Below are 144,179 nucleotides of genomic sequence, written 5' to 3' on the forward strand. Positions count from 1 at the left end.
TCCTAGCTGGATAACTGCTGTTTGTTCACCTCCAGCTGCTGCTTCCTCTGGTCCTGTGTTAATAGACAAGGCAAAACATCAACCCATAGGAAAGAAAATGAATGGAGGAAAAGTCATGTGGATAAAAAAGGAGGAGTGGACACTGACAGTGGACAACATGTTGGGGTAGTATTGAGAGTACATCAAGGAAAGAAGAGACAATACTATTTAAATCAACATATGTAGTTACAATTTTTGTCCTTCAAGCTTCTGCTGACAGGTCTTTGTGCTACTGACTCTTGGTCACTAGAGTCACTGTCTCACAGTTGCGATAGTTCTAGTTCCTGAAAACCTGTAGCAGCCATGCTAAGAGAAACAGGCTTGCAAGAGCCACCTGTGGCTTAACAAAATAAACCAGCCATTTCCACCTTTGCAGGTTCATGGATTCCAGAATAAAGAAGATTTACATCCTTCTTGTCTGCTTTGGTGAGTTACTGCAAAAGAGGGAGTCCAGCTCCATACCAGGGAGCTCATCATAACCCATACTGCCATGCTTCACCTGTTTTCTATTCTTAAATGCTCCATTGGTTGACAATTTCAAGGCATATATGTGAGAAACTTGTATAACAGAGGTTTGTCAGTAAAAGTACATTTAAAATACTAGGCAATTGAAGTTAGATACAGTGCAATGATTTTTGGTAATAAAAACATAAGGGTTTTGTTAGCAGATTGAAGCTGTTAGAGAATAAAGCTTGGCTATGATATGATCAGACATAGCTTGCCGGTTCTGTTATGCCTTCTTACACAATATTTGTAAGGGAATTACCACAACAGTTTGTGAAGGTTCCTCTTGAGTATTTGTTCACTCTTGCTAAAGAGATACCAAAAGGTATCTTTGTAGTTTTTAATCATTCCCTAGCCTTCCGGTTGAAGGTAACAGATTTATTTACTGTGACTGATAATACTGAAGAGATGAATTAACTTGTACCCATGTTTTGATTAAAAAGAAGTGTCCAAATCTGGAATAGCTCTAGATTGAAACAGAAAGCATATACTAAAAATTGTGAAGTAAGAAAACTTGATTTTACTATTGTGGAATAGTTTGGGTTGGAAGGGACATCTGGAGTTCATATGGTCCAACCCCATGCTCGGAGCGTGACCAGCTTCTGCGCTAGTTCAGAGTCCTCAGACCCTTGTTCAGCTGAGTTTTCAATATCTCCAAAACCGGAGATTTTAGTTTTGTGCATTCTCTTATTCAAATAATTTGCAAATAAACAATTCACTCCTGATATTTAAAACAAGGTTTGTCTGACAGTGTAGGAATTGTGTTTTCAATGGCAAATTTTTGTTTTTCTTTGAAATCCCTTGACACATCTGAATAGCAAAGAGAAGTAAAAAATTCATCATTTATACTTCTGTGGAAGTCAAATATCATAATTATATTTAACAGACAAAAATGAAGTTATGATGACACTCTTAGCTGCAGAAAATACATTTCCAGGTATTAATTTGGATTTATGAAAAAAATTTCTGTGCCAGTCACTGGAAAATCTCAAATAGATGTCCTTAAAATCTATTAAATGTACTGTGTACTTTCACGGGTTTTTAATTTTTAACCTTACATGTTCTTGGCAAAGCTGAGTACCTACCAATGGACTCATTATAATGACTCAAAACATGCATCAGAAAGAGAAGGACTACACAGAGGAAAAGTTTATTTTTTCTTGGTTTTAATTAATAAACCTGTTAAAAATATTTGAAAATTCATGTTGCAATTTTGAGCGTTTTTATAAGAAAGCGACCATTTCAGTCCACACTTAAATGCAATTTCAAACAAAAATATCTGGATTAGGTTTTTCCAGCCATTTTGATTGTTTTTATTCCAGTTATACCATTGTTAATAGAAGCTACTTTAAAAAAAAATACTATAACATTTTTTTATTTTAACTAAGTGCACAGCTTCATATCAATGAAGTGATATTTAACAGCCAACTTGCCTGTTCTGGTCAAGGATGGAGTGGTCTTCAGGCATGGAGGTCTTATCTGATGCCATAATCTTAAAACTCTGACTCTCATATTCTTCCTTCCACTTTCCTTCCCACCCTGGGCCATTATAACTCTCATCTTTTATGCCACAAAAAATGTAAAGTAAGTCATGTAAGGGAGAGGCTGTATTTTTATCTGTACCAGGTTGTCTTGCCCACATGTGCTTGGAAGGATGAATAAGTAGAAAATGTTTCAACTGTCCAGGCTTCCCATCACATTTACATTTATAGTATTGCCAAAAAATCAGCTAACTTGCATTTAACGCCTGACAAACAAAATGACGCAGTTCGCGCCACATTTCCCAACAACTTTTCTTTACAAGTCACCTCTCCCAAACCCATCCTACCCCAAAAAAACACTGAGGAATGGATTGGTCTTGAACTGAAGACTCGTTCAAAACATTTTGAAGGCTAAAAAGACAGAAACAAGGCACAGGACCAGGGCCATCCCATGTGAGAGCCGAAGCCCAGTGCTGGACCAAATCCACAACTGCGACACGTTGTCCCAGCTCCGATGGCTGTTTAAGCATGGCGGTTTTCACAGACTGTGAGTGCCAGGCACAGCACTCGAGTTTGGGGCCCGATAACCAAAATGCAGGCCCTAGACCAGATCTTTCCAATGAATTCAGGCGCACAGCTTGTGGTACGGTTGGAAAGGTCTGCGTGTCGGTGGCAGAAGCAACAAAATAGGGGGTGTGTGCTGTGTGTTTTGCATAATTCACAATCCAAATTTAATCCAAAATATTTGGATGCCGGCCCGCCCGATGCTTGCTTGGTGGAGCTGGAGAGTCATGCCAAGTGCAGCACCAGCAGCTGCAGAGCCTGGAAGGGTCCCACTCCCAGGCTGGAGGCCCTGGAGGCACAGAGGCACGATGTAGAGACTGTGCAAGCAAAAAAGATCCTATTTTTTTGTTATTGTTTTTTTTTTCAAATAGCTCTGGAGGTAGCTGAGGTTTGCCTTAGTGAAAGCAAAGCAGGGGAGAGCTTTCAGCCTGTATGCCACTTCCAGACCACCTCTCCTTCCAAAGCTGTGAAGGTCATTCATTTCTTGCAGTGTTTTATTCCAGTGTCTGCCAGGAAACATTTGGTAAGTTACTGCTGTTTTGCAGGTGGAAGTTCAGCATAACCACACCTGACAGCAGCAAGGTGGGGACTTGCAGAGTTTTAACGTGTAACTGTTGATGTTTGTTTGCCTTTCAGCGCTGCTTGCAACCCAAGATTTCATTTGAGCTGGTATAATACACTTGCATCATTAACAACAATTACTGTTGTTCCATTTGGATTTCTCTTGCTAATTAGATTCACTCCAACAATCTGTATGGTCCATAAACCTAACCCCAAAAGGAGTATCTTCCCACAGTGAACAGAATGGAAAATGAATAATCAGTTTAATAATTGTATTTGACTTAGCTTCTCAACACCAACCCATTTATCAACAGGCTGCCAGGGTTCCCCGGTGGGAGAGTCCTGCTCTGCTCCTGGTTGCTCTCACGAGAGGAGCAGGAGCCCTCCTGGCTGCTCTGCCAAACCTGCAAAAGCTGTGTGGGTCTTGCACAACTTTTAATTCTTGTGGTTTTGCATGGGCATCCAGCTCTTCTCTTATTTACTCTTATGATCTTCCTTTCCCTCTCACCCCTCTCTTTAGAAAGGTATCAGTAATTGAGACAATAATAGCTCCTGAGGAATCACAGAATGTTAGGGATTGGAAAGGACCTTGAAAGATCATCTAGTCCTATCCCCCCTGCCGGAGCAGGAACACTTAGATGAGGCTACACACGAATGTGTCCAGGTGGGTTTGAATGTCTGCAGAGAAGGAGACTCCACAACCTTCCTGGGCAGCCTGTTCCAGTGCTCTGTTACCCTCACTGGGAAGAAGTTTCTTCTCAAATTTAAATGGAACCTCCTGTGTTCCAGTTTGTACCCATTGCCCCATGTGCTACCATTGTTTGTCACCGAGTAAAGCCTGGCTCCATCCTCCTGACACTCACCCTTTATATATTTATAAACATTAATGAGGTCACACCTCAGTCTCCTCCAAGCTAGAGACCCAACTCCCTCAGCCTTTCCTCATACGGGAGATGCTCCACTCTCCTAAACATCTTCATTGCTCTGCGCTGGACTCTCTCCAGCAGTTCCCTGTCCTTCTTGAACTGAGGGGCCCAGAGCTGGACCCAGTATTCCAGATGCGGTCTCACCAGGGCAGAGTAGAGGGGTAGGAGAACCAAATAAATTCAGAAACATAACCACACAGTCCCTCCATAAACGGCCCTGCAGCCCAGTTTTCACAGCCCCGAGCACCTCTGCTCCCCTTGCTGAGCTGAATATTTGGGTGGTAAACCTGGGAGCCATTTCTTAGCATCTTGTTGTGTCTTATCTTATAGCCACCAGCAACAGCCCCTCTCTGACAGCGTCTCAGACAAAGACAGCAGTACAGCTTCCAGACCTGTGTTGCTCCATGTCTGACGGGCTTGAGGCACAGCCAGAGGGTTGAACTCCATTCATACCTGTTTGTTTAGGTTTCATCTGTGGCTGTCTGAAAATTCCCTTCTCCACAAGACATGCAGAAGAACTTCTCTTCTGGTAATTGCTAGGCAAAGCAATCTGTAGTTTATCGCTCTGTCTGTGAATCACACAGGCAAGAGGTTGGTTTTGTTTATTTTTCAGTTGCTTTTCCAAGCTTTAAGGAAAAATATTAAAAACCATTGTAATTGCACACAACAGCAACTGTTCCTCATGGTACACCATCATTGGAGTTGGACCTCTGATGCTGCAGCACAAGTGCTGGTGGAAGGGCTGACAGCTACCAGGATGGAGGGCAACACATTGCACCAGGGCTTAATTTGGTATGAAAGCACTGGGAGACACCGCTGAGCTGGTTAATGCATCTTTCCCAAAAGGAGGGGCAGGAAGGGAGGAGGGTTGATCTGTGCTGTATATGTTGGCACTAATATTTCTTCATCTCAACTAGAAATAGATGCAACATAAGGATCAAACTCTGACTACCTAATGCTGGTTTTTATTTCTTCTCAGTTGTTTTCCCAACTGATGCACTCCCTCTTAATAGCAAAAGACACCTCTGACACCAGTTTTCACCTGCATGACTCTTTGTCTTTTACTTGAATGTCATCCTCCTTTTATTACAGCTGCTCTCGAGGTGCCCTGCTCTTCCTGTCTGGCCTCCAACCACCTCCGTGCCAGTAATGCATCATGGCTTTGCGCAGCACTTTTCGTCAGCACAATGCACGCAATTAATGCAAACATTAAAACAAAAATTGGTCCCAAAACTCCTGTTTGAAGAACTCTGCTAGGTAACTCCTTCTGGCCTGAGATCTCCACCCTCAGCAGTCATTGCCTTCTCCTCTTACCAATTATGCAATTCCTCTGCTAATCTATTTTGTCTCCAGCAACATCAATTGTTTCACACTTGACATCATAGCAAATACATTAAAGTAGCCTAGATAAAGGAAATCTGGCACATATCACCTGTCTGGAAAAAATAATTGTTTTATCAAAGAGAACCATCGGGTTAGTCTGGCAGGATGTACCTTCAGTTGCATTTCATCCCATTTTTCATGTGCCTTTGCATTTTTAATTAACCTTCAAGGCATGTTCCAAAGCCCTGCATACCAGTGAGGTCAGAGTTACAAGGACGTTGGTTGGCTGGATTATTTTTTAACCCCACGCAACCAAATACATTGTAATGGATATTCTGCAGTCATGGACCCTTTCACAGACTTGACAGATGTATGAAACCAGTTGCTATTAGACGTGCCTTCTCACATGCTGGTCTTTCCAGAATTCCTGGGCAGGCATGACCTGCCCCCACCAAGAGGAACCCAGCCTGCTCTTTGAGCTTTGCTTCCCCACAGTAGTGATTCCATTTCCATATCCTTGTTCCTATTAACCAGCCTGCTTTTGCCCCTAGGAATTGTCTTCCTTAAATGAGAAGAGTGGTAAAATACCTCTTTGATTTTCATCCATGCCCAGATTATCTTTAATCTCATTTACTGCACAGCAGCCTGACTCTGCTTTTCTTCTTCTCTTACACTGAAACTTGAAGAAGTTTTTCCCATTTATTTTCAAAAACTTCCAAAGTTTCAGCTCAGGTTTGCTTTTGACAGTTATACTACCATTTCTTGGCCTCTAAATTATTGGGTCCTCTTTCTGCATGCTGTGAACCCTTGAGTCTTCCCAACAGCCTTCCTGAGGCTCCCCAGGACTAACCAGAGAACCAAGTGCCACGGACAGGTGCAACGAGCAGGCAGGGAGCGGGATCCCTCACCTCCCTGCCTCCACCTGTGCCACCCTGGCAAGCAAGTCTCCACCTTCTCCACTCGAGCCAGTTTTGCTGAGAAACATCACTCATTTCATCAGCTTGCCCCTTGGTGAACTGAGTCTCAGATGCATATGTGTTTGTGTTTATTTTCCCATTTGCTTCAAACAGTGAGAGCTACTCAGTTCAAAGCTCTGCTCTGTGACTAGATCCACAGTAACTTAATTGCTCATCAAAACAACATCACCTTGTACAAGTTCATTGATGAAGATGTCTGTTGGTTGTCAAATCTGAGAGTATCTGGGACCTATCATTGCTAGCTTGAAGCATCATCAAGCAATACAGTCTCCTCAGATTGCTAAAGCACTGAATGAAGATACGTATAATTTCCCAAAGGGTTTTTCTCAGCCAAAAACATGAGCAGCAGCTAAAGAAATGAAGGCAAAGCATACTTCTGACCCTGCAGCTTTGCTCCTGCTGAGTTTCAGAGGCCTCATGAGACTATCAGAAGTGCAAAATCTTCTCAGTAAAATGTTGCCAGAAACTTTAATGCTAGGAAGCATGTGGTTATCAGCCCAATGTCTTCTAAGGCACAAAGGAAAATGGTCTTTGCTACCTAGAAGAGGGCCAAGTCCAAATGGTGCCAAAGAAGATTTTCCTTGACCAATCTGTCCAGTGCAGACATGTGCATGTTGCACTGTTTGCAGAGAGGACTATCTGGCCTTGTCTGCATGAGCCTGGGATCAGTGTCAGGAGTGATTCTCTCAAGATCTGCTCTTCATTTCGTCTGACCTCATCAATTACCTCTGCTCTCCAAATCCTGCAGGATGTGTCAGCTTAGCAGTTAAAAAAAAAAAGAAAAAATTCTCCTCCCAAGAGCAGGCACACCACAAGTGCTGTCGTGAAGGAGAAATGTATAGATTTCTGCTTTCTATGTGGTTACACTTTTGAAAATATTTTTGACAGCAACAGCAGTCCTTCGGTGCCTGAGATGGGAAGCTGGGCTGTCAGGGTGGCCGCTGGTGGTTCAGGTCACCAACAGCAGGGATGCACAAAAAAACCCTAGGAGCAGCTCCCTACCTGCCCAGCACAACAATTCCTGAGGTGAGGAGACTGAGAGAAACGGTCATAGAAAGAGCAGGGGTTTAGGCAAAAACACAAGCAGGGTGTTGTTTTCACATTGACTATGGGGTAGCTTCAGGCTGCTCCGGGCCAAAGGGTTTGATGGCAGAAGAATAGGCAGGAGCCAAACATCCACATCCCTTCAGAGCAGCTTTTTTTTTTCTCCTCCTTCACCCTCTTCTCTGCAATTTTGAGACCAAGCCATGTATCCCAGGACTGGATCATAATCTCAGCCCAAAGGGACCACAGATGCACCCTGAAAACATATGAGGACTGAAGCAGCTGTGCAGTCAGTCCATGGGCCATACAGCACACCTTATAGGATGTTAAGGACTAGCAGTCAAATAAAATGCAAAAGAGGTCATTGTTGTGCTGAATCCTGGCCTTAGCACAGAAACCTTAGCAGGGCTAGGTCCACATGTCCCATTCTGCACCCAATGGATGGATGCAAAACAACGATTACATTGTGAAATATCATGGGTCTACTGAGTAGCTCCAAACATGTCAATATTGTCTTCTGGTTTCATCGAGTCATGATGATTTTGCTTGACTGCATGCCTGGATGAAACAACAGAGAACACAAACAAAGGGAGATGGGGCCAGAGCTTGCCTGTGCACCACTTTGATCTTCCTGCCTTTCCAGCGCACCCATCGCAGCAGCATCCAGGTGATAAGTCCATCTCTTTACAAAACAGGAAGACCGTGGGCTGGCTGGCTTCTCTGATGAGCTCTAAATTACACGGGCTTTGCCTGGCTCCCAGCCTGTGCTGTACACTAGGTAAGGCAGGCACTAATGGAGGGTGCTGCGGTGGCCAGCGATAGGATAATTACTGTTATTGCATTAGGAGAGAATAGCTGAGACTTGAGAGCTGGAGGGAAAAAGAATCCCAGGAAATGGAGCACCGAAGGCATTGCTAGCTGCACGCACACAAAGGCGGCCGACCTACAAATAATCTGACCTCTTTGTTCCAGTAAAATGGCCCAAGAATTCAAACCCCTCTTCAGGAAGAAACTTAAAATGCGTGACTAAACTCGGCAGAGCTGAGCAGGCCTATTGACACCCCCAGGGCCCGAAGGCATCTCTGCTTTGGGAGTCTTTGTGCTCACCTGGGAGAGCAGCTGCTGGAGGTGTCCTGGTGGCAGGACTATGAGCTTGATTACTGCAGGTAAATGACTGAAAGCAGCCTGTGGAGTTTTGAGTGGGACTCAAATACCTGGAGTTCAGCAGAGTATTCTTTCTCTGCTAAGTTACAGCTGAAGAAAGAAACCTCTGTTAACCTCAGTTATCTGATAGCAGTTAGCAACCTAAGAATGCAAAGCTGACATGTAAAGCAAAAATATTAGGTGTTAGAACAGAAGCCTAATAAGTGTAGCCCAGAAATTTGCCAGTAAAACAAACCCAAACCAAAACAGAGAAAAAAAAAAAAAGAGACAAGCCAGCAGCAGGCAGTTCATCTCATCTCTAGGTTAGTGTCACCCTGCATGTGTATCGTCTCTCACCTGTTGGGAGAAAACCCACCCAAAAACATGCTTGTTCAAGTGAAAAGGCTTGTCATCAGGCTCTGCAGGTCCTTGGCAGCCTTGATTAAGTAAAACTAGAGCTACTTGTGAAAAAAAAAAAATAAAGGCTTTCACAGTTGTCTGGCATGGGGAGTAGCACCATTTACAATTTTTTTTTGTTTCTAGCTCTTCATCAACAGAGGCTTAAAACCATTACATCTGAAAATTATCTGTAAATATAAATAGATCATAAAGCCTTCCTAGCTTTTTCCTTTTATCTTTGCAGTAGAAAGAGAATACACCTATTTTCCTTGTACTGGAGGTGGGGAGCAAACCTGGATAGGGTGTGTGACTGACCCAGCATCACCCCACATGGCCCTCCATGGTTGGGATCCACAGAAGATACATGTGTCCCAGGGAAAACATATACCGGATGGGTTTAAGATCCATTTTGTTGCTGTAGGGATGAGTAACAGGATTTGTAAGCATCTTCGAGCCTAGTGGCCTGTCAGGCTTGGTTGTATGCTACTTGGGATAGCAGCTGGAAAAGCAATAATCCAGCAGCCTTCTTCTCAGGTGAGGGGGAAAGAATAGGAAGCAAAATGATCTGCCAGAAAGTTTGCAGTGGCTGTTTGGGCAACCACAGGAGGTCCAGCCACTCTCAGTTGTGCTGTGAATACCTGGAAAGCGAGGAACTCTCAGTTGTGTACCTGTCTCTTGAGTGCACTGTTTTTTGATGGATCCGGGGTCACTGAGGGTGAGGAATGAGCCACATTCTCCTCCTATATCAACTTACCCTGACCCACAGCACCTTTCTACTTTCGCTGGCCTCCCCCATGCCTCGCACGTATACACAGTCCCTAAAGCAAGCACTTTAAAAAGACTGGAAGCATAACCCAAGTTTGCATTATAATTCTTCCTATGCAGCTTACTCATTAGTTACCACAGAGCAATTAAGAACTAACAGGTCTAGCAGAGACAGCCGGTGTTTTCTGGTTGCTTTCTCCAAGCTCCCAGGCCCATTTTGGTCAATGTCCTGGATGGGTTTCAGCCCCATCACAGAGTGTTATATGGCAGAAACTCCATGGCCAACTATTCTGCAGCCACACATTGTGTGTGGGCTGTGTTTATATTGTTTCATGCTGGGAGCCACGACATCAAAAGCCTTACCGTCCACCTGCTTCTCATGCTTCTCCCGTGGACATCGCCCTGGTGTCCCAAAGAGCCGTCGGGCTGCAGAAGAAGCCAAGAGGCAAAGTTCATCTTTTTGTTCTGAGGCAGCACAGTGCCTGGCATGGCTATTCCTGGTCCCTGACTCAGGGCACAACCATCTTTGAAATAAATAAAATGAAGAAGGAGAACATCTTTGGGCCCATATTTGACACTTGTATTCCAACGCCACTTGACATTATATAAACCATACAGATTGGTACGGTAGTTATTTTGACTCATCTGTTTAACAATCATTTTGTTTTAATCAATATTTATTTAACTTACTGGCTAGACAAAATGGTCCCTAATTTCTTCATCTGATTTAATCGGTGTTCCCTGACAGAATGAAACTAGACTGGATAAGACACTACAAACTGTGCCGGTCTTCTTCATCTTCAGTTTACATCTCTTTTATCAAGTCCTGTGATTGTCACAGAGCCAAGGCACATCTTATGTCTCGCAGATGAACTGGGACCGTACATGTCTGTATACCTTGGAACAAGAAGGCAAGAAACACTCCAAAACAATAAGTGTTGACACAATAATTAGCATATTGATTCTCAATGCAAATTATCTCTTCATACATTGTGAAACACTTCAGTTTCAGAAGACTTCAGAGGAGCCTGTAGTTTCTTATAGACACCACAACAATTAAATATATGTCTTCAGTTGTAATATTAAAATACGATTCTGAGTGAAGGATCATAGAAACATGCATGTTGCGCAGATAATGCATGGGATACATCTACCTGATATTCTGCCTGCCAGTCATGCACCATAAATTACATCCCTGAAGGAGCTTTCAGACTATGAGTATTTCAGGCCTTCTTAGAAGAACTTTTTGCATTTTCTTTGAAGTTAATGGTTTCTACCTTGTGTCACCTCAGCCTCGTGCCAAGGGGGTGAAGTGGCTGCAAGCTGAAGAATTGAATCACAAAGCTTAATCTTAGCCCGGTACTCCACTTGTCTGGAAAGAAAAGTTCACTTTAGCAAAACCTAAAATAGACTGGCTTTCAGAGGAACTAATTTTTCAAGCTCAGTCACAACAAGTGCAGGGGAAAAAATGAACTCTCACATTTACATACTGTGGAGTCACAAAGAAACTCTGATTCCGAAGTCACCATGTGGAAAAACTTAAGTGAAGCAATGCTGTAACTTGCTGCTCAGCTTAGTTCATGCCCAGCTCTCACTGCCAACATTTAAAGTCTTTGTGAAACGCTAAAGAGTAAAAGGTAGCACTGGCTCTCGAGTCCAAAGTCGACTGATATTAGGAAAGCATGCAATAATTTTATGGCCGCTAACAACATTAATGGCCCTGTGAGCCAAGACAAAAAGCTGCCAGTCCTCTTGCTGCATGAAGTACCAGAATCACCTCTGCAAGGAGGAAAAATCCCCCTCCCCTCCACAAACATACTGCAGCATTGTAAAAAATAGCTAGCTACCTAAATTACAGGCTGAGGGGTCAGAGCTGCCTGCAGTGCTGGAGACAGACCTGACAGGGTGAAGCACCCACCGGGACAGAGAGTTTTAAATGTAGATCCAGGTATATCAGAGCAGGGTGGTGAGCCCTAATACAGCTGTCTATAAAAGGGAGCCGCCTGATTGCAGCAAAATTTTAGAAACCTGTCATTGTCCTCTGATGGAAGGCTCTGAGGTTCACCAACAAGACCAAAGCTCATACATGATGCCTTTCCCCTTTCCTCCAAAGCGAGGCCCTCTGTATGTTCTTCACCTATAACAGATGTTGCTATGTGCTACCATAGCCTCTTGATGAAAACTACCAGATTGCAAGCATACTCAGGTGCTTCTGGAGGGACTTGAAAAAGGCTGTAGAAAGACCCAGACCCCCTCTGAAGAGTTCCAGGGAGCAGGAGACAAGTGAAGACATTTCATCTTCTGCAAAGACATTGAGGTCAGCTCAGGGTTTGTTCAAGCTTGGTCTTCTACAGAAAAAAAAATCACAGAATGTAAGATGCTCCCTGTAAAGAAATTCCTGAAACCATTGGCTGGTTTTGGTCAAGCGTGGAAGGACATGAGGATCTCTGTGATCACCCAGTTCCTGTGAGTTTTTATACAAACATTACCCTTTCCTGGTTTGCACGGGGAGGCACGAGCAGAGGGATCAGGGATGCCAACAGAGGACATGGTGCTGCATAAGTTCACTGGGTTTTTGTTCCCCATGGCAGAGGAGCAGCCGATTACAACCTGAGTGATGGGCTATGCCTGCTCCAAGGCCAAATCCTTGACTTCAAGGGCACACATCCAGAAATGAGGGGAGGTCCCAGCCCCAGGGATTTGAGGGGCACTGTTTGAAATGGCTTTCATTCTGAATCAAGTGCTTTTCGGCTCCTCCCCTCTGTGTCCCAACAAGTCCTGGCTGTGAGAGCTGCCACCCTCAAAAGCTGCCCATAATTGTAGGAATTCTGCACACTGAAAGGGAAGGTGCTGTATAAAAAACACCTTGGGTCTTTGAAACACAGAAAAGGTGTCTGAGTCAGTTCAGTAGTCTTTGGCGGACTCAGTAAAAGGTTAATCAAATCATCCACAATGAAAGCAAATTTGGCATCCCTGTCCCAGGCTTAGCAGTAATCCAGAATCCTCACGCAGTTTCTTACAATTAATGCTATTATTTGGGAAAGGCCTCAAGTACGATCCTACAGGGGGTCACAAAAAACCCACCCCAAACCCAAAAGGCTGCATGCAATTGTGATAAAAATTTGCACTTTTTCTGCCTGTGAAAATAATTCATGCAGTTAGCACTTTATCAAAACTGATTTAACCCCCTTTCTTATTTAAACTAGAGGAAAATTACTTCAATTAGGTTCCTTTAACATAAAGGACATCTTTTAACCCAACTTTTGCTCCTGTTTGCCCCATCCCCACCTGATGCTATTAAATGGCTTGAAACGTGGCACAAAAATACATGCCTTATCATATTGGTTGGCTTCTCTTGCTATAGTAGCCCTTATCAGCATGAAGGCAGCCCTATTAGTGCAGTCCCCTGCAATCAGCAAGAAAAAGTAGCACTCTACAGATCTCTGATCTGTCCCTTCCTGATACCACAGGCCATTCCTGGACACTGAATAAAGAGCAGGAGCTCCTTTCATGCCAGTAGTTTGCTCCATTATATCTGATCTGCATGCCCGTGGTCCAGAGCTCTCTCAGCTTGCTCCATGGGCAGACCCTGAGCTGCCGATCTACAATGAAGCTGCCCTTCCCTGGGACATGGCTGCTGGCTGCCCTGTCACTGTCACACCAAGTACCTTCCCTGTGCTCATGCCCTCCGTTGAGCATGTACATTTAGGGGAAGGTTTACTTGTATAGGTGTAACACATAACACACTGCTAAGTGCAAACTGTTTATAGATTTGCCTAAATCCTAAACTGCATTCTTGGGACATGTGGTGGAATAAAGTGCTGGCAAAACATTCTTCATGAACTGCCAGAACTTTTGTAGAAAAAAATGCAGAGACCCAAACCTATAAAGCCTACTGCAAGGAGGCTTCAGGAGTCAAACTGTTCAGGAACTGGGAGCTGGACATCTTCACTGGGCACAAAATTTTACTTCCAAACAAGAGAAACCCAGACTCCAGCAGCTATATCTCCATTCTTTTTAGTAGAGTCATGTTTGCCATGTTTCAGTCCTCATTGCATATATTGACAATCCCTTTACTAACTGCTTTCCTTGGGTTATTTTCAGTTCATGGATTGCTGTACTTCATTTAAAATTTCCAAGAAATTATAAAATAATTTAAACAAGTGATTTCAGAACTGTTTGCATCTCCCCTTGTTCCCTCCTGAGGAGCAGAGGAGGAGGGAATCGGGGTGTCCTTGGGATACTATACTGGATCTTAGCCAACAAACAGGGTCGGCAGAAACATACAGAGGAAGGATCTTGCAAAACACCTCTGAAATATTTTCCCCTGGGATTTTGAGATTGGTAGGGTGGGCTAGGCTGGCAGGAGGTGAGCAGGATGACCGCTCCACTTTTGCTCCACATGAAAGCGGGCTTGTGAGAAGGAAGTCTGTGTTCTGCAAATGCGTCTTGGGCAGAGTTTACACTGAGCACGAGAGGTTACAGGCTGTTTTGGGGGCAGCTACTGTACCTCTGCAAAGCCAAGGCACCTTTGGTTTCTCTGCAATGGTAGGGTACCTCCAGCACCTCTGCAATGCTGGGCTGTCCATGGTGATGCTGCAATGCCAGGGTACCCGCAGCATCCCTGCACCACCAGGGTTCCCAGCTGAGCTCAGGAGCAATTCCTGGGAGGCCCCAACACTGGTCCATGCCTGGGGGACTCCAGCCCGGGCAAGTCCCACTGCCATTCCTCTGGTTACCCAGTCTCTGACCCACCCTTAGCAGCCAACCCCTGTCTGCAGCCCCATCAATCATGGCCTGTAGGGGACAAGAGGTGGGCAGGGAGGTGTCTGCAGGAGTCCCCAGGGATTGGTTTTTTCCCCTGAGGCTTCATGGGTCTCTTGCAGAGTGGACAGGTCAGGTAGGGAGACAAAAATCTCCACATAGAACTTCTGTTGCAAGACAGAAACTGCAAGCCATAGTTGCTAGCTATGAAAAATTATCCAGGGAGAAGGTTTCTCTCTTATGAAATGCACCTCCTGATCATACTACAGAAACCATCCTCACCCTCATTTGTGCTGCCACCTCTCAGATTTTCAGTTCTACCTTTGTCTTCCTTACAGGCTTTCAGGAATGTCTCCATGCCAGGCTGCCAAGCAGCATCAGCCTTGCTGCCTTTCCTAAAATGTGTGGTTTCAATTAGAGGAAGAGAAACACCCAAGCCCTCTCTTCGCTCCACAGTATTGATGCAAATGGTTTAGTTTTTACTGGGGCTTATCAGATATAATTTTGGCTAATCTAAGGCCAATTTTTATGCACACAATGTTGGATTATTATTCTTTAATGTACTGTTTGGAGGTGTTATTGACATGTAAAATGGTGAAACATGGCAGATTTTCCTTTTAAGTATTTAATCCCCATGTGCACAAAAGCAGAGAAGTTCATACTTTCCTATATTTCTCTATTTCTGACATCATTCCTCAGTGCCTGCAGAATTATTATAGATAGGAAAGAATTATTCCACTGTTAAATAAAAGTACATCTATTTTACTTTTTTAGGAAAGGAGGAAAAAGAAGGTATTTTCGTGTTGCCTTTAAGAATTTTTACCAGCGTATAACTGGGCTAAATTTAGTCCAGTGAGCTAGAGGTGAAAAACATGTATTGCCAAACCAATTCCCTTCTTCTAGGCCCTAGTTTGCACCAAGTTGAACATGAAAGCAATTTCTTAACATTACCCCCCCACACCCCTGCCCTGACTTGGCACAAAGGCAATTTGAAAGGTACAAATTGCTGAACAAGTTTGTGGGAGACATATATTTAGATATTAATTTAGGTAACCATAGGTTCTTAGTGCCCTCTTTGTGAAACTAGGTGAAACAAATGCATTGTCAGGGCAATTAGTGGTGATAAAGAAAACCGGAGAGGTTTACATTCTCTTCTGTCAGAACTTTTGGCTTGATTTATACAGACCACCATGTCTGTCACATGAGCATTCAGTCCACAGAAATACACATTTTTTTCTGGTGAATATAATTTTCCTGGGGAAAATGAACAAACCTCTCTAGCCAGCCACCTTATTAGGATTTTATTGTTGTTTTCAAGGCTTGATTTAGCCATGACTGGGGAGCAGGCTCTTCAGGAGCCACGTGAGTCATGGGTTACGCAATGCACATAAAACATGATAGTGTCATTACCACACCTCTATTTTTTTAAATATACTTCCTTCTGCATTTAGGTTGGGTCCAGTTATTCAAGGGGAGCACTCGGCTCTGTACGAGGAAGTGGTGAATCCTTCTCCTCCAAAGCGCACACCCAGCCAGCAAGGAAGGCCAAGTTTTACTCAGGGATTTCCCACCAGATCTCTTGTTTTCTCAGTAAAATACAGCACATCTTTTTGGCATGTTCTGCTGTGAAGGAAAGGCCTTGGTTGAACCAGTGAAGCTAAACCACCTCCCAAACACAGCTAAGACCTAGCAGCATAAAAATCAAAATTTAAATATACCATGGAGCAAGTAATCCTGGTTAATCCCAGCAGCCCCTGCGAGTCCCTTATGGCACAGGGCAGGCAGGGACCAGTCACCTCCTGTGGTCACTGACCATCTCAACAGCCACGGGACTTGTCCCATGGCCATGTATGGCATCTTGTCAGCAGGGCAGCACAGTGGATGGGGTGCAGGTTTTGCGGTCCCACATCATGCCAGGAGTCCTCAACAGCCACTGGTCCAGCCACGGGAGAAGTCAGTCAGAGGGAAGCTGAGGTCAGCCCTTTGCATCACACTTGTTTGCTCTAGTTTTCTTCTGAGATCCTGAGCCACCCATCCCTCAAAATAGCAAGGTAAGCACAGGGAAGTAAGAGACTAATTTGTCACTGTTTGGAAGAAACTGCTCTAGCTTAACTCATAGGTAAGGGCAGTTGTAGACAGAACAGCAACAAGGACAAGGAGAGTCCCCTGGCAGGTTTTTCTCCAAGTACATGCTCTGGGCAGGGCAGGCAGATAGGATCTGCAGGACCATAAATCAACTCACAGCAAAGGGAGAAGAGAAACGGATTGTGAAATGAACTGTAAAATAAACATCTAGTGTAAACACTGAACACACAGTGGTTTGTTTTTTCTGTCTGGGAGCCCAAGTCTGGTTCAAGTTACTGGCTGACTATGGCAGGACCCTATGGGGAAGTTACTGCTGGGCCCATTGCAGGGCAAGGAGGCAGCAGCTGCTCTTCATTGCCGGCAGGAGAGGAGGCTGATCCTGCCATGAGCATCCCTGCTGTCCTCTGGCACAGCCCATCACCTGCTGGCTTGGGTCCTTGAGCTTTGCCCACCGTTGCCAACACAGGCTGTCTGGCTCCTCCTGACCCAAAGGGACACCCTCTCAGCCACCAGCCTTGGCAGCCTGGTAGCAGCGGTGGGGACACCCCAAAAGGCTTCAGGCTGTGTCTTTCTCCAAGGCCTGGCTTTTCTGATAAGCAAGTGCTCACCCAAAGCTGCCTCTCCCTGACATGCCTCCTACGTCCCTGCCTATGCCAGCTCTGCTGCTCATGGTTGGTGGGGCTTTGCTACTTGCACCTTCTCCCGGTCCAGCCCATCTTTCCTGCTGGGAGGACCAACACATGCTCTCAGCAGAAGAAGCTGGCGATCTCTGAAACAAACCCAATATGCTGCAGGAATATCTGCTTTTTCACCTGTATTTATACTTCGGTGCTTCAGATTTGCAGGTATTCAGCCACGGCAGGGGTTGGCACAATGGATTCTGGAGCATGTGGTGGTGCTCCAAGAGAACTTTCTGCACTGGTTTTTATCAGGGAAAGGAAACCTATGGGGCAGGATATCTCCTCAGAGCTTCCAGTCTCACCAGGAACAGGAGAGAGCAACTGCTGTTTGCAGAGAGACATGCCCAGAGAACAAATTGGGACAACATGCAGCTTCTCTGGGGACAAAGGGCGACACTAGAGAGCAGAAGGAAACCAAACACCAAACTTCTAGCAGGCAGTTGTGCTACATCAATACCTGTCTGGGGTCTGGGGCACTCCCTGGCTCATGTGTCAACACACCGAGACAACATTACCCAATATCTGTTACACTCAAAACCGGGAGAAAAGATAACAATTTGATACTGTACACAGAGACCTGTGCCTCACAGAAGCCTCCATGGTTTTGTTGTTAGACAAGTGTTGTTTTAAATCTGTTTTAACTTTTTAAGGTAAGTCATAGGAGCATGAGGTTAGAAGGGACCTCAGGAGATCATCCTCTCATGCTGACGCAGGGCCAACAAAAGCCTAGGCAAACATTTTTGCTCCCAAAACCACTTTTAATGAAGAAAAGTCCACACCTCTAAGAAATGCGTTAATTACCCTTTTAGCTAAGAGAACATAATCTACATTTGCTTCAGATGAAATACAGCTATGTCTTCTTAGTGGGCAGGGAGGTTTATTTAGTAATCTTCTGTGTGAAGGGCAGCTTGTGTCACCTCTCAACCTCTTCTAACAAACAAAATCAGCCTTTTCTCATAGGTCCCCATTCTTGCTGATTTTACTCATTCTTGCAGGACTGCCCCAGTGGCACAACACCGCAGCAGAAGCTCAGACAGTTTCTGACTCATTACTGCCCACAACACCTTTTTTTCCAGCGGTGCTGCTTGCATCCTACTTGGTGTACTAATAGCTGATCGCTCCTTCCTTAGCACGGTGCTGTGCACCTTTGTCTACTGCATTTTATCTGGTTGATCTCCCCTCCCAGTTCCTCATGGTGGCACTCCTTGTTCTGCATGAGGGCCTTGCTTAGGGTGTGGGACATGTGTCCTGCAGCTGCCAGGTTGGCTGACACACCAGCAGCCGGTGGCTGCTGCCAACTTTTGGGTTTCCAGGGCCTCATGGCCATGGGCATCCAGCCAAGGCTGGGTGGGGCAAGCAGCATGGGGACAGGCGGACAAGTGTGGCAGGAGATTAGGCTCACAGGAGGAAGATGAGACAGGTGGGATGGGAGATAGCATGCAGGTCCTGCTTTGGAAACACACATGGAAGAGCTGATAGCTATTGAAGTATCTGGTGGAGAACTGGTTTCTACTTCCAAATTCTTCTCCTATGGCCACCACCTGTGGTTCTGCCAGGAGGAGGGGGGAGAGGCTGAAAACTGATACTTGGCCAAAAAGCCTGTGGGATACAGACCCTTGTTATCTTATATTCCAGGTGCCAAATTCAACCCACCTTTAACATTTCTAATACAGCTTCATCCTGAGACTCTTGGCACACAAGTAATGTCTGAGACAAGGCCAGACCTAAAAGAAATGTATGTGGGCTCTGTGTGTGTGTGTGTACAGATATGTCAGACAAGTCACCTTTAGATGGTCTTTCCTCATCCGTGAGCTCATCCAGTCTTCCTGTATGATAAATTTGACCTTTAAGTTAGTCTCAAAATGCTGAACATGCATCTACAGAGAACCGTCAATTACAGGAGAAAATAAACAGATAAGCCTTTTGTTAGCTTAGGGATGAGATGATCAGCATAAAATGTTCAAATTCTGTTAATCTTTAAGAGGAAAAATTGGTAGGACTCTTGATGCACTGAAACAGAGAATCAGTTTGTCAATTTTATTTTGCAGATTACGGCCTAGGGAAGTATCACAGGCCACAAGTACCAGCAAGGCCAGAGGGCAGACACCACGGCCGACTCTGTGGATGGTTGTTCAAGGCTGCATCTAGGCTGTGCAAAGCTACTTCAAAGTGCCCAGTTCTCACAGAAAGACTTGGCAGAGCATTGAACAAAAAGACACAATTTTAGAAAGAGCAAGGCACTCATTTTTTTCCCATTCCTTTGGCTGTAGCAATTTGCTCTGAAGTGGACTGCTCCTGTCCTTTTGAGCAGCCATATCTGGTAAGACGTCCACAAACCATTTGTACTTACACTCAGCTCTGCATCTCCTGACCTTAGCAGACCTTTGAATACAGCCACCAGTTCACATTGGCTGTAAACTTGCTATTCTGCGTGAAGCAATATTCAAGGTTTATCCTCTGTTAGGAAAAGGTGGCTGACATAGCTAGACCAGCAAACTGTGTCTTCAGATTCAGAGGTAGTTTGAAGCAACAAAAAAAGGAGAGTGTCTTGCCAGCGTAGCTGGAATGCAGTGCATTGTAGTGGTAATGAGCTCTTGCCAGATAGCTGTGTTACCTGGGCTTCTCTTGTATAAAAACATCATAAAAACAGTCATATCCACCACTGACAATACTGACCCTACAAATGTTTTAATACCTGGCCTTAGAAAAACAGAGAATGGTAAAAAAGACAGAGAATGAAAAAAAAAAAAAAGAAAAAAGAAAAAAAAAACAACCTTATTTTCAAAGAAAGGTTCAAGGGGATCAAAAGTTAGGAAGACCATTGCTGACAGCAATGGAAGCACTGATGCCTTCAGACACAGATTGACGGATGATTGAAGGGCATAAAGGAGTGGTTCAGGCACCCCATGGCAATGTTATCACTCAAAGGGTAGCATTCAGTCAGGCCCTTTTCATGTGCCTTCTTGTTTGACATTTTTGTACACTCACATCTCCTGCAGCTTCCTCTGCACACAAAGAAAAGCCCAGTCGGAGGCACAGGCTGAGAGACAGGTTAGCGGGGAGTAAGCCTCCCTGCTCCTCACATAGGCATTTGTGAGGGAGAGCCAAACTGAGAGAGGCACCTGCTAACAGCAACATCACATCACTGTCCCTAGGGCCCATTCTTAGGAAGGTAACAAAGCTTTGGTGAGGTAAGGTGAAGAGATTGTGGCAAAGCAAAGATATTCAAGCAGGAGCTTTAAGAAGCTGGAAATGTAGTGACAATAGTCTCAGCCGAGTCCCCCAGGACGCAGCAATTCAGAGCACTTTCTGCAGATCACTTGACACCTTGATGTCCTCTAGTGAAAACCAGAGTGAAATGGGTTCACCCTGAAGTGCTAGCTATGGATGAGATAGAAAAAGGGAAGCAAGGCTTTGTGTTTGCCTGTATTAGCTACTCCAGGATAACTTCGCACATACCTGCTCTTACTCTATAGGGAGCTTGTTTGCACTGACCCTTTGGTGACAACAAGGTAGCGCACCTTCCCCGGACTGCAGAGTAAAAAAAAACTCAACTGCAAGTAAAAAGCCCCTGTACATCCACACCTGACCTTCTCTGTGCTACCCTCTCCTTCTAGCTGCAGTCCTACAGGCAGAAGCTTCAGAGCAGACACCTGAAGGCAGCTGCCTTCCTCAGGAAGAGACTTTGATATCTCCTAGCTCTGAAAGCCATTGTAATTTTATAACTGCTCAGGCACAGTAGAGATTTGACTTAAATCGTGGTTTTTCCATAGGAGTCTGCTAGGCTGAGTGACAGTGCATAGCAAGAACTTCTGAATAAATGAGATGGCCTTGCTGTAAATTTTGCTTAACAGATGCACGCTGAGGTTGGTAACGCAGTTTGATATTGCAAGTATGACTCTCAAGAGAAGTGTGAATGACAATGGGTTTCATTTAATGAGTATAGGGACAAAGGGGTTTTTTATTATTATTTTATATATTTTATGAATTGCTTTCTGAGCAGTGACTTTTCTCCAGGACATCCATCCATGAACTAGTTAATGGTGTACAAGCCTGGATAACCTTAAGTAGGAGGAGCCTATGGAGATTTAAAATAAAGTGCTGGTGAAGTATGACATTTCTTCTGAAGCAACAAGAGAAGCTGCCCAGACACCAGCCACGTTGTTCACAGCAGAGGCTTGGAAAGGCTGGACCTCGTCCTCCTGGATAGGAAGGTGTCAGGAGCGGCATCCTCTGCTGCTCCCTAGGGTGGACATCCGAGGTGGCCGTGTCAATGCAAAGTTTTCCTCCATGTTTTCCTTTGGAGGTGAGAGTACAACCGCCTTTCTTAGTTAGCACTTTCCAACCGATGCCATCCTTTTCCAAGGTAGTTACAAACAGAAGAAGGATCCATTATCCATGCAGCAGATGAAGCTTCAGAGAGGTGCCACACAGCATCTGCCACGCTTTGCTCCCACTGATGGCCTCCCCATCCTCCTGCCTTGGCACATCTCTGCACCAGTGGTGGGATCTTACAGTGGCCCCTCAGGACATGAAACAGAGCCAAATCCTGATACCGCTGTGGGGTCATGGTGCCAGCAGGAGCCTCAATGCCCATCAGGGTGTGTGAAGAGGGGCAGCGTGGCAGCCAGCCTGCACCGCCGCATCACTGATCCCCAGGGAAACGCAGCACTTGGGAACTGCCTTGTGCTTTGAATTTCAGCAAAACCAAAGCTTTAAACCAAAACCTAAAAAGATAGTGAAAATTGAGGGAGGGAATCCTGATCAGGATAGTAGTTGTCTTGGAAGCTGGAAAGACTTTTATGAGATGTCATATATTTTTACTGTTTTTTTTCCCCCATTTCACCATGTGTCATTCACAGGATATAGATATCTTTAAACCTGAATGGCACACAAGCATACAACAGTGACCCTCATTTAGGCCAATTGTTACTACTGAATCAAGATATTTTCTCTTGTTTCCTACATCAATTCCTTGGTATGTCATCAAAGCATCTAACAATAAGAGCAGGAAACACATCATTCTAATAAGTAAATGTTGTGGCACATGCAAAGCTACTGGTGTCATTAGTATGAAAAGAATATCCAAGTGTGAAAATAAAAAACCCAAACCAGAGTTTTGGAATTTTTGTCAGACAATTCCAAAGTTTTCTAAAGATTAAGACATTAAAAAACAAACAAAAAAAAAAGGTTGGTTTGGTTTTTTTTTGTTTTAATGGTATTTTCTATGTCTTGTGTTTACATGATAAAAGTATTTTCATTTTAAAAATTCCACAGGCAAAGCCAGTGGGGAAAAGAGCTCTGCGGGCTGGGTCAGGCAAACAGAGAAGCGATGAGACAGTGCAGGAGTCCCTGGCAGCGGGATAAATCTCTGCGCCAGCAAGAGCCATATCTACTCCATCTGGCTTGGGCTCCACTTCACCCAAGAAGTCCTCCTTTTGAACAGGGAGATACCAGTCACAGTGACTCCACCAGAAAAAGAGGTAGCCTCCCAGGTTTGCTTATCTCTATCTTCTTGAAAGCACCCAGAACTTCCTTGGCAGCAGTAGCCAAACAAGAGCTGTAAAACACTGTTTTCCTTGGTCTGGTTGAACTCGCAACTCAGCATATGTGGTGGGGAGCTCCCAAAATAACTCTCGGTTGCCTCACCAGTCTCAGCAGCAGCTCGAAAATGCTTTTGTCTTCTGGGACAACTTGGAGAAATTTTAAATGTTTGGACTTATGTTGAAAGTACTCAGAAAGATAAGAATGATCTATTCCAAGGCCGGGTGAAATGAAGGTCAGCGCTAAAGCATTGCACAACACAACCAAGTGGGTTCAGCACAAAACTTGCACAGGGTTTGATTAGCTCGTTGTCGCTGCTGCTGCCCCTACCTAAATTCAGGTCAAGGCTGAGGCCCTTCCACCTGGCACCTCACCAGGCCAAACTCTCTCATCATTTGTCCTAAATACCAGTGGGGTGATGCCAAAAAGAAGGAGGATGCGGGTCCTTTCCTGCCAGATCACTGTTGGAGGAGCCTTCAGAAAAATCAAGCAAAACAGCTCCAAGGCGAAGCCGTAGTTGCTGCAGGACAAGCGCACTCTCACTCTGGGAAGGCTACACACACACTTATCCCAGTCAAACACTATTTTCTGACTGATCTTGTAGTATTTCAGGCTATCCGTAGTTAGAACAAGGCCTGAATAGCTCTTGCTATGTTACACAGGGGACATCCCCAAGCTGCTCTTTATACTGCAGTACTTGAGCACAATACTCCTGTGGGCTTTGCATGGACCACACAGTGGTCGTCCCCCCTAGAGTCATGGGAATCCCCTCCCTGCTGTGTGTCAAGGCTCCTCTTTCTTGAAGACATCATTTACCCTTGAAAATTACTCCAAAAAACCATATACACCTGTGGCTTCCCATTAGGGTCAGAGAAGAGTTTTTTGTCAACTTGTCTCGTATTTCTGAGCATGCTCTCCTGTGCCTTGGCCAGAGCCCTCTCTATAACTTTCTACTAAGTCAGGCTGCTGGTTTTCTTACCCCAAATCCCCAATGGGTGGTTTCAAGTTCTCCAGGCATTCTTCAAAGACAGTTTGAAACCCAGCCAAGCCCACGGAGGGGTATAACTCTTCTCCCAACCAGTTTGCAGTTGGGCTGGTTGTCTCCCAGGAGGGGTAAGCCGGGCTGCAGCTGCAGCCGCCATCCCACGGGACAACCCCTGCCACCTCCCAAAATCAAGTGAACTTTGTGATTTTTAGCAGCAGGAAATTATTCCATCGGGGGTTATTTGATCACCAAACCCAGGCAGGCTTGGGTGAAGGGTTGAAGTGCAGAGGCCCATGTAAATAAGTGTTTATAGACTCAAGTGGATGCAGGATCAAGTCCCCTCCCCAGCCCCAAATCCCCACCAGCTGGTTTCACCCAGCTCAGAAGTCACCACTTTTCCAGGTCCTGTGTTTAGACGTCCATCCACGGCATGATAAAACAGAGCAAAGGCAAATGTGCAATGTAGAGATCCATTATGCTTTATTTACATGCGTCACCATCTCTTTTACAAACTAGATTACAATTTAAAATGGAATACACAAGGCAATATCTACTAACACCAAGTGGAGTAAGCAATGCGTCTCTACTTCATTTGGAAAGGGGCAGGTTTTGCTCCAAAACAAACTTCCTTCCAACCTCTGTGTAGTAAGGTAGTATATTCCTCCAGGGCAGCATCTTTTTTTTTTTTTTTTAATATAAAATCCTCAGTAAGACTGCAACATGAGAGTGTCTGCTTTCAAATGAAAGTACAAGATAGCCCAAATGAAAAGTATAAACTGTTCAGCTCTTCGGTATGTAAAGACGGCCATGCGTGATAAGGCTGTGGATTTAATATTCTTCCAATTTACATGGCTTGAAACAAAAACAGATAAAACAGTTTTACAGATACTGTATACATATTTTTTCCAATCATGCAACTTTTTTTAAAAAAAAAAGTTAAACATGTGAAGCCAAATGTACAATCCATTTTTTCCAACCCATAGTAACAAAATGTATCTGGTCCTCCTTCGCATCCATTGCCAATTCCTAAGGTATACTGTGTACTAAAAACACACACAGGACACCGATTGCCAAGCAACGACATCATTTTAGAGAAATACATGACCTAAAAGGTAACTTTTTGAAGAGGTGGCACAAACATTTCTGGAGTTAAGCAGTGGTCAACTATTCAATTTTTCTCAAGAGAAAATTTTTTTACAAAATTATTAAATCAAGCCCCAAACTTGTGACTAGGAACTGCACAAATGTCACCCTTTTAGACCTTTTGTTTAGATCAAATGTTTAAATGATACCTATATAAATGTTCTGGACCTTTCTCCACTTTACATGATTTCAGAAGTAAAACTTCTAGGCATAAACATGTTCAAATACCCAAAGGCAAACGTTTTCAAAAGGAATTTTCCCCAAAATAGCCAGTCAAGTCTGTATTTTGACACCTGAATAAGTGGCCCTTTGAATTCAGCAAGATTTATTTAGCACCTCAGAAGAGGAGGGTGTTTACTGGGCACCTCAGCAGGCGCAGATGGTGGTGACCGTCCCCTGGGCCTGGGGCACCTGGCATTCCTCTCCTTCCTTTGAGAAGTGACGAGGGCAGAGCGGCTCGTCCCCTGCCACCACAATGGAGTCCCCGACACTCGGTGCCTGACACCAGGCACTTCCGTTTGAAAATTCTGGCCACAAAAAAGAGCAACACAAAGCAAACCAACCCTGAAGAGGCTGGCCAAGTCCACTGTTCTTCAGCAAGTGCTGGGCTACTCTCCAAAGCAGGGGCCCAGCGAGTCCCAGACACACCACTGGAAATGCTTTCCTCGGCATTGCTGGGAGGCAGGTTAAGCCTTTCAGCTGCTAATGCTTTTATTTTTTTAAGAAAAAAACCTTATCTGTCCTTGATAGGCTGTATCTGAACCAACTGGTTTTTCTCCGTTTTCTGAACAGAGTGGACCTTAGTTTTCCCTCTCATTTCTGCCAGTACGAGCTGGCTCCGCTGCACTCAAGGGGACAAGGCTGCCATAGCAGAGCAGAAGTTGCCCCCATTTGGTTTAAGCTACCAGGCCTTCCCTTGCCTTTGACAAGAACTGCATTCGTACCAAGAAAAAAAGTAAAATGATGGATTTTTGTCACCTTGGCCATACCATCAAGTCAGGCCTTACTGGTGCTGGTCTTTGGGCAGGCACCCCGGGTCTCACCAGAGGACTCACCCATGGCAGGGGCCAAATGCTGCACCCCGGCACGGGGAGCCACTGCATGAGCTCTGCTGGTGGCCGAAACCATGGGGCAGGGGGACGACCCCAGCCGTAGGGCGGCAGCCAGAGAGGAGCCTCAGGGAAAGGAGCACCAGAGGGAAGTCCTTCAGCGTACACTTGCATTTTGGGGTGTACTGGGAAGCTGAGAGCTAATGCTACACGCTCAGAGGAGGTTGGACATAAAGCTCTTGACCAATTTTGGTAAAAGGTGCCTGCAACTGGACTCCATAAAAAGAGACCCCTAGCCCAGGTGACTGTGGCACACGAGCAACCTGGGTAGCTGGCAGCTGGTAGAGATGGGCAATGAGGATCACCTAATTCCAACAAATGTAATAAATTAGTCCCCACGCTGACAAATAGACCACCTCAGTGTAAAAAGAAAAAATAAGCTTTTTAAAAGACGAATGATAAACCCTTGGCTGCTTGAAGAGTCGATATGCTACAGGGCTACAATAACCACAACTGCACAGAGTCTACACAGTTATAACTGTGGGGAGAAACCAAGAAGTGCATCTTTACGAGAGAACAGCGTGGGGGCTACAATACAAAAACAAAACGTCCATCACACTGGGAGCTGTTGTTTCACCAAAATCACCTCAGGGACCTGGAAAGTGAGGGGCGAGGAAGGGCCCATGAATGCTTGTTTTTGTGTGTGCGTGCGTGTGAGTGGCGAGAGGGAGTCACTCCACATTGCATGGGACACGGGTCTGTGGGAACTCATGCACTGAGACTCTGGGTTAAAATGCTAGTTTGTTTTCCTAACATCCATGCATAATGATCCATTTCTGTACATAATAAAATATATTTATATATTTATATGCATAATGCTTTTATGCAAAGAAAAAAAAAACTTCATTTATCACTTTGGAGAATTATGTATACACTGTCCTATTCAGAACGTCTTCCTATCAAGTTCCTATGTACCAATGGTGTTTCCCCCTCTTTTTTTGGATCCCTCCCCACCAAGATACTAATAAAAAGTAATCAAACTTTCCAGATTATATAGAGGATCTATACAGCACCATACCTTTTATTCATTATTATTATTATTATTATTATTAATTTTACAAAAGAAAATCTTAGAAGCAAAATATATAAAACTGCCTTTTCTTTCAGTGTCATTTATCCTGTTACTATCTGTGCTCATATGAAAAGCCATTTGTATGATACTGTTCACCTTGCCATTCCCTCTCCTGCTTTTTCTGCCACGACAGATTATACATAATGAGAAGGAAAAAATAACCAAGGATATGTCCAAAACAAACAAACAAAAAGGATCACTGATGCAATAACACACCTCACAACAACCTGTGCCTCAGCTTCTGGCGTTGCCACTGCAAGCCATCTGCCGATGCCCAGTCTCTATGCTTTTCTGCAAAATGGTGTATTTCCCTTAACTTTTGCTTTTTCAAACACGTTTACAGGTGGCAGTTCAGCCTGTAACCCTTCACTGGCTGGCTGCGGCAGGAGGGGCAGCCCTGCTAAGGGCGGGCAGCAGAGGGGCTCCTGCCTTGGTGGGTGCCCGTGCAGGCAACGCACCCACTGTCAGTCTGTCCTCACGAGCCACAGGGCAAATCCACCGGCTTCCCTTCTTTTGCAATCAACCCTGGTTTGACGCTTAGGGAAAAAAAGAAAAACCAAAACCAAACAGGGCTGTACCATTAAATTTAAGGAAAGAAATAAGAAAGAAACAAACCAACCAACCCAACAAACAGACCACGCACATCACCCCTCTCTGGAATTCAGCCTGTGGATTGGCATAACAAACGCTGTATATTCAGAAAACCCTGACGTCTGAGCAGTGTTGGGTTATAAGCATCTCCTTGCGTGTGCACAGTACTTCAGATTCCCCAGGGAGAGAGAGCAAAAATGGTCAAAAATCTAAAGAAATCAAACTGGAGGTTGTACAGGGGAGGGGGGTAGACAGGGAAAACCTCCAAAAAGAAAAGCCAACTTAAAACATCCCATAAACCATTAATATATTGAAACACCACATACTCATCGACAAGTAACTACTGTAAAGGCTACACAGTGTGTTCTCAACAGGATGGTGCTGAACATTGTCTCCACAGCAGGTGCTTGGCCATCCCAGAAAAGAAAGATTTTGCATACTTCAGAATAAGTTCAATTCCCAAAAAGAAGAGAAAAAAAAAGAAAAAAAAAAAAAAAAAAAAAAAAAGAGGATCTTCACTCCAGTAAGGGGCTTATTAACAGTCTGCTTCTTTAGGAAAATAATGCAGGGTTCACAAAGGTCGTAAGCTGTAAACAGTATCACTGTCCACTTGCTGACAGCAGATTTGGCAAAGGGTTCTCTCTACATCTCGTGTCAGTTTGAGGGCCTGGAGAGGAAGAAGAAAAGACAGTGAGACTGTTGCATGTAGGAAAAAAACACAATAAAAAAAAGGCAACCAAGCAAACCTCCAAACCCAACAACACCTTACACTGACAAGCAATTTTAATTTGTTTGCACCCAAAAGTTTCAAATTCATAACAAGGAATAAATTGCAGCATGACCCTGCCTGAAAATGCTTCAACCTTGCCATGGTTTGAGTGTGCTTCTTCGCTGGTTTAGTTGATCCTGAGCAGTTAACTCCCCTATCAAAAAAAAACCCAACAGCCAAGTCTGATTTACAGAAGCCCAGTGCATCATCTACTCGTTAAGCTTATTTCCTGGTGAAGCACGGAAGGATCCTCCAGCTTTTCTCCAAAATGATCACCCTTTCCCATCATCACCAAAAGGCTGGACGAATCTTCTGTCAGGGTTTGGTATCAACCACCATCCTTGAAGGACAGCTGAAGAAGGCTCCTCAAGAGAAGCAGTGAGGAGCCAGGAATTTTGGTTCAGACTTCGGAGTTCTCCATCTTCCTGCTCATATGACACATCAAGAGGCAGGGCTTTAAAGACAGGGTTAGCATCCAGCTTATTCTGTAGCTATGAAACTTTGGAGAGTATGTGCATTTAAAAGAAAGCATCTTCAGGAAGCTTGCTGGGTAGCCATCTGCATTGCTGGGCATGTAACTTCTGACTCTGAAATGGCTCCTGAAAACAGGGCTTAGTCCCTCATACCACCTACAACCTGCTGAGGATCTTCCCTGAGGTGAATGACTGGTGATTTTTTTATACAGTGGAAAAACAAGGGGGCACTTGCTGAAACCAAAAAGCTATTTGAGTTGATTACAGGAATGTCTTTACTCTCAAAAGCGTGTGGTATCAGGTACCTTCATGAAAAATGGTGGATTTAGGGGAACGGCTGGATTAATCTGGACCAGCATCTCCTGCAAGGGGGGTCACCCAAAGGCAGTCATGAGATGACTCTCCATCACTGTCCCTCTCCTTTCTAAGGTGCCAGGCACTGATCCTATGATAACATTTTATCAAAATGACCTGTTCTGATAATGCTAAATGATTGATGGAAATTTAATCATTCTGTCTCATGGTTATTAGAACAACAGCATGACAGCTGCTCCCTGCGCCATTAAGGGAGAACTTCATTCAGCACAGCTTAGGGAGCAGACAGATTGTGCATTTCACCCAAACAAAATTTGGCTTTAGCCTTAATTATGTGGAGGGGCTTGGGGTAGACTGTTTTGTGAATAAAGGGATTTCTGACTGGATCAACATATTGATTCCTTCATTTTCAAAGGGCAAATTAATGCTAGCCGTTCGTTAATGTGACTGCCTGGCAACAACTCTATTTGGTGTGTCCTGATGGCTGTAACAAGGTCAGCAGAAGATATCCAGACAGGCCTGGTAGCCCCCAGTAAAACCTGGTTAGTGGCTTGTATGCAGCTCAAACAAGAGAAGGCCCTTTTTCCTGCTTCTCCTTAAAGCCTCAGCACCAGGGGAGCTGGAAACGGGTGACTTCCCCAAGCGCAACCTCACCCGAAGGGAAAGCTCAGGTCCCACAGCTGCAGCCCAGCCAGAGTGGGAAGTCTTGCTGACTTCAAATGAAGCCATTTAATTAACAGTAAATGACTACAAAAATTCCCAATGAAGTACCAGAGTAGAGTTTAATGTTTAAAAATGTATGTAAAATGCTATACTATGAAACAAAGTTTCAAGAGGAAAAAGCTGGAGGATGGATGCTCATGAGCATCAGTTGTGGAAGCAGCACTGCCTGATATTTTTTCCTGAAGACATGCGTCCTCAGACTGTGCCAGCCTCTAAGAGACAGACATACAACTGAGGTGAAATTTGCTTGTAGCAGAATCAAAACACACTCAATTTTCACAGCTCTGTTTACACAGACTTCACAAATGGATTAAAAAATGAAAAGAAGTAGATCAAAGTCTTAACCTGCCTGCCTTCAAGTTACCCACTGAAGCTCATAATAGACCCACACACTCTCACTTTCTGTCTCACCACAAAAAGCCTTTGTTAACCCTGAGTCAGTGGCCTGCTGCTTCAGAGCAATGAAAACCATATCAGGCAGGGAAGCAAACACTTCAGATACATCTCCATTTATCAGTGGTCCTCAACCACAACTCCCAGGTGGTCACCATCTCCTACCCCCAAATATCGCCAGCTGCACCCTGACCCACCATGAGGTTTTATCCCATTCCTGATGGCCATCGGAAAAGCTCATCCTCTGGAGTGTCACCCTGAATTTGCAGAGGCAGATAGGGATTCTCCTCTGGTGAGCCAGGACAATGCTGTCCTCTAAGGACAACACACAGTTCTCCAGGTAAAGTACCCTAGTCCCCACCTCATCCTTTTCCCTGACCTGTACCATTGGGTCCTGTTTTGGGAGGTAAAAGCAGCAGAAGTATGAGCACAGGGAGTGATTAAAAAAATAAATAGAATAGAGGTCAAGGAGGGATACAAGAAAGGTGAAGTCTAGCAGGGCTGGTGGGTTAGAGCAATGTCTGGTAACATGCCACGGCAAACTCGTGGAGCCCCCTCTCACATGTGGCATGGTTCCTTGTTTCTTACGTTGGGGGGAACTTCCAAAAAGGGCACTACTGGAAAACATCCTCTGCCTGTACTTCATAAGTCACTCCTTGGAAAATTATCAGTTCTTCCTTGAAAAGCTCCTCTGTCAAACCTGAAGCCCATTTTCAGTCATCAGGGAGCGGAAAGCAAGGAGGAATTTTAGGCTTTCTCCTGAAGTTTCTTAGACTTCCTTAAGACTTTCTCCTGAAGAAAGCAAAGGCTTTGGAGCGCAGTCTTCACAACTGCATTGACACCTGGGCTCTGTCACACACACACTTAAAGGCAATTCCACTATGGCTGTTTCGACCCCCTGGGTAGAGAAGGCTGGAAACAAGATACATCTGCTGGACATTAGAAGAATCCACACTACTATATCAAGCTATAGCTTATGCAAGCATATATGCATGTGGGTGGTGAATATAATGACTTTAAAACAGAAACAACATTAAGTGAGGGGTGAGAAGGAACTCTGCCTTTGTCACGTTCCACAGACATTTTGAACCCTAGATGCTAAATCCATTTATCCTATTTGGTGGAAGAGTGTAAAACAACAAAAAAACCCCAGTATTTCTGTGTTGTCTAATCCTTCAGCTTGCAAGCAATTATGTGGGAGATAAGATGCCCCTTTCTTCTGTTCTCTTCTCTGCATTCCCATCCTTCACCTTGTTACTGACCAGTTATAAATGCTACTCTTGCTATACCCAGTAGATGAGCTTTCGGTTGTGATTTCCCTGCCAGCAACAACATTTCTTCACCTCTGTCTCACGTTATTACACCACTTAACTGGGTAGCTATCACCCATCCCCATGGCAGCTCATGCACCATCAGAGGAGCTCTGAAGGATTATCTACTGCCTGTTGCTTTCCTCCTTTGATTCCTACCAGTGCCAATTATGCAGCATCAGAAATTTCTTCAGAATAGAAAGGTGATGCATCAATGCTCCCCAAGAGCGAGGAACAGTTAATGTACATGGGTGCTAAGTTTGTCAGTAAGCTAATGTAATGATCAGCCCATAAATTTTTTTGTTAAAAGAAAAGTTATGTGCTCCTTTACATAATTACGGCACCAGAAACCACACTACCAGCACACAGGTCCTTTGTATGATGGTCTACCAAGGACCCCCTGATTTGGCTGGAAGGCTTGTTGAGTGGATCACATATTGAAAAATATCATCACTTAGAGGTCTATAAAACAAGTGTTTTCTCTGTCTGCCACTCCATAATGACTCCCTAGGGACAGGAAATCCAAATAACTACTTTATCTGTCCAGAGATTGAGGATGCAAACATTTTGAAGGAAACCTGAATCCTTTGGTGACAAATGTCCATTTGATGTAGTGCCTCTTCCCTTGATTCGTCATTGCTGCCAGCAGTACAGCATCTACTAAAAAAATGGGGATAGGCTCAAAAAGCAAGACTTGATTACGTGCGGGTACAAGCTAATATGTACCCGAGGTTTTCACAGCTTGAGACTAAAGAATACACACAAATTGTTTAGAAACAAATAAAGAAGATAACTATTGTCGCAAATCCTTCTACGACGACAAAACTGCAGCATGAGATTTTTTTGTTCATCAGAATAAAATTCAGGAATGCCGACACCGTGGCAGGTGTGGCATAGTGACAGCCCACAGGCTCCGTGTACGCTGCACTAGGATGGCTGTGTGCTGAGACACAACGCTGAGGTCAGGGTGCGAAGTCCAAGGGGAAAAAAAGAGCTGGCAAGAACATATTTTCTTTCTAAGGCCTGAGCTTTCAGGCATGTTGCAACTTCACTTTTTCTCTTTAAATTCTACTCATAAAAATACATCTTTTCCAGTTCAGAATCAGGGATAGAGAGTGAGGGAGAAGGATGGAAAAAGGAAGAATGCCGGCACAAAAGTGAGACTTTTGGGAGCTACAAAGTTGCTGTGCTGGTATTTGAGTAGGCACATAAAGCATGGAAGTGTCTCTTTTCCTTCTATTGCTGCTCTTCCACTCTAAGAAACACTGCAAACCATAGCAGACAACCAAGGATTTTGGAAGTGAATCTAACTAAAGACAGCAGATCATTCTCTCACACTGTATCAGCTCCCTGGGATGAAAGGCTTGCCCAGAACTGTAGTGAGGTCCCACAACTATTGATATGCATGTTATTCTGATATCCAAGTTGTCTACAGAATCACAGAAAAGTCCAGGCTGGAAGGGACTTCAGCATCCTCTGCTCCAACCCTCTATTGCAGGCAAGACCTTAGATTAGGTTATTCAGGGCCCTGTAAAGCCAAGTGTGGAACATTTCCAGCAAGGGAGAATCCACCACTCCTCCACACAGTTCACTTTACCCTCAAAGGCGACTAAGGTCCCTTCCAATCATTTTACAGATGAAAAGGAGATACCCAGAGAGAAACTGGTTCACCTATGCTCACACACTTAAAAGTAGGTCAGGTTTTCCTAATGTATTGGGACCTGATGCTGCCCAACCAAATTCACAGGAAATTCTTCACTTGCTTGCAAGAGGAGCAAACACATGCAGACTCCACTATGTATGTCACTGTGTTGTTTTCACATCTACAGGCATGTGAGTGTGCAGTTATGCTGGCTTTCCAGCACAGGCACTGTGCTAATTACCTAATTAGTGTTGAGAACCATCACATCTGGCTGTGTTCAATCCTCTGCCCCGACCAACAGAGAAGAGTTTAGATACAGGACATCATCTCTCTACAAGGTCTCCAGGCTTCTCACTTGACAACCTTGTTGTAAATTTTATCCCTGGCCTTTTGTTCAGGGGCCTGAGGAGTGAGGTGGAAGTCCTGCCAGTTATGGGTCACATTGCCGTTGATTGCAAAGTATCAGCCTGGGTGTTCAGCACAGCAACTTCTATGCAGGATGCTGCTGCGCTAGAGGAAGAATGCCAAAAATGCTTAGAAAATACATCTTCTATTAGGGGTAAAGTACATTGGCTGAAATAATGGTGCTTTCTTTAGGCACTCGGGACGACTGGGAAGGAGACCTCTACTGTGGACCAGAAAACAATGGATAAGTACTGCACCTGTGCAAGACCAGAGAAGGGTTTTGCTTTCACTTTTGAATCTGAACAATAAGAGCTGCTTTTTAGAGTAAAAAGTACCTGCATGGCTGGAAATATCCTGAATTATATGTTTACAGTGCTATGGAAACATGCTACGTACTCTTTTGAATGTCCTCATAGAGTTTCTTTCTCTCTGCCAGGTACCAAGCCTATTCTAAAAACATCCTCCCTGCTATGGAGTCTTCTCATTTTCTTCTGCACCAATAACGCTCACACGAGGATTTCCACCATGGTGATACAAGGCAGGAGATCCTCTATCATGACTAACATGTGGCAGAAAAGGCAAGAGAGGGAAGGTCCTTCCTCAAAACCAGATTTTCTCTACATTTATATGAAATAAATTACTCATGAAAGCCAGGAGAAGCAGTTTGCAAGAGCAGGCAGTAAAGGGGAAAACAATGGGCAAGATATTCAGCTCAGCTGCAAAAGTGCATTAACACAAGCCATTCTCCACAGCATCATCTGGGAAAAGTGGCTTTTTTTCCTGGAGTAACCACAAACAACCACAGCTACACAGCGGTCTCCATTAGTTGAGCCGCGTCTCCATCTGATTACCGCTCAGCAGATGTCCGCTCCGCCAGACTCCAACAACCGCCACCCTGCGCGGTAATTTGAGTGGAAAAGTTGATTAAATAGCTCCCACGGACTGGACCAGAGTGCAGCACTCCCACCACCCAGCCGCAGGTACCCGATTTAATGGGGTCAGTGTCCCCACGCACGGTGTGGGCACTCGATTGGGGGTGGCGCTGATGGGAGCATCTTGCTATCCCACGCTAGAGCTGTGCTCTTCGGCTGTCATCAACACAGCACTCACACCTCTACAGCTGTCAGTTCATCACCTTGGCTGAGGGCTGAATTGCTACGAAAAAAGATCTCGACCTTTCCTCAGCTGCATGACGCTATGTTTCTAAAAAGGATTACTTATTACGCACTTCTTCAAGAAAATACATTTTTAGGAGGGGCTGTTTAAAAGTCTGGCTCAAAAGAAGAAAAAAGAAAAAAGCCACCTGTAACCATCCCAGCTATCAGGCAACAGCACGTCTGGGGACCAGTGCTGATCTGCAGCTCTAAACAATCATTACGGCTCATTCACATGAAAAAGACGATATGTGGAGACTCATTCTGTAATAAAACCTGCGTGCTGCTGATCCAGGGAGGAAAGCACTGGGGAGACCAGTTGATGCAAGTCGTTCTAAAAATATCAGTTTGTGCTGTCATCTGGTGAGAGTATGTCATCCTGCAATCTTGGCATCTGCAGGGACAGCAAGTTTCTGCCTAATTATTGCTGCTGAATCACATGACAAAGCATGAGGTACTAAAAAATATATCTATACAAAACACGGACAGAAGAACATCCAAACCACGGGAACAGACCACTGTCCTGGCTTCAGCTGCTGTACACTCACAACATAAGCCTGCAGTGGCAATCCTGGTTTATATGGATCTTTTTCCTCGGTTAATAAAACCCCAAAACATAAACCCAAATTAAAAAACACACCAAAACCAAAAAGCCCTGCTCCCAGAAGGAGTGAGCGATTCATCATGTTTGTGTGTCAGCTCCTGCCGCCTTCATGCAGCAAAAGCCACCGCATCCCTGCAAGTGTGGGACCGGACCCCGAGTGGAAGGGGCTTCAAGGGGCACCATGGTCAGCAGGACCACACGGGGGGCAACCCCAGCGGGGTTTGCCTGGCTTTTCCCCCTCCTCCACAGCCGCCACAAGTGCTGAGTTTGCTCCCCTGTCACTGGTGTGTGCCCAGGCAGCGAGGAACCTGCTTGGGGCAGGCCCTCCTTGGAGTTAATGAGATCCTTGTTCCCAGCAAAATACATTTTCTACATATTTTTGTTCAAAGACTAAGCCTGGTGTGCATGATGTTCAGCTAGTCACAAAACCACCTTTCAGAACCTGGGCTGGCTGAAACAACACTTAAACTTTAAGAGCGTGCCTTAACCACTAACCTGTTAGAAATGGACCAGAAGAATTTGCTGCTCCTGAATTTCCTTTAGATTTTTTAAAGGCAGCCAGCCCCATTTTGGCTCCATGTAAGAAACCTACCAGCCCTACTCCTAAGACCTCATTTTTTGAAAATTAGAGAGCAGGAAGTATAGCTGTGGTGCTGAGGCTGTCAGCATCCTCAGGAAAGAGCTCCACTGATTCTGCTTTCCACATTTCAGCCTTGAAGAACAGAAAACAAGCTTTCTGGTAAAGCATAAAAATAATCTTCCTAGTGGCATATTGTACAGAGCTTTCTGATTCAAAACTCCATCCAAATGGAGATATTTTCACTATCTACTTCGACTTCTAAGATGGTGGTGTAGCGAATAGTAAGTCATCCTCAGAACTGTGCTTTCATCTTTGGTATGAATTTCACCCAGAAACAGGTGAACGCCAGTTAAAAAATTGTCAGGTAGTTCAAACTGATATGGACTAATGAAGTATCAACAGGCATTTTGTTATAATTCATAGGATTTTGCTTTATGAGAGATGTTAGTCACCAAATTGTGTGAACGTTACAAGATGTTGCTATTAGCACCTTGTGCACTCTACTGCTACAGGAAGATCGTGTGGTACCTAGATGATGATATGGCAAAATGAGTGACTTTAACTGATCTGTGAAGTGTTTTACTTGCAATTCTCAAGTCAACGTGACTCCAGGACAGCTCTGTTATGGAGCCCAGAGACATGCCCCTAAACAGCACATTGAAATCTGTCTCATAAGATGCAGCTGGATGAGTTTTTCAGATGGTGAAACCAGCCCAAGAAGTTCCTGCCCTGCTTGTGCTCAGCCACCCTCCAGCCCCTGCCCAAGCCCTCCCAGCATCGCTGCCTGTGCAGTGCCCTTGTAAACTGCATCACTGAAAGAACCAAGGTAAAAACTTCTTAGATGGGTTTTGATACCGAAGGAAATGTTTGCCCAAGCGCTAGTTGATCATAGGCTCCTGACATTCCAAGCAGCAGTAAACACCCCAATGGTCTACTGTGCCTGTCTGTTCACAACTACTCCTTGGTGAATGTCAAGTCCCTCGAGACTTGGTGGCTGAGAAGGACCATGGAGCAAAGCATGGAGCTATAGGAACCCCAGGCTAAGAGAGGACTCTGATTTCAAAATAAAAGGTATTTTAGACACAGGTGATGGAAAGGAGACGTCTTTATTTATTGATAAACAAGCTGAAAAAAATAAGGTGATAATTATCTGAGTGGGTAGAGGGCTTATCCAGTGCTCTTGGGAAGGAGGTAGAGACAGAGCAACAGAAGCCCCAGCCAGCTTAAGAGGCGAAAATTATGGCTGGGTGAACAAAGCAAGAAAAAGGCATATTGATTTTCTCCTTTCCTTCTTACAAGAGAAAACAAAACAAAACAAAACAACCCCAAATTCATTTATATGCCTCAATGATGGCCCTTGGAAAGGCTGGGCACGGCCAGCCTCATGGGCAGGGCCAGCACAGAGGGACCAGGCCAGGCTCTCTCCAGGGACCATGCACAGGCTTGTGTGCAGCAAACGTGCACAGCCACTAAATCAGCAATGGTGGCATCTCCGGCACAGGTTTTTCACTTCCCTTATGAAGAAACTGTAGTTGATTTTCTTCCAAAGTAAACCTCCTCTCTACACCTAGGGTATGTATAACCTAAATACCTTGTATTTGGCTTCTTATTTTTTTCCTGAAAACTGACTCCAACGTTCCTTTTATTTTCATGGAGAACACAGCACTCACTATTCCCAGGTATGCCAATAGCCCATTGTAACTGCTTCTGTCTGCCTGCGAAACACACCTGGCCACCCTCATGAAATGGATTTAGTGTAAGCAAGCACCAGGCTCCTCAGCTTGAAAGCATTCCCCAGTTTCCAAGCCTGCAAAGATTTTAATTTAAGGGTCCCTGTTGCGACACCAAAATAGAGAAGTAACAGAAAAAGCAATTTAGAATGACTGTATCTGATGTCACACGAGGCACCCCTATGAAAACATGAGATGCTCGTAGGGAGGCAAATTCTCAAATGGCGCTGCTTAACAGAGGAGGAATGGTGCATGATGAACCAGCTCAGCAGAAATCATCTGCACTTGCACCTGATACCGGAGGCAGCCCGCAGCAGCCGGTCCCCTTGTCAGAGAGAGGGAAAGAGGCTTCCACAGATGACTGGACAGTAATCCGCTGAGGAGAGCTGTCTCATTAATAAATCTGTCCTCTGCAACGAGACTCCACTCACACAGATGTGTCAGTTCTGTTATTGAGGGAGCAGCCTGAACAAGATCAGAGAGGCTACACTTTCCGTGAATGGCACAGGCTGGGGTGAAGAGGCAGGGGTGAGCATCGGTGAGGAGGTGGCATGGTGTGCCTCCTCCACGCTGCCCAGGCAGGTCTCCCTGCAGCCGTCTTCTACCCATGCACAGCCAACAAGGATATGAAAGCAGGAGGCCGCCCTATTTACCTTGTATCAAGCAAAGCTGTCAATAAAATCTACTTTTTAGGCCACATTTGGCAGACCGCACTGTTGGATGTTTCCCAGCAATAAAATTCTTATGGACCTTTTTTTTTTTTTACCTCATGCAAAAATGGTTTCTAGATCCAAACAGCTCATGCACCTGGAGGAAGAGAGAACTGATCAGCAAGCGTGACGACCTGCAAGTTTTTGCTTCCTGGCTCACAAGTCAATCCTTTTTCTTTCCCCTCTCTTTTCTTAAATTCTGCAGCACTGGGACTGAAGGAAAACCAGAATTCAGCTGTGGCCCTGGCCTTGTCAAGCTGCTGTCCTGTGCAGGGTCAGTGGGACATGTCGTCCTGTACAGCCTGTTCCCACAGCCCATCTCCTGGCCATGCACTGCAACCCTCTTGCTTTCCATGAGAAGAAGCAAAAGAACCAGAGAAATCCTCCCACTAGCAGAGAAAGCAAACCAACCGCTCCACTGGAGCGAGGCAGCTTTGCAGAATGACTGAAAGGAGGATTCCTGTGTCGTCTCGTTCTCCCTCAGATAGCAGATCACAGTAGATGTCTCCTGCAGTACTCCATACGCAAGGGAAGACCTTCAGGAGGTTCACCACTGCTGCTCATCTACTGCTAAGCTTCCCCTCGAACAGCTAACTGCGAAACAGAGAATGAAAACTCAATTAAAGATGAAAGGGGCAAATTATGAAGAGTAAAGTCAAATGACACCAACTCCTTCTTTCCATCCTTCATCCAGAAAACAAGGAAGTTGGAAGTTAGCTGCAAACTGAATGAATTTAACCTCATTTAACCTCACCACTGGGATACCCTACATACTATTCTGAAGTTAATAGAACACTTTCAATAATTTATAGCTAACCTTTTATCCTACTATATTTTGAAATCGAGTCCCTTATACTAATAAATAAACAAAGGAGAAAGGGCACTTTTGTGTGGCACCTACCCTATGAGTCAGTGAATATGCACGTGTGAGCAGGCAGCGGCATAGGCAGGAGCCTGCAAAATCACAAAGGATGACAGAAACAATGTTTATAAGTTCAAATGCCCCCAGCTGTGGAAAAGAAGCAATGGAAAAAAGCACATCAATCTGGAAAAAATTAATCTGAAGAGGCTAACATTTGAAAAGCACCTACGTCAGAACCCAGAACTACAGATATTCTGTTGGTGGAGTCCAAAAGAAAATGATACCCACCCCAGTCCAGGGAGGGACCAACAATTTTTGCATATTTAAAACATTAAACACAGCACATCTCTGGGACTAGAATGCCACCTTTGCTATTTCAAGGTATAATTCCTCCATTTGCTACGTCTTTTTTTTTCCAAGAAATACAATTTTAAACCAAACCAAACCAAAACAAACAACTTTGCTAGCATTGCTGTACCACAGCAGCAATACAACTCTAATTCAGCCCAAATTTGTCCCACACACCCAATCCTCAGTGCATGCATTGATCTTGCAAAGATGTTCTTCCTCCTTCTCTGCAGCATTATTGCTGCACTGACTGCAAAGCCCCTTGCCCCATGCCTATGTAACACAGCTTGGCCTTGTGCAGCATCAGCTACAGAGAAGAATTCATCTGTTGCGACTTCAAAGGAGACAAGTTGAGGCTCTGTGATTCCTAAACCCCACAAATATTCCACCTTGGTTTGCCTGATTTGTCATTAACATTTCCCATGGCTAAATTAAGAAGGACGCATAGCATCAGATGCGTGCTGACAGTGTTGCAGCCGAACAGCTTTTATAGCTTCGTCTCATTTCCCTCCGCACCTCCAAATGTTTATTGGTTGCTCCTGTTGCACATGCCAACACAAAGCAAGCCATCACAAGCCAAATTAATACTATTAGTGTGCAGTAACTGTTAAGTGTTTGGCGCAAACTCCAATAAAACTAAGGAACCAAGTATTTTACCACGTCTATGGGGCACTGACCTGTTTGCCCATTTTCCCTGTTCTCAAAGATCCTTCAGCCTGGTACCCAACTCTGTGATGAAGCCTGTTTAGCACCAGTGAAGTTCCCCACATTCAGACTGACAACGTTCTGAGCTGAGATGAGGGAATCAAAGTTAAAATCCAGCCCATCTGCATCCATGAGTTCACTGCGGATAATGGACTCCATGTCACACTCCAAGCTCCCATTGAAAATATCCAGGTCCAAGTCACTTGGGAATTTCTCGTGTCCCATGACCGGGAGGTTCACACTAGAGGAGTACAAAGAGGAGCCTGAGAGCGGGTCAGAAAGTGTTTGCATAGACTGATTGACAGATGACTGCTGATGTTTGGAGGATCCCAAGCTGTTCGAGTCACTCAAGCCTATGTTACTGATGGAACTGGACAAGGCACGGCTGCCACTAAGAGAGGAGTTGTGGGACTGGTGCTGGTGATGAGGCAGGCTCTGATTGACCAGACCGCCCTGGCTGGACTGCGCGGCAAATGACATCATGGGGTCGTTGCGGAGCATTATATTCCTGCGGGAATTCTGGGCGGACACAGCTGTGCTGGCTTGTGACATGAGTGGGTCAGACTGTGTCATCATGACATCGCTGTGACTAAGTGCATCAGAGGCGAGGAGATCCTGCAGCGTCTGGTTGTTGTAATGAGACATGGAAGAGAAGGTGGCCTGCTTGTTCTCCTGAATGGTCTGCATGGGTGACTGGCGGAGGGAATTCAGGGACGATGGCCCGAACACAGCATTGTTGAAACTACTTGACGGGGAACCCAGCCCTGAACCTTTGGAACCATACGGAAAACTGGAGCTTCTCTGCATTATCCCTCCTGTAGGCGACTGCTGGGAGGGAGGGAGTGTTATATTGTCCAAGAGATCATCCATGAGGTTATCTGTCAGTCCATCGTTCAAATTCATTGTCCCAGCCATATCAGTCAACCTAGGCAACTCCACAGTACATGGTTTGTTTACTGATGGGGACAAGCTCGATGGGCTACTGTAGAGCATGGGAGAAAGTGGAGCGTCGTCATCTTGAACATCATCTAGCTCGGTGCTTGCCAAAATCGGTGACAAGCGGCCACTGATCGTACTGGCGTTTGAATTTGTACGGGAGCGAAAATCTGTCCATGCATCCAGCTCGTCACTGCTGCGGGAGGTGGGACTCCCCGGCCACTTGGAGAGCTGAGAAGGGCTGTCCTCGCTCGTCTCCTGGGCGGTCTGCAGGGCTGCCTTCTTCTTAGCCGCCCGCCCTCTGCTCTTTGTGTACTTGTTGCTGTTGTCCATTGACACAGCACGTCTCCGGGGTGCCTTGCCACCTTTTCCACCATCTGGATTAATCATCCACCAAGAGCTTTTCCCAGTGCCTTCGTTCTGCACTCTGACGAAGCGGCTGTGGAGTGACAAGTTGTGCCGGATAGAATTCTGTGGGAAAGGAAGAAAACAAAACGTCAAGACCAGCTCCCCTCTTGTTTTGCTACCCAAATCTCAATCACAAAACCAGCATCACATGAAAACAGCAATATGAATAAAAGCATTGGGCCCTCCTGGACACCAACATGGGTTTCTCTGCTGGTGGATACAGGAGGGCTGGGGCGTGGCTGCTGCAAAGCAAGCCCTGTGCTTGCACTAGCTGTGCATTCCTGGTGCCCATCCCTACATCCCCGTAAGTTGCACCCGAAGGAAGGCACTGTCACACAGCTCCATTCCTGCTAGCAAGGAGCTAGAAGTATCTCCCTTACTTTGGACTCAGGACAAACCTCCATACTATCAGCAATCTTGCCATCAGTTCATTAAAATAAAAACTGCAAAGACAAAGCAAAAATCTGACAATATCCCTGCCTCTGTAAGGTGCTAGATACAGTTGTATAAAGCTGCTGTACACAGTGGGACACACTGTGCCGTACAGGATGCTACAAGATACAAGGCTTTCAGGGGATCCTGGGCACAGTCTGCCCTTCTGTATTACCCGCCTCCACAAATCAGCAACATCTACCATCCAAAACCCGTGTTGGCTCAAACCAGTGATAATCACCCCAGAAAAAGAAAGAGGCAGACAAAATCAGCCCGCAGCAGCACTAGTGAAATTATTCCAGATTTAAATCAAAATGGGATGAAAATCCTACTCCACTCATCCTGCTGATCTTGGGCTTAAAATATGGCTCAAACGAAGCACAAGGTACTATTTGTTAGTGAGAATGCTTTTGGGGTTTTGGTTTTTGTGTGTGTGTGTGTGTGCTTTTTGGTTTTGTTGTTTTTCCCTCCATGTGCAAGTCCAAAGATTTTTGGAGCTATCCCACATTCCTTTGAAAAAACAGTTGTGCTATCCCTCCAGGTTAAAGATGATAAAGTTTTAAAAGTTGCATAAGTTCTTTTTTCTTAAATTTTGGCAATTACCAGTTATATCTTTAAAGAGGAAGAAAAATGTATTTGTTCTACCAGCATGTTTTAAAAGCACAAAGTCAACAGGATGACAGCACATTCAAACCATCCAAGATAAGTGTCCTTCATTTACAAAGCATTGAAGAAATTCCAGATTCAAACAGGCAAAGAATAAATCAATCAACAAATCACTCATAAGCATCTCGACATTTGCATCCTTAGGATAAATGGATGTTTGACATAAGTGAACTGGAGACACATTTGATGTACAAAGAAGCACAGCCCAGGTTTTTTTTTAAGCTATTCTTTTCAGTATAAAATGCCTTTTTCCCCCTGTTGTGGTTTTTGTCAGATTGTGAAATGGAAAACACGCCTGAAGTTCTTCTCGTACGCAGACAGCAGACGCGGCTGTGATTATCACTTAATGAAAAGAGAAATCATATGGACTACGGTTCAAAATAGCAACTGTTATGTTTTAAACAATTTGCACAAACAACAGACCAGACTTTGCAGACATACTCAAGAGAAGTTTGGGTCAGTGCCTCAGCTATAAACTTGTACATTTCTAAGGGACTATCATGCCATCAAAATACGGTGGATTGAGTTGCAGCACAATACTTCTTCAGTCTAAGGAAGGAAAGAGCTTTTTATTATTTAACTGATGACATTTTAACTATATTTTGAGTCTGGGAACAGTCTGTTTCTAACTTCTAATAACTAGGCGCCACTGCTTTCTTCTTCAGTTTCTCCCAGCTGGCTGGAAAATTGCTGGGTTTTGGTGGTGGTGGTTTTGGTGGTGTTTTTGTTTGTTTGTTGTTTTTTTAATAACCTTTTTAAAAAAAATCTCCAGCCTGTACTGCATCAAGGCAGGTAGCTCTCACATTCACAGACAACCATTTGTGACTTTCATGGACAACCACTTGTAAGAACACTCACATGGGGATCTCTCCGTGCAGAGTTGGCAACAGGACGAAGACAACCAGATGTAGAGCACCACATCAAGCCAGGCTACGAGAGCCACAGAAACCATGCTGTTCCCCACCTAAAAATGCTGGATATAAGAATACACAGCACCATGACCCTTGCTAATGAAAAAAATCTTAGAAAGCACAGAAAAGAAACATCCAAGATGGCACACCTAACGTGGCACATAGCTTCAGATATAAAAACATTCAGCCAAAGTGCCAGCAGCTAACAGTTTTCAACCTATGGTATTCTCATGAAATAGCTTATTTCTGCTAGTGGTAGCCACAGTATGAAACTATCTGGCCTAAATCCATGAAAAATCCTAAAAGGTAAAATTGTGAGACTGAGGCACCTTTCAGGATGAGGGCTCCTGCATATGTGTGCACACGTGTAATTTTCTTCTTATATCTTTTTGCTCAGTGTTGGTATTGCACAAATAATGAAAGAATGTAATAATGCTTTTGCATTGAAAATTGGTGGTTATAAAAAATCCAAGCAGTTTGTTTTTCTTTACATTACGCAATATGCCATTTACGCTCTGGCTTCTGCTTTTCTTTACTTTTCTTCTGTAGGAAGATTGTTTTCTTAAGCATAATTATGGGCCAATTTATTTTTGTGTACCCCGTCTCCACCCTCTGTTCAAACACTGCCTTAAAACCCACTTCTTTCATGTAACCTCCTCCGCTAACCTCTTCAGCAAGAGTATCTGAGTTTCTTGGTTTCCCCTTGTGTTGGATGCTCTGCCAAACCAAATTAGGGCTGGATCCTATTATCCTTTCACATGCAAGATTTGCTACAGAAGTCACTGGGATTGATTGACAGCTCACATCAGTAAGGGTTGTTGTGCTGTGCTACCAGGCTGCAATCTAGATGGAAATAACTGTATTTTCTACCTGGTTTCTGAGCTGTCAAAGAATGTTCCCATCTGCTTAAACTATAGGAAAATATCATGAGACAATCTTTGCTCACAACCACTTGCATTAGTACTGTGTGACCATACAACAAGCCACAAAGGAGGTGAGGAAGCAAAGAAAATACAGTTTATCATTTGAATCCACCGCTGACCAAATTAATGGGGATTTTTCTTTGACTTATGTGAGAAGACATTTTAGGCCATGCTGAGGGAAATATAACACATTTTTCCATGACAAAATGCAATCAGAAACTTTCAAAGGTCTGGAAAGGAACTTCCATCAATCTGTCCTGAAGACCATATGTAGGTAGGACAGATGCTAGCCAGGCTGCAGACACCTTGGAAAGAGCTCAGATACCACTGATGGGTACAACACACGGACTGTGCAAGAGCGGAGTAGAAAACAAATATGATGAGCTTCTCCCTTTATTAGCATAGCTATTTATATTGGACTCGAAGACCGAAGTTCCTGCAGAAAAGATCAAGAGCATCCCGTACAGCATTGAGCCCAGCCCAGCCAGGTCCCACTCCCTCGTGAATGGTCCTGCAGGGAAGAATGACCAGCCCCTGGAGATGAGGAAGAGCCGGGGCAGAGGAACACAAGGCAGGTCGGATTTGATGTGAGCAGAGGGCAGTACAGTTCCACCGGCAAGCAGCACTGCTGCCCTACTGCGGCTTAGGCTGATGCAGCTGGGTACCTGCTGGCAGCCAGGGCAGCAACACGTGGGGCGACAGCACATTCCCCAAACTTCAGACCATGCTCTTAACTTTTATAAATGTCAATCCATTGCACAGCTTTTTGTTCAGTTAGTACCCCTCAAGGGAACTAGCCACATTTTGCTTGCAAAAAAAAAAAAAGAAAACAGCTACCATGTCCTAATTACATGTATCTCTCCTGATATTTTGGTAAGACTGCAAACAGCTAAGTTCCCAGAGAGGACATTCAAACATTTCCAAAGTGCTATATACCCGATTTGATACAAACAACTGAATGAGTCTCCCAGAAAGGCTGGGCTGCACGTGATTTCAACACTCCGTCCTGGTCAGGCAACAGAAGCAAATGCTCAAGCCTTTAAACGGAGAAAATTCCCCTTCCCTGTGCCTGTTTCAGCCTCTTCCAAGCCATGTTTACCTTGTGGAGCCCGTCCATTAACTCAGACACCAGCTGCAAGTGCTTCCACTGCAGTACAGAGTCGTCTTTGTCTGGAAGTAACATGTGGTATCAATTTATCATCCTCAACAACGCAACAAGGAATCCACTCACTTTAAAAATAAAAAGAGAGTTGTGTAACTTAACTCTTAAAAGCCCCTGCTTAAAAAAAAAAAAAAAGAAAAAAAAGCCTAAGGATTAGCAAGACGAGGTGCAGCTGGTGGCTGCTGAGTCCAAGTTACACACTGGTCTGTTTTTATTTCAGTGTTTTGTAGTGAGTGGCTAATTTGTTACTTCAGATACAGGCTCCTAAACTGTAAAGTTATCCCTATAAATCAAAAGTAGTTGTTTATTTTAACAATTGGGATACCAGGACACGATAGGAGAAAAACGCTATCTGCAGACCCGTAAATGCTGCTAATGCTCACTTGGGAGAATTATACTTTATTTTATACTGTATTCACATGTTTAATGTTCTAACTTCACCATATGAAGTTGTCTGGTAGCCATGCAGTAGGGAAAGGCACCACATATCATAACACTGGAAAGAAACCATGAAAATAACTTGAGCTTGTGAGCTGCCAGGTGACCAGAGGCAGCCCTGCTTCTCCACAGCTCTGCTTGCTCACCTGAACTTCAGTTTACATCCCACGTTACCTTGCTCAAAAAGTTGTTGCACAAATCTCCCTTGGGATGAACACCCTTACAGAGGGCCTCTAACAAAAATCAAACAAAAGATGAAACAAACTGCTTTCTCAGCATTCAACTGTCGCTAACACAGGAGGTTCTGGATAATCCAACACATTCTGCCCACCTGTCCAGACCAGTGTTTGTGCCTTCTCATGAAGTAACTCAAAATTTGCCTCAACTACCAGTTTTAGTTTTTGATTTCAAGTCTCCAGTGAAATTTAATTGCAAGTAAACAAGAAAACAGATACAGTGACCCCAAAATTACAAATAATTAAAGTTGCCAGTTGTGTGCATGTACGCAGGCATTTCTGGTGAAAAGGTTTTGTGAGTCCAGGCAAGGAGATCTTCAGGATGTACCAATCTGTTGGTTGTAAACAGTCATCTTCTGCCTAGCTCTGTAAGGCTGCAGTACCGCTCTTCCCAAGGAACTTAAAAATCCCCAACCCGAATAGGTCTCAGAATTTCTTCCTCTTTCCCATGAGTTTTTGCAAACCAGAAATATAATTTAATGAAGTAGTGAGGATGCTCTGGAGATGTAGAAAAAGCAAAAACTAAAACATACAGAAAGACCACCCACAGTATCTATTCAGCCATGTTGTACTGATACACATCTTTTGCCACATAAAACTAAGTATCATGTATTCTGGATTGTTACATTTTCCCTAAATTATGGAAGTTGCAAGGTGAAAAAAAGCATTAAGCAAATTAGATGCAGAAAGACAACTCTTTCCTGACATCCAAACACTTTCAATGCTCGATGTTTGGTATCATCTGGTATCATGGGGGGTTGAACTAGATGACCTTTGAAGGTGCCTTCTAACCCAAACTATTCTATGATTCTATGATGTGCAAGTTCCTAAGGCAGCTCCTGCAAACCCCACCAGCTGTTCAGCAGAAGCAGGTGGTGAGAAACCACCAGGGTCCCACTGGGGACATCCAGCAGCCCTTTGCATGCAGCTGGCAAAGTCCACCCTCCTGACAGCCCTGGACAGGACACATGGGATGACACAAGCTGAGTCCTGCCACCCAAGCATGCCCTCTTGCAGGAAAAGGGTTACAAACAAACTAACTAACTAACCAACCAAATCACAGATTTAGGGCGAAAAAGTGAACTCAGCATCTGAAGGGTGGCTCTGTGCATTCCCCTCTTCATCCTCTCTTCAAAGGAGTAATTCTGACCTTGGTGGTAGAGGAGGGCTAGAAGAGGCCTCTGCTGTAATTAGCTCTGCCCGCCCACTGTCCCCCATTCCCAGGAAGAGCAGAGAGCCTTGGGGGATATTAAAGCTTCTTGAGAGAACATTAAGTCCAGCAAAGATTTATCCTCCGAAATGTGCTGGCTCAGATAGGAGAGCATACGCTGATCTGCCTCCGTCCCGCACGCAAGGCGCCGCGTCGTGCCAAATTATGACAGGAGAAGGTGATTAGCGCAGCGAAAACAAATCCTCCCTAACGACGGGCGCCTCGTCCCCCCCCGCCCCAGCTGCTCCTTGCTACAAGGGCAGGCAGCAAGCGACGTGCCCGCCAAGGAGTTTGGATGCCCCCCTTTTGCAAAGAGAAGCACGTCAACACGTGAAGCTAAGGGAACGAAGTCACAACTTAATCAAAAGTTTTCCTAAAAAAAACCCAAACAAAACCACTAAAAAATAATCCTTGCTAAAACAACTGCTGCCTCACTCTTTGCAAACAGTGATATTGCAAATCACTAAGCTGACGTAAATAAAACTTAGCTGAAAATACACACTGCCTGGAAATTGTCTCAGAGCATCACGCTTCCAGTTAGCAGAAAAATCTCCAGTTATTTTACAGTCAGACATCCTCTGACCACAGGAGGACTCTAATAAATAACATTTGTTTTGCTGTGAGTAGAGCATGCTGGTTACCATTTTCTTTTTTCCGTGGGGTGTTGGTAGACGGGAAGCAGAGAGCGAGGAAAATGTTGGTATTTTAACTAATGCAGCTGTGGAGCAAGAACAAGCTTGAGCTCTCCAGCAACTCCTCCTGGCCTCATGAGCCACGTACCTCGGTGCTTCGTCCTATAGGAAACCCCCTAAATAAGAAAGCATTAGCCTCTGCATGCTAAGCCAATGCTTTTCCATGTGAAAAAAGGATTTGGGCATCTGGAGACAGGCAACGTCATCAGGCAGTTGTTAAAGGCACTTCAACAGGAGTCACCTTTTTCACTCCCTTCCACGTGCTTCGTATTGTGGCTGCCCGAAATTCAAGAACACGATTAATTTTCATCAAAGGATTTAACTTAATTCATGAGAATCCCAAGGCACTTCAGCGTGGGCCTGACTGGGACACAAACGCAGTTCACAAGAGAAGGGAAGATGTTGCCATTTACTGAACTTAAGCACAAGGAGTTGCATGCAAAAAAGCTGCAATGGACACACATGGCTAGATTTTGTAGAGCCAGATCGAAACACCTTTCATTTCTGTTCAGGAGCAGTGTCAACAGCAGATAACTTTTATTATTATTATTTTTTTCTTAATGGAAGCCCCAGCATTTAAAGCGTTTCCTCTGTAGGAACTTTGGAAATGACACCACACTGTATTTGTGCGGCCCCTTCAGCAGGGTATCGCTGCACTTCTCCTCCTCTGTGCCACAGGTCCCCAAGAGAAGTGCAAGCACACACAACTAATCAACCCGAATATTATACGTACAGTAACTCTCACAAAAATAGCTACCACTGTCAGCACAGTCCCAATCCACCAGCTGCTGAAGCTACTGGAAGAGTCCTCACAAACCTCAGTGGTCGCCAGTTAGACCTCAGTGAAAACAATGCAATTTTACTGCAAGGCAGACTTTCACCCCAAAGGCTTTGGGTTTGTTTTGCTAGAAAGAAGCACTAGAAGAAACAAACAAACAAAAACCCCAAAACACACACACACACAAAAACCCCAACAAACCTCTGTTTTTAATTTCTTAGATGCAAAGATCCCAGCACAACCCTCGTGCAGCATTGTGGAGACCAGAGTGCTCAATTCTATTTTTGCTCATTCTCAGCATATGGCCATTACTATACACAGACTATTTAGAAATATGTATGGGCGTTCTTTCATGCCTTTATAAATAAATGTGAGTGATGCTACTGCTTATACTAATTCACTAAAAATAGTAACTTCCCATAAAAGATCACAAAAGCCTCCCATTGCTGAATCACCTATTATGAATCTCTACTTTTTGAAAATTTTTTGTGGTCACGAGTTGATTTTTTTTAACACTTCCTAAGCCTGTGAAATGCAACTAAACCAGCAATACCTTCCACCGCACAGTGATAAAATCCATGTGCATTAAGAAATCCTTTTGGGGCTCCTGCCTTACCAAAGTGCAAGGCTGCCTTGCACGTGGCTTGGTAAAGTGCTAGCTCTGAAATGATAGATTGTTAAATATTATACCCAGGCCGGATTAATTGGAAGTGTTGAGCTGTGCACATTAAATTGTGAATCTGGTGACAGTTACGGCTGACGTGTGACTGATGAGAGGAACAGATCTGATATGCTGTCGCCTGACTGAGTTTGATCAGGCCTAAGCAAAGCCTTCAGAAGCCGGCACAGGCACCTGAGACCTTCTTGTGAGAAAGCCTTCAAGCAACCTCCAAAACAGCTCCCGGCACTTCTGCTGCGTAGACTAATCTGAAACAGGACCCCTCTCCCATGCTATTTTAAGCACATAGTTAGTCTATTATTGAACCAGAAGATTAGAAAAAAAAAAGAATAAAAAGTACATTTTAAAATATGATGCGCTTCCATTGGCAACTGACACGGCAAAGGAAATGGCCCTGTACCATGGGCCTGGGCACCAGGGAAAGCCAAGGACACACCTTGTGACTCTCAGTGTATCTGACCCACTGATTTTTAGGGGCAAAAAACCCCTTGGGAGCCTCCTGGAAAGGGTAGCTGGTGTGGGAACACATAACCACGACTCCAGGTATCCACAGAATTACTGCGGTGCCAGTGCAGATGCGGTATGAATTAGGAGAACAGCGGTGAGCGAACATAACAACTTGAAAAACTGGTATCTCCTCCTTCACTACTCGGGACTGGGTGGCTATGGCACTACCAATAAATACCTGCACGCTCTTCAAAATGTAATAGTAGCTGTAAAATATTAATGCCTTTTGAAAGTGGAAAGTGATCAGTTTTCCTTTTGATGTATTCTGATGCACATTCTGCTTTCATCCCGAGATTAACACGTGGGTCCTACCTAGCCTCTTGATTTCTTTTGGTTTTCTGCATATTCCCTCTGTGCTGAGGCATCTATTTCAAACACTACATTTAGGAACATATTTGAAAAATTATACAGACTCGCCTTCTGTATACACAAACCAAGCTCATGCTGTGCCAGATGACATGGGTGGACAAAAACATCCATCTCCTCACCGCTTTTACACGAAGAGTAGTGAGGTGGGTTTACTTCAGGAACCTTTCCCCAGCCCATTCTTTAAGCTGACGTCCACAGACGCATTACATCGGGACACCCAGCCCCAAAACCAGCCCTGCCCACAAACTCACCGCCAAGGCACGTAGCTTTTGTTTCCACGCTGTGATGCCCTGTCTGCAATCTCAAGTTGACAAATTTTGTGGTTTTGTTTTTTTTCTCTTATGGAGGAAGCTTTATAGAGCCTTAAAATTGATCTCTCCTTACCCAGCCTGGGCAGCTCCAAGCCAGACCTTGACATCTGAGCTAGCGATGCCGTCCTCCCCTTGGCAGTCAGTGGGGACAAATGGGTGCCTCCAGCAAAGGAGCCCACCAGCCCATCTTCCCGTTTTCCTCTGCCAGTGCCTGACCCTCTCTGCTGGTGGAGGTGGATCTCACCCTTTGCACAGGGAGGCTTTGGGACTGTGGCCCCTTTTGGGACAGTTGCTCCTAGCACCTCGCAGGGCATGGTGGCTTCAGAGAGCTCACCCCCACTGGGACTCACAAAACTCCCCCTCTGCCCCTCCGGATTAATCTCAGCCTCACCTAGCCCCATTTAGAAACTGTTGGTTTCACTGAACCTCATCTATCTCACTGGGATGACTGGCATGTTGCTGGTTTTACTGGATTTTTTAAAAATTTATTTTCTGTTCATTGCAGAGGTAAAATAGACCTGAGGAGCTGACAAAAGGAAAGATGACACCTATTATGCTGCCAATGAATCAGCCCTTTGCTACAGTAAGCAGGACATTCCTGTTTCACATGCAACTGGCAGCAGCACCATCCCAGAAACCTCAAGACCCAGGTAAATACACAGGTATATAAGTAATCTTTTTTTTTTTTTTTAAAAAAAAGGTATTTACCTAATCTGAGAAACTAAGATCACTGTCACTGATACGATCACAATGACAAGTGCTAAATGTTGAGCCTAAAGTTAGGCTGCATCAAAACGCTTCAGCACGTCTCGGTGCTTTGTTAGTGCCCCACCCTGACACCGGAACCTGAATAGCAGAAGGATGAGTGGAGGAGCCCTTTCATGTTCCCAGTTTGAACCTGTACACATGAGTAATCCCTCCTGAAGCCAACACCTGAGACACAGTGGGGCCCTTGTATCACTCAGTACATAGACTAGGGCATTTTTCAAAGGCAGCTACAAAGCCACAAGGGTGATGGGTTTCAGGAACTTGATTGCGCCAACAGCCAAGGTCATCACCAGGTACTAGGACAAGCATTACTGACCCTGTAAGGCTGCAGTCTAGTTGAGCTCACATTCTGGGAAGGACTACGCAAGCAGAAGACATATGTATCTGAAAATTTATGGCCTCAACAGCCTTAATTCAATAAAGATGCTACAGAACATAAAATCAAGAGGGTTGCTTTCATTTCATTTGCTAGTACTAACCAGTCTTGGCTTACCTGCCCTTCAGGACAAGCATAGAGGCAACCTCTCAGTACCCTGAGATGGTGTCACTTCACAGACACCATCCCCTGCTCTGGAAAATTTTAAGTATTGACTCGCTGAATCAAAAATCTATGCATCTTGGGGTTGCAGTAGCTGTATGTACTCTGGGATGGCCCCACAAATCCCTGCAGACTGCTGCTCTTTTAAAGCACCGGACAGGCAGACGAATTTCTGCTTCTCAGAGAAACAGGTCACAGAACCCAGGTGGGGGTGACACATGCCACATCCTGCTTTTAGGGGGAAAACAGTGAGTTATGTTGGTGGAACTACGCTGCCTGAAATAAGTCCTTTTTCAACACCTACATGGCTTAAGACACAGAACAAATTTTAAAGGACAATGCTAAGAATGATGGTGCCTCTGTAGATCATAATTTTTAATGACATTGTTCACAGTATTCATAGCTCAAGAATGTCAGGCCTCCTGAGCATGCCAGGTATCATTTTCATAACAAAGGTACACAAGAAACAAGCACCTTCGAGGTGCAGCTGAACAGAAGAGGACACAAAGAAAGGAACACTGACAAATGCTCATGGGGATATTCACCCTTCTTCTGGGAAAGAGAGGGTACCCACTACTGGACACCCTGAGCAACAGGTATTAAGAATACATTATGGCAGGTCTCCTAACACTTTTATAATATGAGCTGATATACAAAATATAAAACAGGCTAACACAAACTAGCTTTATGGGGTTTTTTCTTTTTTTTTAAATTTTTCCTGTGATTGAAGCTCAGAGGAGATGGGATATCTAGAAAAGCAGAAATAAACCAGGCTACTTTTTCATTAAACACTAGCAAAGCGTGGTATGGAAAAAGTTAAGGGGATGGAATAACCCACACCTGTCCCTAGTCAGACTTTTTTCACAGCTGGTGGAAACTCATTTTGTTCATAGGATCTGACCACGTGCCCTCTTGCAAAGTGAGATTCTCACCTACAAAGGCTTTTGCATGTATCCAAATGGATATCCCTTGATCTGCTTTGTGGACTTGAACAGGAATGTCCTCAATGTGTAGGGTTAGATATTCACCAGCCTTTGCCAGACTTTGTTTTGTTGACAAGGATAAATAAGGGGAGACGCACAGACATTTCCAATTTTGTTCACAGGCAAGTTTCAAAGCTTGTAGAAGTTAATGAAAACCTTCTAGTAGTTTTCTATCAGGCACTTTTTGAGGTGAAAATGCACCATATTAATTATTTTCAGCAGAAATGGGTTCTTGGTGCTATCCAATCACAGCTATAACCCCAGCGGCCCTTGTGAAGCAGAGTGACAGCTGAGTCACTAATGTTAAAACAGGGATGAGAAAAGGAAAATGAAAAAGAAACTAGGCTGCTTCCCCTGAGGAGCTAAATACAGTATTTAATGGCATCCTTTTATAAGGTTAACAAATCAAATGCTTCAGCTATGAATTGTTGCTATCATCGTAAGCACAACAGGATGACCCTGGACAACCTATCTCCGTCTAGGTTTTTTCCTCCTGTGACACATAAATAAGGAGGAAGAGGCTGGAGGCAGCCCAGCCTTTCACCATACTCTGGGCCTTTGGAGAGACGGGTAGAGACAGTCACATGAGGTTTCGGCAGGACAAACAGCAATAGTGTCAACAGAAGGGGAAGATGGTGGGAGGGAGCAGATGGGGTACTTGTCTTTCCTTGCATCTGCAGCAGCTGCCATCTTCATCAGCTGTTGCTCCTGCGGCTCTCTGCCTGCACGGGCAGGAGCAGGCAGCACTTGGGTTCCTCTTGTTTAACTCAGGCTGAAGAGTTGCCCCCCACCCTTAAATGAGTGTGTCAAAAGTGACTGAAGTCAGGACGGTGGGATGTCTTAAAGCTATATGCACCGAGGAGCATCCTTTTTCCAACACTGCAAAAGTATTGGGCACTTTGGACTCCATGTCGCTCATGGACTCCATGAACTTAAAGAACTTTCCCAAAGAACTTTAAAGGTTATTTTCCAACCAAAACAATTCTATGATAAGTTGCATTTTAATAAAGTGCATTTTAGTGAAGTAGCTTAATATAGGCATTTGTCAGACAATGTCTGTCCAGCACTGGGTGAGCTGCTCTGCAGCTCCAGGCCCCAACAAACAGTTCCCACTGCAAGAGCCAACAACATATTCACAAGCACAAGGGTAGTACAGGGCGATTCTAAATGCTGTCTCCTTATCTGATGGCAGTGCCAAACATGGGAGTGCACAAAATACTGGCACATAGGGAACTAGGTGAACTGGGCAGGTAACTCCTGGAAAGATCACGTGCACTTGAACTATCCTTCCTCCTTGGGGCCAATGCTAGGGAGTACATGTTGGACAACAGTGGCGCTGAATTTGTATGTTCTTTTCAGGGAGCCACTTGCTCAGAGTTCCAGAGTTTGGTATAGCTCAGCCCTGCTTGCCAAACAAGAAAAAATTCTATGTAATAAATCACACGCCTCTCTTCAGCAGCCTCTCCATTCAGATGGCCTAAAGCACCCTATCCATGCCTTATTACAAGCCCTGGCCCTGTTGTTATTACTAAGCATTGTCTGAGCATGATGCTGAATAGCAGATAATGGCTGTTCATGCAAGAAGTCTGGCTGACCTCTGCAGGACTCTTCACAAGACAAAAAGTCTGCAGGATTAGGACCGAAGCCTAAAGACAGGGTCATCTCTTCCCTCTGCCCACCCCCTCTCCCTTGGCTCTAGCATCCAGTACACGCTGTCCTCTTCGCTACTTCAACACAGTCCTTAAGGCTTTAGACCTGAATGAAGAAAAGCAGAATGAGACAGCTCTGTGATTCAGGAGTATTTAAAAGAGGAAAAAAAGGGCAACTGTTAGGCAGAATCTGCCAGGAGGAGAAGGAATTGGTCTGTGTGCCAAGAGGCACGAGGCCATAGTCTTTGAATTTCAAAGGCTTTCAGGATAGACAACCTCAAGATACTTTCACAAGCTACTATGAACGAGTCACAATTTGGTACTCTGGCGGCTTTTTCCTCCTCTCCTTTTTTCCACCTAGACAGCTTTGGTTTTTTTCACTTGGTGAAAGGCAAAATTAATAACTTTCCTCCACCATTTACGGGCACTTACATGTGAATTAGTGCTGCAGTGCTGCTACATATTGGGACAGTGTACATGCTTGGAAAAGAGTCTCTGGGAATTACACCACTGTAAAACACCTCGGTGCTCCAGCCCAATCCCATCGCTCTGGCACGCTGGCCAACAAACACAGAGTGCCTTCTTCTGCCCTGCCCCTTCTCCATCCCCCACTCCCTCCCCAGACTTAGGACATTGCTGGAACTGGGTACAATCCTCTTGAAACCACACATGTTGAAAATAAAAACTGAAATCCTGTACAAAATCAGGATCGCATGCTGCGATCCAGCACCCTTACACTGCCCTAAAGCACAAAGTCAGAGCTTGCCAGTTTAGATAACAACTGTAGCAAAATTAAGACAAAAACTGTTAATCCCTTTTAAATGCAAGACCGGGCAGGGAGTGGTTGCCAAGACGTGCTGGCGCTAACCAGGGCTTTATGAACATTTGACTTGTTTTGCTCCCAGGTTTCCACCTCGACTCCCGGGTGGGTGGAAGTCATTTGGGGACACAGGCGGGCACGGGAGAGCCCCGCACCTGCCGCTCCCCTCCTGCCAGGGAAGGGGCCAGCTGGCAGAGCCTGAGGAGGGCATAACATTGGGTGACTCCAGGCAAACAACCCAGCCAAAGCAGGGGGAATAAGGCCAGGCCTGTCTGCTCCGTCCCAAGCGCAGACCGAGAGAGGTCAGCCTGACGCTAGGCACGGTGGAGAGGTCTCCACAAAGCTGGGGCTCTGCCTTGCAGAGGAGCAGCGCTGTCGGGAAGGTCGTAACAGCGCCATAGCCTCAGTCTTGTGAGTATTAATAGTTGTCACATGCTTGTCAGGAGGGGCGTCTACCCTTTCATGAGCACACACTGTCAATAAAAAGTCTTATCAACAGTGGATCCGGGACAGCCCAACAGCATGTTTTGCTAGGAGAGCATAAGAAAAAAAATAATCCACAACTCTAGTCTTGTTGACGACCGGTCCCTCTGAGTCGCTGAACACCGCCTGCCAGGTACTGAAACCCCCAGTTCATGCTGACTCTTACTGGAGAGAAAAGCAACCTGCTACATCACCTACCTACCTGCTGCTGACAACAGGACTGGGTTCACTATTGAGGAACTTTTGGGGCGACGTGTCAAATGACAATGAACCCTGCTGTTTTGTATTGTTTGGTGGGGTTTTCTGTTTGTTTGTTTTGTTTTGTTTTGTTTTTTTGGAAGTACCCAGAGGAAGTACCAGCTGGCAGGAGAGACCTACCATCAGCCATGTTTACTGGGGTACTACTGAGAGAAGGAAATAAACCAGCTGGGAAATGTAGCCCTTGTCCTGATACACGGGTTTTTGGGCATGGCCAGCGCTCTCTCCCAAGCACTGCAATAGAGGCACTTCACTGCCCAGATCACATCGGGCCTCCAGAGTGGCAGTGGTTTTGGGAAACGGTCTTCTCCAGGAACGGGAAAATTTCAAAGAATCCAACAGGACAGGATCCACGTTCCTCCACGGCTATCCCAACAAGTAAGGCTAAAATGAAAAGCCTGGGACAGACGTCAGCAGCTCCCAGGGGCCTGGCAAGCACTGGAAAGGAGCACTTCCCAGCACCAAGAAAAGGCTGGGAGTATCACCTTCCCCTGGGTACATAGCAACAGTTGCTAGTATTGGCAGGCGGTGAGATGCAGTGCAAGACGTGAGGGTGACATCATTTGATTATCACCTCCCTTCCCTTGGATTCAATTGGATTCCAATAAGAAATTATTTTTAGAATCGCTACAGAAAAAAGCCTCAAAGTAATTTGTTACAGATTTGGGTAGAAGAGACTGGGGACTGTATTACTAGCAGACAAAGCCTTAACAAGGCCCAAGTTTTGGAAACCAAAACCACAGCAGAAATAACACATACATATTAGCAGTGAAGGTCATTAATCTTTTGAAAAACACACTTAAAGGCGGGGTGGATGCTCCATTGCTTTAACTTCTTGCATTTAGGGCCACACATTCTTCCAAGAAGTGGGATGCAGCTGATACTGAATTTGTGATTTGCTGTGGAAAGAACTGATGGGAACTCTGAAGCCTTTATTCAGCAGGTGTGCCCTTAAAACCTTAAAGCTTGTCTGCTGCCTGTACTTGGGCAGTTGAATTCTGCTTTGTTAATACATGCATTTATGGTTATGAAAAAGTTAAGAATTACTAGAGGATATCACAACATATGACGTAAATACTCCAGGGAAAGCAGTCTGGGGGAGAAAAAAAAAAAATGAAAGCCCTCCAAAATATTAAGCCACGGGTTCATTGCCTTTGCCCCCGACAAGAGAAATAAGTAACATCATGTCTTGTTACTCTGTGCCATGGAAAGCTTGAAAGTAATTGATCTTGCCTCCGATTTCAAGTTCACCCCAGTGTTTGTTTAGAAGAAGAGGTTCACATGACAGGCTGGAGCTTCTGAAGGAGACCTTTTGCTGAAGCAGTAGCAGCTCTCTGGAAATAAATAACATCAGGGATTCCCAGGCAGCCGCGGATTTGTCAGCAGCGGTCTGCTGCTTGGCAGTGCACGGCACTTCTTCATTATGTTTATGCAACTACAGGTATTAGTATTTACAGCAAACGGCTTCTTTTTACATCCCTTACTTTGAATATTTGATATCCTTTATGAATTTTAATGGGTCGTTGCACCGTCTTCTGTTTTTTTAGCTTGTCATTTAATATGCTTGTACAGTGACAGACTAATGAACTACTGAGTGATGTGAGGAACCGTGTGGTATGTCACAACAACTTGTTTTATAAAATAACAGGGCAAAGCTTTCTCTACTTTTATAGCAAGGACAGATTCTCTGCTCTGCTTGCTCCAAATGACAGAAAGAAAAAATGTTTTGAGCAAGAAAGAAGGGGAGGGGAAGCGGGGTGGGGGGGAGAAGAGGCAAGACAGAAACAAAACTGCACTGTCAAGTTTTTATTCTGTTACAGCCCTCATAATCAAACCCAGGAACGCTACCCAGCCAGGGGCCCTGGACTATCACATCGTCCCCAGTGCAAAACTTCTGACTGACGTAAGCAATTGACTTGTCTGCTAATTTGATTTCTAGAACTCACTGCGTCGGGACGTGACTGATAAGAGCTGACTAGCAATTCCCACAGATAGGGATTTTGCAGGGCCTTGCACCCCGCACAGGGCGGCCAACTCCACCCACTTCTTTCTGCACATGCCACTGTCACCTGCAACTCTGAGGCTGACACACAGAACTCTCTATCAGCAGGACCGTATGCGTCTGCAGAGATAGCAAAAGCCAGAGACTGCCATCATCTAGCCAAATAAACAACTTCACATACGAGAAATGACATGTGGCAGGAGAGGTCCAGGTAAGGACACGATTTAAGCCTCCTAAATTCAGAGGCTGGTGCTTCAAGGGGGAGGCAGCCCAATAGCCACAGATTCCTCCACGACACAGTTCCTATTACTGAGAAGTCAAAGTCGAGAAGGTGAACCATAGCCAAAACAGATGAGATGGACTTCTTCAAAACTTATGCACATAAAGTCAGGATTTTCAGGTGTGTGAAAGGCCTTGGAAAAATATTTCAGTAAAGGGGAAGGAGAAAATGGACAGCAAAAGGCAGGCCAGCAAGCAACAAGTAATTTGAAAACATTCGGTGGGGTTGGTGGACAAGAAATTACAAACCATCCAGCCCTTGCAGATTTATGAGAGGTTGTCTGTCAGCAAGGCCAAGCAACTCCTTCTTCCCGGGTGGGATAGGCGAGGAAGCACAAGGGGGAACACCGAGACTCTTGCTTACTGGAAAAATAGAATTTTAAAACTCTCAGAGAAGGCAGGACAGACTGAGGAGATGACTGCTCAAAAATCTCAGGCTTCCTGGGGCTACATGCTGTGAGCTGAAGGCTGTGCCCATACCCGTGGCCATACCTGCCTCCTGCAAAGGATGCGGCGCTGCTGCTGGAGGGCTGGGAGGTGCCTGGCCTTACCTGCCCAAGCCTCATCTCACCCTCCTCCCCAGCTGGACAGCAAGGATTTACTGCTTTCCCCAGGGTGTGCAGGAGTCACAGCACAACAGGGTGACGGGCAGTGACAGACGTGCTCCCTGGCACGGCTGCATCCCTTCTCTTGCTCCAAAAGAACCCACTGGGGTTGGGGACCGCAGCTCTGCAGGGCAGCACTCAGGGATCACCAGGGCCTGTTGGCTGCTGGTGCCAGCAGCTCCATGAAACAGCTTTCTCTAATCAGAATACAGTTTACTGCTAACAGAAGGGGAGGCAGCACAACATTTTCTAAAACCGCTACAAAAGATGCATGTCTCTCCTAGCTCGGTCCTGTGCCACCACATGTTTCAGGAGCTGCCGAGAAGTTGAGATTCCTGTAAACTTGCAGGCAGGTGTCTGCTCCCCGTGAGCAGCTCCCAAACAAGTGCCTCCCTTCTGCCTGGAGAGTTTTTTTTAACTGTTTATAGTTCCTTTGATCTATTCCTTCTCAACACTGGCAAAGAAAACTGGAGCTGAGGAGGTAGGATCTTCCCAGTTAATAGCTTTGGCATTGTATCTTAATTCCCCCTCAGGCATCTTCCCAGAGTCATTTTACCAGCAGCCACCGTCTTGTCTGCCTGGTTGTTTTTAAAACTACTTTGCTATTAAACCAGCCCCACACAGCCCTACAGTAAACATCCCAGTACTGGGGCGTACACCCTCTCCGTCCCCGGCAGGAGATGCACACCATGCTGGGGAGGGAGGGCGAGGAAGAGTGGGATGAGCCCCACTGCCCACCTTTAGGCATCCTGGATGTCCAAGCTAGGAGTTGAGGCTCCCGATGCATCCCAAGGCCTGAGGCTCGTTTTAGAGCACCTAAGATCAAAACTGCCCCATCGCTCATGTGGGGCACAGAGACACCTGAAGTCAGACTGTGATAATTTACTCCTCTCTCCCTGAAGTTATTTTTTCTTTTTGCTTCTCCCTTTTCATCGCTAAGATTGCAAGCTCTGTGCAAGCTGTTCTCATCTTTGCATGCCCAGAGAAATAAACCAAATTACAATAATAGCATATGAAAAAGGGAAATATATCTCGAGACCACGGTATTTCTATTAAAAAGACCGGAGGCACAACACTCATGCCTCAAACAAGGGGGGAGGCAGGCAAGCAGGGAAGTATGGGAAGACAAACTGTTACTAGTGACACACAAGATAATTCATCTGAAACAACAGAAATGGGCTACAAACTTTCTTCTTGCCCTTCCCAAGTAAACGACTTGTAACAAGCAATAAAGGTTTCTCTACCAATAAAACAAAGCACTTAATACCTGTAATTTTAGCCTCAGAGAGTAAACTATTTAATCCTTCATTTTTTAATTTCTTTTACATCTGAAAAGATCCCTAGCTCCTCACTCTGGTGCTTCCACAGCAACTTAACAGGAATCAAATGACAAGACAACGAACTGATAAACCTCAATCCAAAGGAGAAATCTCTCTGCCCTTGTTCAGAATAGAAACTTTCCTACGCAGCTCTGAAAAAATCCAGCATAAATAAATACAGTGTTTTTCCTACCCTCTTCATTTAGAGAAACACCACCATGTGATGCAGCCTCAAGGCCACAGCTTTCTAGAAAGAAAAGGCCAAGTGAAACAGTTGTTCCTAAAGAGTTTGCCTGACTGCAGAAACAGGGTCATCCCAGCAATGAGCAGCGGGATGAGTGCCTTAAAAATCACACACCACAGATGCTTCTCGGTCCTCCACGAAGCTACCACAAGAAAGCCCAAACACTGCGGTCAGCAAAGGAGAACAGGGAGGTGGCAAGGAAATACAGGGATGTTGCACAATTTTTACAGTGGTGGTACTTCTTGCTAACAGCTCCTCGAAAAGGCAAGACCACCTGGCCACCAACAACAGCCAGGCGAAGGGTCAGGCCAACAAAATGCCTGTATCTCTGTTCTGCAGAGGTGGAGGTGTGACTGGGTGGCAGAGCAGGCAGGAAGCAATGTACCAACTGGAAAACTACCATGAATGAAAACCCAAGCATTACCACAAAAACATAAAAACCTGGGAGGGAAAAAAAAATAAGAATTTGTTTCTGTGAAAATACTGTAGTAGGTTACCTTCATGTGGATGACTCCTCATGCTTGCCTAAACTGAGTCACTCTGTGAACTGCCTCGCGGTCCATCTGTCTGCCAACTCCTGGATAAACTTGAACATCCTGTGACTGAAATGACGCGTCAAAGGGTAAAGCCCCGCAAGGCAACAAGGTTTTCTTTGTCCAGCACCTCCAGATGCACCAGCATTCCCCTTACTCTGGCTTTTATCTATCCTTTGGGTCTATTTTTGGTGCATTTCTGACTTTCAGTGCCTTAAAAAGCTGGTAGAGTCAGTTTTTGCTTCTCACCCTGTTTTTATGGGCTTCCTTAATCCACTCCTCCCATGTACTGGCAACGTACTCCCACAGACCACTCAGTCTCAGCACCGCACCACTGTTGTTCGCAGAACATATAGGGTCAAAAACTTTTGCATGCTATGACTTGCTCTCTTGCTGTTTTGAGCACTTTTGGTGCAGGCTTTACCCAGGCACAGCTGACAAAACCTACCCTCTTCACTTGCAAAGCATCACTCTAGAAGAGCAGCACCGTGTCTGCTGCTCCTCTGTTGACATCCGCACACCCTGGTACCACCCCCAGGTTGGAGATGCTGCACTATCACCTGCTTCCCACACTGGTTAGTACTCGCCTTCACCAGGGCCAAGTCTCCCGGAAGGAGGCTTGCAATATTTCACACAAGACATACTACAGGGGAACAAAAAGTACAGTTTGTGATGTGGATCTGTTTTCAACTTTTCATTGCTTTGGACAGAAAATTTTGCTGACACCTATGTAAACAATTTTCAAATACTGGAGGACACAATTGCTACAGACGAATGCAGGCACAGAAACCACTACAACACCATCTCTTACAGAAAGCAATCCTGCGTTGCTAGATTCTGCATTTCTACCATCTGCCTTTCAACCTACTTGCGGCTGTAGTGGAAAAAAAAAAAAAAAAAAAAGGAATATTACTTACATTCCCAGCTTTCTTCTGTAAATCAGCAACACCCTCCTATCTCTTAGGTGACAATATAAACTTAAATCATTTTTCCTGCCCTCACTAAAACCATTGTAAAACCAGTAGTCAGGAACAAAACAAACGTCCCAGCTAATGTAATGTGTATTACTCAGTGATGATAAACACTATACACCCACCTAGACTTTTCACTTGATGTGGTTGGAAACTGCTATGTAAGGTGGAAAAAGTAAGGTAGGCTGCTTTTATTTTTGGCATTTGTTTAAGAGTTTAGGCATACTGCAGCACTGCGTTTACCCTGGCTGCTCATGCTGCTTGCAGCCAACTGTGTAAACGTATTTTGTGGGTATTCTGGGGGAGAGAGGAAAGAGGTGTAACCTCCCTGTGTCTCCTACTCCACCACACTGCCAGCCTGCAAGAAGGGAGCGTGCTGGGAGGGAACCTCCTCTTCCTCGCCCGCCAGAGCAGAGCTCAGCAAGGTAAAGCTCTGTCTAGCCAACAAAGCTCTTTACCACCAATATCCTTATTAAACACAGCCTTATCAGAGACCAGTTTCTGCAGCCTGAAGTAGTCAGGAATTAACTCTGACAATATTTAAAATTGCAATCCAGGATTAGAGCCCAGATCCAAGGGGATGCGAGCAGGCCTGTGAGCAACAACGCAGTCACCTGAGATTGCTGACACCATGGCTCTGCACCCACCAACACGGGGGTACCCCAGCCCCATAAAGGGCTCACTCCTCAGGGATGCTGTCTGGCAGGGGGGGATGCCAAAACTCGCCTCTCTCATGGAACACCGGGAGAAGGCCATGCTGATGCTTGCAGAAGGGTTTGGGCTGGAGAAAGACCCTGGGTCCAGCAGCATCAGCTGTGTGCGGAGAGCAGCGAAAGCCCACCTGGAGGGGAGCAGATGGCACCCCATAAGGACAGCCCGCAACTGTCGGCTCAACAGCACTTCCCAAAGGGGTGCCACGGGCCAGCCAGGTGTACAGCTGGGATATAAACTCATTTGGTGCACTCCTTTGGCAGCCTCTGGCTGTAATCCCCACCCACGGGATCAGGCTATGTCTCCTGCCTTATCCACAAGATGAAGCTGTCTATCCCCGACACAGCCCCCGGGGCAGGGCTGGTAAGACCAACATCACCCGCTTTCCCTCCAGGGCGAGCAGCCTCCGTCAGCTGTCTGTCCAGCCTGGGGAACGTGCCAGGTTCACCCCACCACCCATGAGTCAAGGTGTTAATGGAGACCTCGCTCCTCCTGCGACATATTGAAAGCTGGCAATGCTATTGATGGAGGCTCCATGAAACATGTTCTTAGTACGGCGCTAATAAGGCAGCGGTAAGGCTATTGCGCCCTGTCATTAGCAATCCTGGTGAAGAGCCTTCATGCTGCCCTTTCCTACAGAAAGAAATCTCTGTTTTTGTCAGACCTACCAAGCTTGGCACAGAGTCCTCAGGTGCAGGTGCTGGGCTTTTGCCAGAAAAAGTCAGGCTAGGTAAGCAGTGAAAATAAACAGCATGTTACGGGAAACACTGCAGTCGGCATTTTCTTTCCCCCCTCAGATAATCTGTTCTCCCAACCCAACATGCTGCTCCTCAAATTTAGTGCAACAGAGGATGCTTGCAGTGACTGGTATTGCAAAATAATAATTCACATGTCATGACACTAATCATAATACTTATGATTGTAATAAGGGAGATTCCAAGCCTGCAATACACTGTAATAATGCATTGCCCTCTCAACTGAAAAATGGAAGCACCTTTCCTGGGCCTTACAGTATTGCTGCTAGCTCCTTCCCACTGAAGATATACAGAACTGGTGAAAAAAATAAAATAAAATAAAATAAAATAAAATAAAATAAAATAAAATAAAATAAAATAAAATAAAATAAAATAAAATAAAATAAAATATATATATATAAAAGTAGGTAGAATGACATGAAAATCAGAGGTTATGCCCACTAGCCTTTTATATTTTTCCACTGGCATTGTTAGAGAGCCCAACAAAGAACTGGAAGAAAGGTTAGAAAAGTTGTAGGAATAAAGGACAACGGAGCCACTTTTGGTCTTACCTTCATTTGTACTATATCAAGCCTCTTAGCTGAATGATTGCCTTGGTTCAAAAACCAGAACATGTATTATTTGTTTTATATTAATCTACATATAAAAATAATCCATGCAAATGATGATTTCACTGCAAGTTCCACTGTATTTCTTATTGCCCAGAATATCTGTGCACCTCCCAGTAAAGCTGAACTAAATATATTTCATTATGTACCTGAACTACAATGATTTCTAAGCCCTTCTCCTTCCCCTGAGCTTACAACAATAATTAAATGGTTAAACTTATTACTGAGTCCAATTACAAACATGGCCAAAATACTTTATGCCAAAAGCAATGGAAGTAAGTGCAAAAAGTTGCCTTTCTGCTTGACTAAAAGCCTGAAAAGAAAGCAGTGCCCACAGCATACGTTGTTCAAGAAGTGAGCGCAAACCAGCTTACAAGCAGATGAAATTTGTCAGTCTCATGCGGGAGCAAAGTGGGCAGAACCTACTGTTCCCGCCCCACCACCCAGGTGCTGCACTAATCCTGACCATTAACCTCTGTGTCAGCACTGGAAAATCCAAACTTACACCTCGGAAAACAAGCAGCTATTAAAAAAAAAACAAACCAACAACAAAAGTATCTCCTGTGGCTCTACCAGGACCTCTGTCTCACACTGTCAGGAGCTCCCCAAGTGAAACAAGAGCAGAACATGCCCCACGATGCAGAGGACTCTTGTAAATGCCTGGGTGTTAAATCCAGCCGCAGACAGCAAAACAGAAACACAATTATACTGCATGCGCAATTTAAAATTATTACAATTTTTAACTTACTCTGATTTAAGCATAACAGCACCCAGGGAAAATTAAGTTTTTATAGTGCGTATGCTGTATCAAGGACTGGCTACTTTAGAAAGACGAGAAAAGGTCTGAGAAAGTGCAGACTGCACTACGTGAGATGTTTTCAGTTTCTTTCAAAGTAGTTCCCTGTTTAAAAATAGGCTTTGGTGTAAGCTTTTGAAACCTAACTATGCAAAACCTGCTATTACCTGTGTTATGTTATTTCTTCAGCACTTGCAAACTCCTTGTGCATCTACCAGGTCTGTGCTCCCCACCTCCCCTGATAAATATAATAACCAGGGTCAACTCTGTTAATCAGAACAAAAAGTGAGAAAATGCACTTTTGTGTTGCAGGAGACAACCTGGGAAAAGGCGTGAGGCTCAGAAAGAGGTGCCCATCACACACAGAGCACAGGTACGACCGAGCTTTAGAAGTCCCCATATGCAAACTCCTGCATGCGAGCCTCTCTCTCCCAGCGCTGGTGAATGCTGCCCATACTGGAGCCAGCCTGGCCCAGCAGCTCTGTGGAAACACGGTCCGCCATCGCCAAATTTAACAAAAGAAGGAACCGGCCAGGGCAACAGAAAATCCTGGCCATCTGCCTCACTCCCTGCAGTGGAAATATATGACTTAAAAAAAAAACATGTAACAAAGGTGTTACTAGCCCTAGTATTTAAGGCTTCCTTTTATTTAGCCTACACACTAAGAGCTTTAAAAAGACAAGGCCTTCAACCCTAAGAAGCACACACTCCTTATTTAAAGACTTATTCATCCTTTTCCAAATAAAATTAAGAAGCTTTCAGTGAGCCAAACCCTGTGGTGAGATTTTCAGTCACCAGAGGCAGTAGTAGGTGCCTTGATTCCCACTCAAGTCAGCAGAAATCTGGTGCCCAACCCATCTGCGCCTCCAAAATCCCCTCGGTAATAGCTTAATACAACAAAAGGGAGAAACAAACGGGTTTTGTCTATAGGCTGCTTCTCAAACAAAGAATACAAATTGCACGTGACAGGCTGCTGCGCAAGTTTGACTGTATGTGTCTACGTGCAAGTGGAAGAGTGAATGGAGAAGTATGCCAACTTCGGAAGGGCATATTGCTGCCAGTCATTCTTAATTAAAAAAAAAAAAAATAATAAAAGGCATCCCAGGGATCCTGTAGGCCCCGTTACACAAGACCCTTTGATTTGAGCAACCTGCAATTTGGAAGTAGCATGTGCCACTGTCTGCCCAGGGCCACGGATCCCATGGGCTCAAACAGCAGGGCTGGCCTTGCCAGCCGCAGCACACTGACGAGACTCATGTCCATCTGTCCTGAGAGCTAACGCCAGGCGTTCCCAAACCTTCTTCTTTTTCTTAAAGGTGTTCATCTTCGTGTCCCGATCCATCTGTGTGCAGCCGCATCCCACCTCTGCTGCTACACCTGTGAAATACGTAGCTGCGTGCTTTGAGGGACAAGTCCTTCAGAGGCAACGCTGACTCAAGCAGGTCTCTTCTCCTGCTGCCCAGGCCTGTCCCTGCACTGGCATCCAGGACTTTTTGGAGCTGCTTAGGTGGTTGCATGCCACCAGCCAAATGTAAAAATACCCTTGCATTTCCCCTGGTGTGTCATTTTCCACCCTTAGTAGCTCCCCAGTCTAGAGAGCTGCCTGCATACACACAGCTCCACCACCACGATGTGAGTGCAGGTTCATGTTGGGTGGCACTGGTCCGAATAGGGCTTCCACAGTCCTCCTGTTTGTTTTTTTTTTTCTTCTTCCTGACAGATTTTGGCCAGATCAGGTCTCTGAACTGGCCTGCTAAACATTCGTGGAGAAAGAGCAAACCATGGGGGACATGAGGAGAAGAGGGAGGATGGAGGACAACCAAAGCCCTTCTTAGGGTCAGCTTACATTGCCATGGAAGATATGGCTGTCAGAAATAGTGTTCCTCTCTGTGCCCTGAGACGAAGTTAGCCTCAGTAAGCACAGGAACATCCCCTGAGAAGTTGCAGCCACTGTTGCAGTCTGACCAAGCATTCCAAAATTCAATACTTTCATTTTGTTTTGAAAGTTCTGATTCATCTTTCCAAAGTGGAGAAAGAGCAAAATACAAAATTTAGATCCAAATCTTCCCATGTAGAATGCCTGGACTAAGGGAGGAGGCCAGGTCAGGCATGTATTAATTCAAAATCTCACCTCGACCTTGCTAGCTTCCAAAAGACTCTTCTCCTCCTAACTTCACAGCACTGCAATGGAATCATCATTTCCCCACCCAATCCCCTTTATCTTCTGCAGTTCTCCCTGGATGATAAATACTGAAGTTTGTAAACACACTGGGATTTTGATGTGGTTTTCTTGTTCACAAAAATATTCAAAGTGACACTAGTATTTGGCAGTACTGGAGAAACCATAGGCTGAGAGTCACATTCTCACACTGAACATCTGGGGATAAACACCCAGTGAAGTTTTGGTGTTCTAATGTGAAATCAATAAAAGAGCCAGCACCTCTTTCAGTTCTTAGCATTTAAAAGAGGTCAAGGCTTTCAGAGCGACCAAAGACAATTAGATGTTCCAGACTCATTGAATTTCAATTGCGTTTGTGCACTTCCTTGAGTTTCTTCTAAAATCAAACCCATCACTTATACCTGTGATCATACTTAAGTTTTGAAGTAAGTTTCTCCCTTTGTGTATGCAAGTCTTTTCTGGGGAAAATCTTTTGTGTGGATGATTAACTTCAAATGTGCTTAAGTATTTCTTGAAGAAAACACAACTTAAGCACATTTAGATTTAAGCAGGCCCTTGCCTGCTTTTCTGAATAAAGATGAACTTAATTATATGTTCACCTGTTTTGTCTAAAAAGGGACCCTTTACACATCCAGTATTACTTTTTGCATTTTTTTTAAAAACAAGATGTTCACACCACACTACAGAGTTTACAAACTCAGTTATTTTTAGATCCCTATAATACTCCCAGACTGGGATGTGTAAGTACAGAATATACTTACTTATTTTGAATATATTAATTTTCATCTGAAGAAAGCCATTTACACATATCCAGTTTCACTACAAATTTAAGCGGTATATGATTAGCACTAATTGTTGGATCTGCCATATTACCGTGTAATGTGCTGATCTTCTAAAACCTTGAGTTGTAATCTTTAATAATCTGTCCCTAAACAACGGTCTAAACTCAGTTTCTCCACAGAGTATGCCTTGTCACATTGGACTTGTTAGTAATGTTCCCAAAAGCTTCACTCAAAGGCCAGTAAAATGTAAAGATCTACGTTAAGATAGACATATTTGGATTCATCTCGTCAGAAATCAGGAATGCCAACTTTTATATTCTAAATAATGCTTAGATGAAAGACAGGCACTAAAGTACTTCCCAATGAGAAGTGGGGAAGTCCTTATGCAAGATTTACAATTTAAAATAAAAGTATAAGCACAGTAGACATTGAATGACCACCCTCATACATTAATACATCTATGTCTAACTTTTAGTCTAAGAAACTTGCACCTTGAACACTTCCAAGCACAGAGCATGGCCAAGAGCACTGTTGGAACAGCCCAGGGCAGGGGTAAGTCAGGGACACTGGCTGAGGTCAGCTCACCTGCTAACACGAAAATTTCAGCTACACCAGAGGGGAGGTTTTATGCAGAAAGCAAAGCGACTGTGCCCTTTCGCACATCTGCGATGCAATGCACTTATTAAGCAAAATTAACTGATTATGTAGCAAACACGGCAAAATGAAGCACTGACTCCTCTGACAGTGCTATCTGCTTTTTAGTGAGGCACAGAACAACCTGTTACCAGGGCGAGGGCTGCAGACAGTGTTTACAGCAATGGATCCCAGCTCATCTATTTTTTTATAGTTGAGTACATACCTCAGATGCCAGAGGTATCGTACATTAACTGCTGAGCCTACAGGGGCACGGTATCTGGCCATGTGACTGGAGTATTAACAAACCTGGACAAAGGACCTCCAACAGTTTAATACATTTAATGACATCTATTCTAGTCCTCCCAATTGGTTCCAGAGGCCTCCACCTTGCCTTATAAACACTCAGTACAACCCATTCACACCTATATGGCTCATCCTCCTGCATTACCTTGAACTTTCCTTGCCTCCAGTACGTTGTGCTGGCCATGCTTAACTTCTCAGGCTTTTATAAGCTGAGGAGTGGATGAAGAACATTGCTAGGAAAACCTACAGGCAACTGCAGAATCAGCTAAACTGTGCACAAAATAGGTCACTTCTGCATTATCGAATGTACTTAGTGCAATTACAATCACAGAAAACCATTCTGAACTGAAAAAAAATATAGTAAGAAACAAGAAGGGAAAGCCAGCAGCAGCAAATGTGAAGTCCTAGTTCTCTGCAAGAAAATGCCTTCCACTGATCACCCTCACTGGAAAAAGAACAGGCTTTAAAACTGACATGGTTTTTATCACATAATTAAACGCTGCCAGAGGACACATTTAGGCCTTCTAGTACCGTGATGAACATCAGAAGCAAGTGCATGGAATAAAGCATCCAAAATTTGCAACAGCAGCCTCCAGAAAGGAAGCAGATGGCAGCTGCTATCCATGGGAGAACCTGGGTGGGAAGCCCATCCTTTCCAAGAACCTCACTGTCTTTCCACAAAGCTTCCTCATCACTTGAAACTTCTCAGAAGAGCATGTTGGAAAAGGGAAGAATGTGCTTTGCAGGGTTTTTAGCCTGCAAGAGTAAGAAACATTTTTCAATTCAGTTCTTGAGGGGAGGAGAAGGTCTCTGGAATGTGCTCCCCTAGTGACAATCAACACCAACTCTTCTGCCTGGATATTCTGCATAAAATTCACACCCAACTAACTCTAATGAACGACTCTCGCTAAAGTGAGGCTCTTCCCCCAAGGAGTCAGAAAGTCTTGTATTAAACATATCCTGACATGCGAATGTCTTGCATTAATGAAGCAGATTGGCACAGAACACAAAGATGCCAAGTGCATTAGGGAGCATCCCTTCTTGTGCAAAGCAGTCCACAGGCTGCACTTCTTCCCCTTCCAGACAAATTACCTCACAACCCATTACAGGCTTGAGTGTTTCCTTATATGAAAACACAAATGCAGTTTAATACCTTTAAAAGTAGTAAGGGCTCACCTTGGAAGCTGGGATTCAAACTGTTTTGCATGAGACAAACAAGCCAAAGTGTGCCATGATGAGTACAACTCTTACTGTGTAGCATGCAGACTGACAGAACACATCAAGAGGTATGGGGTATTTCATGTCAATCTACTTTTTTCACGTCAATTATCAAATTATTTCATGTCAACCAAAATCACCCTCTACTCCATTTTTAAGACACCCTCCAAACAGGCCAGAAGCACTACTGAAAACAAGAAGACTCCTTCATTTTCTTCGCAGTGTGGTTTCTTGTGCAAGGTAAACATTTTCATAATCTAAATAAATGTGTTTCGTAAACGAAAAAATATGTGAAAAGTATTCCAATTTCTTGTTTGTTTTTAGCACTTGAGCAATACAGGTCTTAAGATTACATGCAGGGTAGCACTGATGCAGAAATGGACTGTGACACCACACAGAACCATAACGAGACTAATTCTTCCATCCCCTCCTAATCTCTCTGAGAATGTAGAATATTTACTTTTATCAGCATCATTCAACTTCCCAGCCCTGACTGCTGGTTACAGTAGTACAGTATGTACTGTACAGAGTTGCTGAGTCAAAGAAAAATAGTTCAAGTCATTAGAAAACAAACAAACAAAAATAGATTTTTCTTTCCCTCCCCTCCTCCTCAAATAAAGCAACATCACAGACTGTGAATCACACCATGGCCATTGTATGTCCATATCAAAAGCCTTCTACTTGCTATTTCTTTTGCTGTGCGTGTAAAGAAATGTTTCACCAAGAGTGTCACTATAAAATATCTGCTGAGTCAATCACTTTGCAATGCAGGGCATCTCAAGATGTAGATTGCTGTTTATGGACTGCAGATTATTGGAGGAGGGAATATTAACTCAGGAGAGGTCATGTCACATGTTTGATCCTAATATTTGTTGGCTTAGAGGCAGTATGGCTGTGTGACTTGTTCGGTTTTAAAATGTACATGCCGACACTGAAAATAATTTTATTTTTACAAGAAAATCAGGAAATATAATATACTGTGTTATATACACACTTTTTCTCTCTTTGTGCCTCAGTTTAGACCATATATATTGCTAACACATGAACTGGACCCCTGGAAACTTCTCTTGGACTGAAACTGAAAATTAATGAAGTGTGAGCATTCCAAGCAGTAGGTGAACAACAGTCACCACTTAAATAACACCAGAAAAACTGGAATCAATTCACAGTAAGTTTTCAAAATCAGCATTTAATGTAGCCATAAAGCCTCTAAGCAACATGAGGATGCCTTCTTCCAGGTAGAGATATGCTACGGCTACACTGAAAGGCATGGGCGGAATAGAAAATGTACTCACTTCAGCCAACCACCGCCAGTGTATTTCTCTGTAAAGAAAGCAAACGGCTGAATAATCAACTGTAAATGACTTCTGGGTCACAGGAGGAGGCGGAGAGGTTGAAACCTTGAACCACTGCTGCTGATGTATAGTATCTTTATCTCCCTGCTCCCTATGGCATGTAGTTGCTGGTTATCTCAAAGGATGAATGACCTGCCTGCAATGAATTATGCCTGCTTATCTTCCAGACGGGGTATACGCTAAGTCATTAAGTCATCTAAGAGCATAACCCCAAGGGAATTACTAAATGAACACGAAATCCTGTCCTGCTCTTAGCCATTGTGTCAAACTTCGGCGTGCTGCTGGGGGCAGGTGCTGGGGGGAGCAGTAGGGGGGCTTGGACATCTCTCACCTGTTGGTTACCTGCTTTTTGATATTGACTTTTTATGCTTCTGATGTTGCACAGTTAGGTGGTGACAGAGTAACAGCAATAGCAGTTTCCTTCAGAGGAAGGGAAAATGCAGCCCCCTCCACTCTGACCACCAAGTTTCCCAAACCATAAATGCACCAGCTGAGACAAGCAGCCAAAGTGAGACCAGCAGAGAGCTCACAGCTATCGTATTTGTGTTCGGATATAATGGGCTTTGTCCAGATGAAAGGGTGCACTTCTTCTGAAGAGCAGCGCATTTTTATTTAATTAAAAGAAATTGATTTAGTGACAGGATTGACAATAGGGTATCTGACAAGCCCACTGACCTTCACACATACGTACAAGTGACTGAGGCTTGATGCATGCAGAGAAGTGGATTCTCACTTGAAACAATGAAACTGTTAAACATCGAAATCAATGACTCCTATAGAAAACAAGGAGCCCCCCCCTGCCCCCAAGCAAAATGTATCAAAGGAGGCTTATGGTCAAGACAGATCTGCCCAGCAAGCCTGTCCAGATAACACCTAATGAAGTCTGGGGGATAAATATCTTTAAATGGAGAGGAAAGAACATGTCTGGCAAAGGGTCACCGATGCTTTATCACAGCCTGGCAAAGCTCTAGCTCACCATTTGCCTGGGATGCTCTATTTACTGCCCCTACTCCCATTGCTCCTTGTATTGAGGAAGTTGTGCAGAAGTTAAATATCTCCTTTAGCAGTACCCACAAAAGAAAGAAGCTGAGAGGCATCCTTAATGAGAAGGATGAGTAGGACTAGCACCTTCAGACAGCTCTGAACTCTTTGGCACCCAGCCTCTAAAGCTGTTTTTAGGGGGCTGTTGCTCAGCTCTGGTTTCAGTTTCCCATTACCCACAGCCAGGGTGATGAGCACCCTCGGAGGTGTTTCCTTGGAGGTGGTGGTGGCGAGCAGCCTCCACACCCCACCCTGGCTGAACACCAAGTGAACCTGAGCTTTACTGGAAAGGAAAACAAGCAGGATCCTCTGGGGAAAAAACAAAACAAAACAAAACAAAACATCTGAATGGAAATCTGTGCCTTTACAAAAAGGCAACAAGAATCTCTAACCTTCCGCCTGGCGATACCTACACCATACATGAAGAAACAATGCTCAGCATCATTTCAGCATCCCCTCCCTCCTAAATTAAAAATGATAGAATAAAAAAAAAAATTAAAAAGCTCAGTTTTCCTCTTGACTTACAGGCTTTAATAAATGAACACCCCTCCCAGCCTGGTCACCCTGATAGGTTTCCCTGAATGTTACCAGATAAAAAATAAAACCTAATCCTTGCTTGAATGTTCCTGGGACCAGGCCAGGATATTTATATCTTTCCAGGACAAAACTCAAACTAGGCCTTGCGCTGTCACTTGTGCCAAGAAAAGTCTTGCTAGGACACGGAAAGAGGAAATTGCTCCCGTTTCCATGTGGACATCAGAAAACTTTCTCTGGAAACAGGCAGATGACACACAGACAGTCAGAGAGCAACTAGATTTCCTTTAGAAAGCGCCACATGCCACACTTCTCAAAAAATTTTTGAGGACGGTTCAGGCTCGTTGTTCTGTGTTTCATTTAATTTTTTTTTTTTTTTTAACATGACCTTCAACATGAATAAAAACCCTTAAGTAATGCATGTTTCTTTTTCGAAGAGTACTTCACACCCAGAGATGGGTTGGGCATCTCTGGAAGCGTGATTTTAATCTTAGCTTCCTATGCATAGTGGTTTATATAAAGACTCAATTTTCCTTCTCTTATATAACACCTATTTTTTCATGCTGTGACTCCAGCCACCACCATAAATGAGGAGTTAAACTGCATGATGGTGAAAAAGATTTCACTAACAGACTAGCTTCTAAGCTTGCGAGCAGTCTGCTAAAGGAAAAATAAAAGCAACAGATTTTCAGTTCTAGTAGACAAGGACAGCAAGGGCTCCCTTGTTAGCTTCTATTTATGGTCCCACAGCAGATGACCTGAATCTCCTCCATACTCATCCCCCTCTACAGAGCCTATAGCTTAGATTATTCACTTCTTAATGAAAACACCACCTGCCAGATGGACAAGAGAATAATTACATTACACTTACATTAATAAAATACATACGAGTCCTGTTTGCTGTGCACGGAGCAGCACTTTACATCTGGATCTGTGTACAGTAGAAAGACTCTCAGAAATGGGATTTTCCTTGCTGTATTTTATGGCAATGAAGCTCAAGATCTGTTGCCTGATGCAAATCCACTTGATGTGGGAAAGGCAGCTCTTGGAATAATAAACTGCCTTTCCTTATCATCTGAGCTCACTGGGTTTTGTAGGCCAGGGTTCAACCACTGCGTCTGCAAGGCACTGCCATCCCCACCTGAAATCCCAAGCAGACAGAAATAGGCACCACCAGGAGCTACACAGAAGGACGGAGCTCTGATGGGACTCAAACAGAGACAGGGACCTTATCTGAACTTGATAAAAAAGCTTTGGATTTAATTTTAGGGGTGAGCAAAAGTTCAAGCCAATTATGCCCCTGTATCCCTAATATTACCCACACCATCAACCAACAGCATGTCCTACCCTGGCAGTGTGTCTCAGGAGGCATTTCCACTTTTCTGCTAAAAACCTCATTATTCATGTTTCTGGGAAACAGGGTAGAGAATTAGAAAACAAAATGCCTGAATGGGCGATGTAGCACATAATAGTTTCATCATTAAAAAGATGGCCACAGAATGAGTCACTTACTGTACGGCCACGGCTGCATCTCCGCTATGTTGAGGAGTGCAGAAAATTGATTTTTCTCCCCAGGAACATCCCGAACTGTTACGGCTTTTATCAGGAGGGCAAGAAGACCAGCAGGTGCTTTTTGCTGGTTGAATCCACTTCACTCTTCCCCCCAGACAGGCTACATTTTAAACAAAAAAGCTATGCTTTTAAAGTTTAGCCTCCAGAAATTCTGCTAACATAGACTTTTCGATGATACCACTTCTTTCTGTCTGTCCCACTACTCCAAAAACAAGCACTTCTCTGGGGCTAGTGGGACTTTTCCCACCTATTCCTACTTTCTTGGCTCTTGTTCCCTAGGTGAAGCAGAACTATAAAAGACCCTTTGGGAACTTATCGATCCATGTTTGCAGATACTTGAGGAAACTGCTGTTTGCTTTGCCTGAAAATTCAAATTCTGCCATTCAGTTCAATGGCACCAGAACTGCGTGACGTTCGCATCTCCTGGATGGCAGTTGTCCTCACAGGGTGAAAGAACAGGAGCACGGTCTTCAGTTTACACCTGGTTAACTACCTCTGCTGCTGGAAAAAACAGTAAAGTTTCACTTTAAAAGAACTACTGTGATTTAGGGAAGTAAAGAAGATGGAAGAAGCCCAGAACTAACGCTAAGCAACGCTGCAAAAGCCTTGCACACAAGCCATCCTGTCTTTCTGGCTGACAACTAAACGCAGATTTCCTTGAGGGAAGAAAACATCTCCATCAGTTTGCCTGAGACCTGAAGGTCAGTCCTAGCCAGACAGCAGTCCTGGTTTCACCAGGAGCCAGACTCCAGCCCTGGATGGTGTCCATCAGGATCCCATTAAGCCAGTGCATGTACAGCTCGCTCAGAATCTGCAAGAGCCACGTGTGTATTCAACAGCCTGTTTGGATGTTGGGTTTGTTTCTGGCTTCATAATCGTTCTCATGTCCTTTAAATAACAGCCTGTCTTCTGGAAATTCAGTAATTTCTTAAACATGTTCACGAGTTTATCCCTCTTATCTGGCAAACAATATTGAAGCTATCAAATGTCTGTAGCTTTTGTTTTTACTTTTGAAGACAAAAGACTGTTTTTCTGAAGGAAGATGTTGGTTAGACTGCATACTTCGGTGCTCAGGAATCTTTTTCTTTTACCAGACCAATGCCTGCAGAGGTCTTGCTGCATGCATCTCCTGGTTTATGTCCTAGGTTCCAGTGAGTTAGTCTAAGCAGATGCAAGGTGTCACAGAACTGGGCTAACGCCTGTGTCACAAAAACAGAAATTACCTCAGAACACAAAATAAACAAAGAAGAAAACAAACTTTGCAGACGCTACAGTTCAGGTAGCTTGTGCTGCAGATCATCCGCAATCCCAAGCAATTCCCAACGTTCTTGGCAAAAGCAGGGTATAGACCTAAATTCCCGAACACAGCAACGTTCATTGCACTAGCTCGGTGATTCACCAAGTACAGGATGTGCCCAATTATTCTGTGTATTTTTCCAATCCTATTTCATAAACTTCAGTTGCACAAGTACAGCAATACATTCTTTTTTGCTTGTCCATTAAAATTAATTTTAAGAAAGGCCATCCGACTCAAACAATAAAATCACCAACTGGCTATATGTGTGTTTTTATTGGTTTTGTTGTTGTAACCATGGAATCAAAACCCTCAGCTGTTAAGTGCATATATTCTGTGATACAATCGCTTTCTTTTTTGTCTCAACCTGCTGAGAAAAGTTTTGCTTTTAACTTAGGATGCTGGGTTTGGTCCAAATCCAAAAATGAAAAACAGCAGTTCTGAGGGACACAGATATCTAAGCCAACAACATTTGGCTGCCTAACATAAAAATTAGCAGAATTGTTATTACTAAAAACAAACCATTTGATCTTTCCAAGATAAATAAAAACTTAGAATTTTGACTATCAGTCCACACAAAAACCTCCTAATTCAGTTTGTTTGAACACTGCACCATGGATAAAATAGGTACAACTTTAATTTCTGTATCTTTAAAGCTAATTTCACTATCTTAAGCGAGCTGGCTTGGAACTGAAGCTTCACTTTTTTTTTTTCCTTCTAAGAAGAATTATTACAAGCAAACATAAATCTTGCTATTGCCCTTGAAATATCATCGACATAGCATGGCTGACAGCAAACCATACCTTGACAAGCATATCTCATACTCAGGGCTACATGTTTTGAGATTTTATGAATGAAGTGTGGGTTTTGTTGGAAAAGCAGCAAAGATGACAACATGAATGATGAATGCGGTGCAGGGTCCCCATCTCCCACCACAACACATACGCAATGTTTACCCCAGCAGTTAGGAAATATATCAACAGGTGTATATAATAAACCAGTTTTCACCTGGAGAGCTCACACCACCCTACCTGAAGCAGTTGGGGCATTTCAAGGTGCAATGGCCTCCCACCAGCCACACAGCACCCGTTGGTGCCAGAGATGGAAAGGAAATCTAGATGTCCTAAGTCTTCAGCTAGCATCACCCTGGCTGTGTCCACACAAGTGGTTGGTCTGGAGCACTTTTGAAGCAAACCCCCCCAGCCACCCCTCCTATTGCATCCTGGCTTTGTTCATGGGGTGGCTCTGCTGGGCACAAACTATACTTCTTTCAGAGAAGGGAAGTTCAGCTGTGGGGATGCGCCAAATGCCCTCCTGTTTTTCAACGGAGACCAAAGGATCTGAAAGAAGCGGTTGCTTGGACAGAATAGAGTGGAATAGAATAGACTATTTCAGTTGGAAGGGACCTACAGTGATCATCTTGTTCAACTGCCTGACCACCTCAGGGCTGACCAAAAGTTAAAGCATGTTGTTAAGAGCTTTGTCCTAATGCCTCTTAAACACTGACAGGCTTGGGGCATCGACCACCTCTCTAGGAAGCCTGTTCCAGTGTTCGACTGCCCTCTTGGTAAAGAAATACTTCCTAATGTCCAGTCTAAACCCCTCCAGGCACAGCTTTGAGCCATTCCAATGCATCCTGCCACTGCATTCCAGGGAGAAGAGCTCAGCACCTCCTTCCCCACTTCCCTCCTCAGGAAGATTCATCACACATAAGCAGTGGGGACATTTTTTCCAAAGGACCACACCAAATCTAGTCCAGAATAAAATGCTCAGTTTGAATATAGTGCAGATATAGGAGCCTCTGCACCTGCTGCTTTAATCAACTCATCCGCTCTCACTGTGCCAAACAGCACAACAAAGCCCCCATCTCTCTAGCATAGAGAGCTGCCAGGCCAGCAAGCGCCTATTGCTATTTGCGCAGGACAGACGCCTACCATATTTCTCCTGGACATCCATGTCTTGCACTAACAAATCATTTTATGCAATAAATGTGATGAAGAAGGTACAACTGACCTTCTACAAATCCCAGATGACAAATTCACAAGGCAGACTGGACTTCTGGGTTAATGGTGTTGACAATGCAGGCAGGATTTTATCCCCTGGTCTATCTCATACATGCTCCTCTTTGTCAGGACTTGCACATCTGTTGAACCCCATGACAGCAAGTACACTAGGAACAGTTCCCTCCTACAAACCTGCGGCATCTATGCCTATCCACAGTGCCAAGCAGCACCTGAAAGGAATCTGCCATCATTTGATGTGAACCATTAATTAGACCACCCGCTCTCTCCACTGCAGAGACCACAGAAGGCAGAGACCGAGCTGCTTTGAGACACTAGGATCTGACAAAACAACACTGTCTAAAAACGGTTGGCCAGTTTGAAGCAAGCCCTCGTCTTCCTCTTTCTCCTCCTCCTCTCAGGACAAGTTTGCCTCCAGCAGCTGCCCAGCACTTCAAGGAAACTCATGTCACCTCACCACTTGGCATGTGGACCCAGCAGTCACTGGTCCGGCTTTGCAACCTCACTGGAGAGAGACATGAAGAGTAAGACGAGCCAAATTAAAACCCTAAGCCCATTAATCACACCCTCACGACTTCAGATAATGCGACGTGCAATGTGTACCATATGCTTATGTAGGCCTTGCCTTCGGACATAATCTAGATTATGGAATAAACTAGGAGCAGGGCTGCAATGAGGAAAAGAAATGCAAGAAGTGAGGAGGGACAAGCCAGGGTCACATGAATTCAATCCCTCGATGAAAGGCAGCTATGCAAAGACTTCATACCTGAACTCAAATGGCTCGACTAACATTCCTGAAATGAAACTCATCAATACTCCACGTAAAATGAAGCCAAAACTGATAGCATGTACCCGCTCTTTGACACGCTCAATGCTTGAAGTGGAGTTCAAATGGATCACTGCACCTTCACGAGGTTGTCTGTGAAGAACTGCCAAAGGAGCAAAATTATGTGAAATACCACTTCAACATTCTGACGGTGGAAGCAATGTGCAATCATAGAAATGGCAGCGGAAGAATGCAGCTGAAGCAGTTCCTCTGACCTGCTGCAAGGCACTGAGAAAGCTCTTCAGCCTCGCTGGTGAATTGCAGGGAGCTCAGCAGCACTGTCTTTTCATGCCTGTATTTGCAAACAACGTTGAGTGGTATTTTAAGATCCGCATTAATATAAATTCTTTAAATTAAAAAAAAAAAAAAAATCAAACTCAAATTACATTATTTCCATGCTATGTTAAAGATGAATACTGTTCAGTGTAACTGCAGAATATTTCACGTGGAAAAAAATAATTTTGAGGGTGAAATGAGCCATGTGGAGATTTACTAAGATTTAAAATCAAATGCATCAGAAAATGAGTAATCCTATTAGACCAATTGTTTAAAGTCAATGTCTTTCTAAAAAATGTGCTGTATTTCCAACAGATTCCAAGCTGATATAAGAAGGTTTAGACAAACTGATACAATCTACAGCTACATGGTTCCTTCTGATCCTAACATCTGTCTGTGCTATAGTAACAGCTACACTAGAAAATACTTAGCCTGTTTCCAGCTCCCTTGCACCAACAAAGAGTTTTCTTAGGGAGTTTCATTAATGTAACTTGCTGAAGGGGCTTGTTACCTGCCATGGCAGCGGCCATGGAAGACAGAGCCTCCAACAAAACACCAGTGGGCCTTCTTAGTGTCAGGGCTGCCCATCATGTCAAGTCTGGGACAGAAGGGTGCCAGAGGAGGGATCTATTTCTACCTTGGTTTCAATTGCTGCTGTGACTTTCAATCCTATTACTCAGTGGAAGAAACATCAAAAGATAGATATGCACTTGAAGAAATTGCAAAATTTCTTCCACTTACACGTGGAGACAAATCTGCCACAGACAAAGATCACTCTGGAGCCCCTGACAACAGACACGGAAGGAGGATGAGGCGGAAGAGAAGAGCCCATCCCAAATAGGCATGTATTCTAGATACACACTTCCCCCTAGCTCCCTCAACCAATTCACTGACATCTATGCCCAAGTCTTTGCAGAACAGGGTTTACACTGGGGAGAGGGCAAGTCCCAGAGGGAGGCTGTCCCTGCGATCCTTTAACACTTAACAGCCTCAGCCTCCACATACAAAGCACTTGAGTTTTTATTCTGTCTCTCAGAATCTTTTTATTGCCTGCAGATAGCAAAAGATTGTTTATCGATGATAGAACTGTGTTAATTCCTGCAACTCCACCTGGCAGGAACAGCAGGACATTTCAAACAATGTGGTTTGCATGGAAGTCATTTACCTTACAGGAGGCTTTAATGCACACAATAGAAAACGTCTTTTTATCTTCAAAGACGTACTATCAGCTCAAAATCCCATTAGCTTAATCAAATAGAAAAAGAGGAAAAAAAAAAAAAAAAAAAAAAGGAGAGAGGTTGTGGGAGGCAGGGATGGGACAGGAACTACACAGAATATCTTATGCATTTATAGTCCCATTCAGTCCACCTGAAAGGACTTGTTTATATACAGGTAGAAAGTCCAGGCTGATGCTAGGATTGGGAAAGAGTCTTTTTCTGACCTCAAAAGACCGGATTTATATACCTATGGTAGCTAAGGAGTACCTAAGTGCCATAGCGGGAAAGATGGGAGTAGAGCAAGTTTCCTCGAGAGCATGATTCAACCCCGCAGAGATGTGAGCTGTGATGTGGAGGACTTTCTCCTCCCTTGCCCAGAGAGAGGACCTCGGGCACGCACAGCCCTTGTCAGCCCCCACATCAGAGGATGCAGAAGCAGCTGGAGGAGCTGAGGTGGTGGAGGCAGCTCCAGGTTACACCGCTTTCCCTGAAAGAAGCCCAGACTGCAGAGGACACAGTAAGGAAAACTGTGGAGGTGACTGTTTTGCCTGAGCTCTTTCAGTTAGAGTGATCTTAGATAATGAGTGACAATAACAGGTAAGAAACAAATTAATAAATATCCAACCCTAAGCCTCCTGAGCTCCTTTGATCCTAGCAAGCCACACCGTCAAACACCTGCAATGCTGCAAACCTTGCCAGGAGACTGAGGGCAAACATCAAAAACACACCACACCAAGCATACCATGCTGTACCCCAGTGAAAACTAATCTGCACTGGCTGCTCTGGTGAAAACAAGCCACGGAGCTAGGAAAAGGAGAGCTCACCCTCCAGAGCCAGTGATCTGCCTGGGGACAGACACCAGGCGGCCTTCCTGTCCCATGCAGACCCCAGCTGCCACCACACAGCGTGGACAGGTGTCCCACCTGCGCAGCCAAGCCATGTTCTTTTGTGTTTAGGGCAGAGAGGACTCGAAAGCTAAATATCCTTCTTGTACAGGGGACTACAGGCAAAAATCACTTTTATTAGCAATTCCTGTGCTGCAGACTAATGTTCTCTAAACACATCAACGTGCACTACTAGAAGCATACAATGCCTCTACCCTTCCCCAACCCGTCTTGTTAATAAAACACAAAGGCGACCTTCCTCATGTAACTCCCCCTCAAGCCAACAGTAGCCAAGCACTAAAAATAAAGGTAAAAGCTGCTCCATGGAGCTCCTAGAGACAACAGCAGCGCTGCATGCCTCAAAGGAATCATTTGTCCCTAACATCTGAAGCATTCAGACAGAGATGGACAGAGAGGTACTTGGCTTAATGCTCCTTCCCCTCTCCCCTCCCCTTCTTCTTGGAAAGGGTATTGTGGCTGAACACTTTGCTGCAAGTACCCATAACCATTCCTGGCTTTAAATGCCTCTTTACTCTAGGAATCATTTCAATGTAGGCCACTCTATTTATGCTGCTCTTCTCTAATCGGGGGATGAAAGAATATCGCTTGCAAGACATGATTGCTTGGTTCACAACCCACCTCCAATGCCAACAATAGGACTGCTTACGGCTAATCCATTTACTCGGCTTACCTGTTATGCTACCATCCCCTTAATAAGTGCTACACAGCAGCTTCACCAAACTTGGAAACTGCTAAGTGACCCATAGTAACCTCCCCTGTGCCACGTACTTGGAAAGCTGTGGATTTGGATTAAGACAGAAGCAAACCAAAATTGTCATGGAGCTTCCAGTGGCCTGCTGGCGAGAGAAGATGTCTACGCCTTTCCCTGCACGGAGACAGTGCTGTAACCACAAGTGGATGCAAGCACCTCCCTCTCCATGGCTAACCTTCAAGGAACAGAAGCCAGACATCACACAGACAGCAGATCCCCCTTCAACATATGAAAAAAAAAAAAAAAATCACATTATATTCTGTCTCTTCTGACATTTTTCTTTACACCCAACATGCTGCTGACCTCGCTGGTAAAAGGTTTGCAGCCTCCTGCACGTGGCTTTGCTCTGTCTGATCTCACCGTTTTTCCTCTTCAAGAGCTTCAGCGCTACGTCCCCATACAAACCAAGGTAATGGGCAAAGAAAAAGCAGCAGAAAACGGAGTCTGAAGCTTCAGCCATTTTAGAAGAGCTGCGGCTCCTGCACCTAAAGAAGGCTAAATTCTTCCTCACATGCACAGCAGAGTGGGCAAATGGATCAAGAAAATAGAAAAAGTAATGGAACACCCACATTATTTCCAATTAAATCAAAACAAAACAAAACACTTGGCATATCTGGGTAGGTAAAGAAATCTATCCTTCCCTACAGAGAGGTGTAGAGAGGGAAGGGGGTATTTTTGAACTTTGACACAAGAATTATATTCAATTGCAATGCCAAGCAAACAAAAATCCACAAAGGAGATTAAATTTAAAAGGAAAAAAAATCTAATAGTGACTAAAAAATTTACTGGTAATAGAAAATTTCTAATAGAAATGAACTTTTGTGGACACTCCAGTTACAAAGACAGATACTACCAATGGATCTGTGGAGGAAGAGAAGAGAGACTCAAATAACATGAAGCATCTTTGCAAACACTTTTCAGGAGGTATTGAACCAGGTGATAGAGAGGAAAAGGCAGAGAGCCCACTCCATTGACCTCTGCCTACTGAATTCCACTAACTCTATAAAATAGTATTTGTTCCTTTACGTCCCACATAAACAAAACTCTTTGAAGCAAAAAAGCCACAATTAGAAAAAAAATAAATAATTTGTAGATAAGAGTTATTCTTCCGATCAAGACTACAGAAATGCTCTGGAGCAGACACTAACCCATGGAGTAGCAGCATGGCACGATACTGAGCAAAAGGAAAGCACATTCATACCTTTAGCTTTGCAATCAAACCAAATTCAAAGATCCTGAATCCCTGGATGTGAGAAGCAATTTACTCATCATCCGGTACACACAACACTTGACACTAGAGAGGGCAGCTTGACTGGCCCTTACTATACATAATTATTATTTGTTAGACCTACAATTTATGCCTAACTATCAATCTTTAGATAACTATTCTCAGCCAGGGAAGCGCTGGGGGAGAGAATTTAGAGAGAATTTTCTAAAACAACACCTGGCACACCTATCTAGTATACAACCCTCCCAACTCTTGGAGCAGCTAAATATAGACAGTTCCTTAGTCACTCAATGCATAAATAGTCACCTCCACACCTACCAAACACAAACTGTACTTTGTAGTGCCTACAAATGGATATGGAACAAGTACGTGATGGAACAATGAATAGAGTTTTAGATAATTCCTTTATTTCAAAAAGCTTAGAGTGTCCATAATAGCAAAAAAAAACCCCGAACAAACAACAAAGAAAAACAAACACCACCACCAAAAAAAATACAACAGCCAAACATAATGAGTAATACTTACACAAATGATATTAAGATGAATAAAGGTCTACCAGAATAAAGCCCTAAAAGACACACCTTTCAGGGAGAGCAAGAGGAGTCCAATTGATTCAGATTATCTAAGAGAAGACTAAGAGGTGACCTGGTCATATGTACCTTCACTAAGCAGACATCAGCTGAAGTTAGCGCATGAAAATGGAACATACCAAATAAAAAAGAAAAAAAATAACAAAACCACCAGTGACTTGACAAATTAAGAGTCTAAAAGCAGTACTGAACTTCTTATAAAGAAAAAAGAAAGGTAATTAACTGCTGGAAAAAATTCCAAGAGCTTTATCATCTCAAGTCTTTAAATCAGGACTGGATGCCTTTAAAGTACCCTCAAGCTCAGCCAGAATTTATGTGCTTGATGCAGGAATTATTAGATGAAATTCAATGTCCTGTGTGTCAAACAGACACGAGACAATGAGCATAATGAGTCCCCCCAGCTTTAAAATCTATTAATTCTACTCTGTATGTGCTAGGAACTCAATTCCATTTTGTAGTTACCAAAACCTATATAAATATTATCACACTGCTGCAAAAGACAAGCTAAAGAAAAAACAGTTTATATGTCACAAAGCATCGCAAAATGAGGCTTCCTAGTGTACCTTAAGACAGATGTGCACTAATAAATTTAAAGAAAAAAAGAGATGCTTTATAAAATTCATCTAGACCTGAGGCAATTTCTCCTTACATTACACCAGTGATAACATACAATTTTTTTAATAACATCTCTTGGTTAACAATTAGTATTGATAATTATAGCAAAATGTATTCACCTATTTTCTGCATGACTGGAAAAAGAAATAAAATAAAGGGAAGAGAATTCTCTTTTCAAATCCAACACCTGGACCTTACTTAGTCAATAAGAAGTGTTCTCTTTATAGACGCTTTATACCAGAATGGAGAAAAAAATTCTTAGAGAATATAATACTTTGAGTTGAAATAGCGGTTTCCATTATTAGCACTAGCAGATGTTAGCGGTTAATGTCTTTCTCATAAGGATGTGTCCTACCTTGTGCCCAGCCTGGATGAGGGACTCGTATTGCCAGGTGCTGTATGAACACAGAGTACCAAGAGATGCTCGCTCTCTCAAACAGTTTGTTTAGACCAAGCCACCTCATCTTCACGCCTTGAGGAAATGCAGGTGGGTGAAACGTGCTTTTCAGAAACTGCAGTGACACTTTGCATCACTCCAACATCTCTCCTTTCCATTTTTTTGCCATCACCTCCCATCCCTTCTTGCTAAGGTTGAATGGTACAGTGCTTACTTACACTTGTGAGTTGATTAATCAAGAATGCTGCTACATAAAATGAAGTGGAGAGAGCTCCATCATCTTTCTACATTAATGTCACTCCACTTAATTCGATCTCTTTATTATACTCAATCATTAGGCATTGTTTTCAAATTTGCAGCTAATTATTAATAGAAAGAATTTTCTGGTGATTTTTTTCCCTAACAAAACAGAAAAAAAAAAGAAAAGAAAAAAAAAAAAAGGATTAGTCTGGGGTTTTTTTTTGAGAAGAGGCTTTTTCTTAGTAATAAAAGGATCATATGACAACAGTTTTGCAGCGTATCGTGCAAGCTCTGCTGGAGTCAATCCAATTTCTATACAAGTGCTGCCATTTGGACAACAAAGCCGCCTTATTGAAACAGGCAGGCTTCATCTTAATTCTGGCACTACTGAATGGAGAATACACACTAGCTGTGGAATAATGAGCCAAGAAAAGAGTTACAAATCTCTCGTGATAACTGCACGCCAAGGAAGAGAAGATGCATTATGATAGCATTGTTTGCTCCACTCCTTCCCAAGACCACTTTTCAAAGATGGCTTTTTGCACCCAAAACTGAAAGCTCTTTCCAGATTTTGCACACATATGTTCCAACTCTATGATGCATCCAGTGAGATCTTCCAGTACAGCTCTGCTCCTTGGACAAAAGCTAGAAAAAAGAGGCTCCCACCTTCTCGCTCCCTTACCTCTCCTCCCACACTATTTTCATGTTTAAGGCATATACAGCCAGACTATTGTATTGTTCTGGTGGAAAAAAAAATGCCCTTTATTTGATTTACATTATTTATTTCTCACTGAAATTTAACTTCTGAACTCGTGAGATTTCCTGAGGTTTAGCTTAGTGCAAGAATGCCTGCTTTGAACCTCAGTTCCTGCAAGGAACAGGGGTGACTTGTGTCACACTGGTCCTCAACTCATCCAGGGACACGAGTTGAAACTTCTTACATGATGTGTTTCGATACACCATTACATACAGCTATAGAAATATATGATACATACACACTAAAGTGTATGAGTGATGAGATATATTGTTCAATAGTGTTCACTAAATCCCTCATAGAACAGGTTAAAAACTATATGTGTGTGTATATATACATATATATATATATATTTTTTTTTTCCTCTATCTCCTACCTAGTTTTTCCTTCCAACATGTATTTTTAAGTGGGAGCAGAAGCAACTACTGTAACTCCACAAAGGGAAAAAAAAATGTAAAGGTAGCAGAAAATCACCTGCACATCTCTTATTCGTGCCAGCGATCCTCACGTGGCTGCATGTGACATTACTGAGAGGAACAAACATTCCCAGGTAGAAAGGGTTGGGGACTCTCACTTGCAGCAAAGCTTTTTCACTTTGCTTTTGTTTGCACAGGAGAAAGACTCAAAACTGCCTACGTGGGAGCAAATCAAATCTTTTCTCGCAATTCAGGGCAATTTTACCAGCGTTTGCAGTTGTTCTAGAAAACACAGCAATGTGTATTTATTCCGACCAAGGATGATTACAGCTCTTCAGGCTGCTTGCTTATAGGCAGGCTAAATGCAAGGACACATCTACACCCATATAAACATGCATGCACATAGGAAGATAGGACAAAACCTTGTGAAACCTGAGGAACAGGCCAGCTCAGTCCATGAGCTTCAACGTAATGAGCTTCTTAAAACCTTTCAGGTATTTACTCTGGCAAATACAACCTGATAATACAGGTATTTGTAATATAAATCAAATACAGGTGCGTGCATGTTTTTTTTTTAATTAAAGCAATTACAATCTTTTAAATATTTTAATATAAAGCTTTGCTTGGTAACACTGGTAAGAAGTTCAAGAAAATAACCGGCTTCAAAGACTGCTGGAGAGAAACACCAACTCATCACAAAATGCTAGGCATTTACAGGAGATTTTCCAAGGACAGCAGTAACAGCTTTTTCCTCATATCCCAGTAAAAGCCAAGAGGAGTTGAGAGACCAACTCTTCTAGTACACTTGAAAGTCTCCTCCTGACTCTCCAAATGGTAAAATCAGAAAGCAAGAATTACTTTAAATTTAAAGGGATTTAAATTAAAGCCACTTCTGTCATACCTGGTGTCAGAAACCTGCTAATTTTAATGCTGGTTTATATGAAATGTCCCTTGGAAAGTGGGGAGACAGGGTCAAAAGCAGGACCATACCCTTTGCATGCCCACACATACAAGCCACAAAGGAGAAAGATCTTATGCTTTCTTTCCTTATTAATAAATAGTTTTGAATTCTCATTCAGTAAAAAGGAATTTATTTTTTCCTTTGGTGGATTGCAACATCTTGGCAGCAAACATAGAACTCAAGTTTAATCTTTCTAGACCAAGTCCTCAAGCTTGGATGATGTGAGTGAAAATATGCAAAGGGAGTTCTTCTCTCTGTGAATAATTGCATGGGAGGGAGATGAAGCAAGTCACAGACATAATGAGCAGATTTGCTCAGCTCAGCCATTTTGCTGTACGGCAAGGGAAGCACAGCTTTTGTTTTCTTTGACAAAATGGGATTACTGCTCAAATTCCTTCTGAGACTAGGAACTTGGGTCCACAGCCTACAACAACCGCTGCTCACTTGCCTCTAAGAAAGGTGGGGAAAAATAACAGTCCTGGAAGCCAGGAAGTTTTGAGAACATCAGAAAGACGTAAAAAAGTAAGAAGTCCAGCCACTCAAAGTACTCGGAGAAGCCCACGGAGCTGGAGGGGATGAGTTGGAACACACAGTCCAGGCCAGGGGATGTCCTCCAGCACCGCTGGAGCAATGGGCACAGTGAGACAACAGCAGACTCGGGCTGTGCCCAACAGGTCCTCCCACCAAAAATAAATTACAAAATATGCAGTCAAAGGTACCCTAAGGTAATATCACCAATCTGCTAAAAAAAATCAAAGGTAGAATGTGTTCAAAAGCTGCTAGACCAGCTACACGATGATCTCAACTCTCCACTAAATGCTTTGCTTGAAGACCACAGCTAAGGCTGGCTGATACAAATCAGTCAAGAGTTCCTGAAAGCCTTGCAGGACCCCACCTTTGACTCCTGGAAAGTACATCGGTACTTAGGTGATTTGGGTCCAAAGGCTCAGACTGCTTTGGGAAACATCTCCAAGCTGCTCTCATCTCAACTGTGTCAACCTTGTTTGAGGAAAAAAATGCAATTATCCAAAGAGTCCTTCACAAGTTCTAACTGAGAAAAGTTGCCGATGAGAGTTTAATTTTAGAAATATTAAAAAAATGTGCTTTTGGTAAGAAAAATCTACGACTTGCTCCCTAAAACTTTCTACAAAAGCTCTGAGAGAGGCAACCGAGTGGTGAACACAAGTACCTACCTCATTGTTGCTCAACGCATTTAAATCTATAGATAATCTCTCTGATAAAATACCAGATCTTAGACTCAGTTCTACTCCACTGCTTGTAATTTCTAAAAACAGTCAGAAAATAAAGAACACTTTGCAAATTTATAACAAGTACCTAGAGAAGAGAGTTCAGGGTACAAGGATACCACTGCCACTTCGAGCCAGGAAGACGGAAGGTGACTGATGTGGAGTCAGCCCTCTTGTCTTTCGTTCAGGTGCCACTGACTGAGAAATGCAATGCAATTCAAAATATCCAACTAAGACAGTTTGTACACTTTATCTGATTAGCAGGTGTCTTAAGATTAGTCTTAAATGAGCAGATTCACAATGCAAAAGGAAAGAAATACAGTTTTGGCATAGGTTGTTGGGGTTTTTTTCTGAACTTTTTTTTGTTGAAGTATCATGGAAAGCACTGATAAATTTCCAGCATAGTAATACCGGAAATCTCCTTCATCTGATTCAGAAATTCCAGAAAGGGGGACGAAAAAAACCACAAAAAAACCCACAAATAACAACCACACCACCATAAACACAACTGTAAATAAGGAGACATTTAGAAGTGCCCAGTCTATTCAAGGAAACTTTAAAAGTTCAAGAACCAGCTCTTTTAAATCTTCTGCATTTTACTTTGTTTCCAGTGTTATAAATTCAGCCCAACCGCAGGGAAATGAACATATATTTAGAAAGAAGTGCTGAGGAAATAAGATGAGCCCCTTTATGTTTCCCAAGTGAGGAGAGGTCACTCTCTAAAACAATGTAAAATATGGTATTAATTTCAGTCGGCTTGTCATAACACATTGAAGGTCTGAGCTACTTTCCAGCAACAGGCAGAGCCAGACTGAAAACAATAATAATAAAAGTCCAACTCCCAAAGGACCCTCTTCTCCAGTACAGAGGCTCCCGACACAGCGAGGCAGGCAGCAGAGCCTTTCGACACCAAAGGAACCAGCTTTTGTGCTGCCATAACGCGAGTGTCCTCCACATACAGATATGTCCTGCTTGACTGCAGAACTACCCAAAGTCACAGTGATGCCCTCTCCTCTTGTCCCTTCCTGTCTCCAGAAGAGGATGCTCCTGGGAAAGTGCCCAACTTCTTGGGACAGAACTTGTTTAAGCACAGTCTAAAACCTCTCCCCACACACAGCCATACCGACTGTGATGGAGCCACGGTCATGTTAAAGCACGAGTTTGTAAAATAATGCCTAAACATGGTAACTGCAAAAAAACCTATTTCTCAATATGTTCTTTTATTGTTCAGGAAAATTGTTTGCACTGTTCCTTAAGAGTCTGTGGAAAAACACAGAATTGTAGTCCAAAACTAATGTCACATTATGACATTAACTCAATTTTCATTCTCTCCTTTCTGAGTCAGAAGACATTGAAGAACATTCTGCATTAAACCAAAAATATATGGAATATTAGGTATATGTAACACTTCTCTGGCATGGTCCTGCATCTGTATTTGGATAAAATCAAAATGACTAGAGTGCAATTACAAATTAATTTTTCCTGCTTAGAATCCAAGTAACTCATGTCGGGCAGCAAACTATGACCACCACACACACAGGGCTAACGAAACAACCCCACACAAAAATAATCACTGAAGACAACAAACAGGGAGAGGTTACTGGAGGGCAAATAAACCTAAGCAGTGAGAAGTACCTAAAATAAGCAAGGGATTTACAAAACTGTTCTCAAGCCTGTTCTATTAAATCTGAATTCTGAAATTATTTCTGCTGAGGAGGAACCACTTCACCTAGCATGTTATGCACTGATATAATTATGAGTACATCTTCATTCTGGTATGCAGAAGTAGCTCCTGATCAAAAGGGTGATCCTCATTATCATCATAATGGAAACCTACTAATATTTGCTATACTAAAAAGATGCACAATATCTGCGTCCTATTGTATGTTTGTTCTGAATACACCTAACTGCTTACAAGAGAATGAAACTTTAAAGATATTGCAAAAGAAACATTTCGGGTTTTGAGTTACCTGCCTGGATACCTCAATGAATGGAGCCTTTTGGTCAGTTGGCTCCGGCTGACCCCCAGCACCCCCTGCCTGGGGGAGGACAGATGTAAAGCAACCCTGCGAGACCATGTCAGCACCTTCCATCTTCAAATGGGCTGGAAGGATCACCCCATACCTGGCAACACCTGCAAGATCATGTTGGCAGCTGTCTCTCACTTGGTAGGATTTAAATTTTGCTCACCCAACATGCAAGGAAGTCAGAAAACCTCCCAAAACGTGCAGCCTCTGAGCAGAACTGCTTGCACAATGTGGAAGAGGCTGGGAGGAGTGAGGAACCCCTTCAGTTTTGCTCATCTTGCAGAATACTGAACGATCTTAATTGCTTCACGTGTTAGAGATAATAAGGAAGGATCTGAGTTAACTCTCTGTGGAAGAACAGCACAGCACTAACTTGAAACAAACTCTCAGGCGGAAAAGAATAAACACAATTCCCTCAATAAAGTACTGACTGGAGGCAGCAAAGGTGGGAAGTCTGGACAACTTCGTCCCAGCACTGTAAATAAATGCTTTTTCATAAAGAAAGAGATTTGCTTTCCCCAGGTGGCTAGGGAAAAAGAGGCAGATGGTTCCTAAAAGACAAGTTGTCTTTGATCCTCTTAATACACTAGATTAAAAACAATTTGATTTCTTTTTGCCAGAGGTCTTGAGCGCATCTATATCTTGGCTAGCTTTAAAATACTTAAAAAACAATTCAGTCCCATCTCTTGCTATTTATTCCTTTAAATTACAGTGTTAGGTATAAGAGGCTAGTTCCTGCAGCCAAAAATGTATTTAAACACAGACATGCTATCTGATTGAAGTATCACACACATTTGCAATCTTCCCTTTACAGCTCTTCAGTCCCTTGCTCAGACGTCTGCCTATGGAAAGAAGGGGGGAATCCTGAAGAAGATGAGAAGTCCCTCTCACCGGGTCTCCCAAAAGGCTGCAGAAGTCCTGGAGGACACAGCACTCATGTCCTGAGCATCCATCCCACCTCCATCGTACCAGCACTGATGTGTTTTACACGCTGGGTTGTCCTGGCAACTCATGTTAGGGCAGGGCTTTGCCCATTAGAAGGAGATAGCAGCTACTAATTATAATTTTGCCATCATAAACCTTCTGGCACTGATTTGGCCAATTTTCACATTAATTCATGCTGTTTTAAACAGGGAAGGACTCAGGTTCACCGAGATGAGCAATAAGGGCAGGGTAAATTATTTCCTTGGCCTCATCTGATAACGTGCAGAGCCAACATCTGGAGAAGAAGCATGGCCTCGCCAGAAACTGCATGGAGAGCGTGCCAGCCTAGGACAACTCTGTCCTCATGCCCCCGAGGCTGGTCATCATCTTCCCTTTAAAATTCATCACCCCCTGCAGCAGCAGCCAGACCCTCAGCCTTAGTGAGGGTCCCCCTAACCTCGCTGAAGCGGTGCCTGCACGCCATGTTGCTGGAAGCAACAGCAGGGTGCTGAGACCCCAAATACCCAGCTGACAGGGCTAGCCAGGAGGCAGCCAGCAAGGGAAAGAAGCACCAATGGAAAGGGGAATGGGGGGATGGCTATTTCATACACCACCATGACAGAGCAGTACATGTAGCAGTGAGCATATGCTGGCCCCTCATGAGCCCTATTTGTGTTTGCAATAGCGTGCTGGGAAGTACAGACTCTTCTCCTTGGGTTGCCTGTAGCAGAAGTGGGGGGAACCCAGCAGAGGGTGTGGAAAGCTGTGAGCATCCAAGCTAAAGCTGCTCTGCACACCCTGCCAGTGTCCTCCCCCACGGCCCCCAGCAGCAGGAATAACCCCCAGGTACAACAGCTGCTCCAAAACAGGAGAAAAGTCTCATATCTGGTGCAGCATCGCCTCAGCAGAGGAGCCTGCAAGAGGCACGCAGGGTGGTAACCATAAATTTTGCTGAGCAGAGCCCTTTCGGAGCCATGAGGCAAGGCAAGACTGCTCCCCCAAGGGCCCTGGAACCGCATTTGGGCTGATAACCACACACACAAATGGGTGCAGAGCTAGAAAAGCCAGGAGTGAAGGGGAATCACATTGAAGATTAAAAACAACAACAAAACCTGTCTTCCCTCCCCACAAAATCATTAGAGGGTTTTCAATCCCTTCAGTCATGGCCTTTTCACACAGGCTTTGTTCAAGTAAACAAATTGCTTTTAATGAACTTTGTTAGCCCTCCAAAGCCATTTGTTTAATGCAGGTTAACTGCAGAACGCAGAGGTGACAGTTTTACCAAGAACCTTTTCCCTCTAGAAAGCTCCTTCACTTGCTGCTAAAAAACAATTTGCACTTCAGACCAAGACCGCCCTTAAAAAGACACATTTCCCTCTCTTTTAGGAGAAAAAGAACACAAGCTCCAAACTGTGCCTCTTTCAAAACCAAGTTTCAAAAATACTAAATACTAAAACTTGCTAGTTAACACCTAAAAGGGTTTATATTCATCAGCAAGATAACTGAGGCTGCCTTTTCTAACCAAACTGAGCCAAATTCAGACCGCTTGTCACTGGCCCAGCCCCTTTGTCTCTCAATAGACAAACAGAGTCTTCGGATGTGCCACCAACCCCTCCTGAAACCTGCAGATGGCATGGGGTCTCACACCCTCCCAAAAGCACAACCTGAGCTTTCTGCTTTTCTACTATCAATAAATAAAACCCAAAACTTCAGCACACTTCAACAGTGTTTGGTAACAGCATTGAAGTCATGTGTAGCCTCACACCTGTAGCCTCAAAATGTTCTTTTACTGGTTTTAACTCCACCTCATCCACATTACATTCATTTAAAAGAAGACAAAACATACAATTTTGCGCCTCTGCGGCTCAGCCTTGCTGAGCTCCACCAACTTCAGGCATACAGCAATATTTAAGACGAACTGGGAAGGTGCCAGATTAAACAAAGCCAGGCGCGGGACGACACAGTGGCCAAGCCCAGGTTGCTGTACTGACCTATATTCACACCCCGGCAGCAGAGCAGGGCTTAAATCCATCGGCCAGCATGGGGTGGGGGAAGCTGCCAGCAAAAACCTGCAGGCAAGGAGCCCATGCAGCCCAACCCCGAATTTCTTCAGAGATACAAATAAAAGATCACATTCACCGAACTAATAAACACTACACCTGCAGCATAGTTTGGCTTCACATGACAGATCCTTTGTCTTCAGCCTTTCAGAAGACCTCAGACACTGGGGAAAACGCTTGGGTTAGGTTTGCTTTTGCCAGAAAGCACACACAGAATGCAGTGATGGGACTGGTGATGGGAAAGGGCCTTTCATTTCCCCAGCACCTGACCAAAATCCCACCTGGGCCAGCTTCTGCTTGCTGCCCAATAGCTGTTGAAAAGCCTCCACCAAATGAGCTGGCGGTTTTAATCCAGTTTTAAGTGCATTGCACTTAGGTCCCAAGGTGGTAAAAGCTTTAGCAATCAAGTGGACAGGCACATACCCTCCGCATAAAGCTCAGTACAACCAGTACTAATCAGCGGCAGCCATGCAGGAGGGAAGCCAAGGACGGAGAGGAGGCTGGAAATTCAGTTACCCACTCCATTCCTAGAAATGATTCAGCTAGATTGGACTTACAGCAAACGGGCAGAAGCACAACAAGTAGCTTGTCTTCGCTCCCTACATTTTATGAATAAGTATTTCAGCTCCTGAACCCTTGATCTTTCTTCCCATAAAACGCTATTGCAAAAGCCAACTCATATTTTCCACACACATGGAAAAGTATTTGCTACCCATTCAATTCCTTAAACAAACATATGCACTTACCAGCTTTCTCCCTCATCCTCTTTGCATATTTTCTTTAAAAAATGCCTAAGTTCCTTTTTTGGGGGTCTTTAATTTCAATATTACAGTATTCTTTTTGCTTATGCCATCACTAACTTTTGGAGGGCAGCAGATGACCTCAGGATGATGCAGTAAACCAATAAAATGAATATTAGGATTTCTGTCTTCTGTTTACCACCTTATCAGAGCATGGTGTTCTCTTGTGAGTTTGTCACTCTTGCAGAGCAGTTGACAAGCGAATGAAAAATTAGTAAATGCCTTGCCTGCATTGTAATAAAACATTTTTTAATGTCTTAAACCCCTTAAAGCACTGAAACTAGGAGGGGCGCAGGGGGTGTTTTGGAAATTGTACACATGCAGAAACTATGTCTTACTTCCAAAAACATGCTGCCAACTAATACGTATAAATATTGGCTTGAAAATGAAGCCCCAGACGAGGCAGCAGCAGCAGTCGAAGCTGTGGGCTGACACCGCGCACGTGCCGTGCTGTCACAGAGCGTGCAGGTCCCTCCTGTCCCGGTGTGTCACCAGCATTGCATCACTGCCACTGAAACAATGCAGCTGTCTCGATTTGTTTTTTTTTTTTTTAAAGTGACAGCAAATTTCAATGCAATAAATCTCTGAGCCTGTATCCAGCTCTACTGCCCACACAGGCCTGCTTCACTGCAGTACCCTGCTTTTTAAGGCCATTCTTTTTCCCCCTGCCATGGTCTCATTTGGGGAAAAATAACCCTCTCGCCACCTGAAATATGTCATGATTAAGCTTAAACATTGGCAGCCACGTTATTCCCTGTTGTTACCCTCTTAGGTCTCTGGTATTAATGCCTTAACTGATCATTTTTGGTGCTCTCCCAGGAGTCGCACGCCATTAAATGCCCTCTCCAATGGCCCCTACGATCCACCACAAACCCCAAAGGTTGTAAAAGGCCCCATCGGCCACTGACAAATCACAGCAGCAAAATACACAAAACTTTTCTGGGCACTAACAAAGAAGCGGCAATAGGTGTGATAAGCAGCATCTCGCCAGGTTGCTGTCCTTGCTCGCTGTTCAGCAGGCAGACAGACATGGTCAGGTTGCCCACGTGGCTTTCAAAGAGCATCTCTGTGCTGTGATCATGATGTAAGAAAGTTCCTTTTTCCAGCTTTATCCACTGTTTACCTTCAGCAAACCTGCCCAGTGCTGCTCTTTATAACAGCAGAGCTACCTGTGGCTGCTGCTTGTCATTTTAGTAAGACACCAGAGTCTATCAAAACATCTTACCATATGGTTCAACCATGATTTTACAAAAAAACACTGCAGTTTCCTTAAAAAAAAAAAAAAAAATCCTAAGATAAAAATCTCTTCTTCTGTATTTTGACAGCACAGGAAAAAACGAGTTCGGATGAGCTTTCAAGAGGGTTTCCCAAATGATGGACACACAGAAACCACCGCATATTTCTCTAGAGCACCCCCTTTTCTTTTTGACAATTAAATATATTAGCGTAAGGTTCAGCATCAGCTGCAGCTGCAAACACTCTCACTGAAACCTGCAAGCTACATACTTGTTCAACCAGATCCATGTTATTATCTTCTCCCTTTCCCTACCTCATGGCAAGAGTAACAATTTAATTAGATGGGGGGGGGAAAAAAAAAAAAAAAAAGCCTGTATTATTTATAACTACAGCGCAATACATTATTTTTAGCTGAAGAACTCTTAAGAAAGAAACAGTGCCCAGACTGATTTTCATGTACAACTTCCTGAATTTGTGAGTCAGAGCCAAATTTCAGGGACTAGTTTAATTCAGGTTTTGATCCTTCTGACCTCAGCGCATTAGCAAGAGCTCTGGTTTTAGTGCCCGCTGCTTTTCTGCTTCCGAGCTCTATAGATCTAAAACTCAACAGGTCCGTCGGCTGCAAAACTAGCGGCGCTTCAGCAAAGGCAGCCTTTGGAGGAATTAAGCTGTCAGCCTCCTGCGGTTCTCGGGCAAGTCCGGGAGGCGGGGGAGCATTTGCCCGGGCACACCACCACGCTGACAGGAGCGGGACATATCCCGTTACGGGAACTGCGCGTTCGCAAACAAGCGCCGGAGTCACAGGCTGTTCTGTGCCGTGCGGAGGAGATAACACCGACAGGCTTCAAGCTGAAAATCCACCCTCCCCTGCAACTTTTTTCTTTTTCTTTTTTTTTTTCCCCAACCTAAACTATATTTGACTTCGCTGTCAAGTATTTCATCGCAGCTGCTATTCTCAGGTTCTCCTAAAATACACACAGTAGGTACTGTACTACTGCACATATAAACATCTACCTTCCTACCGCAGCTATTTATAATTAAAATAACTTTTCTCCATTTCTGATTTCACTTCCTCTCTCCAGGCCCTGTTCTATGTTGCACAGAGTTTGCTTTCAAGACTGCACCCAGGACCAACCTCTAGCACGAAATACAGAAATAAAATTTTAGCCTAGTTAGAAGTTTAATTTAAGAATTAAATAATTACAAGAATTAAAGTTAAGAATTTAACATCCAGTTTAAGAGTTAAATTAATTGAAGAATTAAATGAATTAAATAATTTAAAGAATTAAAGTTAAGAATTTAACAACCAGTTTCCCTTGTTGGTGACCTGTGAACAGGACTTGATCTCTGATGCCTCATGGTTAGGGAAGAGAAAGGATTAAAAGCTATGGGCTAGGCACATGGTAGAGGAGAGTTGCCTGTCATCTGCTGTTCCAGTTTCTGCTGGGTTTATTACAAATCTTACTGGGGCCTGCACAGGACAAGCTGCAGTTGTACAACAGCTGCACTCAGCAGTGGTGAATCTTACTCTGTCTAAAAACAAACTCCTTGAGTGAAGAACACATGTGCTTTTTGGCTGCGCTGGAAGAGGATAAAATGGTAGTATGCAATTTAACACGCTCTTCCACTCTTCTGGGACACTTTGACAGTTCAGGGTTCTCCTGCCATTGGCTCCTCTGTATTGAAATCCACAGCATCATCTCCTAAGCTCACCCGTCTGGCTTGGCAAAGGGTCTTGCTCACACAAACACATCTTGTTTTCACCCACCCTCGCACCAGGCAAGTGTGGAGGTAAAAGTATTAGCATCACAGTTACAGAGCTGAGGGCAGGAACAGACACCTCCACCTCCTTGGCCACACCAAGTTTTCAGCTGAGCTCCAAGCAGCAGCTCCCTACTGCATTCAGCCAGCAAGTGGTCAGGATGCTCAGAGAGATGTTCCCAGCACCCGGTCCTTATCCAAAACCTCCCTTAGAGTTACCCATTCCACTCAAGAGGATCTTGTTCTCTGTATCATAATCTCATAATCTAATATGTTCAAGCTCAAAGCTTCTTTTCCTCCCAAACCTTCTGCGTGATTTGGAACCTCAGCATGACATTTGTTCTGACACTTCTGGAGGGGTAAGGAAAACCCCTTCTCACTCTCAGAAACGTTTCTCTGGGCATAGCTGAGCAGCCTCATGCCTTGCCCATGACCATCCTGCCTACTCAGCCAGCTATTAACAAATAATTAACCCACACTGAGGCAAAGGCTCCTTTCTGCCTGACGGGATGGAGCCTCAAGTTCTCAGTGTGAAGCTCCTTTGTACTGAGCCCAGTATGTCCTAGAAATCTTTCTGTGGGCAGCTGCACTCTGTATGAACAGTGATATAAAGAACAGAGATTAATAGGGCTCATCTCCCACTGTTAAAGGAAAACAAATACAACTGTTACAAACCATTTTGAAGTGATAAGGGATTTTGGGTGAGCAATGCTGAACCCAGACTCCGTGAGCCCATGGCACCTGTTCAAACACAGCAAGAGGCGCTGGATACGAATTATTCAGTTCCTGAAGCTGAGCCACAACCCACCCCAGCATTTCAGCAGCACTATGCTCTGCTCTGCCTCCTGCACAGAGTCACTTCCACTTATTTACCAGGGCTTAACATCGGCTGCATGACTGATGTCACATCGGGAGACAAACAGCAGCTCGATTTGGTTTCAGGGGAATGCAGAATATGGTAAGCTGGCAGTGGTTCATATAATTTCGGTCTGTCTCGGATGCTAATAGAAGTTGCCTATTTCTAAGATTCTTGCCATTGTCACTAATTCACAACAGCAGAAAAATGTTATTTACGTGGCCCCTTCCTCAAGCACCATCTAACCGAGGGCCTTGTCCCACTGGAGTGCGGATAGTGCAAATTCACAATCCCAAGTGGCACGCTCCCCTCCAACAACTACAGGACAGCTACCTTAACCCTGGGCTTGACCCCAACCAAGCAGCTGGATACCTCCATAAACACACACACACACACACTCTGAACCTGTTGCTTCCTTACACAATTTTGTAGTTTTCCTAAACAGCTGCTGTTTCACAAGAGCCTAGTCTTCCTTTTCCTTGCTTTTAAGTTCCCCTTCATTTATAAACAAGGTATTCGTATGAGGACTTTACAGAAACTTGCATTTCTAGGCTTGAGAATTGAAATTTGTGATCAGATGCTCTAGATACCCCTATACATCAGTAAATCAGGAGGTAGGGGTTAAAAGAAAAACACCATGTCATTACTAGTCTGTGCTGCCTGTTCTCCCTGCTCCAAAGCTGGAGATGCGAGGCTGGTGTTCCTCCTGGCCCAGCACCCTCAGGTCCCTGAGGCAGAGCAGGGCACTCTTCTGACACCTGCCCATCAAGAACAACTGCTGGATTTGTAGTCAGAGGAAATCTCCTTCCTTTGCTCTGCCCTGCCCTCAAGATCAGACTGACAGGGAAGGCTGTTGGAGGATTTTTTTGTCGTGACTTCTGGCATGGGATCCTCTGGACATCTCATTTAACAGACATTCTGCACCTGCAGTGCCCTCAGTTTTCCCTGGTCTTTGTACACAGTACATCAGGGTTGTGGCTTCTGTCTTTTAACTACAGGGCTTTGGTCTGTCATAAGGTGACAGCAAAATGTTTTGTCCAACATGGTGTGTAGGCCAGATCTCTGGGACTCTTTGGAAAAGACACTCATTGGCATGGGTGACTGGGCCAGACCCACCAACTTCAGGTCCACTAAACCTTTCTTTGTAGGAGAAAAAAGTGCACGTATATGGCAAAAAAACACAACTTACCAACATGTCAGAACCCAGCACTGCAGGGTTTTATTTTCATTTTTTTCTACCTACTTTTCACACCTTTTTACTGAAAGAACTGGTTTACAGCTTGGACACCTGCATCAAACAAAATTCTGCTTGATAGCTTTATCTCAACCCACGGCATGTTAACTCAAGGTTGTTACCCCTCCTACCTCCTTTCCTTACAGACCGGAAAACATGGAAAACAAACAAAAACCACAAAGGACACATGGAAAAGCCTCACTGCAGTACAGATAGGACAGATTTTCTGATTCACCTTCAATCTCTTCGCTTTTCTGTTTATCTCAGACACTAAGTGCTATGTACAGGTTCTTGAATCTACATAGGCTGACAATTTCTAATTGGTGTAGGCTTCAATACATGATGTGCAGCATGGAAAACAAAAGTTATTTAAACTTCTCCACCCTCCATGAGTGCATAGGAAAGCCTCGGCTGGCAGCCAGCGTGCTGCAGTACTGACATGGTTTCTAAAACCTACAAACCAGCCCCCAGCATGTATTGCTGCAGAGACACTTACCTGCACTTTAAACATGTTCATTTGATTTTTTTTGTGAATGTGAATGTAAGAAAAAACCAAAACAAAACAGTGTTAATGTGACACAGAGCTGCACAATAATGCTCCACACACGTTACACAACTAAAGCTTCAGCCACCAGCACCGGCTACATGACAGAAATACTCCATCAAGCCAGTGCTACGGCTCTGCAAAACTGTAAATGATTACAGAATAATGCCCTGCAATCAAAGAACAAAATGTGTGCTGCAGATTAATCACTTTCCAAGATGGGAAAGGAAAGATAGGCTTGAGAGATAAATCTGGCTGGGGTGTTTATGCAAGCGTATCATGCTCCTTAGTACTGAATGTCCCAGAACTTACAGAGGAAGTAAACAATGTGCTGGGGGGGTATACGGGGGGTGTGCGAGGGGTGTGCGTGTGCCCATGCTCACAACCCGAACTAGGACAGCTTGTGAAATATGCCTAACTTTCAGTTATGAAACACTAGTGTCAGAGGTCCCCCAATCGCTGGCTAAATTGCTACCGCCCAGGAAAGTCTAAAACAAGGACCTGTTTAGATAAAGCCAACGCTTCTCTTTGGCATTTCAAACTTTGCTATAAAACTCCCCGAGGATGCCCACAGACTCCTGAGCCCTCTCCTCCGTGTCCCCCAGCATCAGACAGTGCATTAGAAGGGAGGGAATGCAAGCTCTTCTGGTTGGGATTCACTTCTGGAGGTGCACTCTGGCAACCTACATTTTCGGTGTCCCTCCAGCATATAATCACGCTGCTTTTGGCTGCTTCAGCAATACCAGCTTTAATGCAATCCTTGTTTTTTGTGTAAACATATTTACATTTGTAACTCCTAACTGGCTGAACACTACACAGGCATTTTGAAGAAAACTCTACCAGCACTTGAATTAAATGCAACACTTTGACAGTCAATTACCAACACAGGAAACAACAAAACAGCTGAATTTGGCGGGGCGGGGGGGGATGCATTTCCACAGAGGGCTCCCGCTGACTTCAGCAACTGTGTGAACAAGGGCTAACATGAACAGGGATTCGGCTGAGCAGGTCTGGGAAAGCACCAGGCTGCAAGAGCACAAAACCCAAAAGACGAAGAGGGAAGCAGCCCTAAGCCTGACCCTGACCTCTCAGAGCAAAACCGCGTGGCTCAAAACTGGTGCTGGTGACATGGGGTCATGGCACCTTCATCACCTGTGAAGAGGTACATTCACAACCTGTGAGGCCATAAATTAAAGGCATCTGAGCACACTGCACCATGGCTGCTCTATGACACGCAACTGCCGTGGCTGCAGGAGAGGCCAACGACCCGGATTTAGACCTGGGGCTGCATATGAAAACCGAGAGGTTTCCTGGGAAGCCCCACTTCAAAAACTCGTTGGGGGCCTGTGTCGCAGCAGCCCGAGTTACAAAAGTGCCAAGTTCCCTCGACAGGATTCAACAAAAAACAAAAAAATTACAAAATCTCTATGTGGAGAGTTTCAGTTGTCACCACTGCTTTGGATGAGGCACCACACAGCAGTTCCTCACCTGAGGATGACAATTCTACAACAAATGTGTATTTCCACACAGGAGCTGATAAAAAAATTCCCAAAAACGAAAGTGTCAGGCTATGCCCTGCAACAGTATATAGGGAAAATATTCCACAGAAACCAATTATTTAAAGTCCCTCTTCCCTGAAAATATTTGGCTCTGTATTAAAACCGATTAACAATAATCTACTAATAACAAGACTGTGATGTAGCTGCAAGATTCCCCTGAAGCAAAATCCTGCCAGTGGTAGTAATTGATTCAGCAACGTGCATCGGCTCAATGGCACAGGCGTCTCCAATTCTTGCAAACATTACATCCAGTCTAATTCCCCCCCAAGGTCACCACAACCATCAGAAAAATCCCCGCACACCATGACCCAGAGAGCTGTGACTAAACAGCTGTTATCAATAGCCTGGGAAACTGAAGCGCGGTCTCTGAAAGGCATCAGCCACCACCAGTGAACCCCTCAGCCGACCGAGCTGCTGAAACAGCTTGGGGAGCACTGGCGGAGAATAACCCACAGTTGTATGTTGTGGGAGAGGAATCAGGGCATGCCAGGTTCGCCTTTGCACTATTTGTTGCAAGGCGTGTTTGCACGCACTTTATTGCAATAGAAAGAGGAGAGGCCACCCTGTTACCTGATTAAAGTTTTAAACTTTATCACAAAGGCACAAGGGACTCATGAACTGCGCACTCTATGCATAAGCTCTTTAAAAGGTCAACGTAAGGTTATTCACACCATTATATGACTTGATCTTAGCACCAAGTTCATTGGAAGCTGCCTCCTGACCAGGACAGAAGCTAAGTCGCACCAAGTAAAAGCAGCAAAGGTGTCCATCCTCCAACACTCCAAGGCATCGCATTGCTGTTTTAAGTAACAATTCAGTATGAGTTTCTCAGTCTAATTCTGATAACAAAAAAAAATGTGATCAGCTTTCTCACCCATATGTGGAGGCATTTACCACAATCATTAAAGACTAAGCATGAAGTTAGCAGCAGAGGCAAAAGAGATAAGGAAACTGGGGAGCTATGTAAGGAAAAGGCTCTTTACATTTTCTAGTCTAAACACACGAAGACAGAGGGCACCTACTAGAGGATGGAGAACATGGTGTTACTATGGACTGTATACTTCCATGTCTTAGATACTACCAGTGAGGAACTTGCCTCTTTTCACCAATAGGATAGGAAAAAGGAACAGCCGCTCACTATGGATATGAGAGCAACTACTACACATACCATTAAATATTTTAGGGACAGCTCAGTAGCCCTATGAACTGTATGATCTCAGACACTGTTTGCTGTCTAGTGCAGGCCACATCAAAACAGAGATTGAAGTCTCTCTAAGGCTGGATCCTCCATCTCTTACACGTATGAGCAATCCCTCCGTACACAGTATCAGCAGAGGGAACAGGACTACTCAAATGACTAAGGATTTGCACACCGACAGCACCAGGACGCCTTACCTAAGGGTGGATTAGTTAAAAAAATAAACTATGTTGTAAATTATAGGTGGTACTCTGAGCCCCACCTACACCTTGTATTGTCTAACACTTCCTATTATAAAACCCTGTTCCTTGTTGCTAATAGCTTTGCAAACCTGAACTGAAACTGGGACTAGAAACAGGATGAGTGGCCTGGGACAGACAAGACATGGAATACAGGGAATCCCGGGGCAAGGGAAAAATGTAGAATAGGGAGATGGAAAAAAATATACAAAAAAAACCCCGGGCAAACCAGACAAGGAGAGCAGATCTGGAAACCAGAAGAGGTGGGCAGAGGGGTGGGAGATCACAGGAAAAGGAAGGAGGGATGCATGGAGCAGGACTGGGAATCGCAGGGAAGGCAGCTGGGATAGGAGACCAGAGGGGCCAAGGAGTTTGAGGAGGGGAGAAGAGGATGCAGGGCTGGGGTGGTGCCCACCAGGGAAGCCCATGGATGATGGAGAGGTGAATGACACCCATGAGCATGCCGGGGGGTGTGTTATTTCTTTATTCAGAGCTGAGTGCAACAAATATGGCACAGGGCCCACCCAGAGATCACGGGGGACAAGCCGAAACCCTGAATGCCCCTTGAAGCATCCAGCCCGACAAGGAGGCTGGGGGTGGATGGAGTGTGTGACCTCGTTACTAATGAGGGCGTCATAGCCAGCATGAGAAGTCATTTCAAGTGTTAGAGGCAGCTTTAGGTCTGACATTTTGTACTTCCTGAGCACTTGGCTTTTATATTGAAACATTTTTTCAGTGTAGATTTTCGTATAAATGAAGTATGCTCTTATTTAGTACTTCTGCTCAGCACTTCACTGAACAGTGAGAACTATCCACACAGATACTTCAGCGATCTGCAGTTAATGGTCAAGCCACACAAAATCTAACTTTCCTACTCCCTGTCTGCTCCCGGAAAATAGGAAAGGCCCATCACTGGCATTGTCTGAACCCACCCACTGTATTATGGTGCTTCTAGGGAGAAAGCTGCTGGCCCATGCACACCTGCACCCACATGGAAGAATTGGTGGTTTGACACCTGACACCATTTCCTGCAGAAAATAGAAAATAAGGAAACTATCGTCTCTCAGCCCATGCAGAGATACTTGAAAAAAAACCCCAAACAAACAAACAAAAAACCCAACCAAAACAGAGAACACACCACCAATAACCATCCAAGGAAAATGTCAAACCAGAAACCAAGCACTCAAGACTGGATAAATTTAGTAAGATGTCATGATTCAACTACAATTGAAGGAAATCCATCCTTAATTTCTCAAACAACTGCTATCATACTGTTCAAGAAAACTATTTTTCCTTCAGGCTGAGGGGACATCAAATCCACACTATTTCTCAATTTACTACTTTTTTCTTCTTTTTTTTTTTCCTTCCACTAGAGAACATTGTCATTCCACATGCTTAGTACAAGCCTGAATAAAAAATGACACGTGAGAAGCTTTTGCCAGGGTTAAGTCCTGACACAGCTGTTGGAAAAACCCAAAACGAACATTTTATCCTGGCCAAATCAGTGTTCTTTTCACTATTTATACTCTTGGATCCAGCAGCTGCAAGTGACGCTACAGGTCATGTTGTCCTAAATGGACAAAGAATCTGAGCACCCTCTCAAGTTTTGGAGGCTTGTTTGGACTTCTGTTCTCCCTCTCAATACTTCACAGTGCTGCTGCACCGATGCCAAGTTGCTCTGAGTTTAAGTAGGATATCAAACTCTGGTCAGAACAGGTTTTTCAGCGAAGATTTTCCATCTTTAAAACAACAACAGCAACAACAACAAAACAAACTATCTTCCCTGCTTCCATTTTTCAGCACCATAGGATCAACACTGGCTGCTCAGTTGATAATACCCCTCTTTATTTGAAGTTATTTTTCTCCTTTCACCACCCACATTCATCTGGGATTTATTCAGTATTATTCTGCCTGACACCAGTCCAAAACAGTAAACAATTCCTGTAACAGCACAATAAGCAGAGCAGACCCTAAGAGAGGTGCTTCACGGTCTAAGAATCCCCTTACATCACATCCAGTTACGTACCAAAAACAACGTCAAGAACTTGTAAGGATGTTAGATACAGCTGTGCCTTTAACAGAACAACTTCTCTGGGTATCAGGACCAGCATTTTACAAGCAGGGTAATGTTTCTGCTGTACTTTGGCCTTCTGTCATCAGAGGAAGGTGGAGATTTATGCCCTTTCTCCTTCTAAATTAGACTCCTTCGGTGCCCTATTTTATATTCTTCCTGACAGGTCCCTATTTTGTATTAAAAAAAAAAAAAACCTGCTGTCACTGCGTTGCATAGCAAAAGACCTTTCCAGCCAAAAGAGAAAATTCCTGCCACTGAGTCAAGCAGCAAGAGGTAACTCTGTGGTTAAAACTGCGAGGATACAATACTTTGCCCAGCAACATGTTCATTTCCAGAAGGATTTGATAAAATTATAATTCACTGTCCAGAAAAAGACTAAAACATTAAACATATTATACTGAGAAAGTCAAAATAGGTCATTCAATCAGCGTTATTCCCCCTTCATTTCGAACATAATACAAAGCAGTTAAGTAGTTTCTCTTGCAATTACCATCATCTTTGTCTCCTCAGTGTCTAAAATACACTGGAGATATGGAGCTGCTCTCACTGTACAGCAGCCCAGGCCCTGCTCCCCACTATCACAGACTTCTCAATAAATATACGAAGGTGAAATCCTATCTTCAGCTATTTCAACTATGATAATTTTGTGTGTGTTTGCTTGTTTCTCCCCCCAATTCCCTGGTCTATCACCTCAAATGACAGAATTCTTCCCACTGATTAAAGAGGAGTACGGATGCGCTCAGGAAGAACCCCAACATCTCCAACTGCTAATGCATGACACACTCCATCCTCCCATCAGGAGGACTTGCTACCTGGCATAGCCCTGAAGAAGGTGGGCTAGAAACAGCCTCCCTGGGGAACAGCAGGGTTTTAGAGATCTTTCCTGGATGTGAGACGTCTGACATACGCTTCAAATGCATTTTAATTTAGGGAAAAAAATAAAAAGTTGGGAAGATTTTATTTATGTTTCTAATTAGGTAAACAGTATGCTTCTTCCACCTGCTCCAAGCTATCCCACCAGGCCCAGTAGACATCAGATGTCTATGAACACACATCAGAGGTTGATTTAGTCCCCACTGCTAGCTCACAGAATCTTTCCTCCTCCCAGCCCTGCATGCCACTACCTCATGGCCTACACACCTTCCCTCTTTTTTTGTGTGTAAATGGCCTCACTACTGATTTTCAAACACCTTCACAAGCACACAGCTCCCTTTTCCAGAGCTTTCTAAAAAACAGCGTTCAAACCTTGTAGGACATTTTAATCACAAGTATTTCTGCTGTGCATGAACCAGGCTGTAAGAGCAATGGGGCAAGAATTAAATCTCAACATGCCATGGGAAGTGAGAATTACATTGTCAACATAATGATGAAAATAATATTAGGTTCGGAGCTTTTGGCTGCTACAAAAACTAGGCTGGAAACCTCTGGCCCAATGCATGCAGAGCTCTGACATGATTTCCATTTGAAAATTGAAGATTTTAGATGTGACCTGTTTATCTGGGCCACATATATGGCTCAGACTACATAAATGTAGAAGCCGCTTGCACAAGATTCACAAAATGCTTCAGAGTTTTTACAGCTCCTCTGTGGCAGCATCATTCTTGGTGCCAAAGCTGTTCTCCTACAAAGGCATCGCAGGACCAGCAGCCTCCCGTTGTAGGTCTTGATGAATAGTTAAAGAAGCACCATTCACTCTGAAACCTGACATATCAGACAAATGGTTTTGAGTTCCCCCATACAGTGAAACTTTTAAACACAACAGATCGTGTTGCACAAAAACAGGGACAGCGGCTCTGTGTGTCTCAGCTTACAAGCATCTCAGGACATGACTTGAACTGGCATCACCTTCTCCTACGAATTCCTGGAAAAAAACATTCTTTGAAAATTAGTTAAGGTCCAGAGCAGTTCTGCAGAACAAACAGTAGGCTATAAGCTTTCAGGAAACCACATCGCTGCTCTCAGCACAAAACCAAACAGCAGAAAAGGTGATAATGTGGGAGCCTGTGAGAGTCTCACACAAAGACATTCTTTGTGGAGCACTGTTCTCACTTATTAGATGTCAAATTCTATGTACTAAGCATATCTAGAACTTTATGTATGAAACTGATAAATCCTCCATGAAGCACTAGCCAATATATTTACACAAGATAGAGGTTCACTGCCTAACTTCATAAATACCTACGAAGTCAGAAACTTCTGATCTAGATTAAGTCTTGCATTTTAAGGTATGTTTACACTGCAAACTTCATGTGAGAAAGCAGAGCTAACGTTGGTCATAATGTGTCTTTGGAGAGCTGAAATAGCTGCTTGAAGAGCTAGCGTGGAGAGGAAAAGAAACAAATACAGCAGGTTTTAAGAGCGCTGACACATAACTGGCATATATATCAAGATAATTTAGTCCACATTCTAGATAAAATAAATATGGCCTGGAAGTCTTGTCCTAAAATTATTTCTTTAGAATAATGTATTTATTCTTCTTCATCCTATTTTGAAAAAAATGCAGAAACCAACACGGTAAGCATGAGAAAACACTAACTTATAAGGGCAAATCATCTACACCAGGGGTGTCAAACTCATTTTCACTAGGGGCCACATCAGCCCTGCGGTTGCCTTCAAACGGCCGAATGTAATTTTAGGACTGTATATAAATGTAACTAAAATTGCATTCAGCCCTTTGAAGGCAACCGCGAGTCTGATGTGGCCCCTGGTGAAAATGAGTTTGACACCCCGATCTACACTTGGCTGTCTAGACTAGGAGAGTAATTTGTATTAGAATATTATTAGGTAATTAATATGTTTTTAAACAAAGCTTTGTTTACTTAAGTACAAGACTGTTACTAACACTCTCTGGTCATGCTCAGCCCTCACCAGGAGTCCAGGCTCAGCTGCAACCAGGATTTTAAGCACTGTTGGCTTGAGTCTTGCTTACATTAATGCAAATGCACGCTGCTGCGGCACAGTAGGAGAGTCCCACTCTGCTGCTTTAACGTGGCCTTTAGCAGGGATGAGAGTCAGACTCTGCTCACTTTACTTAATTTACCTGTGAAAGCTGCGCTGTCATGAACCAGGCTGCATACGCGCAAACCAAGTTTTTTATTCCCACTAAGAATCGCTTCGCGCTGAGCAGCCGCAGCAGCTGGGAGGCAGAATGAAGCCCAAGCAGACACGTACCCATGTGTCTGGGTGCTCCTCTATCTGCGCCTGCCCCAACAGACCAGTCTCCATCCCCATCAGCCTCACAGCTTATCTGCCGCCTCCCACTCCTGGGGGGTCAGGATAAGCAGATGTTACCTCCCTGTTCAAGTGCTGGCATCAAGCCCAGACCTGCCCTTTTCTGCTCACACGACTAAGGACCCAGCAAACCTACCAAAAACTTTTTTTGCTAGGACTGCAACCCACCCGCTGGTCACAACGCTGGGTGTCCCCATGGCCTCCACTGCTCTCCAGGGAGAGCCAAAGGTCTGGGAAAGCCAGGGATGGAGAGGCGGGTTGGCCTGAAAGCAGTGCCAGGCAGAGGGTTGGGTTATGAGCAGCCTCCAGGCAGACCCAAAGCACAACACAAAGCGTGAAGGCAGCCTCAGAGGCAGGTATCAAAGGAGGAGAACAGCACCTTTAGCAGCGCTTCTGTCCTCATTCTGGAGCTCTCGATGGGATTTTGGTGTGGAGACGTCAGCACAGACCCACCCGTCACCTCATCAGAGGCAGTGGTTGAAGGGATGCAGAAGTGGCGTGATCCAGTGACTCAGCCCATGGAAACGCACCTGACAGCCGGCAGCACTTGGGGTGCAGCAGCCAGAGATCGCACAGGCAGAGCCCCACACCCACTGCCAGCAGCCTCCTGCCCCCCAAAACTGGCAGGCAGCACCCTTGGGGAGACCTGGAGGGCACAAGCTGCAACGGCCCTGATGACAAGTTGTTGGTGCCACATATCATCCTTCCTCACTTCAAGTGGACCTTCCTCCAGCCCTCTGGCAAAGATCCCCAGGCTGACCCTGCCCTCCTGTCCTGGCCCACACCTCCCTCGCACGTCCCTTTGTACATAGTGAGCAGCAACTTCACCAGCTGCAGAGAAATAATAAAAAAAAAGCAAAAGAATACCCTGCCAAACAAACATGTTCAAGTGAGAACCCAGCATTCCATAATTCAGCTCTTAAGTGCATAGCATGTTGCAATCAAGCAAGAAATCCATTCAATTAGTTAGCACAAGTCTGCTATAAGAGCTAATTTTCACAAGGCATTTCTTTACTAATACAAATCTCCAGAAAGGCATTTCTCTGTCAGTGAAATCTTACAAAGGTGTTTTATATCAGTAGAAGTATTTAAATAGCTTTTATTTTTAATAGGTACCAGCATACAGATAAAGAAAAACTCCCCAATAAGCAACACAGAGTTATTAACAAGACACCAACGCTGTTATCTCCTGACTTGCCTCAAATTCCCTGCAAAGCAGCATAACAAGCATGTCGGTCCTTGAGCAAACATGCAAAGGGGGTGGCCCAGAGAAAGGCCTCTGGCTTTGTAGGACATGACTGGCTCCTCCTGGAACTCACAGTTAGGCACAGCATTGGGAGAAAGCAGTCTGGCAAAAAGCAATGGCAACACAGCAACGCTCTTCTCCAGCCCCACCGCAAGGCAGGTCCTTTGCTATTTCTTCACAGGGATGAGGCAGAGCACTAATGCAATCTCCCGCTTGTTCTCAAGCCCTTACAGTGCCCTGAAATTGCCTTTCTCCAGTCCTGTAGCTCAATTGCCTCCACACTGCATTCCCAGCTAAAAATGCAGGGATACTCTGCAATGTGCCCTCACAATTACAAGCCAGCCCTCGATTTCCCACAGAGGCACCCCATGTACCATGCAACCCCCCCCAGCTGGTGTTACAAACGGAAGAGTGGAGAAGGTGAAGTAGGACATAACATCCCTGGAGTCTCCCAAGAGAGGAATGAGGAATGGGGAAATGAGGAATGGATTTTTTTTTTTTTTTTAATATTGGTATTTGGAAATTGAAAAAGTGCTCTCTGCTTGTTACTCCCCTCATCTCACAGGTTTTAGACTAATGACCTGCAACAACCTCTGCAGAACACATTGCCAGGAGATAACATAGATACCACAGCTGATGAATAATACAGTAAAACATAACCTGCTGTTGTTGAAGACCATGCTCTGCTCCAGCACTGGTGTGCTCAAGAGCTGTGGGAACCTCAAGGCCCATCATCCTTGGCCATCTAGAGCTGAAGACGCCCTCCCAGCATGCCCCAGCAACTCCTATGCACCCCCTCCAGCCTTGCACACCTGAGCTCTTCCAATCCCTCCACCCTAAAGAGGACCTGGGCACATCACCACAGGCCTCTGGATCTCCCTGCAGCTCCTGGCAAGCTGTCTCAATCAGAGAGGCAACAGTGCATATGCACTGCTAGCAAAAAAACACTTGGAAACAGGCTGGTTTGCTTGGTAAAGCTAAGTCGATGCTGAATAAACGTCAAATACACATGGGTGAAGAGTTGTTGCCTGTCATTGATGCAATGATATCCCACACACACAACTGGAACATCAGGAACCTGGTACAGCCATGCAGAGAAGCACGGGATGCCCCATCCTGACTCTGTCTGAAGCAAGTTAGAACAAAACACCTCACTCTGAAGGAAAATCCCCTTCTGTAGACAAGCCACTTTTAATAATAAGTGCTAAATGGACTATTCAAGCAGGTAATTAATGTTAATTAACATATGTCAGGCCATAAATTGGCTAAATGCACCTCATTTTCCAAGCTTAGTGTGTGGCAATGCTCAGGAAATCGTAACAGAAAAGAACAGTCTAAGTTTGCAAAAGCACAAAAAAGAGTGAATAGAAGGCTAAACTTAATCTTCGCTTAACTCATGGTGTGCTGAGCCAGCACTACTGAAAACTGAATGACTGTGCACATCACTTGAGCACTTTATTTTGCTCCTGAACCACTGTGCTACACACATATTGTCAGCCCCAAGAAAAGCCACATCAAAACAACGCTGCAGCTCCCCGAGCGCCGTGTTATCAGGCAGGCCTTCATCGGGATGCTCGCTACGTGCTGCGGGACCGGCATGTGCCTCCCGCCTCGGGACCTGGTAAGGCTGTGGCCCTTCCCAGCGCTGACTTGGGAATTGTGGGGTTTTGTGGCAAGGGGAAGGAAAGAACAGCAGGAGGATGCTCAGAGCTCACCCTCCTCCAGAGAGAGTCTGCCTCAAAACACAGAGGGCCTCGTGCCTTTAAAAGAAACTAATGCTGCCATTTTATAACCCTGCCCTTGGGCATGTTTTCCGTGCCAGAGGTAGTAGTAAGGCTTTTTAAAAAGTGGGAGAGAAACAAGAACATGCAAAGATTTTAGTCTAAGTAACAACTTGCATTAGGAAACACTTTCAGTTTCTCCCTTGGCAAGCCACCACTACGCTAAGACCCACTGTAATTGCATTGCAAATAAGAAACAATCCTCACAAAAGATTTTCCATACTTCCACGCAAAGGTGTTGGCTGCCAAAATCTCGCAGGGGCACCTTTAGGAGGCTGCCACCTAGAGAAACGCTTTGACTATTTACCCGCAGTTTTCCCTTATCTCCAAGACAATCCCTTCGGCCTCCCTTTGAATCCAGAACACCCACTGTAATTTTCTGCGGTGGTTTCACCCCATGCAAGCTGGCTGAAAGCAACCCGGCCACCGCAGGGGGCTGTGGGGGGCCTGCCCCCCCCTTCCCAGCGCTGCCTGCCCTTCTGCAAAGGAGGCCACCGACTCCGGGTTCCTACTTTGTCCACGTCAGCACAAAGAGCTTTCACAAAACCACCCGGCTAACCCTAATCACTCGCCTTTCTAAATGCACCAGCACGTGCCCAGCCGCCCCTAATCTCCCAGGATTACAGCAAAGTGGTGGAGCACCACCAAAATGACCCGAATACAAAACGGCCTCGCGTGTAAGACACCGCTTGCTTTACCGGGACAAAACCGAGCAAAGGCAGGACATCCAGAGTGGGAGCGCCAGGATGCCTCTCTTCTCCAGCCTGACACTCTCAGACGGCGTTTATTCAAGCCAATAAAATACGGCCGATATAAAAGCCACTGTGGCGATTTAATTTTTATTAGCATTAACCACATACTTTCAAATGCACAAGTAAGTGTAGGAGCCAACCTCTGACTCTCAAGTTTTGTATTTTAAATATGCCCAAATATTGACACTAACAACCTATTACACACAATGCCTATGTTGCATGACTGTTTTAGGTAACCTGACTTCAAAGAACTGAAGAACATTGATTCCATTATTTGTCATGCAGGTCTACCTGACAGCGATACTGTCCAACATCATTCACTGGAGATTTCCCAATTGCATCAAAAGTTAAGTTTATCAGAGCCTGTGACTCTTTGCAGCTGATGACACTCACCAAGGTGATGTGTTTGTATCTGCATTTAACAAGTCCTTCAGTAGAGGTGCTCCTCACTGTCACACTGTGGATCAAACAATGTCAATGACTCTGGAAGAACTACTCAGTCTCTCTCTCTAATAACTGTCACCTGCTTGCATGAGCTGGGGAAAAGCGAGAACTTTGATGTACGTTACAGATATAAAATAATAATGTGTACTAATATCTACACATGGTTTCTACTGGAAAGTTTAAAAAGTCATTTGTTACTTTGATACTAAAGTATACTCCTCTATGATGCAAGAGACGTGTTATCTAGCGGTCTCAACTCTGGGGCTGGAACCATGCATCTCTTTACTTTTTGCTCAGCACAAAATTCACTTACAAATGTTACTGAGTATTTTGTTAAAGCACAACATGGTAAAGCTTTGATCAGGTAAGATGCTTAAGCAGTAAGTTTAAGCATGCAAGTAATCCCAGTGAAGTCCCAAGGACCCATTCACGTGCTTAAACCCGTGCTTGCTTCGGTAGATCAAAACTTAAAATAATCAGACTGCAGTTTGTAACCCAAACCCTTCTGCATGGAGGAACAAGGCAGCTCAAAATTGGGGGGGTGGGGGGAAGTAAGAATATAAGAATATAATAGAAGGCTGGAAAAAAAATATTCATGCTAGCAGCTAACTTGGAAACACAGTCTCTATGGAAGAAAAAAGAACCTCAAGACAAAAATTGAAACTGATGTAAACTCCAGTTTTACACTGCCACTCCTGATAAAGACACTGTGTGCCACTCTGAGGAAGGAGAACTAAGAACAGAGTAGTGTTGCTTCCTTCCCACATCCTTTGCAAAAAGATGATAAAAAGAAGTCCAACACATCTTGTGTATCAGCATCTGGCTAACAGATTTAGACATCTGTCCACATCACTGGCAAATTTCTCAAGTCCTTTCAAGTCTCAATAATTACAGCAAAGACTTGTGCACTTGCTACACTGAAGGGACTGCAGCCCTTTGGTTACATATTGGTCAATAAAATAAGGTAAGGAAAGATTAAATGTCCACATATGAAGTTTACAAAAATACTCCCTCCAAAGTAAATATGCCAGCAGCTAGCAGTCCTCTTTAATCAGGAAGATGAATGCAACAGGTGTAAAACAAACAGGCCTCTAATATTTAAAAAAAAAAAAATCAAAGCAAATCAGCTGCATTTAAATTTAGGAATTGTTGGTGTCTGTGTATAAGGGACCAGATTCATAGTCTTGCCATACTGCTCAACAAAGAGGAAAATAGTCCCCCTAGTGTACTCTTCATGTAGAAAAGACTGTTTCACAAGATACTGCTGCAAGAAATTACAAAATAACATTATAGGAAGAGATACGGAAGTACTTAAGCTATAATGAAACTGGGCACCTCTACTATAGACACTGACACAAAGGTATTTCTGTTTTCCATTTCAAAATTATTGAGTGAAGTGAGTTGCTGCATCCTAAATATTTTTAGGAAAAAAAGCTTGTTTTTTTAAGTCAGCACACTAGTTTGCAACTGCAGAACATCCACAGAGTAACGGATACCCGAATTTGGAAAGACGGGATGATCTGACGATCGAGGAGCTCTGTGGAAGTACCTGCAACAGCCACCTGGCACAGTGCATGTCACAAGGGTGAAACCAGCTCAGCCTCAGACCTTTCCCCCACCCTGCCAAGCGATGATAAATATAAATACCGACCCTCCATAAGTATCCTATACAGTAAGCAGATATTGAAGCACACACCTAAACCCTTCCCGGTGATTTGGAAGCGTACAGCAGCGTCTGCAGCGCGCCAGCTCCGTACACTACTGCCCTAGTTAAGCTGCCGGGCAGTGTTAGGTCAGCGAACATCACACCCGAGCCGGGGGGAGGGGGAAGCAAAGAAGATTGTCGGGGTGGGGGGGTGTGTATTGGGAAAAGCTTATCTGAATTAGCGGAAACGTAATATATGCCTTCCTAACCACATCTGAAATATTCACTTCTGCTTTAATGCCCTAGGCAAAAAAAAAAAAAAAAAAAAAAAGAAGTTATAGTTGTAAGTTTAATTTATAGCTCTTAAAATAATTGTTTTGAGGAGTATAATCCCAGCTATGTTTATGGATTATGGTATTCAGCACATCTCACTGGAAACAGTATTAATATTTCATATATAATACATAGTATAATAAAACCAAGTTCTCTTCTTCTCTTTGTTTAAAATGACAATTTCCCCACTCAGTGTCAGAGCAGAATTTTGGTAAATGTTCTTGCTGCCTTCAAAGACGAATTTAACTGTGTAAAATTATTCTAAATTAAGACAAAAGCCTTCTGATACAGAAGTATCTTCTGTTCATTTAAAATCTTGGTGTAACTAGCAGTCTGAAAAAGTCTGATGTGAAAAGTTGACATTAGTTCCTGAAGAGTTGTATTCATTACCTGTGAGGGAAACAGAGATGATAATAATGTGTTATGTGTTTTAGCATCGGGAGACTAAGATGGAGTCTCCATTTAAGAGTGCTGCACAAACTAATTTATGTTCCAGCCAAGAAACAGAAATATTCCTCTTCTGAAGGTATATGCACACATTAAAAGAAACTCCAGTCCTGCTAAAGAATTAAATTTTGCAGTTTTCAATGCCTGGCAAATTATTAGCTCTTGACCTCTCCTTTGCCCCTTTCAGTACGCCCCTACCACCACGCACAACTGCACCCGCCATTAGCACCATCAAACCCCCCACCCTAACTTCCAGAGACAGCTCACAGTCATTAAAGAGGCGGAATTTTCTGCTACCAGTGTGCTTGCATCTCCTGAGAAAGGTCATCCTAAAGGCTTGTGAGAAACTTCTGAACTAAATTATATCAGAGAAATCTCAAGGGATCCAAGTTTTTAACATTTTAATTAGCTCCAAGTACCAGTTAATGCTGCTGAGCAAAGGAATCAATATCAAATTAACAGTATAAATTGTCAGAAAATTTGTGACTGTATTAAGCATACTAATCAATGTAAGCACTTTGTGTTATGGCCTGGATTCTGCTTCTGCTGAAGCGAATGGGAGTTTAGCCACCAAATTCAGCCAAAACAGCATCACCCCCATTGTTCACTAAATCTTCCTTTGAATTGAGTATCAAGAATTTACTGAAAATTCCAAGTATTGGATAAAAAGGTTGTTTTTGTCATAGCGGCTGACATCTAAAGCCACTGCTTCTGCATGAAACCAACCAACTTACGAAGACACAGGCTGTCATCAGAAGATGTAACCCTTTATCACACTCTCTGTCACACTTGAAAAGTCAGATCACAATTCAATACCTAATACTGAAGCAAAAGCTGTAAAAAGGATCTGTTTTTCTAAAAGCTTTGTCTTGAATTAGCTATGCCACCAATAAACTTTGTATTTATATTTTCCCCAGCCTGAGACAAGTCTGTCAGTGAAATGCTTGTACGGTGCTGTTTGGAAGATAAAAATCATAGAGCTGCACTTCAATTCCTAGCGGCAAGTCCTACTCAGGCTCAAAAATATGAGACAGGGCTGCTAATACAAAAACTGCCAGAAATGCTTCATCGTACAGTATACAAATTGGTCAGAAATACCCTAAGTTGTCCCCTGATCCAAAGATAGAGAGATTCAAAGAGGAAATTTAATTTCTGTGGAACACAACAAAACTTCCCAGCAAATTCGTGTTCAACCATCCATTCAAAAACTCAGTCTCGGATGCTGCCGGTATCGGTCCTCAGCAGCAACTGAACTGTACCAGGATTTCCCTCTGCAAACAGTTATCGACATCAAGCAGCACCTGCATTTCTCTACAGCTGCAAGTACGTGACATTTTGGTGTCTGACAGACACTAATAGATGGACATGGAAAACGAGGAGAAAAAAGCAGTTCTGGAAATCACTTCAAATGTGCTTTACGTGCAGCACCAGCTCCTGGTAGGCCTTATTAGATTCTCAGAGCAAAACCCTGCCTGCCTGCAACATGCTTTTGCATGCACTAAGTAAACAAGCCACAAAACCAGATTTATTTTTGTCTCACTTATTAAAACAGTAGTAATCTTAGCTGCTAACTGTCACAATGCTGGACAGAAAATGCTAGGATATACAGGGTTTATCAGTAGACGGTGCACTCATACACTGGCACTGCAGGAAACACAGACCAAGCATCCCCGTGGCTGAGCAGCCAATAACTCCATGCTTTGATTAACTTTATGAAGAAATGTCAAGACCCGAATTTCCCTCTATTGCCTTTGAGGAACGTGTGGGAAACCACCTGGGTTTTTCTTGACACAAATAATAGAGCCATTCTGTATTTGAGCTTCAACACTCAGCCCAACCTTGCATAAAAGAAACTCTGCTCATTTCCAGCATCAGTTACAGTGAAGGTACCTATAACTTTAAAAATGAAGCAACACCTCACCGTTAAAATTATTTTTTTTTCTTTTCTCTTTCTCTGTTTATGTGCTTGTGCACCAGATAAGCCAGCTCTGCTCCAGCGTCTCTCCTGCTCCTAGAATTAGGAGTCCTCACCGCTTGCACACCGCAACAGGAAAGAGATAGAACTTCTCTGCCCCCCTCCCTTAAAAAAATAAATAAATAAATAAAATTTTAAAAGGAAAAAAAAAATCTTTATAAAAGCAAAGGCAACAGTGCGACCACAAGCACGGCCAGCAACAGCGCCCGGCCGCCTGCCGTCGAGGAAAGCCGCCGGCAACCCCCCCTGCGGCCGCCTCCCCCGCGGGCCGCCCGTCCGTCGAGGGGAGCGCGGTGGGTCCGCCGCGGCCCCGGGACCCCGCCTCACCTTCCAGCCGGCCGAGCTGTTGCTGTCGCCCTTGTCCTTGAAGTAGGGCACGCAGCGGACCATCCAGTCGTAGATCTGGGAGAGGGTGAGGCGCTTCTCCGGGGAGCTCTCGATGGCGCGGGTGATGAGGTCGGCGTAGGAGAGGTTGCCCCACGCGTTGCGCCGCGACGAACATTTCCTCGGCGCCGCCGCCGGGCCGCCGCTCAGCCCCCCAGCGCCCGCCGCCGCTGCTCCCCCCGGCGAGAGGCTCGGTCCCTCCGGGCCGCCCCCGGGTAGCGGGGCCAGCAGCCGCGCCGCCTCCTCCGGGACGGCGGTGGCTGTCGCCGCCGCTTCTCCCGCGGGGGTCGCGCTGCCAACAGCCATGGCCGAGCCGCCCCCCTCCTCCTCGTCGTCCTCCTCCTCGGGGATCATGGAGGCGGCGTCGGCGGGCGGCTCGCCGGCGGGCTTGGCGGGGCTGGCCTGCAGCTCGGGCCTCTGCAGCGGCCAGGTGCAGGAGCGGGGGCGGCTCTGCGGCTCGAACTCGGGGTCCAGCTCCACGTCCAAGGGCGAAAGCGGGGCGGGGGGCGACGCCTCTGCCATCTTGGCCTCTCCCGCGGGCGGCTGCGGCGGCGGCAGCGGGGCGCTGCGACGGGGCGGGCGGGCAGCCGCCGACCCCGCTCCTCCTCCGCCGCCTCCTCGGTGCCGACGGGAGCCTAGCAGGCGGGAGACCGGCGGGCGGGCATGCCGCGCTCCGCTAAGGGCTGGCAGGCTCTCCGCTGCTGCACCCCGAGCCCAGCTCCCCGCGGGCGATGCGCACGCCGGAGCGGGGAGGAGGAGGGGAGGGAAAGGGAAAAAAAAAAGTCAGATTAGGAGCCGAAGCGGCAGCACAAGGCGGGCAGCGTCGGAGGTGCCCGCGGCGCTGCCCTCCGCGCCGGCGGAGCAGCGGCCGCTCTCGCGGTGCGTGTGTTTGTTTATGTTTCACTCCATGCGAATGCAGAAGTAGCTCCAGCGAGAACCGCGCTGTATCCAGCCGGGAGAGGACCTTCCCTACCCCCCCGCCCCCGGCGCCTCCGAGCTCGTTCCTCGTCGCTTCCGCAGATTATCTTCCCTTTTGGGGGGGTGGTCTTTTGCTCTGTCCCTCGGCAGGAGGGCAGGGAGAGGAGTCCTTCAGATTACGCCAAAGACTTTTTGCTTCTCCAAAACGCCCTAAAGAGAGCTGAAGTCTTAGCATACATCCAACTGCATACTAGCGTAAACCTGTCACTTTGCGGTGTCCCCCAAGCCACACGCAAGCAGCCCCCCAAAATCTCACAGCCGACGGAGCAGGGGGGCCGGAGAAGGCCACCCCGAGGCTGGTCGATTAAAAAAAATAACAATAATAAATCCTTCTTCTCGCAGGGAAAAAGCAAACACAGCGGGAACAAATCAAATGGCCAGTCTTCCAACAGGTCCCGAAGCTTTAAGCCCTCCCTAGGGCTGCCCAAGAGAATAGGTTTTGTTCCAGCATCAACACCACATTCATAACCTCCTTGCTCCTGCTGCTGCCATCTTGACAGTTTTTCCCCCCTTCACTCAAGTCATTTAAAAAGCGCAGGCAGAAGAGGCAGGGAGAGCCACATCGGGAGGGGAGGGAGGCGTAGGGAGGAGAGAATCAACAGCAACCTCCACACCGGCAGAAATCAGGATCCGAATTCACGGGAGGAAGAAGCAACGCTGCTGCATGGTTCCTGCTGCTCCTGCGCCTTCAGTTCCGAGGAGCCTTCCCTTTAAAGGCGAAGGAAGGGAAAGCGGCAAACCGCCCGCTCCCTCTGCGAGCAGCCGGCGAGAGGCAAACGATCCGCCCGCGCCGAGCCCGCCTGCCGCCGCAGCCCGCCCGAGCAGCCTGTCACCCGGCTCGCCGCCGACTTCCACATCCCTCCTCCTAACAACCACCGGCAGCAACACAAAGTTATAGACACACGCAAGGAGCCTCAACCTAACCGCACGGCTCGGCACGGCCCGCCCACGGGCGGGGGACGGGCGGCGCCGCGCAGGGGCCGCCCCGCCGGGGCGGGGGCACGGAGCCGGGCCGGGCCGGGGGAGGTGGCGAGGCTGGGCGGGCTGGAGATGCGGCTGGGAGCAGGTGGGGGAAGCGGCTGGCCGCTCGCCTTCTCTTAGGTCCGCAGCAGCACCTCCTCCCCGCCGGGGCTGTGCGTCCCCCGCCGGCCTGGGGCCTGAGGGCGCCGCCCGGGCCGCGGGAAGGCGGCGGCGGGAGGAGCTCAAGTCTCCCAAAGCATGCGGTAACTCTTTCCAAGGGTTACATTAGCCCTGGCTCTCTGCACTTAGTAGAATTTAAACAGCAAAAATAGACGCAGCCGTCTCACTTTTCCGTACCTCTTCTCTTTGCCAGGCCCACCTGACCAGGAAGGAGCACAGCTCCGGAACTTGCCGCCTGCGCCTCACCGTCAAACCAGCTCCGGCAGCCACTCACGGCAGAGGAATGGAGCGCTGCTTCTTTTCTGACTTGTTTCCGCCAGTCATAAATTATTGGTGCAGGAGTTATTCTGGTAAATTTTAATTTTGGAGTCCAATTTAGTCATTTTTTGGAAACTTATATTCCATCTGCTGGTGATAGGGGAGCGTGTTGAGACACGTCCACACGTGAATGTAATCCCGCTGTCCTTCCTCCTCGTAGGCCGTGCCCTGGCATAAAGCCCTCCAAAGTAGCTCACTTGAAGACGTAGTTAATTATGGGTTGGATAAAGGGCTGACCCACAAAGCCAAAGAATATAGAGCTATTAATATAAAGACATTACATAGCAATGTATATGTATCAGTTCTCACCTAGCTTTGTATCGACCTAAACTATGGACTAGATTTAGCACAAAACCAGTGTTGTCCCTGATACCAGATATAGACAACTGCACGTATTGAGAAGTGGGTGTGCTTATGGAGGATTGCTATGTAGAATTAGCAGACAAATTAATTTATTCCTGATTTATTTAGCATTATAGGCAAGCAATGAGATTTGAAAACCATTTGGTTTGATTAGAAAACAGCAAGGCCCTGATCCTGCATGCCTTACACATCCTGCTAAGTAAGGGCTAAGGCCCTCAGGGTCTAGTTAGGTTTCAAATTCAAGTGGCACTCAAGTTAGGAATAGTTCGGCACGATTTCATTACAAGGGACAGCATTCCAGCATGCATACAATTAATCCTCAGTTATCTAAATATAGTAGGAGACACTAAATTAATCAGAACGAATGCAGGTTCGAGTAACAGAAATAATTTTCACTGCAGCTTCATTTTGGGTCTTGATGTTGTCGTGCCAAGCCCTGCCGTGGCTCTTGTTGTAACGTGACCCCTTACAGGAATGCAAGGCAGCTCAAAAAGACACCAGCTACTCTGCAATTGTGATACTGGCGTTCGTGCGTATGATTTTAGCAGCTGGTAGGGCAGGAGAACCACAGTAGCATTGAAGAGAGCCGGGAACCAAGATCAGACAAAGCTGTGCACGATTAGAAGATGCTTAGTCCAACACCACATCTCCAGGGAGCCTCTGCTTGTGGCTTTCAGCAGTTAGCCAGCGAAGGCTAGCTGCAAAGCTGTGACTGTCACAGCCCCTTCCCAAAACCTGCTGCTGCTTGATTTTGACCAGTGCAGAAACCTTCCTGTGAAGCGCTTCCTTAGGTCCCAAGGTTTGAGGGAAGCGTAGCACTTTGACCTTAGACTGAATTACAAGCTGCAAATCTAGTCCTAAATGATATTATCTTCTTCATTTATTTATTTAATTGGCATTGCATTACTCTACAGGCATTGCCATTACATCTCATTGTACTGGATGTACGTGGTAAGAAATGCTCCACTCCCTGGCAGAATTGCAGTCTAAGTAAGGCAGGCCAGGGCGGGAGAAAGGAAATAAGTAAGTAGTAACCCTATTAAAGAGATGATGGACTGAGGCACTGAGCAATTACATGACTGTGCTGAGGTCATACAGGAAGCCCATGTCAGAACTGAGAAATACAACTAGATCTCGTGAGTGCCAGCCCTGGGCCTTTACTGCAAGATTATCTACTCTCTTCAGAATTCACTGGTATATCAGCCGTACAGCCTCTATCACATAAGTCACAGTACCAGTTCTTCACAACTCCACACAGCACACATGATATTGCGGTTTAGAGGTAGAATTAAAACCACAATATAATTGTTTTGACACATTTTACTTACCAAATGTGCATGCACAAAAAAGAGCCCTTCTTATGGCCATTCTGTGGCTGGGCTCACTGAAATACATATAAAAACTGATCAAAATTTAATCTAAAGCTTGCACGATTTCCAGTTTCTTCCTTTAAGTACTTTAATAGCCCTAGGGTGGGATTTTCAAAAAGGCTCTGTTTATGGGAGTTTTATCACTGACTTCGACAGGAATAAAGTTAGGCCAGCCCTGAGGCCATTTGAAAGCCTCGCTCACTTATTGTGCCTACTTAGACTGTGAGCGTCTCAGGGCAGTGCTGCGTCTTCCTCTGCATCTCCTTTTTTCTACTATCCTGGCTCAAGTTTATATTGAGAACACGTGTACCTACCACGGTACGTGATTATATGGATCTGGCAGGGTCATGGTTGCTTTGCAGTTCTGAGTTGCCTCTGTGGTTGATCTCAGCTATACACAGACCACACAAGACCCATGAGATGTGGGGCCTGTGGCATACTGCTTCAGGGAAAGTAACGTTCAGATGACAGCACTCTGCATGGAAGTCCTCATAAGTGATTTTTGCATGGAGTTTAACTCTTTTGAGCTGCTATGTTCAACTACAGCAAGCTATCACCAGCTCAGTTTTCATTCTCATCCTTCCATTTTGTCAGTTCGGAGCATCAGCTTCCCATAAGATAAGAGTGCACCGGTTCACGGTGGTAACCCAGATGTGGTCACTCCTTCATTCTGCTATAACCCGCATTCTCCTGAGCTGGTAGCTACAGAAGTGTTAGTCACATTTCTGGCTTGGCCTCCCTTACACAAATATCTTACTGCAGAAGCAGGGTTAGAGTTGTATGGCAGGTAGGGGACGTGGAACTTCTCGTCATTACATCATTATAGAAATCAGTACACTGTACAGTGTACTGCCGCTCAATAAAACAATGTTATATTGCCGTTACATTAAACAATGGCTGCATTGTCTACAGGGACTTCATACAAACAAGTATATGGTGGGTCGTTTTGTAAGCCACCTGCAGCCCAGTCTCCAAGAGGTTTTTGTCCACTGCAATAACCCTCCCAGCCACCTCGTGAGAGAGCGGCTCCTTCAGTGTATTTTTTTGTTCTTCTCACAGTTCTCTACTATGTTCTTCAAACACAGACTGGGCAAAGGGCAGTAGGTTGTGTGGCTGATTCAGAGCAACCTGTGTGCTGATTAGAAAGTCGTCTATAAGCTAGCCAATTTCATACTTTAAGACTTTAACCTTTCGTGCCAATTTGGCTAGAGCTGGCTAATGGATTCCACAGTTATTACAGGGAGACTGGCTGACTGGCAGATAGACACAGAGCAAGGGTCCAAATTGTGCCATGGAGACATTAAGGGTTTGCCAAAGATGGGTACAGAGTTCTGACTATAAAATTTTCCTCAAAGTGATGAACAGCAATTTAAAGATCGATTGAAGTTGGACTTCAGCCTGTGAACTGGCTGACTGACCGCTGTAGTGGAGGGAAGGGGAAGGAAGAGAAGTGCAGTAACGGAAGGTAATGACGATATTACTACTTTGGAGAGAAGAATTCTTTCTTCAAGTCATCTTCACAATTTGGGGCCCGAACCCTAAGGCTGGAAGCATTCATCTCTGTATACACCTAAACTTGAGCACCCACTGCTGAGGAATCCTTGACCCATTTCTGTACTCCATACAGTGCCTAGGGTCACTTACATTAAAAAACAGTATCACCTTTCTGGCAGAAACAATGTTTACAATGAAACCTCCAAAAGAACTGGTCAAGTAAGGAGCTGTGAAGCTGAGCAAGTGGGAGAATTCAACCCTGTAGCTTCAAATTGTTATTAAAGCAGCCTCATGTCTGCTGAAACTGCTTTGCCAAGGCCCACCAAAAAGCTGTGCCTCTAGGCCAAGAAAGACTCTCAGTTTCTCATGAATCGAAGTAGAAGGTTTCTAACAGTGTTTCATACATTTAATAACAGCCACAAATAGCAGAGCATAGCAGTGTTGCCAGCTCTCTCAGTTTTATTTATGAGTCCTGCAATACTGGTGTTTGCCTGAAATCCCTGTTCTTAAAGTCCCATTAAAGGAGCATCTCAGCATCCGTTTTAAACCAATAGCCAAATTCCTGATGCACCATAGACGTGACCCAAGCACACTCAGGGACGGGAAGAAAGCAGGGAGGAGAAAAAAAATAACTACACATATTTTAAAACCTTTTTAAACACGGTTTTTTCAGCTGACATTATGCTACTCTAAAGCTTGCATCATAATTTCTAAGTACTTAGGAATACATGAAATTACTGCATTTATATCATTAGGGTGAAATGAGTCAAACTGCTAAGATCCAGCAAGAAGCGCCACCTTTTAATTCAGGTTAGATGATACGAAGGGATTTAATCTTCACGACAGCCGTTTCTGTTAATGATTGAAGGAGACACTTAATCATCTCCTCTCACCTCCTGCCCCACCAGGACACAGACCCCTCCAATCCCTGTGAAGACAGACACCTCTCCCGCTTGGCTCGGGCAGGTCCGTTCTGCCCCGCCACCGACTCATTGTGCAACCCGGGCATGTCACTTAACCCGTCCCGGTTACCCCATGCGGCCTTAATTAGACCCACTTATCGCTTAATTATTCCATTATTATAATTTAACACCTTCCTTTGCCCACACACCGGTGGACAGCGGCCCCGCCCGAAGGCCCGCGGCGGGGTTACCTCAGCGGGGAGGCGGTGTTAGCCAGCGGTTGGGCTGCATGCCGCGAGCCCAACGGCCGGCAGACGCTCCCCGCCGGCGGGACGCGGCGCCTGCCGCTTGGAGGGCCGCCGGGCGAGCCACAGACACCGACACCCCCGGCCCCGCCGAGATCCAGGCCCGGCTGCCAGCCCCGCCGCACCGCAGCTAGGAGGCTGGCCCCGCCCCGCCCCCTCACCGCCGCCCCGCCCCCTGGCGGCGGCCCCGCCCCCCCGCCACCGCCCCGCCCGCACCAAGCTAGGCTGCGCCGTGCAAACAGATGATGTCATGCTCTAGAGCCGCGCGTGACCGCCGGGGCCCGCCCTCGCCGCCCATTGGCCGCCGCCCTTCGCTCGTCAGGGCAGTGACGCTTCCTATTGGTCAGCGCCGCCACCCCGCCACCGCCCCTTGGAAAATAATAAACAATCGAGTAAAATGCGGCGCGGGGAGGGGGCGCGAGGCGGGGGGAGGGGCGGTGGCTGGTGTCCCGGGGCGAGGTGGCCGGCGCGTCCCGCTGCGGAGCGTGTCGCCGCCGGCACCCGCCGCGATGGCCTTGGGCGGGCTGGGCGGGGGCCGCTCCCGGGAGGCGGCGGCGGGCCGGGAGCGCTCGCTGAGCGCCGGGCCGCCCGTGCTGCTGGCCTGGCCCGGGGGGGAGCGCGGGTCGCCAGGCTCCGGCTAGCGGGGAGGCGGCCGCTGGTGCGCGGTGTGAACCGGGGGCTACGGTGTGGCCCCTGCAAGCCCTGCCCGGGTTCCGTCGAGTAGAAGCTGCCCCTTCGTTCAGCGGGGCGGTGCGGGGACGCTGCGGGCAGTGCCCGCACCGGCGCGGGGAGAAAAGCCTTTGCTGGAGGTAGCGTGATAAGCTAAAAACTGCCTGCAGCCAGAAGCTACGGCTGCACCGAGGGTCAGGCGAAGCGATCTCTCCGTTTTCCCGTTCCCCTTGTCTCAAAGTGGAGTTGCAGCCCAGCTCTGGAGGAGACCCGCAGGCCTGTATGAGGCGTGAGGGAAGGGGGAGCAGGTGCAGGTCTGGCAGCGGGGTCCCTTGTGCTGAGTACCTAGAGGTAGGGTGCTGATAGGGAGACCTGAAAGCTACACCTCTGGAACTGTGGCAGCGTTGATTGTCTTCATAGGACAAATAATGTCTCCAAGGTGGCTGTCCTGTCTGCATAGTGCTGTGCAGAGATGTAGCCTCGTTCCTTGCCTTGTTGTAGTGGTGCTTACACACCACGGCCCTAAAATAACCACCTGTCACAGTCCTGCTTCCCTCTACCTGCAAATGTAAGGCACACACCTAGAGCAGAGGCTTTACTCAGGGATCAGGTGAAGAGAATGGAGGTTGCAGGAAAGGATTTCCCTTTGCTGCAAATCTCAGCCTGGCCTCTCCTTTTGAAATCAGGTGCCTGCATACAGCTTATTTTAGTTCCTTCAAATAATTATTTTCTCCTGTACGTGGTTCGGGGAGGAAGAAGTCCAAGCACCTCCCTCCCTCTGTCATTCTGTATCTCCGGTGACCAGAAAACTGAAAAGGTAGCTTATGGTTCTTTTCCCAGAGGTTTGTATTTTGTCATCTGACAAACGTTCGATGTAAAGTACACAGAACAGACTTGGAAAAGAGGACTGAAATTCAAGGCTGTCCCTCTCCCTTCCCCATGGCAATGTTATTATTGCCAGGTCACGGCCTCTCTTTCGTTGCTCCTGTGAATCCTGATTCACCACCCTCTCCCCCAGGCAGCAGTATGGGTTCAACAGGCTGGCTGAAAATGGAGTGTGTGTTAGGCCAGCCTACATCCCAGAAGATGCTCTTCAGGCCAGACTAGCTCCTGGGTAAAATAGTCTTCAGGAAGGTCAGAGAGAGGCATCTGAATCCCATCAGGCAGAAGTGGGGAGATGTTGATCCTGGGTCTCCTAGTGTGGGGGGCACTGCAAGGCACACAGGGAAAGGAAGTATCCCCCCCTGGGGAGCTGAGAAAGGGTTCAAAGGAGCTGGTGAAGTGTTAAGTAAAAGCAGTCAGCAGCTCAGCACATGGTGGGGAAGTTGATGATAAGCATTTGCAGCTGCTTCTCTCTCTCTCTCTCCCACCCTGGAGGAACTGGGAGACTGCTGACTCAGGAGCTGCATCAGGCCAGAGGAATGGGAAGGGGGTCACATTTTCTGAGTGCCTGAGACATGCTGCAGCCAGCAATGGGATAGTGACAGGCACCTCCTACCTGCTGTCCCGTCTCAGAAGAGTGATCACAGCAGTGTGCTGTGAGGAGCAGGAGCCCGCTGGCGTGTGTTGGGTGTGCTCTGAGCAGGCTGCACAGCCAGGGCCGCGGGTCTCATCTTGCACAGAGACGTGTCTGAGCTCCGAATTCCAGCGCTGGGCTCAGTGAGAAGAGAGTCATGGAGCTGCCCAATGTGGGGTGGTTCTGGGTATGCAAAAGGCAGAATGTCCTGTATCTTGGGATGCTGACAGACTAAATATAGGACTCCAGAGCCTCCAGGATTAGACATCAGTTGAGCAGGGGCTTTTGGGAGGGCAGTTCTGAACTTTAATGCCCCAATTCTGCCCCAGTCCTGCTTCTGGTATTAAAGGCCTGACATTCTTTGTGGCTCATGTGAATGTCACTTAAACATGCTCAGGGCATGCAATTATAGCTAACTGCCCTGCAGACTGCTCCTGGAATCTGAAAAGTTGAATTCTTCCATTCGTACGCCCACTTGCCTGCCCTGCAAAATAATTTCCTTCAGTCTTGAAAACTGTTGTGTTAAAGGTGTGCATCTTAAGTTTTTCACTGCCATTTCACATGTAGAGAGCCAATGATGTTGAGATTGAGACCTGATTTTTTTTAAATTATTTTTGGTGGGTACCATTTAAGTGAGCACACGTAATTGAATACACGCTGAGAACTGATCTGCCCAAGAGCCCGCTGTTTCTAAATACAGTAGCTACTGCTCATAATAGGCATATTAAACCTAAACTATATCTAAGTAGGAGTTTTATAAGCCTTGGTTTATCAAAATAGATTTTTTTTCCTTGGAAATAAACAGGGAAAACTAGGGAGGAACTGTAGCTGAGGTCTGACAGATGTTCAAGAACATGAAGCTTATGCTATTCAGTTTGCTCACAGAGGCTTTGTGACCTGTGTCTTCGCGGTAATGATGACACAAGCTTTTTTGAATAAAAGGAAGAAATTAACTGCCTTGGCTAATTGTACCCTTGCTAGCTAGCAACCCAAGGACACCATTTGACTGTGAAAATTGTTGGTGCACCCAAATCTCTCAGTTAGGGAGAATATCTGAAGTGAGAGTGTTTCCTTATCTGTGGGTTAGAAGGGCTATTTAAAAATCTTCCTAATTGGAAAATTAAACACCTTTGCTTTAAAACAGTGGTGTGCTGCTTTGAAAAATTAAGACCATATGGAATCATTTATTACTTTTCAATATGTATTCAGTCTCTGGTGCAATTTTATGTACCCGCTAATGCATAAAGTCTTTTGGAGCAGGAAGAAAGCACCAGGAAGCATGATTTAATGCTATAGGGTCACCAAATCTGTTTCAGATTACTGGATGTTTCAATCTGCTGAAAAGAAGGGGATGTCCCTGAACCAATGAAACAATGACAGGGGGGCGGGGGAGAAGCACATAAATCTGAAACGCTTTGGAAATGTAGCGCACATACCAACAAAAACTTTTAAAGGATTCAGTGGGGATTCGGTCATGTAAGAAATACAGTTATGAAACAAATTACACTAAGTAACAGGAAAATTAAAACAAAGTCAGTATTAATAGTACAATACTTGGTTGCAATTTAAGCCATCTTAATGAATCATGTTTTCAAACAGTACAAGCCCACATAAGCATGTGACTGCAAGAGAAATTAAGAGCAAGTAATCTGTGAGTGCACAAAAGTGCTTTTGTTTATAGTTCTGCGATCACTGGAAGTGCCTATTCTTGCGCTTATTCACAAACACCTCTGGCTCTTTCTTCCAGAAATCCTGATCAAATATTTTTTGTTCTGACTTGGTTAGAACAAGACTTTGCGCTTTGATTCTTTTCCTACAACTTCTATGAGGTTCAGTCTCCCAGTGTCCTTCCTCTGGCAAGGGGCTACGGTGGGGTCCAATGCTTTTTTGTTGTTGTTTGTTTGGGTTTTTTGATTTTGTTTTTTTCTGCATGACAAGCCACAGAGCAATCTTTGCTCCCAGGGTCTGGGCATTTCCCTTTCCCTGGTTCAGCAGGGACCAAGAAGAGGCCAAGGCTGACAAGTTAACCATGCATGATCCGTGCCACCTGGCAATGAGCTCTGCAGGCGTGGGAGGCAATCTCTGTGCCTTTATCTGAAACCTGAGAGCAGTATAACCGTCTGGCTAGTTATAATTTAACAGAAAAACCTTTTTTTTTTTTGGTATTTCTGATGTTGTGCTTTCTTTTAAATGTCATCTGTAGAGTCTCCCAGTGAGTGGGGAGCTTCAGTTTTGCTTTGTATTTCTTACTGACAAGATTTTTTTCATACAAACATGGTCCATTAGGTTACTGAAAAAGAGCCAGAATCTTTCTTAGAGGCATAAGCAAGCAAAAAAAAGAGTTTGCAGTAGCTTTTATACTTCAATCAAACTATTTTGTCAGTATATATTAATCATTTATAACCAGTAGATTAATTGACTGGTTCTTTTATTCAGGTTGAAATCTTACATTGTTAGAAGAGTTATTAAGCAAGAAAATTAATCTTCAGCTTTCCTGTAACACTGAAGCTTGTTCATTACTGTTGTGCCTTCCATAATTCTTTAAACATTTAATAATTGATAGCAGTAATTTCAAAAATTCAGATCTTTTGTTTAAAATATATAGAGTGCACATGCTTCTTCTGGATCGACACCTTAACGTGACCTCTCATGCCTGTTCAAATTATAACATCAAAATAAAATTATTCAGGCAAAATGAAGCCAGTCAGGTGAGTACACAGTTAGAATTAAGGCAAATAACATGAGAAATAATTGCTGTCATCTGTGAATAACTTATCCAGATCCTATATTTTAGTTGTTAGAAAATCTTAACTAAAATCCTCTTTAAGGTCCTTTAAAACTTCCCTGAGAGTAATTGTCAATTTAGGTATGTATTCTGACTTTAACTTGTAATATTGCTGGTAAGGCTATTACTTACCCGTAGATGGCAATAGCATTACACTGCTGAAGTAGCCCCCGGCCTATGAAACAGGGCTGTGATGGTGGTGAATATGAACTTGGGTAATGGAAAGAAAAAATATCCCCCCCCCCTTTTTTTTTTTCTGTGGCAGCAGTGATGAGGCCTGTTCTACTTGCAGGAATGTTGAGACTAATCATGTGAGAAAAGATCCTGGAGTGATGAGGCAGCATATTTCCCATGTCTGAGGTCAGGATTTGTTCTGTGAAGCTGACCTTTAAAACAGCCTGAAAATGAGGAATGCAGCACCAGCGAGCAGAGCAGGAAGCATGAAATGATGTAAGATATGTTTCTTCTGCATATGAAATACTCTTTTTTTTTTTTTTTAAAGCTCCAGGTTTGTGAGTCAGCATTTTCTGCCACTGACAGAATATAAGAAAGGGGAAAATTCTGTGGAAAAGGAGGAATTCCTATTGTTCTAAGTTGAAATCTAACAAAATATTAGCTATCAAGTATTTTTATTCCCTTCTTTTGAGATGGGGAAGTGGTTATTTTTTTCTTCAAATAGCTTTTCACTCAACCTCCTGATCTGAGAACCCTGGAAAGTGATAGAAAAAGTGGTATTTCTGCTCAGCCTGAATTCCTTATCTACCTATAACAGGTGTGAAGTGCCACCCACTTTGTTGGTGTTAGATACCTGGGTGACTGCTGTTTTGGCTCTGACAAGTGACAGCACGACCGTCCTGCCAGGAGAACGCTTTGGGTGCCAGTGCAGGGCAGATGTTTGATACAGGAGGGGCAGCTCAGGGACCCCCCAGGACTAAATCATCTGCCCACCTGACGTGTCCTGGTTTTGTTAAAAACAAAACCACTTCTCTTTTGGTGAATTTTCCTTTCAGCTAAGTTCTTCTAAGTACCTTCTAAGTAACTGCACTTTTCTGAATTTACCTACATGTTTTTTGAGATGCTCCTTGCTCCATACTGATAAGATGACCAATGGAATGCTGAAGAAGGTCATGTTTAGATTTATTGCTATAACAACCAAGAGGACTGATAAGATTTCACACGTCCCATAAGCGAGAGGGGTGTATTTGCAAGGAGGGGCAGACAGAACAGGTGATTAAAACTGACCGAGTATTCCATCTCATCCACGTCATACACCCTATGAAAGAGAGAGAACACGAGGGTCTCGCTCTCTTCGACTATGGCCAGCACCTGAAGAGGGCCTTGCCTGTCATCGCTGCAAATCCCAGGCCTACTTCCAGGCCCTGTATCCCTGAATCCAGTCCCACCCAGGACATTTGGGTGCCTGCCCTGCAGCTGCACCCCGCCAACTCCACATTGGGCAAAGCTGTTCTACCCTGCAACATTCAAGATTGGTTTTGTATGTTTTGTATTATTTTCTCTGTTTATTAGTAGTGTAGTAGAGCCTTTAAAACTTTTCCAACTTGCAAGACTCTTTCTAACTGCAAAGACTCTCTTCTTTCTCCTTCTCCGGGTTGAAGGGGGATTAACAGAGAGCACGGTTTATTGTCACCTTGCAATTAAACCTTGACATGAGGTTACCAGCCTGGGTTTGGTCCCAGCTGCACAGTGATGCACAAGCTGACACAAGCCGTCTCTGAGCATACGCAAAAGTGCCTTTTCTTCCTTATTTCTTGCCTTTTCTTCCTGCGTCCTTTCTCTTGCTGAGAGCACAAGGCTGCACTGAGAGGCCTGATGCGCGTGCTCCGCTGGGATGGAAATCTTGCCTCTCTGGTGCCAGCACAAGCCCTTAAACCATCAAGGGGCAGGACAAGGGTGCCCCAGCCTGTTGCCACCTCTCTGATCCCAAGTTCTGCTGACCTGTCAAGAAAGAGGGTTCAGAATGAGAAAGCAAGCGAGTAGTTTCATCTTTCTCCCTCCTTGGAGGCTGGTTCTGTGTTCAGACAGCATTTATCTCAGTGAAGGGGATGGTGGTAGAGAGCACTTCCAGAGAGTGAAACTCAGATGGGTCCACGGCTAGACTGCAAAAAGTTGGCCTAGGCTGCTGGCACCTTCCCAAACAATTCCCAGGCATGGATGTAAAAAGCCTGGCTGCAGTCACCCCACTTTGATGGGTAAGAGAGTTTAACAGCCTAGATACGGCTGCTTTATGCCCAGTGGCTGGTTTATCCTGAGAGATGCGGTCTGGGTGTGCCTGGGGCGATCAGTACTCAGAGCGGTACCTTGTGCAGGGGCAGCTTTGCTTTCCAACGCTGAATAATGTCACAGTGAACAGGCAGGGGGACAGCCTTGTCATGCTTTCTCTTTACCTGCTGAGATGGCAGCACCAGTGAAGGTGGCTGTTTTTTGGGTGCTCCAAATGCCAGCCAGAGGGATGCCAGCTTGCATCTGCCTAAGACCCTGCATAGATTTCTTTTTTTAAGACTCCTAAGGGACAGGCAACTGGATATGAGGACATATTGTATTTGTGAGACCCGCACTGGGATGTCTTGCATGTTTTAAATTGATGTTGAAAAATGGGTGGTGGAACATTAGAGCCACACAAAATGATTCAGAGCCTGAAGAAAATGCTTTGCAATGGGAGCTGCGAAGCACTCGCTCTCTCTAGCTTATCAAAAAAGACTGAGCAGGGAATTGATTATGATGGTGAAGAACTTCCTTAGGAGAAAAATATCAGGTACTGAAAGGCTCTTTAATCTAGTAAATTATGGGAATGTGTAGCAGCAAGCTGAAACCAGATAAATTCATATGAAAAACTGGGCACAAATTTATGGGAATGAAGGTGATTAATCACTGTAACAAGCTGTCAGGGCGGTTGGCGTGTTTTCCAGATGTGTCTGAGCCAAGGCGGGCACGTTTCTGATGGACGTGCTCTAACCACAGTTAGAAGCGTGAGTGACACTGTAGTCAAGTCTCAGGCAAGGTAAGCAGGTGAGGTTTGAAGGGCTGTGATATACAAGAGGTCTGACTAACAGTTCCCAAAGGAGCTGCAAAGATCTAATGGTTCCCATCTGTCCTTAACCTCTGAGAGACTGAGAAAAACAGCACTGAGCAGAAAGCAGAAGGGAAAAATCAACATGACAGCCCTGTCGCTGGCACACTAATGTGCCCTCTGTTTCTGCAAGGACTGTGTCTTTCGCCTGCTCGGGGCCTTACCAATTTATTCTCAACACCCATTTCAATACCGATCTTTCTCCAGTCCACAAGTGCTCTGTATGGATTGGTATCAGTCTCTTTCATCTGAGGAGAGCTTGAGTAAAAATCCGTGATGCTCAGCAGCTCACGTGATAGCTCAGATAAGCAGTTTCCTTTTTGATTGCTGTCATTTCATCTTGAGTTTTGAGCTGGCCTGCTCTCCATACCTCCGAGTTTCCCTAGTACCCATTTTCTTGTATTACTTTCCTTTGCCACCCGACTCAGTACACTGTGATGCGTTGAGAATCTCTGGTGCAGTAGATCTTGGAAACTTCTTACTCATTCTGAGACCATTTGTTCCTCCTAATTTGGCAAAGTGAACCCTCTCTTTCTTGCACAGATTTCACACAGGATGGGTACATCCATGATGTGGTGTGTACCTAGGTTGTCAGGAACTTTTTGATAAAGTGCCTTTCATTCAGAAGTATGAACTTGCAGATGCTGTAGCTATTGACAGGAAAGTGCTAAGGTATCTTTGCAAAATACCTGCAATCTGTATCTAGAAAAGTGCTCCAATCTCATTTTAAACACAAGACTTCTCTCCTGGAAAACCGGTTGGGAGTGGAAATCAAGAATTTCTCATTCTCTGTTGCTTTTTCCTGGGTCCCAGTGCTTTCCCACTTCCTCCCCCTCTGCTTAGGATGATGCAAGAATTTTATTCTCTCAAACCCTAAGTCAAGTTTCCTGGCTTCTCCTTGATCCAGAGGGTGATTTTGTACAAAGTCAGAGCTGAAAAAAAGGCCAATGAAGGGGTGGAGTTGTCCACCAGTTCTCATCAATAGCCACAAGTCATTAACCCGGTGCATGGACTCTCTGGAACGTGACAAGTTGGAGGTAGAGCAGGGGTTTGAATTGAGATCTCCAAACAGTAAGTGAGAGCCCTGAGCTTATTTTTAACAAAAAACAACAACAAAGCACAAAAACAAACCAACCAATGAAACAAACAAACAAACAGTTTAAAAATAAGAAATGGTTTAAGCAGTAGAAGTGTTTTGTATGAGCAAAACGCTCCAGCGCAGGAAGGTACAGAGGGTGTAAGAAGAATAAGACTGGTTGGAGAGATGGGAATGGCTAAGTTGGGCACCAGGTGAAGTCTTGTTATGGCTGGTCTTATTTGCAAAGTCTGCAGCTGAAAACAGACCCAGGGAGGAACTGATCCAGACTATTCCCAGCCTTTGGGGAGCATTCAGTTTTGGATCCGAAGGACCCATGTTTTATGTTGAACTGAACCCAACTGTGAGTTTAAAACTTCTTCAAAACTCTGGAGACGTGTTGGTTTTGGCCTCACTCTATAGCTTGGATCCAGTTGCTTAGTCGCTAGTCAGATGAAGGTTATTCTCAGTGTCAGGAAAAGATCTACCTTTGTTCTCCCTCAGATTAGCTTTTTGTCACCTTCCAGTTTATCTGTTTTTATAAGCACATCCTGCTGCTAAATGTAGGTAAAGTAAGTGGCTAATCCTTTTACTCTCTTTCAGCTTGTTGATGACAGGATTCGGTCATATGCATAGTAACGTGTAATTGAAGGATGGTGGCTTTCCCCAGCTGGCTTAGATCTCACCTCTGAGCCCATACTCAAAAAGACCCAGAATGTGAGAAGTATTTAATTTGTATAGAAATGTTCCTGCGATGTCGTGGAACCCAGCCAAGAGCCATGATGAAAGTGAACAGTGTTTTCTAGGACATCCAGTTTCATTTGATTTTGTCATGCCCATAGAACTTTTCGGCAAATGTCTGTGCTCTTCTATGAGTTGATTTTGTCCTGTGTCCTTTTGTGACTTGGTTACCCTGGCAATCCAGCTAATTTTCCAGAAAAGTCAGGTCCATCAAAGTTCCTTGACCTGTTACATCAATGGCCTGCTTAATCCTTCAGTTCATTGACTGCAGGTTCTTTCATGGGCTTAGACCCTTATGAGAAGAGATCTGCAGAGAGGGTTATGCCCTGACATGCTTGATTGGATTTTTTCTTTCTTTGTTTCTTCTTCACTCTAGCTGGAGTGATCATCTTTCTTGAAACAAGGGGGCAGTTTTTCTGTAATATGTATTACCAGGATTCTGTTCCAGGAGGTTCTTTATAGGATTGAAGTTTTCCTGTAAAAGTCTCCTCTTACTTGCCTCTTTTTGCCATGTTTGTACAATAGTTTGACTTGAAAATGTCTCTAAATCATTTATACCTCTAGGCAAGCCATAGAGGGACCAATGTTCAGCAAGTTCATCTATATTTTCCACTTGAATTTAGTATTTTTTGAGCTTGAGGATTAAGAGATGCAGCCTAAAACATACTTAAATATGCCACAGCACTGACTATTCAAATGCCTGGCTCATTGAATGCCATGTGGGGTGCTTGCATTCTATATGGGGAGAGACCAAAAGAACAGAAACTGACTGCACAAAGACCTGTTTGCACCACCCAGCAGAAGATATGAGCCTGGAAGGGGAAGTCATATGGGGAAGCCTGTGAAGCCAAGAGCTGCTCACATTTTAAAAATAAAATTTTGTTCAAAAATAAAAATAACCTCTAAATATGAAATGTTAACCGGAGGTTGACCCATCTTCTTTGGTATCTTCCTTGCTTCTGTGTCCATGTTTTGGAGAGGATACAGTCTGCACATTCTCCTCGGGATACTGGCAATGGGGAGGATTGCTGCAAGCTGAACCATGTGGGAGGAGGAGGAGTGGAGAGGTTGTGGCGATGAAGGGGTGGCAGAACAGGACCGGGGAGTTTCCTGAAGCTCTTACAGCAGCAAGCCCAAGCACAGGCCATCTTTTTTTATAGAAGCATAATCATGGGGTTTTCTTTGAGGAGGCCACTGTAAGCCAAATCCTCTGAGTGCTCTGGACCTCAGAGCATCGGGGTTTCAGGCCTGTTCAAAAGCCAGGCTCCTCCCAGCTGGAAGGGCACCAGCTTGTGCTATTGGGGAAGAGATGAGGCTGTATCAGCTCCAAATCAGTTTCAAGTGTCATGATTTTTTGAGAGCAGTGACAGAATCTCAGCAGGTGAAGGACAAGATGCTAAGGAGATTTCTTCACCAAGATACAGAGAACATCTTGTCATTGCAGCTGCCTTTGAAGTTGGGTAATTCACAGCTGCACATGAAGTTGAGCAATTCTCCTTTTCTTGTAAGGCCACTGGTATGTGCAATGAGCACCCCAGAATTAAATGAAGTCCCAGGCACAGATGGCACTGCTCACCAGCTTCACTTGCCAAAAAGTCCCCACATGCAGAGGCAGCAATGACTCCTCCAAAGAGCTTCTGCACCCCAGGGTGAGGAAGGCCTCCCAGCACCAAGCCAACATGGTGCCAACACATACTAAGAAGGGTGGGCTGGAGACAGGGATCTAGGTGGGGATATGCTTGCCCGAGGAGTCACAGGTAGCCATGCAGAAGCACCGGGCTTTCCAAACGCTTTTGGGGGCCTGCCAGTTGCTTTACTCAGGAGCACGTGTGCCTCATATCCCGCACTGAGGGGTCCTGCATGGTGGTGTGGCTGGGAGGATTTTGCTGGAGCCATCAGAAGGCAGAATCTGGCTGTGGGGTGAAGGCTGGGATAGGATCAAGTAATGTGAAATACTGTATTTATCACAGAACAGTTTGGGTTGGAAGGGACATTTAAAGGTCACCTAGTACAAACTCCCTGCAATTCTCAGGGACATCTTCAACTAGATCAGGTTGCTCAGAGCCCCATGCAGCCTGGCCTGGAATGTCTCCAGGGATGGCGCATCTACCACCTCTCTGGGCAACCTGGGCCTGTGTTTCACCACCCTCATTGTAAAAAATTTCATCCTCATATCTAACCTGAATCTCCCCTCCTTTAGTTTGAAACCTTTACCCCTTGCCCTATCACAACAGGCCCTGCTAAAAAGTATGTCCCCATCTTTCTTACAGGCCTTCTAAGTATTGAAAGGCTGCAATTTATATATATATATATATATATATATATATATATATATAAGGCTATAAGGCAGCCCCACTTCCAAGGGAGCCCTTGCTTACCAAAACCAAAACTGACTGGCTGTGTGTCAAAACCATAAATCTTCTGTGTGCTGGTGAGGGTCAAGCCATCCCAGTCCTGCATGAGGCTCCGCTGCCCACCGGCCCCACACTGCCCTATTCAACAGCATCCCCATAGCCCCATACGATCCCTCTGGCTCCCTTTTTTTGCCATTACCCGGCCTGACACGGAATACAGGGTGCCCCCAAAGTGCCCGGTGGCACCACACGCGTGGCTCCTGCCCCCAGCCAGCCATCCAGCGTGCCCCGGAGCCACTGCCAAAGGGAACCCAACGTTCTATGTAGTGCCAGGAGCCCTGGTATTTATTTAACTTTGTTCTCAGCCAGATAGAAAGGTGAAAGTGGGCATATCTTCTCCATTTATTTTCAGAACTACCTTTGTAGGAGCAGGTGACATCCTGCGCGGCGACCCCCGTTACGGGCCCCGTGTGCCGCGGTGCGGTCCTGCCATCTTGTGGCCTTCGCCTTCCCTGCAGGTCCCCTCCGTGGTTTGGGTTTTGTTTTTCCGTGAGTTTTCCAAAGCAGTTTTTAAATTGCAAAGATAGTTTAAAGATCAGAGTGGGAGAAAGCCTGAGGCACCGTCCCGGGCCACACAGTCCATTCATTTTATGGTCAGGGAAATGACTCACTACAAAGAAAATGGCCATGTTTTCAGAGTCGCAGTACTTGCAAGCTTTTGGGCAGCTTATGGACTGCTCAGATGTCTCCTTCTGTTAGCCTAAGGACAGGTATCCACATACATCGTTGTCAATCTAGAATTTTATAGCCTCAGCTTGCTACTTTTTTTACCCTTGGAGAGGCCAGCCTATGCATGCTCTGGAGAAGGCGAGTGAAGGAGAGCAGGGGACACATTTCAATTGAAAGTGCTACCAAAGAGCACAAATAATGAGCATGATTTACGTGAAATTGCCTGCTTGGTACTATTGAAACATCCCGCTGAAGAGAGAGCGTTGCTGGTGCTTGCTCGTTGCTGTGGGAAAAGTGTGAGGAAAATAAATCCTCTTCCCTGTGGCAAGAGGAGAGATCCCAACACACGGTGGAGCTAGATGATGGCGTATGGTGCGCCCAAGACAAAGCTATTGCTACAAAACACACTAATTTACTGCTTTACTGCTTATCCTGTTTTAGCCAGGTTCTCATTTCCCAGATTCTCATTTTACCCAGATTATGGAAAACCAGTGCCTCAAATCACTTAGAATATAGCACTGAACTTTGCTGGCACTGATGGTAAACACACCAAAGCCAGGGGAGAGGGAGCTGCAAATCCTGACTCTGTGTCTTGCCTCTTCCTTCATCAGGAGCATCTCAGCCCAAGTGAAATGGTAAAAATCTTCCCAAGAGTTGTACCACAACAGGGCTTTTTGCAACCCCCTTGTGTGACCGTGGGAGAGCTGTGGAGTGAAGGTAATGAAGTTTGTAATTTTTTTTAAGCCAAAAAATATGAAATGTGAAGCTCACTTCCCCCTAAAAGCCTCTGCTCAGGCTGTTACACAAAAGATGTGAATTCAATCATCTTCCTGCTTAAAAGATGTGCTAAAGTCCAGGTCCTCCTTTGCAGGGACACACCTTTCACTCTAGCCAGGTACCCAGGTATATTGGAGGATTTCAACCCAAGGGTGGAGGCTTTTGCAGCTCACTCCTCACTTGGGACATAGGCAGGATCTTGTGGCATTAATAGCTCAATGGCTTCAGCTCCAAATGAGCTGACAAAGGTGTTCTCAGCACGGAAAGTTTTTCTGTTTTCTTTCCAGCTGTAGCAGTTGACCAGAGAAGCAGCTGGTATACCAGTTGGTTGTGGTCTCCTTGCAAACCTTGTTCCTCTTCCACACCAAGTTAGTCATCCCCTTCTCATTTTGGAAAACTTTAAGTTGAATAAACCATGGACCAAACAGAGGAGAACCGCAGGGCTGCCTGGATGCCAAACTGCAGTGACGGATGGTTAAACAGGAGGCTGCTGCCTACCGAGCCTTTGAGTTTCACAGAAGGAAGAGCTGAGGTGGAGGAGTGGGGCCGGGGGAACAGGAACGGAAGGTGCCCAAGCAGCACCGTACAGTGCAGGGGTGGCAGGTGGGTCCCCATTTGGCGAGGGTACACTAGTTCTCAGGCTGAACAGGAAAAGGCAATCTGGCAAGGACAAGGGCACAGCTTCATAATGGTACAGGGGACCCCTGGAAAGACTGTAAAATGAGAACAATCAATTAGCAAGCTGCTGCGTCTTCAGGGAAGCCTTTATAGACATCCTGATGTAATGAGCCCATCAGATGCAGAGAAGTTATTTAACCTTCAGCCTTGTGCCTTATAAAGCACCTCTGGGGCACTGGGTAAGGTTGTTAATTATTAGGGTCAGCAGATGAAGGTGTATTCAAGTATGCGTTGTTGTGATACACTCAGATAATTTCTCCATTATGTCAATAACTAATTTCCTAAATTGTTCAAGAATTGACAGATAGATTGATGTCCATTAACCAAGCCTTAACTCATGGCCATGGGAGCAGTTGCAGGCCACAAAGATTGCAAAACCAATACATAGGTCCTTGAGTATATATAGATATAAAATTATACACACACATATACATACACACTACTCTAATAGCTTAGTTAACAGTGTTAGCCACCAGTAAAACAAATAACCACTGCATATAAAAAGCCTATGTAGACAATGACAGACATTGTCTTGAGCAGACGTCTTGATGCTTGACCATTGTCTTAAGGTGCTCTGAGAGCAGAGGATGAAGTCAGTCTGACTTATAAAGAACTGTATATTGAGAAATTGTAAATTAACAGAATCACAATCAGATGAAAACACTATTTATATTTACTACCAAAAGAGCATGTTTTTTGGTCGTTTTTTGTTTGGTTTTTCTTTTTTTTTTCCCCTTTTTTTTTTCTGGAAAAAAGAAATCCATACAGCAAATATTTCATGGATTTGATAAGCCACAACTTACCTGTTTTAGCAGGTGGGTTGGACTAGGTGATCTCCAGTTGTCTCTTCCAACTCCAACCATTTTGTGATTCTGTGACATTACATCATTCACCCTTAGGCTGCAAGACAAATCTTATTGCTTTTATTAGTACTGGCCCTATAATTCTTTGGTACTTAAATGCAACCTTTTTTTTTCCAAGCACAGCCTATGAAGAACCGGTATATTTAGAAAATGCAATACAGGTAGGTAGGAAATCCCATTAATTCACCAAGAGGTTTTATTGTTTTGTCTCAAAGTCAAGCACAACTGGAAATGCGACTGTCCTAAGCGGAGCTGTTGTAAAGGGACATAGTGATGAAGGGTTTGCTGCCCAAGCTGGCACACCAGCTGCATGCAACTTGTGGAGGAGAAAGGAAATGCCTGCATTACTGTGTCAGAGCATTAGGTGCGTCTGAGCTTACCTGCCCACATCTCCTCTAGCTGAACTGCCTGGGTTCAATCAAAGGAGGCCACGGAGAGACTGGAGAGAGGAGGAAATGAAACAATGACAGCGATAAAGCCTAATCATAGAATCATTTTGGTTGGAGAAGACCTTTAAAATCAACTCCGCTTCTAAACCATGTCCCTAAAAGTCTCATCTACATGTTTTTTAAACACCTCCAGGGATGGTGACTCAACCACTTTCCGGGCAGCCTGTTCCAGTGCCTGACAACCCTTTCTGTGAAGAATTTTTTCCAAATACCCAATCTAAACCTCCCCCAGTGCAACTCAAGGCCATTTCCTCCTGTCCTATCACTTGCTACTTGGGAGAAGAGACCAACACCCTCCATGCTACAACCTCCTTTCAGGTAGTTGTAGACAGTGATAAGGTCTCCCCTCAGCCTCCTTTTCTCCAGGCTGAACAGCCCCACGTCCCTCAGCTGCTCCTCATCAGACTTGTGCTCCAGACCCCTCAACAGCTTCACTGCCCTTCTCTGAACTCTCTCTAGTACCTCAGTGTCTCTCCTGTAGAGAGGGGCCAAAAACTGAACACTAGAGCCTCACCAATGCTGAGTACAGGGGGATGATCACTTCCCTAGTCCTGCTGGCCACACTATTGCTGATACAAGCCATAATAATACTGATGGTCCTTCCAGGGGTCAGTGCTGGAATGACCATTGCCAGCCTGCTGCCAGAAGGGTGAGGAGCTGTTTTTCCAAGGCTGGTGACGACTACAGAAAGATATTAAACCCTCCCCATTACAGATGAAAGGCCTGGTGGGTGGGGGGTGTGGAAAGGAGAGAAGAGCAACCGTGTAAGGAGAGGCATTCCTGGAGTTGTAGCTGCACCTGGGTGCTCAAACAGAGCTGGGACCGATGGGCTGCAGGGGATTTCAGGGGCTTGTCCAAGCTGCTGGGGAGGTGATGAGGTGGAAGCCCTGTCTCCCAGTTTGCAGTGGGGTTTCAGCTGTACCGCCAGTCGTTCTGCCCCAAAGGGAGAGCTTCATCTGCCCATCACAGGCTGTTTGGAGGGGAAGGGACTGGCGGGCAGTGTGTTCACAGAGGGAAGTCCTGTTTTGTATCGACACAGGGAGTGGGGAACAACATGGGGATACCAGCCACACCAGTCAGAGGTAGGTGAACGTGGCAGCAGCCCTCATCTGCTGAGCTTGTGCCCTGGGAGAGATGCCAAAGCTGGGTGGGGAGGGTCACTGCTCCCCACCCAGAAGGATGTCTGGCTTTTTCTCTTTTTCCCCCACAGACAACCTTTATTAGACCGACCACTACCACCTTTACCCACAAACTTCATCTCAGCTGCACCCTTAGTCCGCCACAGCTGCAGCATCACTGCTGCAGCATCAGTGCAGTACCTGTGAGCAAGCGCCCGCAGGAGAAGCCACAGGGGGGAGTGAGCCCAGGTGCACCACATGCTGGAGCCATCTTCCCGCCCAAACTGGCCAGGCGGCTGTGACTGAAATTTAGTTTGCCTGGTGCATTCAGTGGACGTTTTAATCAGCATTTCCTACAATCTACTTGGCAAAGAGGCTCAACTGGCAGCTGCCTGACTGAATGGGCTTTGCACCCAGTCTAACCTTCTCCATTCGCAATTTCCAGCTCTGGAAAACCTCTCTGTCTCGCTCTCAGAAGTTTCTATAGCAATCACGGCTGTCCTAGCGAAGCACTGAAAATGGCAGCCCATTCAGATTGTAATTTTGCTGGACAGTAATTGCTCCTCTCTCTGTTGGCCTCCGAAATGTTACTTTTTGGGAGACATCAACCACAACTGGAGGAGACTGGTCCTTTGCCTGTGTTTTCAACAAACTTAGTCCCCCCCACCCCAACTAACTTCTTTAGCTGTTTGCAGCGTGTTTGAACCTCAGCTAACAGGGAAGTGTTGTTGGGCACTTTGTACCTCAGCTACAGGAAAAACCTGACGTGAGTGATGCTCTTAACAAGCCTGCAGGAAAAAAACCTCGCTGCCCAACGTGTCATGTTGTGACCTGAACATTATCCACCACTGTAGGCAGAAAAAGTTACACGAGTGTGTTTGGCTTTACTAATTGTAAAAGAACGGAAGATACAAAGAAAGCTTTTTCTTCATGTCATTGAGCTTACTTTTCCTGGTTCAGTTAACTTCAGCTTAAACAATCGCTTGATCTTTTGTTCCATGCTTCATCTTTCAGCAGCTGTGATCGCTCTTAATTACTGTGACACTGAAGAACTGCATGCTAAAAATATATTAAGTAACAGAACGAAAGGTTTTGCTTCCTGCAAGAAAGCGATGTGGTAGCATTATAGCTCAGCTTGTGAGGGAATTGATCAACCATTTCTCAAGCTCTTCTAATAATCTTTCCCTATACTTTTATAGCTATTGTTGCCTGCTGGAAAAATTAGCTTAAAGCTGAGTAAGGGGAATTGTGGATAAGTGTTTGCAATTTGGCTTTGGACTGACACAGTGTGATTGCACTCAAAGAATGTGAAGTCTTTGCACTGGCAGCAGTACTTGAATCTGGGAATATAGGATTCACATTGGAAAAGAGTGGATTTTTATAATTATTTAAATGAACAATTTCAGCTAGAGAGTGGATTAACAGAGCCAACTAAACCCTTCACCCTGACAAAGAACTGGCGGGAGGACTATAGAAACTCATCCAAAATTTTACCAACATGAATGCAGAGTAATAGGTCAGTGAGAAGCATTTCTGTATTTTAATGGCGCTCTTAGAATTCAATTCAATTTAAAACAAAAGTTGTTTTACAAACATGTGGAGAATGCAGAAGGCTAGAGAGAGAGCAAGTGGCTTGCATCCTCCATCTGCTCCATCCTCCCTCCACTCTTGTGCAAGGGACCACCACTGCAAGGCCTCCTTCTCGGCAGATAGAAAGCCAAACACAGACACTGCTGTAACCTACAGGGTCAGAAACATCTCCCATTCTGCAAGGGCACCCCCAGACCTCACACCTTGTATCTCATGTGTGCCAGAGTAGCAGGAAACTCCAAGCCTGGGGGTCTCAGGGAAGCTGAGTGTCCACAGATCTATGCTCCTACCTCAGAAATGAGGTCGCAGAACAGAAGGGAGATGAAGCATCTCAAGATGAGCAGCGCTCTTCTCTGACAAGAGATGGACACATTGGGGATACAAGAGAAACATTTATGGGACAAACAAGAACTGCAAAGACAGACTGGCTGCAGCTGTCCGTGAAGTATCTTGGGAGAGTCAGCAAAGCACAGAGAGGGACTTCTTTTGAGCAAAATTTCTAATTAGATGCTGATGGCTGACTGCTGCAGGATGTTTGAGGCCAGAAAAACCCCAAATCCTAAATCAGTCTGGAGAAGGATCCAATGTTTGCATGATTAACAAGGCATGCAATTTTTGGCCAGGATGCAGCCTCTTGCTTCACAAACCTGTGTGCATCCCTAACGGGATATTAGGAAGTGTTCTGGATGCTCCCCTCAAACATCAGATACTGCACCACTGCAAGGAAGATACTGGAGCAAGATAGTCACAGCTTGATCTTCAATATGACAATCCACCTCTTTGGATGAACTGAGGAGACTGAATGTTTCCAGCAGAACATATAGAAGGAGACCCAAAATTTAACCCCTCCTAACAAATTTTACACCACTGGTTCCTCAAGCACAAACTGTAAAACACTGTTGGCCATCTGTCAGCAAGAACTGTCTATCTGCCACCAATGTCCATGAAGTGTCACGCTGCAGTCTTGCCCTCCCATTCACACCACTAATAGGTGCTGCCCAAAGCCTCTTGCTCTGAGTACTGCAGGGACCCACAGACCCTACCAGCCCATCTAAGAATCATTTTGTTTGGAAGAGACCCTCAAGATCATTGAGTCCAACAGTAAACCCAAGACTGGCACTAAACCATATCCCTAAGAAACTCATCTACACGTCTCTTGAACACCTCCAGGGATGGTGACTCCACCATTCCCCTGGGCAGCCTGTTGCAGCGCTTGACAACCGTATCTGTGAAGAAATTTTTTCTAATATCCAATCTAAACCTCCCCTGGCACAACTTGAGGTCATTTCCTTTTGTCCTATCCCTTTCAACTTGGGAGAAGAGACCAACCCCCTCCATGCTACAACCTCCTTTCAGGTAGTTGTGGA

General features: G+C 44.9%; 1 protein-coding gene across 5 annotated transcripts; it reads right to left on the reverse strand.

Moving 5' to 3' along the window:
* Positions 1–24,240: 24,240 nt before the first annotated feature.
* FOXO3 (forkhead box O3) lies at positions 24,241–119,390 on the reverse strand. 5 transcript variants are annotated; one of them, XR_014183508.1, is made up of 4 exons: positions 117,454–119,390; positions 40,395–41,829; positions 39,409–39,461; positions 37,155–38,604 (listed from the first exon to the last, which is right to left on the reverse strand). XR_014183508.1 is itself a non-coding variant. In XM_082047227.1 (3 exons), exons 1-2 carry the CDS (start codon positions 118,030–118,032, stop codon positions 40,429–40,431), a joined length of 1,980 nt encoding a protein of 659 aa, XP_081903353.1. In that variant the 5' UTR covers positions 118,033–119,390; the 3' UTR covers positions 24,241–28,366; positions 40,395–40,428. The 5 variants fall into 5 exon arrangements, 4 of the variants coding, with proteins under 4 accessions (XP_081903353.1, XP_081903356.1, XP_081903355.1 ...); XM_082047227.1 differs by lacking the exons at positions 37,155–38,604; positions 39,409–39,461 and adding an exon at positions 24,241–28,366; XM_082047230.1 differs by lacking the exons at positions 37,155–38,604; positions 39,409–39,461; positions 117,454–119,390 and adding exons at positions 24,241–28,366; positions 74,322–74,351.
* Between the last annotated feature and the right edge of the window lie 24,789 nt (positions 119,391–144,179).

This window comes from Streptopelia decaocto (genome assembly GCF_964273445.1).
Source record: "Streptopelia decaocto genome assembly, chromosome: 3".
NCBI classification, from domain to species: Eukaryota; Metazoa; Chordata; class Aves; order Columbiformes; family Columbidae; genus Streptopelia; species Streptopelia decaocto.

Bases quoted from the DNA above. Each gene is read 5' to 3' on its own strand.
- FOXO3 (XM_082047227.1), bottom strand. From the start codon at position 118,032: ATGGCAGAGGCGTCGCCCCCCGCCCCGCTTTCGCCCTTGGACGTGGAG. The intron at 41,830-117,453 runs GTGAGGCGGGGT...CCTTTCCCACAG, and splicing joins ACAGCTCGGCCGGCTGGAAG to AATTCTATCCGGCACAACTT.